Raw genomic sequence first — 101,481 nt, 5'->3', positions numbered from 1 at the left:
CGTTATGGAAAGTGCACACAACTGAACAGGAAGTAGTGTTTATTTCCCTGACCCAACAAGAGTCAAGGTAATGGAACGTAATTTTTAAATTAAAGCAATGAGTATTCCAGTGTGACAGTCGATAGAGCGTCATAGTAGTGGCTCTGAACCTATTACCGAGCCCTCCCAGGAAGGGAAACCATCATGTTTCCTTGTTTCCAGAAAAAAATCTCAGTCTTTGGTCCCCTAGACCCATAAAAGTATTTTGCCAGTTTCTGTGATTCCGGTTCCCTAAGATATCAGAAACACAGCTTTTGTTTCCGTGTTCCCAGCTTTATTTTCTTTGTTCCAGCTTGTTCCCAATTATTTTATGGCTATGTTCCCTTGTTCCTTGAATACCACGGAAGGGGGTCAAGGAAAGTAAACAGCTTCAGCGTACAGCTAGTGCGTGGTCGTTTCTCCGCGCTGTCGACACAAGTCGTAAGATTTCGCGGGAAACGTTGCGACGGTTGCACGCGCTTAATTCTGATTGGCAGAGACTGAAGGAAACTGCTGCACAAGTTCTGTCAAAAAATTTCTTGGAGACAAATGACTGTTTGTACATAGGTTTTAACGCTGATGAGTGTCGTCGAAATATTAATAAATCCCAAGATCTTCATCTAAATTCTTCTTAATGACTTTCATACATAAACTTTTATTCTCCTTGGAGAATATAGTTTTTAATCAGGACGTTTTTCAAACAATGATCAGATCCTCATGACTTGCTTTAATAGTAGCTTTTGTTATAATAATCTTGAGAGAAGTTGTAATTACATCATTTCCGACGTAAAGGAGAATCCTTATATGTACTGTACAGGCCCAGGTTTTTCAAAGGGTGCACAACGCTATCCACCAGATAAATTGCTATCCGGTGGATAAGTGATAACAACATACTACACGATCGACAGAAAGTGCCCTCGATAGTGATTTACCCGGTAGATAGCGTTATCCACCTTTGAACGACCGGGACCAGCGCTGTTGATTTTTTTTAATTGTAAATAATACAATTCCTTGTTTTCAATGCAGAAATTACTGTCTGTCAGTGTAAATGTGAACTGTAAAATATCAAAATATTGAAAACGGCTTAAGGCTTAGAGGGAATATGCATAAGCGTGATGTCCCCGAATAGAAGAACAGTGTGAGAATGAAATACTGATGTGAAATAAAAAGAGAGAAAATGAAAATTGCTTTGTTTGTAGACTAAATTATTACTGTATCCGCGACTCGTGGTAATAGATACTTATTGAAGGCAGTGAAATAATTGGCGAAGCATCTCGATCGAGACGGCCGGATTACTTGATTTTATTTCCTCGTTTGGTTTTTTGCCCTGGGCCGCCTAAGTGTACAGTGAATATGGGTGGTTGAAACACACGTCTGTTGAACCGCCACAGCTGTTTTGAATCTGTGGGTACAGAACTGTTCGGCGCGTATTTTATATACGCGAGTTTTATTTGCGCCGTACAAAACAAGTCTGCATACAACTTTGTATACAACTACCTTTTTGTATAGACAATTGCAAATTAGATTTTACATAGTTACAAGACACGAGATAAATAACACTAAAAGGCGGAACTAAACGTAAGGGTCATTTTCCGCCTTGTTCGCGTTTCAATGCAAAAATGCAAAAACCCTATGTTTGGGGGTGTTTTGTAAATTATTGGGTGATTTTGGGGGATGTTTGGGAGGAAATAGTTTTTCTCGAGAGATTTATTGAAGATTTGATGCAGTTCAAATTAGAATTTAAAGTTATTAGTAGATGGACACCTAGCAGTCCCCTGACAACATGAAGTGCTCTTGCTTTGTGTCAACTGGTATGGCGGGTGGATGATGAATGGATCACGTTCAAATTGAATGGCTCACAGCTGAAGTAAGTACTTCCGAAGTAAACCTCAGAATGAATGGATTGTATTAAATGGCGTATCACCGAATTGAATGAATCACCATATGGCATGGACCACCGGATTGAATGGATCGCCGTATTAAATGGGCCTTAATTGTGCACTTGGCCCCAGTTGGGTGGATAACGTTTTACACTGGATACATCACTATCCGGTAGATAGCAAAAAAGGTTTTATTCGATTTTGCGGCGTAACACCACCCTTAAAACAACCGGGCCCTGCTGGAATTAGGGGTTTTGACGATGTCAGGCTATAATCAATCTTTGATTGGTCTGAAAGAAAAATGTTCAGAATCCCCATATAAGGTGCTTTAGAGTGCGCTCAAACTTGTCTTTTGGGCTTAAGTGTGTCAATACATCCTAGCATCAGCTTTGCGCTTCGTTGTGCAGAAGAAACGGATCTTGAAGCAGACCCAGACCTTGAACTTAGATGGGGGCCATTTTTGTGTATGTTCACCCAAAGAAATTTTAGCTGAGGACCGAAGTCATTAAAAATGCCTTTTATCAAAAACAAGGAGGGGCCTAGGGCCCGTCCCGTAGATCCGCAATTGCCTTACCCACTCTGATACGTATTATCTGGTGTACGTTGTTTATCTGTATCCTCATTTTAAGTTGTGTTCTGAAGATGTTTTCCTCGATATGAAAAAGAGTCTCATTCGATTCCTCTCAGCGACTCATCTTTATCAGTGAACTTCTGTATTTTGTCACTGAACTGGTTTGAGTTTATTTCTAAGAATATGTCCAGGCATGTGAATTAAAGCAGATGACCTAATGAGGGATTTTATGCATTGATTGGGTACGGTCGTAAACATTGCAACACATTTGCATCTTTTCTTGCTTGCTCCTTTGAAGTTTGCTGGGCTTCATAGCCATTTTCCTCTATTTACTATGCTAAAGGGCAAGATTAAACAGTGACAACGGCTACCAGTCTGGCAAAAAGTGAGGTTTTGCGAATTATACTTATTAAAAGAATTCCAGTGATTCCGTGGTGATTTACCATTTTTTGGTTTTTGAATGTCAACTTCACAATTTTTTCGCGTAATATTCCACGCCGCCAATATATTTTCAGTACCTTTCCGAGAAAAACAAATTTTTTCGGCACAGCTATGCCGTCAAAGAAAAGTGTCGGCTCTCTATCTTCCCCCTCCCCCCCCTCCCCCCGCTCGTACAGTGAAAGGGTAAGAAGCGGAGTGGGAGTGGGGCCGGGTGGACATCCGCGCTTGGACGCTTGGTTGTTTTACGCAACCTTTGACTTTTGTTGCTTTCTTACCAGAACAGCTATATAAAACGTTTTGAGTAGTCTGCACATTGATAAGTGTATAGCCCTTCTTCAGTGTTTGAGAAAACCGTTGATATTTAGACGACAAATAGAGGCGTGTAAAGACGTGCCTACATGCAAGTCACAGTTCAAATGAAGCAGAAGTTGATATCAGTCCGTCCCATCCAATTATAAGTTGCCTTATATCAACTGCTGCCTGATTTGTAACCGATACTACACTAATGGAGAGAACCGGGCAGCAACAGCAACAATTCTGCTTCGTTACAACAGCAGTTTATTCCAACTTGGTAATAAGAAAAGCTTTACAAGTGTGGTTGCATGTGGAATTGTCCGTGAAATATCTTGAGCTATTTTTTACATACTGTTGATTTAAAAAGGCCTAAGAAACTTGTCAACGATGTTTTGCATATTTTTCTGTTCATTTTCAGCCCGAAGAAATACTGTACATTTCAACTACGTTCCCTCTGTGTTAGAGTTGGAACTATGCATGGGCTAGAAATACACTCGATGTTATGTTACAATAAATATTGGATTTAACTTCTTATATGTTCACTTTTAAAAAGCATTTTGCTAGAAAGAGTCAATAAAATCATGTTTACTGCCATTCCTATCCAATTTATATTGTACCTCTATTAAGCGGCCAACCTCTATTAAGCGGCCACTTTTCAAAGTCCCGAGGGTGGCCGCTTAATAGAGGTCGGACTGGATAGTAAATTAACGGAAGCCGCGGGTTTCGCCCATAACGAGTTTCAATCTTGTTTTACTGACCTTTAATCTCATTTCAAGATCTATGTTGCCATTACCTATGTCAGGAATACAATCTTTAAAAACTCTCGATTACTTTTTTTAGTATTCGCGAATCCGTATTCGTAATTTGGCGTGCGAAACTTATCTTTCGTGTACAAAAGATTTGCAACGATGATGTGTTTCACGCGCAAGTGTTTTTAACAGCGTTTAATTCGCTTCAACTCAAAACAAACGCGACCTTTTCGAGAAAATAAGTGCTGCAGATAAAAAAAACAAAATCATAGCCATGCTTTTTTGATAAACGTTAAACGTCTCTGCAGTATTTTGTGCCCCATTGTCCGTGGAAGTGATAACTTGTTCGTTTCAACAGTGAAAGTGATAACTTGTTCGTTTAAACATTTCATGGCCTCAGGTCAAGTCACTTTTTTTTTCAAAACCTTCATTCTGTTAAGCACGTTTAGGTTGACGTTTTCCGAGTTATTTTCTAGACGTTTTACTTCTGGTCGAAACCATTCTCGTTCTGGGCGAAACTCGTTATGGGCGAAACTCGCTATATCCTTTAAAACTACATAAACACGATTGGTGAATAACTCACTAATTCCTAAAGTGCTTACGAGCGGTACCCTGTTAAAAAAGAATGTAAATGGATTAGAGAGGTCATTGCAGAACCATTACGATTAACGAATACAAAAGCTTCGGAACTAAGACGAACCGACAACCGACTAATTTTATCTTTCTCCATCGCAAGCGACTCAGTACATCACACAAGGTTGTGCTCAAGGATGCTCAAATAAAAGGCATGCGCACTTTGATGATCTTTGATTCTCGTCTAAGTTACAAAACCTGTTTTTGACCAAAAAAAGTTCTCGAAAACCTACCGCAACCTATGATAAAACCATGCACACCGCCTATAACTCAGATTTTGAGCTATATTTGAAATAACATTTTTGCATGAATGTGAAAACACAGCCAACTACTAACGTATAAATTTTGATGTCATACGGTCAGATTTTGAAACGTTTTTTAAACTTCTTAGCACTCCGACGTCCAATTTTACTGTTTATTAGCGTTCATTGTTCAAATGTCGCAATCGATGGTTGTAGGCTGTTACTGCCAGTAATTAGATAAAGAATAAAAATAACAATCTAAACTTGACAAAAGATTCACAGTTTTGGATTATTTACCACCTTAACTCTGAAGTCAGTCTTAGTTCGCAAGGCCTACTTCCGGGTCTCGACTTTGAGTCGACTTCCTGGGACAGTGCTTCGAGAGCAATTTCTAATGGTGATGCTAAAGTATAATCATAGTATGAAGTTTTATGTACTGCAAAGATGATTCCAAACCCCGGAAAGTATGTTTCATAACCTTCTTTTGCTCCTTTCTCGTTCTTTTTTCTTCGCCTTTCAAAGATCACAGCACCAGAATCACCATGATCAGAGAATAGTTCGGGTGCATGGTTTTGAATACACAAGCAGCTCTTAAGCCATCTATCTGGCTTACACACTTCACATGGAGAACACAATTCTTGAACTTGAGATTGAGCTTCTTCCTTTTGTTCGCAGATTATACATTGTCTATCCATCCATGGACTGGCACCTTGTTGCCGGAAACCGTTGATAGTGATTGTCGATATGGGCGGGCAACCAACAAGGCGTCTTGATTGGGTGAAGCCTGTAGCACTGCCACTCTTACACAACTCTTCGACACTCATAGTGGCCACTGTTGTTGCTGGAATACACTCGCCGCTTGGAGAGTGTCCTGAGCCCATAATCGTTATTGACTTAGTCTGTTTTAATGTCTTTTCTTCGTCCTCCTTCAGCTCTGAAATGGCTGCATCAATGAAATGTTCTTTACCAGAATTCTTTGCTGAAGATACATTGTACCTAATACCAGCACTGTAGTTTGCTATGACTCTTGGTGGCTTGGAGAAAACTTCCTCAATCACTTTTTCTTTCTCCCCAATCAACTTCAATAGAAATTCAGATCTTCCCGGGGAGTTACGGTGCTCTTTTATTGTTTCTACTATTGTTTTTAGCTCATTAAACTTGCTTAACAACTCCTCAGGTTCTTGAAGGACATCATCAGAAAGCTGAGGTAATTCGCAATTTGGTTGGAGTCTGTCTAACAATGTTTTGTATTCGTTCAAGTGGTATTGTAAGCAATTGAGGTAGACGTCAAATCCAGGATGAATTATCTCTGATGCATTAACACGGTTCATTACATGATCACACGACAGTGCATACAAGGTACCACTGTTTGCATCTTCGACAATAGCACCTAAAGTCCCAGATGATTGTTCACCATCGACACCAATGCTTGTTCCCAAACGAAGAAACTCCTGCTGGTCGTGTGCCTCAATGGGCCTTTTTGGTTCCTTTGTTCTAACACAAAATCCATTAACAATATCCACAGGGTAAGAGCCAATAGTGGACGGAATGGCAGATTCGCCGATTGGGATGCTTCCTTTTCCAAGAACATAGACTGTAATACATGCCTTTTCCGTCTGTACTGATTTTGTGACTTTGAAAGAAGGCTGCACAGCAGTGATGTTTCGATGCTTCGAGAAAACGTGAAGGTTTTTGTTGATAATTTCGTCAATTTCATCAACCTGAGATGCTTGTAACCTGTTGGGCTCCCCAGAAGGATACTCGATGGATGTAACATTCAGTACATTATATGCGTCGTTGTACAGATCGGACCATTCTAGCTCCAACCCCATCTCTCCAAAGAACTCTTGGGCAGCTGTTTTTAAGGCTGGTGGTATTTTGGACTTGTCACTGTACACATACAGATTTACCACAACCTTACCATTTTTCTTGTATGGACACACCAAAAGGCATTCTTCATGTTCAGCCTCAAACGCTATGGTTGCTCTCACGATGGAGCTCCCGTCAACTGTCAGCGAAAAAAAGGAAAAAAGGAAAACATTAAAATGCACCTGGCTCCATTATATTAAAAATAGGTCCGTGATTTTTCCAATTTCGAGCAACTTTTTGCAATTTCTGGACCAAAGATTTCTGAATTTGTCCGAATGTTGTTCGAAGGCCATACGAACGTCTCCGAGCCTTTTTTAAACTTCTCCGAAGAATAACGAAATTTGCCGAAGATTTCCGAGGACGTTCAGAACATGCTTCAACTTTCGGATCATTGAGCATTTTTAAATGCTGACGAGTTTAAAAAAAAACTCATCAGCAAACATGACGTCATCGGTATCTTCACGATTGTTCTTCGTGAAAGAAATTTTCGTCATTCAACAAATTTTGACCTTAAAACAAGTTTTTGAGTGGGGGGCTAAATACGAATGCATGAGCGAAATGGGGGGGGGGGGGGGTCGCAGGCTTCAAAATTCCGATTTTTATTACATCTAAAACAAAGGAAAATGCATTGATATAAAGCAAACTAAATTTTAATTTTCAAAAGTTCAGTACTGTTGCTATCGGACCTTTAAATTCGCTATCACTAGATTGAAATTTCGTTGACTGTTGTTCTACTGATATCAATCTTCAATTACTACAGATATAAATCAACAAGAAATCCAATGATTTTTGCCTAAGCTGCCGTGGACTCCTTTTCCTTTTTTTTTTCTTTTTTGGCGCGGAGTAGGATGTACAAAAACTAAATCAAGACGGTGAAGTAATTAAACATGCACAGCGGCAAATATTTACAATGTAAAGAAGAGAAAGTCAGTCTGTTCTTTCTTTGTGACTGTATAAAATTAGCATATATTGGAGGCATTAGAGAAGCTCAGAGATGATTTGTTGGCAGAGATGATTTGTTGGTGATACTGCATGGCCAGTTGTAATGCAGTGGTTTGATGAAGATGAGAATAAATAAATTCTTACCTTTATCAAACCCCAGCATTACTATCAAACCACTAACTGCTTTCTAACTGGCTGTACAGTATGTGTAGACAACATTAAAGTATATTTGTGTGATGTTTAATAACACACTGTGTGTGTATCAACATTACTGGATTCTATGCATGACGCCTCAATAAACCAACTGTTTATTTAGCGGGTTAAGAAGGCTGCAGTGAATGTAACCTGTATCCATTTATTTATGGTTATCAGTTTGATAAATTTAAGTTTTCATTCTCATAATTATTAGTTCATGACACCCAAAACTATCCTGAGAATTGGGTGTTGGAATGTGCGAACACTTTATCAGATAAGAAAGACTGCTAATGTCACCAGTGAATTCAGAAACTACAACCTGGACATACTTGCAATTGGTCTGAGTGAAGTACGATAGACTGGCTTTGGAGAACTAAAAACAGCAACGGATCCCGGATGAGAGCATATTGTACTCGGGTGCAGAAGAGGAGCACCATAGAGGAGAAGGACTCATTCTGAAGATGGAGGTAAGAAGAACACTGTTGAAGTGGCACTGTTCACGAGAGAATCATGAGTGCACGCTTCAACTCACGCTTTGCAAAACTCATCGTCATCCAAGAGTACGCGCCCACCAATGACGCAGAGGACGAATCCAAGGAAGAATTTTATAAGCTGCTGCAGCGGGAGGTAGAAGCAATACCCAGACATGAAGTACTGATTGTCATGGGGGACTTTAATGCCAAAATCGGAGAGGACAATGAAGGATGGGAGATGGTGATGGGACAACATGGACTAGGAAGTATGAATAAGAACGGAGAGAGGCTGGCGACGTTCTTTGGCAACAATGATTTGGTGATTGGAGGGCTGGCTCTCTATGCAAGCATAGAGACATTCGTAAAATTACATGGAGCTCCCCGAATGCAAGAGATCAGAATCAAATCGACCATGTCATCCTCAATGGTAGGTACAGAGGTTCGCTGATGGGCACCCGAGCAATGAGAAGGGCTGATGTCAACTCAGACCATAACAGGGTGATGGAAAAGGTTAGGCTAAAATTGAACAGCACAAAGGGGAAGAGTTAGGAGAGGTTCATCTTTGACACCACGAAACTTCGAGATCCCTGTGTCAAAGAAGTATTTCAGATGGAAGTGAGCAATTGATTCCAGGTGTTGACGAGAGATGACATAGAAGAAATAGAAGACATTGAAGACAGATGGAGACAGTTCAAGGAGGTCTAAAATGAGAGTGTTAAAAAGGTGCTGGGAGGGAAGAGGATAGTGAAGAATGACTGGATCAGTGGAGAGACCTACAAGAAGATCGGAGAGCGACGAAGGTTAAAGGAGAACATAGAAAAGTACATGGTCTGCCCGCCTAAAGGATAGTGACACTGCTGCATATGTAGTGAAGGACAAGGAGGTGAAAGCAAGCGCCCGGGCAGACAAGCGGAGAAGGCTAAACAATCTAGCACAAAAAGCTGAAACTTTAGCCAGAAAGAACGTACCAAACTGTAGCTATGACCTGTACCGACTCACTAGAAAGATAGCTGGACAAGGAAGGAACATGACTACCATCAAAGATAAACAGGGCAAACGACTTGTAAATGAAGACAAAGTCTCAGAGAGGTGGAGGGAAAACGATGAGGGAGTTTTGAATAAACCACGACCTGACATACCCCTGCAAGAAAAAGCAGCTGAAGTCATCACAAACATTGATACAGGTGACATCTCAAATGCTGAGATCAAGAGAGCTATCCACCTTCTGAAGAATGGCAAGAGTCTGGGGATGGATGCCATCAGTGCTGGGATGCTCAAGTGCTCTGAGAACGATGCTGTGAAGCAACTACACTTACTTTTCAACTCCATCTGGAAAGTACAATGTGTACCAGAGGACTGGAAGAAGTCGCTCATAGTGAAAGTGCCGAAGAAAGGGGACCTCACCCAGTGTGATAACTATCGCGGTATATCCCTACTCCCGTACCAAGAAAAATCATGCAGGATCCTCATTGTTAGGGTAAAGACACACATATAAGGTGGCGGTTTTGGCACAAATCGAGACAACTCGCTCGGCTCGCCGGCTCGCCTCGCTCTTTGTCTCGATTAGTGACCAAAACCGCCACCTTATATGTGTGTGCAAAAATCGCGAGCGGCACCCAAAATCTCTGCGGCTTGAGCGCTCACAAATCTCAAGCTGCCTTGCTGTGCCAGAATTATTTTCCAATTGAACAAATGCCCCCACTAAGTAAATGGAGCCAATGAGTGCAATGAAAATGAGAGAAGGACCAAGAACAAGAAAGTTTTACGCCTCAACTGAAAAAATTTTTGACACAACCTTGCAACAATACATGTTGTTAGACGGTACAAAAATAATACATGGATCAATTGATGAAATTCATCAATACATTTTACAATTAAAAATCACAAACAACATTTTTTTGAGAAACGACTTATATTTTGGCTTTTTTGACTTTAAAAATAAAAAAAGAGATTCTTTGCCAAAAAAAGATTTTTTTAACTGGTTAACTTTTTTTGAAGAATTGTTTGAACATGATTTTAATAGCAAAAACGAAATGGATTTTAAAAAACCAAATTTTTTTGGAAAAAATGAAAAAAAAAACTGTGAATTTATACCAATAACTTCTTTTTTACAAAACAAATGGCTGCACGACATTTTTTTACAAACTACAAAGAATCTTTTTTCAGGCTAGCAGAAATATATGACCTGGTGTACGATCTGGAAAAAATACCAGAAAACTTAAGAAAAAGAAAGCTGCAATCATTATCCAAAGCATGGCTAAAACAAACAAAAAAATCGGGAAAGCAGGAGTGGAAATGGTAAAAAAAAGGGGTGAGGTGCTGACACCCTTTTAAAAGTCTCGTTTTAAACCCCCGTTTTTTTTTAGCTTCCGGAAGCGGATTCGCCCGAACCAACGGCCAAAACTCCTATTATACATGTGTGTATAAGCGCGAGCGGCACGCAAAAAATCGCGAGCTGCATTGGTGCGCCAGAATCATTTTTCAATTGAACAAATGCTCTTATTGAGTAAACGAAGATGGGAAGAGGGAGAACTGGAGAAATTAACTTGAATGTAAAGAAAAACTTGAAAAGATCTCGTGGAAAAGCGTTTACAACCTACAAAAAAACTAAAGAAAATGAAAAACAAATAACAATCTTTTTAACAGACGAGGTGATTGAAAAATTAAAAAAATTAGACAGCAGTGTTGTCGCAAACGTTTTAACAAGCTAAACAAGACTTGCACGCTCCGGTGAGTGCATAAATTATTGCAGCAACACAGAAAGTCACAACAATGACTTTGATTGCGTGGGTGTATTGCTGTCAAGAAACGGAAAACCCCCTTGACGTAATCTAATTGTTTTTTTTTAGGAGTTTTTAGAGGACAGAGCTCAGTTATAGAAATGCCGTCATGGGTGCATTTTTAGAATATAAACCGATAAATAGAAATGGCGTCAGGGATGTATTTTTTAAGCAAACACCATAACCAAATTTTGGAACCTAAAAGCCAAAAAATAATATTTTATAAGATAGATCAGATTCAATTGAACTGTTTCAACAACCAGAGAAGTGAAAAAAAAATCCTGCGTAAAATTATTTTTGCTTATACAGCACATTCCAAATCGCACAATAGAGAGGACATTCCAAATCGCACAATAGAAAGGACATTCCAAATCGCACCACACATTCCTGTTCGCTTGTGATTTTTTTTTCACGCAAAAAATTTTTTTTTAAAAACGCTGAAAATCAATGGCGAATCGGCATGTTTGGCATGTGTGTGTGACGTACCGGAAGTCCAGAATATTCTAAAGCGACATGATTGTAAACAAGCCGATGTGTTAATCAAGCTTTAAACGGCTAAAGCAAAAAAATTGAGAATCAACTGGCAAAAGATTAAAAATTGGTAGAAAAGACTCTTGATTGAAACAGTAGTACAGAGAGTATTTGACAAAAACCACAGCCGGTGTTTGTCATTGGCGATGAGTCATGATATTACACCGTCTAAAAATATCATTCGGGTAATCCCCCGACTTTGTACACCCACGCACACAAAAAAAATTTGCATGCCGCTGTGGGTCACGCAATTTCTCGCTGTTCGCTTCAACTTAATTGTATTTTTTGCACACTCAGATTTAATCCTTTCGACTCGGCTGAAAGTCACTTTAAGTGCGCTGTAACCTTTTATTTTGCCTCGTTCAGGCAATTAACAACATCGCGGGTTATGTATCGAATATTTTTTTGACACTCGGGCGTGAAATATTCAAACACAAAGTAAACGACAAGATGAGCGCAGACAATCATTCTTTTATAAAATGAAAAAATGTTTTATTGGACTGAAATTTTATTTCGAAATGTCGGTGGCGCTTTCGAGAAGTTTTTTTTTCCAATCTTTTGCGTTCTTCTCTCTTGATTTCTTCCCGAATTTTTCCGATGTCTGGCTGGAGTGAATTTGTTTGTTTTTTTGCAAAGTTTGAGCGTAAAGTATCTTTAAGTTGGCGATAATTTTGCATTTCTCGTGTGATCAGTTGAAACTCTTTGTCAGAAACAAGATTATCATTCAGAGCTTGTGAGACAGAGCTGTTTATCGAGTCATGTTTTGCAACAGCCAGATCGAGGATTCTTGAGTGCTTATTAACTTTACGTTCAAGCTTTTTGTTGATAACTGACAGGCCAGTGGAAGCTGCGCCAGATATACCTGCTACTGCTGCAACAGGAACGCCGATAACAATTCCAACACCAGTAAGTGAAGTCGCAACAGCTCCAGAAGACAGAGCTGCCGTCACGGCGCCAAGACAGACCACGGAATAGTGAATAACTTTCCGGACTTTTTTATATTTTTTTAACACAAGCCTGTAATGCTCAGCTTCAGCGGATATTTCTTTTTCAATTTTACTTATTTCAGTCAGCCGAAAATTCTCGGCATTTGTTGGGAGGCTTGGATAAAGTTGTGTTTCTTCGCGATCACCATAAGCAGGGGCACTCGGGAGAACATTAGCAGATGACATGGTCGTATACAATAAAGAAATATTAATTTAATTCTAATTCAAAATGCAGCGGAGCTCCAACAAAGTCAAACTTACTGCCAGTTTTGTCTTTGACGGTCAATGTGACACTGTTCACACTCTGAACAGCGTTGGTTCGACGTGAATTATTGATAAAATTTTGAGGGTAATGAACCAAATCATAAGGTTTCCCGGTTATTGGTACACAAGCGAGAATGTCACTTGGCTTTCCATTATACAAGTTATTTTCTTTGGAAAGTAAATCGCAGTGAATGTAATGAAAGTCTGGCTTAGTAAAATCTTCAATTCTTGCGTTAGCAGCATCAACAATTGTGTTCTTAAAAAGTTTAGAAAGATTTTTATCAAAAGAAAAGCTTTCAATATTTTTTGGTTTTGTTATTGAAAAGCCTCTTTTCAAATCATCCCTTTTTACTGTTAGCTTTTGTTGATCTTTGAACTTATTAGTCAGGTAAGTTGTAATTTCATCAAAATTGTAGTTGCCTGGAAAAAAATCAGCAACATTGTTGCTCACATTGTTTTGTTTAATGCTTATGGAGCCAATTCCTTCCAGATTATGCCAGCTGTTTTGTAACGAGCATGACAGCAGGCTGATAAACCTTGGTTTTTCAATTGGCTGGTCAAAGTAAACAGCTTCTCCGTTGGAACTCGCGTCGATTGTGAGCACAACCATCTTTATAATTATCTTTTGAAAAATAAATCTTTAATATAAAATGGCGCCGCCTATTCCGAGAGCTGATGACATTTCTCAATCAATTTTTCTTGATTCCAAAGAAAGAGATTTTATGAAGTGGATGAAAACCCCAGAAGCAACTAAAATTTCTGAAGCGGCAAAAGACAATGCATGGAAACCTTTTCTTGCAAAATATCCAAACGCTGACCGAACAAAATTTGTTGCACAAGTTGAGTTCGCGTACAACCACACAGCAACGGCAGACATTTATTACAAGGCAGGGCAAGGCCATTTGATAAATGTTTTTGGCTCTGACAGCAAATATTGGAGCCCAGAGATGAAAAAAGCACTGGGGGTGAATCAAATTTCAGGCGGTTTTCCACAACAGCTGTCACCAAGCGGCGCAAAAGGCTCATCTTTGCCAATTCCCGCGGTTGGATTTCACGAAGCCGCACCGAGTTTGAAAAAAATATTTAACAGCCAAATAAACATCTACGTCACACCAGACCAATATTTCACAACGAAATTAAGAGAGATTTTTCAAAAAACAAAACTGAAGCATACATCAGGAAAAGAGTCAAAAAGGTGGCTTGCTAGCCAAAATATGGGCTACTGGCCTCAGCAACTTAACTTTGCTGTTTGGTGTGCGACAACAGGCAGTGGGGTAAGCCGAGAGATTTTCGATGAAGAACACTCATCTCTTAGCTTGCCACCGATTGTGCGAAATTTTTACCTTATTCACGTTTATTTCACGATAAGGCGAATATTGTTTCAGATGGGGGGGATTCAGAGCGTAAGCGCCTTGCCTGGCGACCCAACGTTTAGCCAGTTTGACAACAAGTACGACGTGGCTTCTTACAAAAGAATATGCGCTGAGTTCGGTGTCGACCCGTCAAGCGATTTCCGTTTCACAACAGGCGCAAACCACGGACTTGGTAACGTTTATATCTGGATATCAGGGCATGGTATACAAAAAACTGGAGCAAAATACCCCGATTACGATAAATTTTCGGACGAAGGGGGAGCTGCAAGCAAGGGTAACTTAATTCAATACATCGAGCCAGATGACGCTGCATATGCACAGGCAGACTGGTTTTGTCCTAACGCCACGGAAGGGTTGACCCAAGCAGGTTTGTCGAGAGTAAACCAGTCGATAGAGGCTTTTGTCTACTGTATTTTGGGTTCGCAGGTCAACGTTCGAAGTAGCATACTTGGCACAGGCGGCCGTGCAAAGGAAGCGCAAAGTGAGTTCCTCGTGTTGGTTGAAGACGCTATAAGGCAACCTGATCTGGCAAAGTCGGTCCAAAGATACCAACTCGCCATCGACGAAGCTAAGGTTCGGCTTAACCTTGCAGTCTGCCCAGGTGCCTGGCTGATGCCCGCTCGTATGGTGATAAACACAGAAAGCGTTGTTGGTTACAATAACCAGCTTAAGCAGGCTGTTGTTGGGATGAAATTAGGAGTGAATGATGAGGTTAATAAAGCTACAAAAAAAGCAGCTCTTAAACTGATGGCCGGAGGAAAATCAAAAATCAACCCACCAAACAGCCACCCTTCAAATCCTATACACAAGAGCGCCACAGCAAAAAAAAATCAGGCACCCGCCGCAAGCGCTGCTGAAACACCAGCTAGCAACGCGCAAAGCGCTAAAGCTACTAAGGCCGTAGCCAATGATTCACACGAAATAAACAAAGCAACTGTCGCTGTTGGTGCGGTTGGAGCTGCAGCTTTGCTCTACACCCTTATGCGTTAACGTCTCTTTTTGATGTATTTTTCAACAAGAAAAGCAACCACAGCAAGGATAAGCAGCCAGGTGTGCTCTGCAAGATATCCAATTACTTGACCAGCGGTTTTGAAAAGAAATTTTGCAATCGAGCCAATGAGACCAGGCAGAGCTGATGCTACCTTTGAGCCAATATCACTTAGGCCTTTTCCCAACGCTTTGCCGGTTGCCTTCAACGCGTTTGTAATGGCTCCATAACAGAACCAATCGTGACACCAGCAGCAAGAAGTATTGCTGTTAATGTCACGCCATGTTTTTTGAAGATCTCTTTGATCCTCTCACGAAGTGGAAGCGCCCTTTCTCTTTCGGCAATCTGCGTTTGCAAACGCCCGAGCTCCTCGGTTCTTTCTGCAACTCTTTCTTCCGCAGCTTGTTTGTCAGTGGGGGAGGCATTCTCATCCTCAATAATTTTTTTGTCTTCCTCGTTTTGGCGCTTGAGCTCATCTTCTTGCTCTTTAAGATCATCCAACGCTCTTGTGTCGTTGAGCCTTTCTTGCAAAGTGTTTCTTTCGCTCTCTTTGGTAGCGAGGCTTGCCCTTAGTTGGTCGACTCGTGTTTGTTCTTTTGTCTTTTGCTTAGCTTGTTTTTCAAGAGCAGCAACTTCTTTTTTTGCGTTTTCAAAATCCTTTTCAAGATTTTTTTTCAGTTGCTTAAGTCTGCGCAATTCTAATTCATTTTCAACATTTGACCCAAGTTGATCAATCTTGGCTTGAGTTCGCTCGATTCTTATTCTGAGATCTTCTACTTCTTGGGTGGCTTTTTCTTTCTGCATGGCAATTGTTTCTGCCTGTTGTAGTTGACTTTCAGCTTCTCTTAATCTTTGTCTGCTTTCTCTTATTTCTTCATTGTCTTGAGCAATCAGAGATTCCGCTTCTGGCCCAAGGGGGGGCTTTAAACTTGTCTGTGAATTTTTTGAGAAGGCCAGTTCCGTCTTTTTTGAAAATTTCGGTCTCGCCACCTTTTGATCCAAAGGATACAATTGTAGTTTCATTGCCACTCTTTTTGCTAAAACCTATTGGGTCTAATTTTGCGAAGTTCACTTTGGGGAATTTTCTTTTGATAAAATCTTTAGCTCTGTCAATCATTGCCGGTTTGTCATCTTGATGAATAAAGCTTCCCAACAAAGGTGTTTCATCATATGATGTGTCTGGCAGCCCGCTCTGTTCGTGCTGCATCGTTTGCATATCATGTTGTTCACCCCCATGGTAGGGTGTGGATGCCTTCCCGGGCTGAAATGGTCGGGTTGTGTCGACCTCTTGTTCCTCTTCATCATCGTTATCACTGTTGTGGTCAAGATCTTGGTCCAAATCAGGGTCCTCATATCCAAACTCACCACCACCTGTTGCCATCGCTTAATTTATATATATATATTTTCAAATTAAACTTTTCAATTTAACAATAAAACCAATCGAGAGATGGCTGCTGTTCAAGAAAACCTTCGACCGGGACGCACAGAGAAAATACTCGGCGCACTGAAAGCCGAGCGCGCGGTAAAACGAATCACTTTTGACCGCACAGAAGCCAATCCAGAGGAAACGTTGTATGTTTCAGTGCCCAAGCTGAACGAAAACGAGGTCATTGTGCCTGGCTCGCTGGCGCTGCGCTTCAACATCGACTTGAGCGGAGGCCATGCCAACAACTTTCTGGTTGACAACGTCAGCCGAGCTCTGGTCGACAAGTTTGTTGTAAAGTACGAAGGCACCGTCGTGCAGGACACGGTTGGCTATGACATCTACAAAATATTTGAGGATTTTTTCCTTTCGCAGGAGGAGCGCGACGACAGGGTGCCAGAGGGCATTCAGAGCGAGGAACTTAACAAAATTCGCTCAAATGCTGGCGATAAGAAAACTTCAGGTGTGGACTCAGAAAAAAAGCTAAATGAGCTCTATGGTAATAAATACCGAATCCGACTGGATCACCAGATTTTAACTGACCATGGGGCATTTTATCCTCAGGCACTATACAACGATCTTGTGTTCGAACTGAAGCTCGCGGCAGCCGAACATGTGGTCAGAGGCTCAGATACAACAAAACTAAAATACAAGTTGACAAACATCCAGCTGGAGTACGAGATGATAAGAAGCAAGGAAATTGCAGATGAAGCGTTCAGCGCTTATTCGGGCGGCAAAGAGTTCGCTTACGACCACATCCAGCGTGATAAAGTGACGACTTTTGCAAAAGGCTCCGACACACGTCTGAATCTAAGGGTCAACCCGCAGAGGAGGTCCATGAAAGGTATCTTGCTCCTATTTATTGAGCAATATAACAAAGGTGCAAGGAGCTCGGAAAAGTACATTAACCCGGACCTTACAAAAGTAAGCATCACTGTCAACGGCTCGCCAAACATGCTGTACAACAACGGCATCGAAGGAATGGACATTTGGGGAGAAGTTAAAAGATTCTACATGAAAGAAAAAAATAAAACGCAGCACATGACTCTGCAAAAGTTTTACACAGAAGACAAGTTTGGCCTTCTTATTGATCTGCGTTCCATGGCTGACCACTCGATGCACGGAAGCGGCACGCGCCTTGTGAACACAAAGGACGGTGTCCAGCTTGAGCTAGAGAGGAAAGCAAGCGGCTCAGGTAATTTGAACTGCCACATTTACGTAATCAGCGACGCCCAAATGAATATAATTGGCAGGCAGTTAGAATCTGTGCTTTTATAATATACGAACGAAGATGGATCCTGCCAATATACCCTTCAACGCCCTCATTGTGGGACCAACGAACTCAGGAAAAACAAGATACGTGGTCAATCAGCTTTGTGGCCCTTTCCGAGGCAAGTTTGACTACATCGTGCTCATCTGCCCGACGTTCGCGCACAACAAGACTTATTATCGCTTTGCTGAGGAAGATATTCGATTTTTTGTTTTCATTTGCAAGCAGCACGAGGTGGAATCTTGGTTAAGGCTTTCAAGATTTCTTTTTGAGGGTACGAACACGCTTATCATCCTCGACGACTGTGCTGCATCGAAAGATGTAAAGGGAAGAACGGGTGAATTGGTGAATCTTGCTTTCTCTGCTCGCCACGCAGGCTTGAGCATATGGGTGTTAACTCAAAAAATGACTCAGCCTCATTCCGCGAAAATGTGGCGGCAATCGTTTTCTTTTACACCCCCTCTGCCAAGACCACGAAGGCAATCTTTGAGGATTACGCTGGCGAACTTGCCAATGAGGATTACAAAGAAATCATTTTAAAGCTAAAAAAAAATAAGTTTTCGCATCTTGTCATTTCTCATCGCCACCCTTACGGAACAATTTTTTTTTATTGAACATATTTTTTATAGTAATAAATGGCTGACCCTTTCGCAACTTCTCCTCCCGAGAGCGTGAAGGGCGCTGCAAGTGAACAAGAATTAGCTTCCGTAATGGAACTGCTAGGAGCTGAACCAGAAAGTACAGAAAGCGCTATGGCATCCATTCAAGGCCCTGACATTGCTGCTTTGCGTAAACAGCTTGCAATCCTTGTTTCAACAGGAAAAGCCAAAGAAGCAATCGGTGTGCAACTGACACACGAGCAGGTGAAGCGCTTGACATATAAAGAAGTCGAAAAGTACTTAAAGAGATATGAGGCATACGTTGGATCCAAAACAACCGACAGCTTGATTGACAGCTTTATTTTTCTTGCAACCAAAGTCGTTGGTATGGCCGTAAATATCAAGGACGTCAATGATTATCAAAAGGAACTCAAAAACGACTACATTATCAGTAAAGAGCTGTCCACTTTGGCAGGCGGTCTGGCTTTGAAATGCGGCGGCTTTCTTGCCGTTGCAAATGCTGCGCTCATCACAACAAAGCACGTTGATTTAAACGAAGCTACAAAGTCGCACACTTCGCTGTGCGAAACCAAAGGTGCTTCCAAAGATGCGGACACAAACACTACTGAAGATTTTTCTGAACAATGCTATGAAAATGCTAAGTAATTACTGAACAATGCTTAGCAATTGCTTAGCAAAAAATCTTGCTGAGCAATTTTCTATTTAAATATTATTATTTTTTTATTATAAATGGCCGAGCTCGAACAAACTCCGATCGCTCAAGAAGAACAGAAACAAGTTACTTCAACAACTCCAGCAACAAAGCCTGCCAAAAATCCAAAGCGAGTGGCTGCTGGCAAGCTTGCAGCTGAAAAAACAAAACAGGCTCGTGAAGCACAGAAAAAAGCTGCTGTCGAGGCTGCTGCAATAATTGCAAAAGAAAAGGAAAAGAAATCTGCTGCTGCAAAGCGAAATGTAACACCACCGGCCGTAACGGAACCAGCTCCGCCCGAGGCTCAGCCGCAATCAAGCGGTCTCACCACAAATCAATGGATATCTTTGCTTGGTATCGGCGTTGCAATCGTTACAACTTATGCGAAACGCGAAGACATAAAAGCCTTTATAAACGAAAAAAGAAGTCCAACATTTAAAGCTCCGCCAACTCTTATAACTGATGACACACCAGTTACAGCAGAAAGTATTGGAAGGGTTGCAACGCGTTCTTCAGACACGCGCCAAACGGGCTCTAGAATTCCGCAACCAACAAGCCAAAATGGCTCAAAAAGAGGAATCCGTCCGATGGATTAAAAAAATTATTAAATAAATTTCATTTAAATATTTATTTTTATTTTATATCAAAACGCCATGTCTGACAACAAGCTCGTAAAAACACTCATGGATGCTGCCACTCTTACTGGCCTTGCCGCCGGAATCGGCTGGGCTGCTAAAAAAGTTGTAAAAGAAAACTTCACATCTGACCCAAGCAGCAGTTTTATGAACTATGCAAAGTTCACGGCTGTCATGACAGGCAGTCTTGCCCTTAAACAATATCTAGAAGACCAGAAAATTCTTCCCACCAATTAAAAAAAAATTCTCATAATATAAGAACAAATACACACAATGGCCAGCGTCGCAATTATGGCAGGCGGGGCTATCTTAAATGCTGTTGCTTTTATTGGTGGCAACTATCTTGCCAAATATTTGGGTGGCGGAGATGACGCCGCTTTGAAAGAAAAAGAAAGGCACGACAAAGCTCTAGAGGCTTACCAGGCAGCTTACGCAAAATACTCTCGAGACCGCACCAAGCTCCTCGACTGGATACAAACCAACGCGGAAATAAAAGAGCAGGCCAAACAGAACTTCACAAACACTGACTACGCTTTCAAACTCTACAACCAGGCACATCCTGACAAACAAATGATTCCTCCGAAAGAGCCCAAGTTCTCTGATTTTTATCAGCCAAGCGAGCAGCAGAAACAAGGTGAACTGATGTTCGTTGGCGCTGGCGCGCTTGCACTTGGGTACGCTGCCTTTCGGTTTCTTTAAACGTTTCTTTTTTTTTCTTGTATACGCATGGATGCAAAGATCTCGAAAGTCTACTATAGCCCCCAGGGCTACTGGAAGGGAATTGCAGCGATAAAAAAATTAGCCGAGGCTGCCAAGGTTTCCGAAGATGCCGCAAAAAAGTGGCTAGTTAAGCAGGCCCTTTGGCAGATCTACCTTCCGGCACCACGATACGTTCCTCACCCAAAATTCGATGTTTCTACCCCTAACGCGGTCCACCAGGCGGACCTTCTTTTTCTGCCACACGACAAACTGCCGCGAGGGCGAAAAGTTTACAAATACGCTCTGACTGTTGTCGACGTTGCCAGCCGTTACAAAGAGGCCGAGCCTTTGACCTCCAAAGATTCAACTGAGGTTGCAAAAGGTTTTCAGACAATTTACAGGCGAAGTGCACTAAAATGGCCACAGATGCTTCAAGTTGACCCTGGTCGCGAATTCATGGGAGCTGTTACCAAAGAAATGGAAAATCACAAAACCTATATTAGACGCGGGCGTGTTAATATCCACAGAGATCAAGCTATTGTTGAACGTTTTAATCAAACACTGGCAGGGCGCCTGTTTGGTTATCAGTACGGTGTCGAGATGAACCTGCCATCTGGCCAGCGGTCGACAGCGTGGGTAAAAAGGCTTCCCGAAGTTGTTACCGCTCTGAACAACGAAGTAACCAGTCTTACTGGCAAGAAACCTGCTGCTGCAATCAAAGAAAAGGCTGTTTCGTCCAAGCCGTCCTCAAAATATACAAGACCTGTTGGCTTGAAAGAAAAAAAACTCCCCTCTCTCGTTAATGTGCGCTATCTCTTCCAACCTGGCGAGCTAGAAGGCGGCGTAAAAAGGGCAACAGATCCGATTTGGTCATTAAAAGTCTACAGCATCGAAAGGTCTGTTACTAAACCTGATCAGCCAGTGCTTTATTACTTGCACGATGGCCCCAAGCGCGGCTTTGTGCGTGAAGAATTGCTTATTATTCCTCCAAATACACAGTTACCACCAGAAAAGCTATAAACGTTCTGTTTATGTCGGCTTTGTTTCGCAAAACTTATACCCGTAAGCATTTGTATGTATCCCATCATCCGCTATCCATCGCTTTGAGTCAAAAGGCGACAGCGAGACTTTGTTGAGATGCATTCCGTAAATCTCATGACCCTCGCTTCTAAGTATGTTCATTCCATGCCATAACTGCTTTGTTCCAAAAAGCGTTTCTAAATAATTTTCGTGCAAGATTTTCTTTTTTACCACACACTTTTTTACTCCTTTAGCTTTTTTTATTTTTTTTTGGTCTTCTGTCAGTATTGAATACATTTTTGGCCTCAAACAGACACACTCTGAAATTGGTGTTCCTGCGCATTCGTCTTTCATTTTTCCCAAGACCTTTTTGTTTTTGTATGAATGAAGTGAGTGCTCTTTTGGGTAGTCGCTTGTGTCGTATAGAGTTTTGTTTTGATAAATATCTTCGTAAATATCCTCTGTTTCAATCTCCAGAAGAAGGCTGTCAGTGTCTGTATACAAAAGCTCGCAGCGCTGCCCGTACTCCATTTTCATTTCGTTGTAAAAAAAGTCATACATCAAAATCTTGCTTACGTCAAGGATAGTCATACCTGTGTTGACAGGTTTATTGAGAAAAAGTCTGCTTTTCCGCATGTCTATTCCGACCAGATCGTTTGAAAACAGAACGTGTCTTGAGTACAATGGACTGGCAACCAGTTTTCTTATTTTGTTCGTTTCGTCGCTTCGCGCTATTTTTATGTCAACACGGTTACGCAGGTTTTCCATTGTTTTTCCGAAAACTGAGTTATTCATTAGCTTGTAAAAGTTTTTTTCAAAGTCGTTTTTCGCTTTTTTCCTAAATTCTGTGTTCATCTTTATGTACGGCTCCATCCAACATTCCTGTTCGAACTCCAAAACCCTGTGCACTTTTTTGAGTTTCATTCCCTGTTTCAAATAAAACTGCAAGTTTCGATAATGCACAACATAATTAGTTTTGTCTTCAAGAGTTAAAACAAGCTTTTCGCTGTCTGGTGGGTCCAGATCAAGGTTTTTTATCAATTCCTTTTGGTAGGGTGAAAACAAGTCCTTATTTATTTTCTTTTTCTCAGGTGCTAATGGGTAGCTGTTGTGCTCTTCATGCAGTTCTGTAGGGTATTCGAGGTCTACCTCCAAAATCCAGCCGGTTTTTGCAAACTCCTTTTTTCTCATTATTTCTTTTTCAGTCGGCATAACTCTTTTCCATCTAAAACCACTTTTTGGCAGCGGCTTGCTCATTGCCCACCCGTAAAGGTTGTTTGCATCGAGGTACATAATGTATTTTTTTGGCTTGCTCGGATCGAAGCCTTCAACATATGGATTGTTAGGCTTTGCGTATCTCTTGCTAACCATCGAAATCCCTCCACGCAGTCCTCTTTCGATAAAAAGGTGCATGTCAACCTCTGTAAGCAGCTCCAGCTCAACTTCTGTCTTTTTCAATAGTGCATCCCAAGAAAGGCCGGGCGAAGTAAAATAATTCGCAGGATCCAACCCGTACTGCTCAAGGCAGATTTTTCTAAAGTTTTCGAAAACGTCTGCCAACAAAGCGACGTCTGTTTTAACGCACAGGTCGTGGTAGTCGCCCAGCGTTTTGCAACCAAAAGCTTCCCATACCCTCTTTGCGTGATCGTACTCTTCGTCTTTTATATGATCGTCGTTAAGTTTACTGTAAAACTTTTCTTTTTCAGGCAAACTTGTTTCTCTAAATCTTTCCCATGAGTCCATGTACTCGTACGGATAAATCCCCTTTTTGAAAAGAAGTTCAAAATTTTGTGAAGTAAGAGATTTTGTTATATTTAATGACTCCTTTGGTGCCGCACTTACAAGTGAATCAAGGCTTCCTTGTAAAAAGTTTAAGCTGTCAATAAAACGCAGACCACCAAATGAAAATGTAATGTATTTCTCCATGTTGTTTGCAACACATTTCACCTCTTTCTTTGTCGCTTTCGACAGCTTTGACATCGCTTGCATTAAATGGTGGGCATCATAGCCCCTCAGGTTGTGAAATACAACTGGTATTTGGTCTGTTTTTGGTTTTATTCGCATTTTCAGGTTGCACGCGTTGTGCGCGGCTCCGCGATACTTGCCTGTTATGTGACAATGATCTTTGACAGAGTCTTTAAAGTTTTGCTTCATCAAAGGTTCTGCGCAAAAAAAACATTTTTCCTGATTGTTTGCAATCCATTGGTCTATTTTGTCTTTTTCTTTTCTTTCTCTTTTTGGCCCAACAAAATTTATTTTTTTGAGTGCCGCGTAATAACAACATTTGTGGCTTTGGCCGCAATAACGGCCTGTGTCATGGTCCCAAACAGGTAATGAGTCAAAAAAGAGATCTTTTATCAAACTTTTGGTGCAAATGTGGCATTCAGTTGCATTTTTGTGTTTTTCCCAATCTTTTGCCGTCATAACAAGTGGCTTTGGTGTTGCCAAACTCTTTCGTATCAAATTTTCTTTATTTAAAAGTTGCTTCAAAAACACTTCAACAGCGTTTTTGCCTCTGTAAACCACTGGCCGTTTATTCCTACCGTCACTCCTTACAACTGTGTAAGCAAAACCACATGCCTCGTGCTGTTCTGTCTTCTCGGTGTAGCTTTTTTGCTTGCTCTCTGGCCCAAGCTCGCAGCCCGAAATCTTTCTGACCAAAGCCTCAAAGTCGGCATATATCACGTATGGTACCTTCATCTGTTTGTGATGATTTTGGAAAGAAATGGTGTTTTTCCCCTTTTCCGGCATCTCGATCCTTGTCGGCTTGCCGTTAATGCCATTGCAATATTTTTCGTGGTTCTCAAGCAAGTCAGCTCTTGTGAAACCGGTCAAGCACATCATGCAAAAGTGTTTTGCATGTTGATGTTTGCTCTGATCAAAGGGTAAAGCGCTTACTTTTTTTACAAAACAGTAATGCTGAATTAATCCTGACTCAATTAAAATAAGGCAAATACGAGGAATTTTTCTTTCTTTCTCGCTTATTCTGTGTACAATCACACAATTGTCTTCCCAGCCGAACACATTTATTGCGAGGTTTTTGTTTTGCGCCTCAAGCTTGTCAAGCTGTTTTACAGGTGTTGGAAAGAGAATTCCTTCATAGTTAATTCCATCGTTAACAGGGTATTTGCTTGTTCTTTGTGGATTTTTTCCATCTCTTGGTGGAAATAAAGCAGCTCTCAAAGCCCACTTCAAACATTCGTTATCCCTGTTTTGCACGTTAATAATTGCTTTCTTTTTTGCCAAATTAGCTGGAAGAGGTAAATATGTTCCTCCGCGCAATGGCTGATAGCGTGCAACATTAACGTACGCTTCGGTTATTCTTTCAATAACCCAGCCAGAGCCGCGCTCTGACCAAGCCTCAATTTGACCCTTTGCTCTTTCAATAAATCTATCGAACTCTTGTTTTATCTGTTGTTTATTATGTTCGTTAAAAACGTGCGGTTCTTTTTCTTTAAAATAATGCTCCATCTCTTGTGTTTCACCAGTCTCAAAGTTTTCTTTTGTGAACTTTATTTGCAACCCAAAGCTTACTTTTACGCTTTTCAAATCTCTTATTTCATTCATTACCAAATTAACAAACTTTCCTTTTTTTTTCTTTTGAAAGACAAAAAGGTCTTTGCTGGCACGGCCACCCTCTGGTATGGCAATTTTCCACACGCGTAGCCATTCATTAAAATCGGATTGGGCCAGTAAAAAAGTTTCGTTTCTTTGTGGATTTCTTTGAAATTCACGGAGGTTTTCCTCCATCATAGCTTGCAAAACTTCTGACGAATATCTTGCGGCAGCCATCTTGTTGTATATACCAAAGAAAAATATTTGTTCAATTGAAAAATGATTCTGGCACAGCAAGGCAGCTTGAGATTTGTGAGCGCTCAAGCCGCAGAGATTTTGGGTGCCGCTCGCGATTTTTGCACACACATATAAGGTGGCGGTTTTGGTCACTAATCGAGACAAAGAGCGAGGCGAGCCGGCGAGCCGAGCGAGTTGTCTCGATTTGTGCCAAAACCGCCACCTTATATGTGTGTTAAAGAGTGGTGTGGACGAGATGATAAGGCAGGAGCAGGCAGGATTTCGATCTGGAAGGGGAAAATCTGAGCAAATAATGGCAAGCACCAGTGTACATTAACTTCGTTCACTTTTCGAAGGCCTTTGACTGCATCATCAGATAGCGACTTTGGGACATTATGGGCAGTATGGCATCCATGATATCTCTATCAGGACGTTCAAGGCACTACACTATCAGCGTTCAAGCTGTGTAACAGAAAGCGGAAGGTATTCTAGCTGATTTGAAGTGAAGAGCGGCGTGCGACAAGGATGTGTGATGTCTGGCTTCATCTTTGTCTTGGTCATGGACTTGGTCATGCGGCACACAAACAACAGGAAACGCGGCTTGAGATGGAAGCTTACATCAGTTCTAGAAGACCTGGACTATGCCGATGATGTTGCTCTGATCTCAAACAGATTTGCCGATCTCCAGCAGAAGACTGATAGACTAGCAGCCACCGCCAGCGTTGTTGGGCTCAGATCAACCTGCGCAAAACAAAGACACTTGGGATGAACCACAGATGCACAGCCTTCATCAGGATAGAAGGAAAGGAGCTGGAAGATGCGGAATCCTTTGTGTACCTAGGCTCAGTACTTGACAAATTTGGCGGCACAGAAGTAGACATCAAGAGGCGACTAGAACTAGCCAGAATTGCATTCACCAGACATCAGAACATCTGGAGGTCAGGCAGATTCAGTCAGAAGACCAAGCTGCGCATCCGCAACTTAAACGTGCTGTTCATGCATGACAACAACTGATCTCAACAAACTGGATGTGTTTCACTGCACATGCCTGAGGAGAGAGCTAAGGAGATTTTGGCCCAACCATCTGAGAAACGAAGAGCTTTTCGAAACAACAAGGAAAACGCCAGTATCAGCCCTCATACGAGTGAGAAGATGGTGATGGATAGGGCACGTATTGCGAACAAGTCCAGGCAAAATCTCAACAACTGCGCTAACGTGGGCACCTGAAGGTAAAAGGAGGCGAGGCCGGCCGAGAGAAACGTGGAGAAAAACCGTGGAGACAGAAAGAAACCAGCTAGGATAGCGTTCGTTGGGGGCTGCTGTCGCATCGGTGGCGGACCGGGATGGATGGCGCAATTTTGTGGCCGGCCTCAAGAGTCCAAAAAGGGCTCGATGAGGATAAGTAAGTAGAAAGTAGTTTTGCTGATAAAACAATTGTCATAATGTGGTTAATTTTGAGACTAAAATGTCTTGTTTTAATCTTCAGGGTTTTTTGGGTGGTGGTGGTGGTGGTGGTGGGGGATGTCATGGTATATTGCCCACGGTTATGGGTTATGCAATGAGGGGGGGGGGGGGGGCAGGAAAAATACACCAAATGATAGGGGGGCTTCTACATAAATTATGAATCCTCCCTCAGAAGGTGCATTTGGAGAACCACCGCCGTTTGGCATCATACCGATTCTTAATTTTATCCGCATTTAAACAAATAAAATGGCTCACTGGATATGAATTCTTGTTTCCCTGTTACCGCGCGCGCCTTGTCATAAACAGCTTGAAAGGCGGCAATCTTCTGTACAGACGACTGTTGTGACTGTTCCTCATCCCTGGACGTCACTCGCTCTATCTGTTGTGACTGTTCTTCATGCTTGGACATCAATCGCTCTATCTGCTGCGATTGTCGCTCTATCTGTTGTGACTGATCCTTAACCAGGCTGACAAGCTCACTAACTTGAAGCTGAGTGGCTTCAAGACCGCGAAGAGTTAAGTTCAAATGGAGGTCAACTTGAGATTCCGAGTGGGACTTGGCGTTTGATCTTGGAAACTGTAATCAGACAAAATGATTCACAATCAACGGCTGTGCAAATTCAAAGCTTTTTTGCCATGCGCGTCGGGTTCCCTAGTTGCATGTTTTACGTTGCTCTAAGTTGTCAGCGCTAGACTTCAACTTTCAACTCCTTCTCATCCAAGGAATTTTTTTTTAAAAAAAAGTAAAAAAATCTTGTTCGATATAAATATTGATATTGTTTCTTCGAAAATAACAAAGGGGGAAATTCGACAGTGGTTTATTTAAATATATATCAAAAAAGGTTAGGACGACTTTCCAGTTGATTATTTACTGAAGCTGTATCAGAAGTCTATAATAATTGTTAAAGACTTCTGGCTGCGTTAGGAAAAATATAATCTCGGTTCTATTCTTTTCGTTCTTGACTTTTTCCGCCGATTTTTTTCTCTCGCCCGGATAGACTTTCTCCTGCTCCCACTAGCTGTCCCTGGGTTTCCGAGGATGCCTGAACTCGACCGAGATTCTATTTTTCCTTAAACATGTTCATGCTACTGCTTCACAGCCTAGCTGTATGCAAAGTGAATGACGTGTTAGGAAATTTAAATTTGAATAATATATATAAGCAAGAGAATATGAATGTTGATATACTTCATATTTTCTTGATATAACCAAGTTCATACCACTGCTTCACATCCTAAGTTCTTGTATTCACACTGAACTATGGTTGCAGGACATTCATCACGAACATGAACATCAAGCTACAAAAAAGAAACACAACTAAAAACAAAAGAATCTGGTTTAAACATAAATTTTAAATTCACCTTCTGGGCTTCATCTTTCGTCAAATGATGGTCCCCCAACAATAGATTGCATACTATCGATTTCCCTCTCTCTGTAGAGAGCATTTCCTATAGTACCTTTGTATTTCCCCATTCTCTCCCCCTCCCCCACCCCCCCCAAAAAAAATAGCTCCTTACACAATGAAAGTTAATCTAGTTTAATCTATCAGACAATCCCGAGACTTTCTTACAATTATTGATTGCTCAATAATAAATAAATAAACAAAACATGACAGTGGAATAAGTACATAACGTGCTTTAGCTAATATGGTGTGTTCAGCGATATGGGTCAAAAGCATAAAACAAACCTTTTCCCGTGGAATATCTCTCAAACCACACTTGTTAGTACACTGAACAGGAAACTTTCCACAAATATCAAAATGTTCCTAAAGTGAATCACACAAAAGTTTGAATTACCTCAGTTATAGGAAATTAACGATACGCTTTATTTTATTTATTTAAAATCCATCGCCCTAAACAGAACTTTTCGACAATTCGCATTAATTTTATTATGCGTAAATTTTGTTCACGTTGGTAAAATGCTTCGTTATATTCCTATAATAAGTTAGAGCACTTTCAAAGAGACGACAACGCACCTCATAACTTAATTAAACTGATAAGTTGGTTCAAAAATGTAAAAAAACAGAGTATCGCGCTTTGCTAAAAACTTACGCTTTGTTGTACATTGATACTCAACACACTCAGTACAGTCTGCGAGTAGGCTCGTGCGCTAGCGGCGTGTGGCTTCCCGCCACACAGTTAAGGGGGTCCTTCTTAACTACCAATTTCTTGCTAAGAAACACTTCTGACCTTCAACTTTTGTAAACTAAACCCTTTACGGATAAGATTTTTGCACAACTTTGTTCTATTGAAGAGTCCTTCAAGATTTTCAAATTACGGCCATATTGTTAAAAGCGGGATTTAAAGGGGACTAGCAGTTCCCACTTTTAAACAGGAATGACCGTCAACTCGTCTTGATTCAATCTTCTTTAATCAACTCTACCTCAGGCGTAGAACCTTCACTTACAATGTTGTTCTCAATTCTCTGGTGTGTAAAGCAGCTCGCGCCCTTTTATGATAGCCAGATTCTTTAACTGTCAATCTCTGTCAAACGCCAATTTTGATGTGTCTAAGCTTACGTAATGACTTGCGCAGTTAGTTTTCGTTGAAGTACGACTGCGCGTTTAAGGTATACCTTCGAGCTATTTGCGATGTCGAAAACGCTTTTCTTTCCAAAATTTCGTTACGAACCAAACGTGAACTGGCCAAAATAAAACAGCGCGAGCTATGTAAAAATTACAAACATTGTTTTTCTACAACAAAAACAGTTACAGGTAATACAGTTGTACAGTTAGAGCCGAAAATAGGTTTTCTTGTTAACAAGTTCAAACAACAACTTTTCCACTAAAATCGAAGAAGAAAGGGCGTGTTATTCGGTAACTACAGTCCGACCCCTTTCCATAAATGAATACTAAGTTGTTTACGAGTTCAGAGCAGTCGTTTGTGCAAGCCGAATTTAAAAGAATATTTGCGTACATGGCTGTTCAAACAAGGATGTACAAAAAGGTGGATAAACATTGTACAATAGTTAAAAAGGTTCTTTGTCCTTACAAAACGTGGAAATATAAGGTCAAGGTTTCCTGCTAGAAAAATATCACCGAATACAAGTGTATAAAACAACTTAAGGTCAGAAACAAGTTATTCCAGGAAGAATCCGTGGTTGACCAATTTAAGGTCAAAAAGGTTAAGATCTATTTAATCATAAATAAGCAAACAAGTATGTCTTTTGTTCTTAAACAATGGTTGATAGTGTAGGTTACCTAGGAATGAGTAAATATTATGAATTTAGTTTGTCGTTCAATAGTCGAACAAAACTGTTTTCCGGCAACTAACTCACAAGAAACCTTGACTCTCGTTACAAAAAAAACACACACTAGATAAGAAAGATAACTTCAACCAAAATTGCACTCAATTCAAACATTCCCAAAAATCAGTAAATAATTGATATCGTAATCAAAGATGAAATAAGTGTTTAGTATATAATTGATATCGTAATCAAAGATGAAATAAGTGTTTGATGATAAAAATAACTTCACAAAAGGTGTCAACGAAAAGAATGTATTACGCGAAAACTTAAAATTGTTATGCAAAATAACCGTTCAAAAACATCAACTTTTTATGGTTTAACATTCCTCCACGCTTAGATGAAGCAACTCCTGTTGCTTGGTTAACGTTTAATATGAAAGAAAATAAGAAATGAGAACGAATCGAAACCTAAAAACATCGCAAACGGTGACAACAGCATTATGGTGATATGCTTTTTGTCGTATTGTCTTTTGTTTTGTTTTGGTTTTGTGTTTTGTTCTGCTCTATTTTGTTTTGATTTTTTTCATTGTTTTTGTTTTGTTTTTTTGTTTTGTAATTGTGTTGTGGTGTTGATTGCCTTCTAACAGATCTTTTTAGTGTTTTTATGAATGAAACATTCTTGATCATCATAAGACGCAAAGCCGTTCAATTATGCATTCCACTCAAATAAGCAACTTATCTGGAGGTTTAGGATCTCGTGGCAACTTATAATAATAAGGAGGCGGAGAGGTAACGGAAGAACGAACTTGGCATTCACGCTTGGGGGCTTTACTTCTTGAACTTGGAAGAACTTTAACCACGGAATTAAATTTAATGGAGTTTTGAACATGGTTCGGACGAATTTGGGGTACCTTACCAGTGGATTTCGTAAGTCTATAATCGAACGGTGATAGAGCAGGGGTGTGACGTGGCAGAATCTTGGCGAACCCGTGACCAGTCTAGCTGCGATATTCTGTATTCGCTGGAGTTTCATGATGTGTGAGTTCGGAAGACCATATAAAAGGCTGTTGCAATAATCCACTCTGCTAGTTATAAAGGTATGAAGCAGCGATTCAGCAGCAGGACGATTAAATACTTCCTAATTCTACGGATGTTGTAAAAGGGATAGAAAGCCGATGAACAAGTTTTGTTGATATGACCTAATATGTTTATTTTCGAATCAAACCAAGTTCCCAGGTTTCGCACTTCCTAAGATGGAGAAATTCGAGAGTAACCAATAGACAAGTGAGTCATGTTACCGACTTTTTGGAGTTGTTGTCGAGTTCCAATCAGAAGAAATTCTGTCTTATCTGAATTCGGTTTCAGATGAATTCAGATGATAATTTGGAGAAGGTCCTGGCGTGAGAATGCGTATCAGCGAAGGTTGAAATGGATCGTTGAGTATTTTTTATGATCGCGTGTTGATACATTATTCTATGACGCAGTATAAAATGATTCATTTCCCTTTAATTGCCTTCGGTCAAACGTATTTACTTGGTGGTTGCGAGCGTTCGCCTGATTGGATTGTAGCCTCCACTGTGTTAATAGTTCACATCGAATCCAAAACAACACCGTATCGTTTCTGAGGAAACGAAACAAAAAGTGGTGAAGCTAAAGAGTTGCTGTCATTACAGACACAAAAAAGTTGATGGGACCCATAAGATCGGTGACACGTACATGAATGTCGCCGGCGTGTTTTTAAACAAAAAGAGGAAATAACATAGAATGTTAGAAACTGCTGCACGTTTCACAATACATGACAGTATTTTAAGTCTTAAAAAGCCATTTTATAACTATACGTTTGTCAGTTTTTGGTCATATGAACATTTACGTACCTGTTTCTGATTTACGATGAATGATTCTTGACAATATTCACAGTTAACTTTCCTCCAAGAACATTCATTTGCCATGTGAATCTTCAGGTCTTTCTTGGTGAGTTTCTCTGTACAGCCTGAGTTTGGACACTTTACCACTTTGAATGGGCATTCCGACTCGTGTTTCTTCAACAAGAATATACCAAGAAATTAAAAAAAAACGCAATAGTTATGCGAAACATGACTTCGTAAAATGGTTAGCTTTGGCCTTCTCGAAGCAAGGCTGAAGGGAAAGATGCGTTATGCGTTATTTTAACTTCAATCTTGTTTCAATTTTCTTTTTCTTTCTCTATCCATGTTCAATTTGTCTCTCGTGAAGTTTGTTTGTTTTGTTTGTCTGCTTGTGTTTACTGTTTCAAGCGCTCCTTTAATGTTCGATTTTATGAATACAGACAGAACAAACGCCAAAAGAAATTCCAACACTATTTCAATCACGTATTCTAATTAAAGGTCAAATGAACAGAAATTTCAAAATGCCATTTTAACCAATCAAACACTCAAACTATCCATTGTTGAGTGAAATTTAAAGAAATTTTTGCTTTCCAAGCCTTAAAGCGCGAATTACAGCAAAAATACGAAGATTTCCGAAGGATTCACGAAAACGTTTTTGAATGACTGCGCACTGAAATGGAAGGAATGGAACGAGTTTGTGTCGTCATAATTGGTGTTTTTGAAGACGACCGCAGACCGATTCCGCAGACCGCACTGGTTGTCAAAGTTCGAGGCAAAAGAGAGCTTAAGCAACGACGACGGCAACGTCGACGACAACGTCTGGAGAAAAATGAATTTATATTTTACTTGAGTTGGCTTGCAATTTTCCGGTCGTATTCTGCATATTAATCGCTTTAAGAACTGGCTCCCGCTGAATATTCAAAGAGAGCGTTCAACCCCAAATAGAAAAACCAAAAATTAGCCGTCGTGGCTAACGTTGTCCAAAATACGCAGAATTTGGTCATTTCACGTTGTTGTTCTGCAGAGAACGGCTTTTAAGAGGGTGCTAATGGGGTTAACAGTTAACTGACAATTGGCAAAAAAATAGTAGTTTACTGATAAACGAAACGTTAATAGTTAAGTGACATTCTATTAATTATACTGAATACGATTGTTGTTGTTAATAAAAGCAACAAAGTTTTTTCTTAACAGCAAAGCTATTTCGTGACATGTACCTGTCCCGTTGAGTGACCAGGTGACATATTAACTGATATTATATGCGAAAGGTACCAGGGTCGTACCAGGCACATGTTGAACTCCGTGATAGCGTGGAGTGGGGCGTGGTCAAAGTTATTCTTAGTTTTTTATCAGTTGATGACAAAGGATCGGCATTCGAACGACACAGAGGTCGCGTACCGTTTGACATGGCAAAGCCCAATTCAATGGACATGGCTTGTAAATATTTGGTCGATTTCATGGAAAACAAACGTATTTGACTTAAAGTTGTTACCTACAAACACACCGAACTGCCATGGGCACTAAAATGGCGGTCACATCATGCAAATCAGTGCTTGACATGCGCACCCATTACAAGCCCACTGAAACATTTCAGTACACTTATTACTCCTCGTGTCACCCAACAGGAGTTAAGAAAGATTTTATCAAAGGGAAGGCCTTAAGACTGCTTACAACAAATTCCTTTAAAAACAAAATTTAAGGAAAAAACAAGCACTTCCAATCACATCTTATCGAGAGAAGTTTCCCAGAAAGCCTAGTCCAAAGAACACTCGCGGAAGTTAATTTTGAAAACAGGAAGCAGGCCCTCCAACCAAAACTTAAAACAAACGAAAAAATCTTGCCTTTTGTAATACTAACCAGCAGTACTAAACACAGTCCAAACTTGAAGCAAATACTCATGAAAAACTTGCATTTAATAGAACAACAACCATTGCTCAAGAAAATATTCAAAGAACCTTCCCTAATATTATACAAAAGCGGTAGGTCTCTCAAAGATATACTCGTTGTTATGAACGTTCATAGAAAAGGAACTTTTAGATATCGTTTTGTTGACATTTCATAATTTAATAATTACAGCTTTATTTAGTTTTCTCATCATTTTTTGACATTTTATTGTTCGTTTATTTAATCATTAATCGGAGCGTGTTATACCATGTGATTTAGCTATCAATCTAGTTTAAAAGCCTGTCGCTTACATAATCAACGCAGTCATCGGAGTATTTGAGTGGAGTATCGAAGTCGTAGGAGTTAATTGGGAGTTTATTTGGAGTTTATATCGGAGTTACCTCTTTTGGAGTAGACTGTTCACAGCCCTCTATTTTTTCGTATTTTTTCGATCGAATGAGCGCGGGGAAAGAACGGCGAGAGAACTGGACGCGAGCGCAAAACGGAAGAAGCAAGGGGGAGGGGGGCGGGGAAGCTCGCTTCGCTCGCCGATTCTCTCGCTTTTTTGCGTTGAAAAATAGAGAGGCTGTGGACAGTCTACTTTTGGAGTTTATTCGTTTACCTTTTTTACGCAGGATCAGACGTGAGTTACCATTGTACATATTTATCGCCTTTTTTGCTTTTCCTGATTTCTATTTTCGCTTCTAATTCCTTTAGCCTTGTTTCTGATTACGCAATCGTAATTTGCTTTGTAGTTTTCACCGCATATGTGCATAGCCAGAATAAAGTTCATGATTTTGTATTGTACACTGTGGTTGACACTTACCGTTACCTAAAGTACATGGGTACCCGACAGTGAAAAGTCTGGTGAGATCGTCGAAAGGAGGTAAGCCGTATCTATCTACTTAAAACACGGAGCTATCAACAATGCTAAACGGCCGAGATGCAGAAGCACCAAATACCAGCGGAACTAAGGAGACCGGAGCTAGGAGCAAAAGAACTTTCAAATTAACACCGAAAGCCCTGCAGAACGCAATAGACGATAAACAACGGGAAATTCGTAAATCACGTAGAAATCTCCTTAGTGTTACGCAATCGGTAGAAGAGTTGAGTGATGACAGCGAATTTGAGACCGTAGCAAGTGACCTCGCAGTAGCACAGGCGGCCCAAGTTCACTGCGTGAATTGATTGTTTATAAAGTGTAAGCGAACGTGACTCTTGGCTTCGAGCGTTGTTGTGTTACAAAGATGCGATTTATAAGGGTTTGTATGGGAACTTGGCGATTTTGATTCAAAAGGTATAAAATTAAATATTTTACAAATAAAATCGACTTACCTTGTTTCCATGTTGTGTTCTTTGTTGTCTGCCTGCGTCTCAGGTCGTTTCAAAGCGTTTTATTTGTAAAATATTGAATTTTAAATATATCCAGGATCGCCACAGATTATCTACTGGACGTGTTTTAAGACACAACAAGGTCAACAAGGACAACAGGATGCGAGCTTTGTTTTCTTTCTGGTTTCTTTGGACCGAAGGTCGACGCGCGGCTGAAAAGCGCAAAAGCACATTGAAATGTATTAAAAGGAAGGGTATCTGGCAAAAGAAATCAAGCACCGACTCGCTTGAAGCGAAGGAAATTATTTTCTCGATTAGATTCAATTTCTTGATAACCTGGAGTTAGAAAAACATGGAAGGAACGAGAACCCTGGCGAGCTGGGATTTCCCATGGCCAGCTATTTTGCGAAGCAGAGTTTGACACCTTTTGACGCCTATTTGTTGATGAAATATATGTTAGAAAGGTTTGTAAAACTCAGTACAGCTCACTTTATGTTTTCACTACAAGACCGGCAGATTATGAGCTGCGCGAAGGATTTTTCTTTTCTAATATTTTTATTGTGTTGCCAAGCCAGGCTGTTTGATTTGCAGCAATGTAATGCCACTGTAATGTGTCGCTTCCTTCGACGCGTGTTCTATTTTCTTGACTCAGTTGCGCCAAATATTCATGTGGCTTCTAGGAAGCTATTTACTTTTTCGTTTAATTCGTAGAAAACAAGTAATAAGTTTAACGGCTTATGCAAACCTTCGACTATCAGTTTGTTAGACCGGTCAGTTCTGGCACGATACCAACTAAAGTTTGCGACATCGCATTTAATTTTTTAATTCGAGACGCCGCCAAGCTAATGCCCGGGATAATTGTGAGAGTATTTTATCTGAAAATCGGAGTTCATAGCTCCTGTTAATTTACCAAACCAAGTGCTTAGTGTGTCACTGATATGGTACATAGCGCGCGACGGAAAACGTTCGTTTCCGCTTTACTCACTCTCGGCCAAGAGAGATAAACGGCGTATTTTTTTTTCTTTCTGCAAGCCGTGAATAAAGTTAGGCCCAGGATGCTTAAATCCTTGAATGATGTGGCGTAAACTGCGAGAGTATCTTATTTTAAAAGCGGAGTTCATAGCTCAGTTCTTATAATTTACCAAAACCAAGTGCATAGTGTGGGCATAGCGCGCGATAGAAAAGCATTTAAAATGCAAGCGCTCGTCTCTGCTTTACTTATTCCTGTCCAAGAGAGGTCAATGGCATATTTTCTTCTTTCTGTAAGCTGTGAATTTCCGCTTAGTTAATAGAACGAAGCTTGTTTCATTCGAATTCGAGTTCTGTACTGTACACTTCGCTGTTCTAGATTTCGATCGACAGAGCAGGAATATTTTATGTCAACAGACCTCGCATCATGTGACTCCAAATTCGAGCAATGATTGGATAACTGTTTGTTTTGATCTGCGGATCAAAACATTTCCAAAATTGGACATTCGTCTGAACTGAACAAAGAGGTTCCCGCAAAAGACAAGAAAGAGGATCAAGGAAAGAAAGAGACAATTACTAAATACTGCCCCTTTCACGAAAGCGGCGCACACAACTTATCGGAGTGTAAAGCCTTCGCGGCAAAAACCCTAGAAGAACGAACACAGTGGATAATGGACGCGCGCCTCTGCTTTCGCTGTTTCAGCAACGCCCATATTGCGAGTGAATGCAACACGCCTATACAGTGCACGATCTGCGGGGACAAGCGCCATATTGCCCTCCTGCACAAGGAGAGAAGGCCACCCCCCAAACCGGAAAGCGGATCAATTAACGCTAAATGTACTGCACTCTGTGAACCAACAGGAGGCGTGTCCTGCAGCAAAATCCTACTGGTAGATGTCTATAGCAAGTGTAGTCCACATCTCACCAAGCGTGTCTACGCCATTGTCGACGAGCAGAGCAACAGTTCTCTCGTCACCAGCGAACTAGCTGACGACCTCGGAGCGGGTGGCCCCTCAGAAAAATACTTCCTATCCACGTGCAGTGGAGAGAGAGAGAGAGAGAGAGGAGAAATACGGCCGACGAGTAGCAGGCATCACAGTGCGGTCTACCAGTGGAGTGGAGTTTGTTTTGCCTACCCTCACCGAGTGCGACACCATCCCTCAGGACAAGCGCGAGATTCCAACCCCAAGCATGGCGAGGACGTTCCCGCACCTGTCGGCCATAGCACAAGAAATACCTCCCCTAGATGAGACTGGTTAGAGAATCGAGAAACGGCCCGAGAGGAGCCCCCTGGGGACAGCGACTAGCCCTTGGATGGACCATCAGTGGTCAGATGTGCCTCGACTTCCCTAGTGGTCCTGCGCACATTCTCGCCCGCCTCACAAATCTGTCCACTAATACATGGAAAGAGCAGGAGTCCGGAGACAAAAGCTACGAACTAGTACCCTGTCTAAACCAATTCAAGGTCACAGATCCCCCTTTGGAGCGCGCCGCTGACAGTATCTTCACGACAGTACGAAGTGACAACGAGCCCAGTCTCTCTCGCGAGGACCGCGCCTTTCTAGAGATAATGGAGAGAGGGATACACAAGAACGCAAGTGGTAACTGGGAAATGCCCCTGCCATTTCGGGACGAAAATCAGACCATGCCGAATAACCGCGCCCAAGCGATGCAGCGTCTACAAGGACTTCTGAAGACGTTCACCAGGAAACCTGAAATGAAGGCAGAATATTTGGAGTTCATGGGCAAGATAATTGAGATAGGCCACGCCTCTTCGGTCCCACGTGATGACGCCCCGCCTCCCCCTGGACGTTCCTGGTACTTACCGCACTTCGCAACGTACCATAACACCAAGCACACCATCCGCGTCGTGTTTGATTCGAGTTGCGAGTTTAAAGGAGTTTCGTTAAACAAAGTGCTCTTACCTGGCCCTGACCTGATGAACAACCTCATTGGTGTTCTAATACGCTTTCGCAAGGAGAATGTTGCAGTGATGTGTGACGTAGAACAAATGTTCCATTCATTCCATGTGGACCCAGCACACAGAGACTTCCTTCGTTTCCTGTGGTTCGAAGAAAATGACCCGTCGAAGCCCATCACAGAATTTCGCATGAACGTCCACCTGTTTGGTAACAGTCCGAGCCCAGCGGTCGCCACGTATGGACTTCGCAGAACAGCGGTAGATGACGAGGAGGAGTACGGCGAGGAGGCCAAGAATTTCATATGCCGCAATTTCTATGTCGATGACGGTTTGGCTTCGCTGCCAACCGCGCAAGGAGCAATAGACTTGGTGAAAGGTGCACAAGGCACCCTAGCCACTGCTAAGCTACGACTTCACAAAGTCGTCTCAAATTCAGTGGAAGTCATGGAAGCCTTTCCCGCTGAAGATCGAGCGAAAGATGTGCGTGACCTCGACCTGCGCAGCGATAGCCTACCCGCGCATCGGTCGCACGGAGTTTTCTGGGACTTGGAGTCAGATGCCTTCACCTTCAAGGTGTCTTTGCCAGAGAAACCATTCACCAGGAGAGGAGTCTTGTCTATCGTCAACTCTGTGTACGACCCGCTTGGTTTCGCGAGGGAGAAAGATACTGCAGCAGCTAGTGCTCATGGGAGAGCGGAGAGCGGAGAACAAACCCCCCTAGCCTGGGACGACCCCCTTCCTACTGCGATGATGAACCGGTGGACGCGTTGGAGAGATTCTCTTGTGGAGTTACAACACCTGTCCGTTCCCCGCTGTTATCACCCAGAGGAATTTGGCACCGTGATCAGAGCGGAACTACACGCCTTCTCTGACGCGAGTCAGGACGCTATTGGAGCTGCAGTCTACCTCTGCCAGTTCAACGAAGCAAACGAGATGTCCACGTCTCTTGTGTACGGCCAAGCCAAAGTAGCCCCTGTAAACCCTACAAGCATCCCACGACTGGAATTGTGCGGAGCAGTGCTTGCAGTTCAAGCAGTTCAGAGGGTTGTCAAAGAAATTGACATGAAGATCTCCGAAGTGACATACTACACTGATTCGAAAGTGGTGCTAGGCTACATCGCGAACGAAAGCCGTCGATTCTATGTCTATCTGGCCAACCGAGTTTAGCTTATCAGAAGTCTGTCCACCCCGGAGCAGTAGAGATATGTCGAGAGCGAGCAGAATCCGGCAGACTTGGCCACGCGCGGAGTACCACCTGACAAGTTAATGAATCGAGCTGGCTTAATGGCCCAGAATTTCTCAAGAAACCAAAGAGTATCCCCCAAGAAGATGAGATGTTCGCACTCAGCGCAACTGATCCTGAAGTTCGCAAAGGAGTCCTTAGCGCTAAAGTTACAACGGACAACGGTGAAGAGTCAGACCTTGGAGCAAAAAGATTCCAGAGGTTTTTCTCTCCGAAGTCCTTGCAGCGTGGAGTCGCCAATCTTATCGTTGTAGTCAAAGAATTCAAACGCCGTAGAGACTCCAAAGCAAGAGGAGCTAATCACAGGAGTGAGGCGCCTAAAGTACCAGGAAAACTCAGACCTCCAACAGTCGAAGAGTGGGATCAAGCTCTGCGCATCATTATCAGTACCACACAGAGAGCAGCATTTACCGACTTGTTGCGAGACACCAGAACGGAGCCCTAAAAAAGACAAGAACTTAGAGTTTTTGAAAAACTGGAGACCAATAACATTGCTAAACACTGATTATAAAATCGCCACTAAAGCCATTGCAATGCGTCTAGAGAAAGTATTACCAAAGATTATTCATCCTTGTCAAGCAGGGTATATAACAGGCGCGTAGCTGAGGTTTTAGGAAGGGTGTTCGTATTGACAGGAATATTTATTAGAGGGTTATTAAATACGAGCGCCGAAGGCGCGAGCCTCTAGGGGGGTCTGGGGGCATGTCCCCAGAATATTTTGAAATCTAGAGGCCCGGAAATGCTATTTTCAGCATTGTGCACGTCAATATTTCACTTATTTTTAGTCATAACAACAATATTTCCGGCGTTTTTTAACTTGATACATTCATACATACATACCGGCTTAGTACACTAAACGTTTTACAAAAGCTTGACTTGTGGTACAAAGGCATCTCAGGGTAAAAGCTTAAGCCCCCCAGACCCCGGCTCCACCGTCAATGTACTAAACGCAGCGTCAAAGCGTCAATATGCACTAAATACACGTATCACCTGGGTCCCCCGAAATTGTATTCCCCGCCTTTCGTCTATTGATACTCCATTTAACAAATCCCGAACGCCTGTTAATTAAGGAAATATTTTTCAACGATGGGATTATTTTGACTACATATAATACTAGGTCACTAGGATATATTGAGGCCACTTACTTACTAATTTACTACAGGACTATTTGTAAAGCAAACTTGACAATTGCATCATCCTCGGGTGGAGGCCATGAGAGCCAGTGAGGAGAGCCCATTCTCCTGACAATTTAATACTTTCCCGATACTTTTTGAGTTTTCTTGCAGGGTAATTTAAAAGCTGCAACACTCAGTTTGTTTTCCATTCCCCCACTATTTGCTAATTATACCTAATCGTACCTTTTTGGTACGCTGCGGCGGCATATCAGGCGAGTTTGGTCAAGCCATGGTTCGTATTTTGGCGAGACCAAATTAAACGAGCCTGATATGCAGCCGAAGCGTACCAAAAAGGTACGATTAGGTATTTACCGTACCCAAATTCAGCCTAAACTCCGGTTATATTTATCGCTCTGTTGATGCCATGCTTGCAAGGTACGTACTGCAAATTGTGTTGACTAGGTCTTCAACACTTTTACCAAGTTCTTCTTCTGCCTTTTTTTTTTTCACTCGTTTGTTTAGAGTTTCATTCTCTAAATTTTCAAGATCAAAATTAAGCGAAAAATTTAGAAATTCCGACTCCATTTTTCAGGCTGAATGTCTCAGTACTCATCGGCAAACATCGCGCAATTGGCGTGCGCGCTCAAGTTTAGTTTTGGCGGGAACGTTTTTCTCTTTTTACGACCGCTAAACATCGCTTAATATAAATTACGAAGTTCTGTTTTATTGGTAAACCTCTTTTCAATTCATCGTACAGTAACACTTCTTTACTTCAAAGTGACCGTGATATGGTGGCATATCCGGTCAGTGACTTGATATCGTAGGATATCAGGACAGTAGATCGCGCTTCTGATTGGCTACTTGTGAATTTGGGTAAGGTAAAAGCTGAAAATCAACAGTTTGTGTTTTCAGTCCTCCATTATTGACCTCCAAAGGGGGTTCGTTCGAACCCCTCGAACCCCCCTTCCTACGCGCCTGTATAAAGGGTAGATATATTGGAGAATGTATAAGAGCTATTTCCGATATAATGTCGTTCACAAAACAAAGAAATATGCCTGGTGCAGCAGTGTTCCTGGACTTCGAAAAGGCCTTTGACTCTATTGAATGGAATTACTTACAAAAATGTCTTGAAATATTTAAATTTGGTCCTCAACTCCAACAATGGGTTAAAATATTCTATAACGACATATCTAGTTGCGTACTCAATAACGGTTTTGCAAGTCAACACTTTACGCTATCCAGAGGCGTGAGGCAAGGATGCCCTTTGTCGGGATTACTTTTTATTATAGGTATAGAAGTCTTAGGTAATGCGATAAGACAATCAGCTACAATAAAAGGTATTGAAATCACACCCGGAAAAACTGCGAAGCTTGCTCAGTATGCTGATGACACCACCATATTTGTGAAGGACACTCAATCGATAATCAATCTGTTTAACCTTCTAGAATTATTTGAACGTGTTTCCGGCCTTCGGATAAACCAGACCAAGTCGGAACTCCTTTGGTTAGGATCATGGCGTCTGCGCAAAGATAAAATCTTGAGCTTAAAACTTAGTGAAGAGCCGATATATGCGCTCGGAATTTATTTTTCTTATAATGACGAACGCGCAATTGAAAAAAACTTTTATGATAAACTCGGGTCGCTTAAAAAAGTTCTCAACATTTGGTCATCAAGAGACATTTCTGTTTATGGCAAAATTAATATAGTCAAAACACTTGCGCTGTCGAAACTCACGTTTGTTTGTAGCGTGCTGGAAACCCCTTATGGCTTTACGGAAGAGGTCAACAAAATTATTTTTAATTTCATTTGGAAGTATAAGCAGCCTAAAATAAAAAGATCTACGATCATCAAATGCAAAGAAGAAGGAGGTCTAAATATGACTGACTTCACGGTATTCGATAAAGCTCTAAAACTATGTTGGGTAAAGCGCTTATGTTCTACAGATGACGCACCATGTAAAGCGATACCAATTTCACTGCTATCAAGCGTAGGTGGCAAACTAATTTTCGAGTGCAACTACGATGTCAAACGCATAAATCTAGATAAATCGCTTCCGAAATTTTACAACGATGTAATAACTTACTGGCAAGAGTTATCCAATAACCTACCTAAGACGAAGAGTGACGTATTAAACCAAATTATATGGAATAATCAGTTTATAAAAATAAATAAAAAGTCAGTGTTCTTCCAAAACTGGCACATCGGCGGCATAAAAAACGTATCCAGTCTAGTAGATGAACAAAAAAAAAGCGTTCTGTCTTTTCAGTCCTTCCAACAGAAATTCCATATAAACTGCAACTTTCTACAATACTACGGGCTTTTATCTGCGATACCAAGTGCTTGGAAAGAGCTTTTAAAATCACAAACCGGAAACCCCTCCTCCTCGACGCCAAATATAGAAAACCTAACGTGTAAAGTCATAAATCATCTGTTGATTAATGGAAAAAATCTTCCTCCACCTACGGCAGAAAAAAGACTCATCAAGTGTGGTTTTGATCCATCGCAACGTCGCAAAATATACTCACTTCCCTTTGCTGTAACAAAAGAAGTTAAATTATCTGTGTTTCAGTTTAAATTAATACATAATATTCTTAACACCAATAGTCTTCTCTACAAAATGCAAATTATCGATTCACCTACTTGTCCATTTTGCCCTGATACAGAGCAATCCATCTCTCATTTATTTGTGCACTGTTCATTAGCTGTATCTTTCTGGAACGAATTTACCGAGTGGTACCGCTCACAATGCAAAGAGCATAGCGTGCAGCCTTGACAGAAAACGAAATATTATATGGCGTCTTAAAAGGCTCATCTTCGCTTCAAACAATCAACCACCTTATACTCGTTGGCAAGTATTTCCTGTTTATCTGCGCTAAAAATGACAAAAAATATCAATTTGCGGATTTTGTCGTCTACGTGCGAGAGAAAATAGATCTCGAAAAGTACATCGCCTTACGTGCAAATAAACTCGCCCATTTTAATTTTAAGTGGAAAGATTTCTTTTAAATAATTACCACATCATCGGTAACATGTCATTCTTTTTGTTGTTGTTTTTTGTTGTTGTTTTTGTTTTGTGTAACTTTTTAATTAATTGTCGTTTGCAGTAAGTAAGTAAGTTAGTAACGTAGTGTGAATAGTGTTTTGTATTGTAAGCTATTAGGGACGAAGTGTCAGTAATCAAAGATGTAAAAAAATAAAGGAACCGTTGTATTTCAAGTTAGTAAGTAATTATTTAAAATGTGTCTCGTTGTATTAATGTAATTAGCGTAATAAATTGTATTGTAAGTAAGAATTATATTTTAGAAGTAGCCATAATTAGTTATCCTTATAATTAACAATTATTATTTTTTTTCCTTCTGAAAGTGTACATGTAAAAATTACGTCTCTTGTAAATAGCCCGTTGTAGATATGTATTAACTTTGATCTGTAGTACTTATGTAACTAGTGTTGTGTGTAAATAAAGTTGCATTAAAAAAAAAAAAAAAAAAAAAAAAAAAAAGAACGGAGCCCGAGCTACCGAGAAAAGACCAGCACAGCGCAAAGAAATCCCTCAAGGGCTCACACCTGTACCGCCTGGACCCATTCCTTGACAGCTACGGGATACTGCACGTCGGAGGCAGATTAAGAAGAGCGGAGATGGAGTACGGTGAGAAATACCCAATCGTGTTACCGAAGAATCACCATGTGTCACAGCTAGTAGCGAAACATTACCACGCCCAGGTGCACCACTAAGGAAGACAAATTACAGGAGGAGCCATTCGACAAGCAGGATTCTGGCTTATTGGAGGTCACGACACTGTATATAGCGAAAGTCGTCAGAGCTTGCGTTCCCTGCAAAAAAACTCAGAGGACCACCGTTAGAGCAGCGCATGGCAGACCTTCCGCCCGATAGAACTGAAGCCTGCCCTCTCTTTACTAACGTGGGCTTCGATGTTTTCGGCCCCTGGACGGTAAAGACGCGCAAGACTAGAGGAGGAGCCGCAAATGCTAAGCGCTGGGGTCTGGTGTTCACGTGCCTCAGCAGTAGAGCTATCCATATGTAGAAGTCCTAGAGTCCATGGATGCCAGCTCCTTTATCTGCGCACTAAGGAGATTCTTCGCACTACGAGGCCACGCTAAGCTTCTGAGGTGCGACCGAGGTACCAACTTCATTGGAGCCAAAACCGAGCTTGGGGAAGCAGAGTCCGAGCTCAACGAGGAGAAATTGGAGAAATTTGTTACGGAGTACGGATGTAAATGGGAGTTTAACCCTCCCCATGCATCACATTTTGGCGGTGTGTGGGAGAGGCAAATCAACACCATTCGACGTGTACTAGACGCCATGTTCGCCGAACTAGGCACAACCCAGCTGACACACGAGCTTCTAGTCACGCTTATGGCCGAAGTGGTAGCCATTGTTAACGCCAGGCCGATATATGCGTTGCCGTCCGACCCAGATGACCCACAGCCGCTGTCTCCAGCGATGTTACTCACCATGAAAACGCGCCCAGCTGGACCCCCTCCGGGTCAGTTCCTACGCCCTGACATCTACGCGCGTCGACGCTGGAGGCGAGTTCAGTTCCAAGCGGAGCAGTTCTGGACGAGATGGCGACGAGAGTACCTTCAGAGCCTGCAACCCCGACGGAAGTGGACGGAGACAAAGCGAGACCTGAGTGTTGGAGATGTCGTCTGTGTGCGAGACGAGTCGCTGCACCGCAATGACTGGCCTCTGGGACGAGTCGCTGAAGCAATGAGAAGTGAAGACGGCAGAGTGAGAAAAGCTAAGGTAGAAATTATCAAGGACGGAGAGAAGAAGGCCTACCCGCGCCCTATTAAGGAGCTTATCCTGTTACTGACCGCGGATGGAGCAGATGACCTTAACCGATAGTAGACTGAACTAAAGGACGAACTGTACCTATTTTGCAAGGATAAGTATCCTTGGGCGAGGAGTGTTATGAACGTTCAGAGAAAAGAAACTTTTAGATATCGTTTTTTTGACATTTCATAATTTAATAATTACAGCTTTATTAAGTTTTCCCATCATTTTTTGACATTTTATTGTTCGTTTATTTAATCATTAATCGGAGTGTATTACACCATGTGATTTAGCTATCAATCTAGTTTAAAAGCCTGTCGCTTACATAATCAACGCAGTCATCGGAGTATTTGAGTGGAGTATCGAAGTCGTAGGAGTTAATTGGGAGTTTATTTGGAGTTTATATCGGAGTTACCTCTTTTGGAGTTTATTCGTTTACCTTTTTTACGCAGGATCAGACGTGAGTTACCATTGTACATATTTATCGCCTTTTTTGCTTTTCCTGATTTCTATTTTCGCTTCTAATTCCTTTAGCCTTGTTTCTGATTACGCAATCGTAATTTGCTTTGTAGTTTTCACCGCATGTGTGCATAGCCAGAATAAAGTTCATGATTTTGTATTGTACACTGTGGTTGACACTTTTCGTTACCTGAAGTACATGGGTACGCGACACTCGTGAAATCGAAGTAAGGAAAATGGCTCAACCTCGTTCCCAGGGCTTTTCCCTTGAATTTGGAGCGGCAAGAAAATCCAAGTCCTGGGAACGAGGTTGAAAATCGCCAATTCGCTTTTTTCACGATCCCATAATACACCTTGTTTACCCCCCAAAAATTTTTGCATAAGCATTGTTTTCAATTTCTCTTGGGACGATTGTACCTCATTGTAAATCCCAAGAGAAATTGAAAGCAATGCTTATGCAAAAATTTTGGGGGATAAACAAGATATTATGGGAAGGGTGAAAACAGCGAATACACGTGCGTGAGAGTCATGCATGCCTGTCAATTCATTTTATATTACTGATGTGCTGAAGTAAAGAAAATTCGGGTTATGACGCAATAATTTTCGCTGAAAGACAATGAAAGTTAATAGATAACTAAAATTAGTAGTTAACAGACAATTGGCCAAACAATAGTAGTTAGGGACTGACCATTATATTTTGGAAGGGGGGGGAGGATGAGAAATATTGAAAAAAATTGTTTGCAGGGCCTAAAAAGACAAAATAAATTGTCTGCAAACACGATACGTATAACAAAAAATAGTTAGAATTTCGAAAAAAAATGTTTGTAGAGGTGCATAAACTAAAAAAAAAGTTTGCAGAGAAACATTTTTCATCCCCCCCTCCAAGAAAATAATGGTCCGTCCCTTAACTGACAATTGTCCCAAAAATTAGTAGTTAACTGACAATTGGGTACCCCCATTAGCACCCTCTTTAAATTGTACCAAGATTCAAAACGCACGGGCAGAGTTAACGCACGTGCAGATAATTGTGCTAAAAAACGTTAAATGCTATTGAGAAAGAACAATAGAGATTCCTGATTTGTTTTCATACCAGCGTGCATTCTAAGCTACCTATGTCTCACATGATATGCAAAACGACAGCAAACAAAACTTAAGCTATTTTTGAGCTTTAGCAATTTTATTTAAATAATGTGCGTCTCTGAACAACAACCAACAAACAATCAACTGTAAAACGTCCGAACAGAACGAAATTACTGCTCGAGATGTCACCAAACACATTTATTTAAATTCTAAGGTGCGATCTGGGGAATCGGTCTGCGGTCGTCTTCAAAACACCAATTATGACGTCACAAGTTTTTATTTCCGACAATTTTCCGACAAGTTTTCTGAGCGCTCTACGATTATGAAGGCCTAAAAAAACATTTTTCAACTTTTAATATCTCTGCAATGCAGTGCATGTCCAATTAATTTTAAAACTTCGGGATATGTTTATTTAGCTCTGAATTAACACATGGGCAATGTAATCTTGCGGCGGCACGTACAGAAAAAGTCAAGATATCATACCTCCACAGCACGCACTTCTCCCGTCCATGGACATCCAAAATGAAGACACTTCACGGTGAGATCCAGAATTCTGCGATGACAAGCGGCATCTGGAAATATCTGGAGAATAAAAGAACGTTAGAAAAATTGGGCACAGTGGCCTAATAGTAGCGCGCTGAACTTCGGATCGAGCGTTCCAGGTTGGAGTCCCGGCTCGGGTAACTGTGTTGTGCTCTTAGGCAAGGCACTTTACTCGATGACAGTACCTCACTCTACCCAGGCCCTAGCCTCCTACGCAGTCGTTCTTCTCCCCACGTGGGGAGGAGTAAAACACGATCGCCCCTAAGAACGACTGCGTGGGAGGCTACCCAGGCCCCGGTTGTTCGAAAGGTAACGCTATCCACCCAATAAATTACTTTATTAGTGATATTACTAGTTGTACCTATCGGTAAGTGCCAACGAGCGAAGAACAGATATTGAATGAACAGATATTGAATGGTTTTTGATAGAACTATATTTTGAAATGACCAAAATATGGTAAATTGTATTTTAGGTAATATGCGAAAAAAGTGCTATTTCTCTGGTGTTCATAAATGACACAGGCTTGATAGCCTGCGTAGCAGGCGCCGTAGTTTCCAGCGCGCGTATTCTCGCGATCGCGCATTCTTTTAAACACACTAAAACGTACACAGATGTCTGCTACGCGGGCTACGGGTTTGACAGATCTTTTAATTCTTTTCAACGTTAAAATGTCACAAAATGTAGGCAATAAATGAGGTTTAATTACTGTTTTTTAAATACAACACGCGATGGTTAAAATGTTCCCGTCCACATTGCATTTCAAGAACTTCTTATAAATCAAATCCCAAAATCAAAACTGCTAAGATGCTTTTTTAAAAGTAATTTTTCAGTAATCAGAGACAGTAATGCACGGGTCAGATTTCAGTCTCGTATGCGAGGTGTCATGTTCAGTTACGCAAAACTTGAAAAATTTGAACAGAAAACAAAACTTGAACGGTCAAGGATTATTTGGAGACACAATTTTTATTCAAGTTAACATTACATTTGCCGTAAGAAGCAAAAAACTTTTGACTTTCTTGTGTGTATGATCGACATGCAGTAATTTTAGTGAGCGTCGCTTTGTATTGATGTTATTTCTACGCGGAGCGAAAATGCGTGCCAAATAAAATATAAACGGTATTTGATTTGGAATAAATCATAGGTCAAACAATTACTAAAAACACAATCAACACTAAAAGGAAGCATTTACCCGACTTCAGCATTCTCATAAGTCAAGAAAACTCTATTTGAAGTCAACAGTCCGCTTTTGATTTTCATGTCTCTCTTCGATCGTAAATCAAAGGACTCCAAAGTCGAAAGATTATTTCATCGCTTTGAAGACCTTGATGTTCATTTTTTCGGCGGTCGAATATTCTGTAGGGTATTCTCTTTCGATTTATAATTCCCTAAAGGTGTATTTATCGGTAAAGGGATGAATGACCACATTTAAAATTTTAACAGCGAGCCGCGTGGACGCCATTTTGGTCATTTGCTCTCTAGCAAGGAGTGAGAGACTGGGAACCAGTTGGGAAGAACAATACAACCCAAATATGGGGTTTACTTACACCCAAATATGGTAAAAAAAAGTCCCTTACGCAGAACTTAAGATTTTCTCTGCCTATACACTCATACGCACACGGCTCTATGATTCTGCCGCCTCGACGGCCTCAGCCTCTTGGCTCGGCTGTCTCATTGGCAAATATTGTTAATATAGTTTAATGAAGCCAACACGTGTTAGCATCGCATTACATTGTACATTCACTTATCGCTGTTTAGTTCGATCGTTTGGCTGTTTAGCTGTTTTCGTTTATCACCGACTTCTAGCCGCTCGTTTCAACAAAATGTCCTCGAAGATAAAAGCAAAATGCAGGAATAAGTGCCCCGGTTGCGGAACACCAAAGGATATTCACGATTTCGCAGCAATGGGCAAACACTGCGAAGGTCCCGATCCCTTCGAATTCGCAGCACAAGCAAAGCTTCATATTTTGTGCGACAGCATTTGGCGACCCAAATGCACAAAACGAACACCTTGATTGCTCATTCAAGGGAATCAGATGTTTCACTAGAGGTTTCTGAATTGCACGCTCAAAATAATGCCAAGTATCCCAACGTTTTCATTATCAAGAAAAGTAGCGCTTTCTGTCGGGCTTGCAAAACCACTATGTCTTTACTTGGTCGAAACATCATGGGAAATTTAGCTCAGCACGTGAAAAGTTCGGGTCATGCACAGAATGCAGGAAAAAGTAATGCAACTTCTGCACGAGATAGCGCCTCCTTTTTTGCACCTCTCGTTACGAATTCATCACCATCAGCCGGCGCAAAAAAATGTCAGTTACGTCCAAGGCTCCTGGAAAGCAGCTTTGTCAAGGGTTCTACTTAAACAATTATTAAAAGTGTAAAATAGCGTTCTCTGGTTTAAAAAGTTAAGAAAAAATATGAGCTTTCGGCTATTTTACTATAGCCTTTGACGAATGTAAAAAAAGATAAAGCGCGTGGTTGGAAATATATGCAAAAAGGGGTGTGAAAAGATTAAAAACTAAAATACAATAGAAGTGTAAAAAGCTAAAAAAGGACAAAAACAGACAAATTAAGAATTACAATAAGATAGAATATCACGGTCTTGGTAACGGTTTGGAGTTATTGTCTGCGCCGACAGTTTTGGCAGTGTGCCAAGATTCTAGTGTTCTTCGAATACGGTAATTGCCTTTGTCTATCACGGTAGCGCCATCAAAGTCAATTGAGTGATTATTTTGCCAAGCATGGTTAGCAACGTTCGAGCCTCTCGTATAATTTTTAAGATTTCGTTGATGTTCCTTTCTTCGGGTTTTAAAACATCTGCCCGTTTCTCCTACGTAACTCCAACAGCAGTCAGCGCACGGAATTTTGTAGACAACATTACATTGGAGATCCAGGGGCTGCCTGAATTTAGGAGAAGGGAATTCTTGTTGCAGGGTTTTAGCTGGTTTGCTTACTACACGGATGTCATTTTTACGAAGTAACCTGGTGAGAGGTTTAGTCAATCCGCGGATATAGGGAAGACATGCGAAACCCAGGGATGTGTCAGATGGATCGGCCCATTTGAAGAACATGGACACCAATTCTTCTGGGGGAGGAGTTGTCGGGGCTGACTTCTTTTTTAATATGTTGGAAATAACTGTAGGTGGGTAGCCGTCGGCTTTCAATGCTTCCGTAACGTGACTAGTCTCGCGTGCTTTACCTTCAAAAATCGCTTTTACTATTGAAGAAGAAAACAATGGCCAAATCTCTTTCTTGGACACCTTGGTTTCCAGGAAAAATGGTGTTATTGTCATCGACGTTTACCGGAAGCCGACACATACAGATAGATATCTGGATTATTCTTCTCATCATGAAATAAAACATAAAGTCAGCACGGCGTCGACCCTCCTATTCCGTGCAGCCAACCTACCTAGCACTTGTGAAGGTAAAGCACGCGAGACTAGTCACGTTACGGAAGCATTGAAAGCCGACGGCTACCCACCTACAGTTATTTCCAACATATTAAAAAAGAAGTCAGCCCCGACAACTCCTCCCCATTGGTGTCCATGTTCTTCAAATGGGCCGATCCATCTGAAACATCCCTGGGTTTCGCATGTCTTCCCTATATCCGCGGATTGACTAAACCTCTCACCAGGTTACTTCGTTAAAATGACATCCGTGTAGTAAGCAAACCAGCTAAAACCCTGCAACAAGAATTCCCTTCTCCTAAATTCAGGCAGCCCCTGGATCTCCAATGTAATGTTGTCTACAAAATTCCGTGCGCTGACTGCTGTTGGAGTTACGTAGGAGAAACGGGCAGATGTTTTAAAACCCGAAGAAAGGAACATCAACGAAATCTTAAAAATTATACGAGAGGCTCGAACGTTGCTAACCATGCTTGGCAAAATAATCACTCAATTGACTTTGATGGCGCTACCGTGATAGACAAAGGCAATTACCGTATTCGAAGAACACTAGAATCTTGGCACACTGCCAAAACTGTCGGCGCAGACAATAACTCCAAACCGTTACCAAGACAATATTCTATCTTATTGTAATTCTTAATTTGTCTGTTTTTGTCCTTTTTTAGCTTTTTACACTTCTATTGTATTTTAGTTTTTAATCTTTTCACACCCCTTTTTGCATATATTTCCAACCACGCGCTTTATCTTTTTTTACATTCGTCAAAGGCTATAGTAAAATAGCCGAAAGCTCATATTTTTTCTTAACTTTTTAAACCAGAGAACGCTATTTTACACTTTTAATATGTCTCATCCTGGTTGCAGTTCAATTTTTAAACAATTATTGTTATACAGTTAATCCTGTTAATCCTAAAATGCTTATTAATGATGTGAATCCTGGCAGGGACGAAGGAGACATTTCCTTGTATCCGGAGCCTCATTTCAGTTTCGTGAAAACTGGCGAGGAATCGCAAGAAGTAATTAAAGGTACCTTCAGAAGTGTCTCATGTTCTAGGTCAGCTGATGTTGGAACTTTTACTAAAGAAATGTGTTCCTCGTGCTCCACCATCCCCACCCTACCATCGTTCAAGAAGCGACTATTACTTAGAGCCAAAACGTGTAAGATGGAAGATGGAAAAAGAAACTTGGCATCGATTCGCAATGACTATTTGACGTCATCAGAGATGATAGTTAAATTAGAAGAGCAAAAGGCAAAAAAAGCAACGTTCGTCAGAGCTGTTTTTTGAAAAATCGAAAAACCTGCGCTTGCGTGTGCGAATGCGAAACACACGAGAGAAGCTTGTGGAATACGCTAGGCGTGGGTCCATGAAGTCCATCTGCTACAAGCTTCAGAGGGCATCAGAGAAAGGTCTGTTGGACGACAAACAAACTTTGATGGGGATTTTGGAATCTGTGTCACAGAATTTTCACGTTCATAAAAACGGAAAGCGGTACAAAGCACCACTTAAGCTTTTTCTGGAGGTCATCATGCTCTGGGGAGGCCCGAGGCTAGCTACGTTTGTCGCCATGAATATCAGCGGACCGGAAGTTCATTCAATTTACAGATGGCGCAATCAACACAAAGTGGTATTAGAGGGGGGTATTCACGCGAACAATTTCAAAAAGCTTTGCGATATTTACACTGAGGCAATGGAAAAAAATTGTGTATCTTCCGTTCCCGTGTTGGCTGCAGAAGATGAACTGCGAACATCTCACAAGCCACCTACAACAAAGCCAATGACGAACTTCTCGGTTTTTGTGGAATAGACGTTGCCAACCATCAATGCCTAGACCACTTTACAGTTGACGTGGGTGATGGAGAAGAAGGGTATAATGCCATTGTATCAGCGTTCAAAGAGTGTAAGCTAGGCTCATTTGCAAGAGCAATAATGTTGAATCCTCTGCATCCCAATCTTCCACGGCTCGCTATTTTGTGTATGCCCACCTGCAACAAGTTTGATACCACGTTTGTCTACAGGCAATGGCAGGAGGTACAGCGTGTGTACGAACATGTCATCGGACCCCTGGTTGGCAACAGTTCAGATGGTGACTCCAGAAGACGGAAGATTATGCTTCAGCTTGCTGGGAGTAACGCTGCAGGGAACAGGTTCCAACCAATCCCCACAAACCTTGGCTTTGTGTTTTCGTGTCTGAAGGAAGAAAAGGAAGACGGGTTCTACAACATTCGCGACCTTTGTGACCAAGACTACATTCACAATCACAAAAAGTTGCTGAATCCGCTCGACCATGCCACCAGAGTCTTGATGTTAGGGGACTATATGGTTCACATGAATCATAGCGTGTGTACGAGATCTTTCCTCCAACAGAGCATGGCCTTGGGGCCAGTGACGTCAACCGTCGTGATCGCCAGAATTGGAGATCTGTACATAAGCTCTCTTTTCCAAAGGTTAGAGACCAGGGGGGGCTGGCAGCGAGGTCTGGGACGAGTTTCGATGATCGCCCCAGTTAAGAAATATGGCCGAGTGGAACTAAGTACCGGTTTAATTGAAAACAAAGATGGCGGAAGTTTATGGCGGACGATCGTTTGCGAAGGTTCATAAACGTTTCGAGAACTGTTTCCACGTTCGAACATCCAGGGGTTCGTTTAAGCAGTTTTTATCTAAATTTCGATTTTTTAAGAAGTATCACAGATGAAATTTACGCCGCAAACCGGCGAACGGGACCACCACTGCGTTTTAACATCCCAGTGAAGACAACGAAATCTCACAGCAGAATATTTTTAGTAATTGTTTCATACACTGGATAAGCTGAACGATCTTTATTTCTGGACTAGACGCCATGACGGTAAGGGTAGCCATTTTCGGACAGTTTTTTTCTGTAAGACTTAGATCAAACCGTAGTTGACGTAGTTGTTATTGAAAAAGTGCAGAAGGTTTGATATGACTCGTTTTGTTTTATTTCCCAATTAAGCCTCAGAGCCTAGTTAGAATTTGAATATAAGAATATAAAATCTAGAGTAACATGGAACTGAAATACAGTTTATCGAAATAAAATATATCAAAATTTAATTGGCCTACCAGTATTTTTTATTTTATGTTTTGCACCAGTTACAATAACATTTTTCATGTTCAATTAGTGTTGTAAGATTAGGTGGTAATGTTTGCAACAGTTTTCTTTATTTAAACTTTTGAACTGAGCATGTCTTCGTGATAATGGCGCTCACTGAGAAAGCTGGTGGGGTAACCTTGAAATTAGACTTTGCCTATCACACCTGTGGGGTGAGAATTGAAACTTGCAGGAGGCTGGTTGGTTGTAGAATGCTCCAGTCATGGTCAGTCACCTAAAACTTAGTGACCACGGTTTGCTGTATTTCCTTGAGGAAAAAAAAATGAAACTTGAGTTCTGAGGGGTTTTTAGCAATGCATTATCTTGAAATGCTTTTACAAATAAAATAATTATACCATGGTGGAGTATGCAAAGGATCTGCTCCTCAAATGTACATGTGTGTACCCTGGTAGAGAAATAATTGAGACACTGCATGGGATCTGACACTTTAAAAATCCTATTGAGACTTACTTAACCTGTTGATTCTTTTAACTGCCCTACCTGTCCAAAGAAAAAATCAATTTCTACTCGAATCTAGTTGAATAATCTTCCTGCTGACCAGGAAAAAGTTTCAGATGTAAATGTAAAAAAAATATGTAAAATTAAAGTTCTTTACAGTGGTCATGCCCTTAACTTTAAGGGAAACAAAAATTTTAAATAAACATAACAGTTACAAATTCCAACTAGCAGGAGGCAGACCAGTTCTCTATCTACAAAGCATGACCAAGGATTTGATCTCAGAACAACCAAGAACAAATTTAGCTTGTTGCTGGGTAGAGGATTTTGACCTGGGATCTTAGAATTACAACACCAGTACCCAAAATCACTTGGCTACACTGTCTCCTGAAAGTGATAGATGAGAATTTCTAGGGTGGGGGAAAACAGTATTGCAATAATAATATTGTAGAATTTTTTTATTACCGGCAAGGGGTGCATCCCCATGAGTAGCTCATTTGGAGATGCGAAATAAACCCTGGGAGACAAAATTACCCGGTAAGTATGGTAGGTCAATGTACTTGTTTCCAACAGACATTCCATTGTTGATGGGCAAATTTATCATTTTTCCAGTGCTGAAGATAAGACAAGACAAGCATTTACTTTACCATCGTACCTTTACATACATACATACATACATACTTTATTGCATAGCTCCCCCTTGGGGGCTCTTCCGCCATACAGAAATTAAAAAGATAAAAGATAAAAATATTTACAATAAAGAAGAAAAAAGAAAAAAAAAATCAGAAAAAAGGGGTATAATACCACCTTTAAATTGTGTAATTAAATTGTGATCCCTCTGACCCTGTTCAACCAAAGTATTTACCCAAAACATAATAAAGGTTTCTGTATGTGTCAGCAAGGCACTTCAGATTGCACAGTTTAGGTAATTGAAGCCATACCCTCTGCAATTATTATTATTTTTTACATTTAAATTTAAGTTAAGATATTTATTCTTTTTGGATTTCTTTGCCTTGTTGACTTCAGCTTGATCTTGTACCGGCAAAGGAAAAAAAAGGAAAATCGAAATTTAATATCTCTTCAAGATTACCTTAGAAAACGTTTATTCTCCTGTGGGCCTATTCGCATGGACATGATGGAAAATGCTTTGAAATTCGATTTTCAACCGAAAGCAACTCGGTACTTTATATGCAATACTCGGTTCTAGAAGTAAATGCTACTATAAACGTTTAATCAGAAGATCAATTTCTAAAAATAACTTCTATGTTTATACGCAAACTACATGTGTAAACTACATGTGCTTGTATATAATTATAAAAGACACAGAACTTGAGACAGGTACTGTATATAAAATGTAAACTTTAATAAAGCTTAGCAGGTCAACCCTACTTGACAGGGGAAGTCGTGAAACACTTCGACGCCAATAAAGGACACTGTTACTGAATTTTCTGTTAAGTGAAGGAGAATCGCGGTCGAAATAATTTCTTTTGCTGTGCAGGCGTGAAGATGAGATAACACTCGACTGGGAAAATCTCAGCCCATGCAGTATACACAGAAACTTGACGTCCCGAAACATGTCACTCGCTCCTTGCTCATTTTAATTTTTAACTGCTCTACTAACCTAAAACAGAGCTGATCCTTCATTACATTAGTCTTGATTGTCTCAGATTTCTTAACTGGGGCGATCATCGAAAGCGGAAAAGCGGTAAGATCAAAGATAGCTGCCAGCCCCCCTGTTAGAGACTGTTTGCCAGATTAATTGACGGTACAGCCCCCAACCAAAGACCGAATCCAATGTTGCTGGGGACACGAGTTTATCTCCTCGTTGTTTGGTACTACGTGGAGATATTTTGCAGCAGCATGGCTTCTCTACGAGAACGTATCAAGTACGCTGCCATTGTGACACATTTTCTAGCAATCTGGCACAATAATTACGTTCACCGACATCTTCGCCTTACTATTCGCACCAACTTTATCACAAGGGAGACGTACACTGACGTCTTGCTTTCCTGTCACTGTGCCGTACTTTTGATATGCTACATGAGAGACAATTTTCCCAACCAGGAATGTCGTCTTGACTTGACTGGCGCAGATATGCTAGAAGATGTTTGGAGCAAAAATGGCCAGTGGGTGGGTAACCACCATAACTACAACTTCGGAGATCTAAGCAGGAACACGTCTCACATGCTCCGTCTTGAGCAAATCAGAGTTGATCCTAATGCACCTAAGTTCGCCAAACCCCATCCCAAGCAAGAAAGCATATGGGGGCAGCAGTACCCGGACTGTGAGAAAGTTCGGTTAAATCAGTACCCACGTGTCGGTGAGGAGGTTCAAGCATGGAGGGAAGGTATTCGTGGAGCCCAGGAACTTGCGCGTGCAGTTGGAATGGTACCCACTAATGGTGATGATGATGATGATGATGATGATGACGATAGTGATGGTGGTGATGGTGATGGTGGTACCTATGCTGGCGGCGGTGGCAGTGATGTTAATGATAATGACAGCAGTACTGGTGGTGGCAATGAGAACATTGTTGGTGATGATGATGATGACGGAAGTAACAATGATGGCTGTGTCTCCGTTGAAACACATTGGTTCTATAGGCCCTTTTGCTACCCTGGAAACAAATTCAACGAGGGGCATGACAGCGCATCTCCCCTCAACAGTGACGAAGAGGAAGCTTGCAACGATGGACCGTTTCTTTCAGGCAAATAAAGGATTTACATAAACATAGATTTAGGACTCGCTTACTTGACTTTTGATAGTCAATGTTAAACGTTACATTTATTACCGTATATTCTGGGTTTAAAATGTATTTCAATTTCCCTAGAAAAAAAAAACTGCTTTTTGGTTTAGCTTTTATGGTCCTTGTACTAGATATTTTACATTTTGTTACAAGCCAATTGTAAAACAATTTCATTAAAGAAACTTCATATAATACATGCAATACTAATAGTAACACCTTTTAACGCAATCAATTGTCTATATACATATCATTAGTTTTAAGCATCTTGTCACCTGTATTACCTCAATCTCAGATGACCTCCAAGAAATTGATTGTGCAGACCTCGATGCCAATCGCTCCAGTCAACTTGTACTTGGTGATCTAAACTACATTGACGACGCTGAACGTACATCTCCAGCGAAAGAACGTCACAAACATAATGCGCGGGTAACAATACCAGAAAGAGGAGGGGAGCAGATTTACAAAACCATCCTGATGCTGAATCAGGATCCTAACTTGTCCCACGACAGGTAAATGTGTATTTGACCTAATATGCATTATTGTTTTGTTGCTATTTCTATCTCTACGTTCCTTTGCCTGCGCTTATATTTTTGATATCTTCCTTTCAGGCTGCAGAGAGTACGCCAACGACAGGAGTACAGCAGAGTAGAAGGTGAGACTGCACTTCAGAGTGCAAGCGTCGCATTGTTTGAGGACTACGCTGTTCTCGACAGAGAAAACAAGACTTTCAGGATTGGCAACCTTGTTCGCTTTTGTGCTGGCAACCGCAATAAATCTGTCGAATATCAAAGACCAGTGCCATACAATGATCCAAAGAAGCAGTCCATCACCACTTACATGCAGCTGTATAGTCCTCTTCAAGGACCAGATGGCTTAGAGCAGCGAGGGGTGTACGAGCTTCAAACATCTGAGCTTTGTGCGTTCCCCTTTGTCGATGTGCTAACACATGTTAATGTCTTAGTACGAGAAGATTACCGGTTGAAGTTCCATCGGAGGAACTTGCATCGATTGAGAGCGAGACAGCAAGATTACTTCATCCTGAGCCAAGACGAACTGGAAGTAGCAGAGCTGCCACTCAATTGCCCAGCGAGGATGGTATTGTTAGATTATTGTTAGATGGAAGCAGCCGAATCAGCTGAAAGTACTTGTCTAAGACGATCAAGTCGCACAAGAACAGTAGTGCTTTTTAATCCGTAAAGTCGTTTTTCTTTTTTTTCTTTAAGCCCAACCTAAACGATCAAACCTTCAGTTGTCCAATAGCGTCAAGTGGAGGATCAAACATCGAACACAGTGAGCCCACATAACGTTTTGTCTGATTACCACTGAAATTATGGCGCGACGTCGCATAGATGCGGTTTCTGATTATTTGGTTGCTTTTTCCCGCTTGGGCTTGCTTTGTTTGCAGACGTTAGCTCAACATTAGCTCGTGAAGCAAAATTTTTAAAAATGCGATGTTGAGAGAGGCGGCTAAATAGTCAAACATGCTCTTTAAAAATGATGTTGGACGAAAATGTTACATCCTTTAGCCGGGGCTTTACACATAGAGAATTGCTTATTAGACTTACCTTATTCGCACTAAAAATGAAGGCATAAATATTTCTTGAGACTCGTGTAGAAGAAACTTCATTGTTTTCGCGAAACGTTTACCAAAGTAAGTTCGTGTTAGTTAGGTACACAGAGACAATGATTTCTACCGGGTATATGAACTGATACCAGAAGTACATGATCTAGAAGTCCACATCTCTGGTAATGGGTCTTGTGCTATCGGATTTGCGTGTGTGCTATTTTTAGAACAGGCCTCGCGCGCGAGACGCGCGAGAAAATTACGTAGACGGCTTTTGGCGCGAACAAGTAACCAATCGCGTAAAAGTATTTTTTACAGCGCGCCTTTGATTGGTTGAACAAATTTTTGAAGTTGACTGAGCAAGAAGAACATAACTGCTGAAAACAAGCGAACGGCACCACGAAATTTCTTACTGTTCAAGTTGTTGTTAATCAAAATGTGCATTTAGTGAGGATTTAAACCTACCGGATAGGAATCACTGGTCTCCTCTTCTGTCGATGATTACAGCATTGAAATCGCTAAAAACATTGGAGCATCCAGTAGAATGTGTTGTGTTTTGGAGTCAGAGTAGAGTAGACAGCGAGCGTAAAAGAAACTGACTGCTTCGACCGGCTCAAATTCAAAATGTAAAGACACTTCAGATGAATGGAACTCAAGTGAAAAAGACGGCTATTACATATGGGAGATGCGTTTTTACATCTTGGTACAGGTTTATTGCTATTGTAGAAAGGTCCGGCTGTCCCTGAAGTGGTTAAAATCGAGCGCGACAACTGCAAGATACACTGGAAGTGCGAACACCAGTTTGATCCATGCATGTAACAACAACTTTCTGCTTCACGATCAAGCCCGTTTTCAAAGCCTAAAAGGACAGGACGGCTACACAAGAGAAAGAAAATTTTGGTGACTATTTCTGTGGTTCTAAACGTGTCTTTAATTTGGAGTCCTTATGCGTGCAGAGCGGTGAAAGCGCAATATTTCTAGACCTGAACTCAAACAATTGTAAGGGAAGCCAGAGTACCGCATTTTAAAAATACATGCCTCCCGCCTTTCGGATTCGGAAAATGGAGGTTCTTTTCGAGAAGTAAATCTGTAAACTTTAATTTAAGGTAATGTACATGTTTATATATAAATGAAAATAAGAGTTAAATTCACTGAAAAATCATGTTTTCATTCATGCTTTTCCAATATACCTCAAAGTATACAGTCAGTTATGCTTGTCAAACAGGATCAAAATGTCGAGGAGTGATATTTATTTATCGAGTTGCCATATTTATGTCCACATTGCATTATATATATCCAAAGTGCAATATGTATGTCCAAAACTAATATATATATCCAAAAATCCGGCGACCTGTTCTCGTTGTGTATATTACAATCAAATGATTTCACATATTTGGATACAGTTTCGATATACATATTTCGCAGGCTTTTCTCGATATATATATTTCATGCGTTCTATTTCGGTCAGTATTGCATGTAAGTCTACATGACCTGTCCCGCATCCCGCAGCAAAACAATATGGCGGCTCGGTGGATACCAAACATCGATTCCTTTTTCGATTCTCTGGTGGGAGTCATACGAGGAGCAAGAAATCACTTGTCAACCAACCAAGCCGACAGTGCAGAATTCTGGTGTCGCAGACTTGACGATTATGAACGAACTGTGAGGTTGTTGTTAGCTAGAGTGATGGAATCGCGGCCCGATCAATGTGACGGCCTGCCTGAGGTGTTCTATGAAGTAATTCACTTACTAGATTATCCAGCACGTCATTAGGAATGTCATCAAAGTTGTTGCCAAGAGGCATTTCAAATTCTACTCTTCTTCTTCGTAAAGTTATTGGAGAAACTCCCAATAAACGTGCCACATCAGCCCATCGAAATCCTTCCTCTCTGAGCATTCTAATTTGAGTGTCAGTTATGAGATACCTTGGTCTTCCCGTTCTTCCTGTATGGTCTACAGCGGAAAGATTTTGAACAGCGTCTTGTCCTTCGACATCAAATTGTCCACGAAAACTTCGAGCATCAAGCGCTTCTCTAAGATTTCCCATTGTATCCATTAACAACGCCAAATCTCGCACAAAATTAACTTGATCGGGCCGCGATTCCATCACTCTAGCTAACAACAACCTCACAGTTCGTTCATAATCGTCAAGTCTGCGACACCAGAATTCTGCACTGTCGGCTTGGTTGGTTGACAAGTGATTTCTTGCTCCTCGTATGACTCCCACCAGAGAATCGAAAAAGGAATCGATGTTTGGTATCCACTGAGCCGCCATATTGTTTTGCTGCGGGATGCGGGACAGGTCATGTAGACTTACATGCAATACTGACCGAAATAGAACGCATGAAATATATATATCGAGAAAAGCCCGCGAAATATGTATATCGAAACTGTATCCAAATATGTGAAATCATTTGATTGTAATATACACAACGAGAACAGGTCGCCGGATTTTTGGATATATATATTAGTTTTGGACATACATATTGCACTTTGGATATATATAATGCAATGTGGACATAAATATGGCAACTCGATAAATAAATATCACTCCTCGACATTTTGATCCTGTTTGACAAGCATAGTCAGTTGGCGCCGCAAATAAATAAATAATAAATTTTCTATTTGTTGTTCAGTAATTAAGCTTAAATACGACGAGACTTTATACTTTCCATATGAAAGTTCAAGGTACTTATTTTCATAACTCCTTCGTTAAAATACAAATATTCCGCATGTTTGTTTTGGGAGCTTGCTAATGGAAACCGGCGACCGGTTGCCTTTTCACTTGCCTACAAACTTTAAATTTCAACACTGTCAGACGGTTGTAAATTAAAATCAAAATTTAAGAGTAATACGACTGTCAAAACGCTAGAGTTAAAAATAATGGCCAATGAAAATAATGTGTTTTCAATTGTTGTATCGCTCGCTTTTCGAAAATATTCCCAAACAATTTTCAGTTAGCAGTTTTAATATCGAAATTCAGAAAACGAGTATTCCAAACGATCTTCAAGTCGTGGTTATTTTTGTAGCTCAGGAGCAAGACAATATTACTTTGTTGATTTAAAGACGTTCAGCAAAGCGAAACATATTTTCTTTAACCAAAAACTAAATAATTTATTCTACCAATGGTTTCGTTTTCTTTGGTTTTTGTTCCCCCTTCGAGCGCGCATAATTTGCCTGTGTAATATTAAATTCAAGGAGTTTATCACTGTATTGAAAAGGAAAGCAACTTTTTCCATCTCTGGTTATCATCGGATGTTTTTCCATCACAGATCTCATAAAATTAGATCGATGCTTTCCCTTTATTTCGGAGTATTTTTTGAATTTGTTTTTAGTTTTAAGTTGTTTTCTGAGTGAAATGTTTTATGGCAAGGTCGCACGGCATTTTCTCGCGCGTCTCGCGCGTCTCCCGCGCAAGGATGTTCTAAAAATAGCACACACGCAAATCCGATAGCACGCGCCCCAATGCTAGATGTGGACTTCTAGATTATGTACTTCTGCTGATACGAACTATATTGTTGTGAGGTTGCAGTTTTAAATCTTTTATAATTATCGATATTTTAAAAGACAATTCACAAGTTTACTCCTGTTTTTCTGGACATGTTAAACAGGGATTTCATTTTCAGCATTGTTCTTAGACTTGCTAGTACACAAATATTATGACGGTATTTTACTAGACCACCCGTTGGAGTTTTAATGCTTGATACAATTTTGTGTTAACTTAGTATACAGTCGGGCAATGGCTACGTGATTGAAACGTGATTTGCTTAAATACCAATGCAATCGTCACTTTTTATGGTAACGAGTTTTATGTTCTAGTTTTCTCATGTGATATTGTTTAATTTTTAGATTGTTGTCGCTTTCACTTCAACGTTATTTTAAAAAGCGTTATTTTATGTGATCGGTGTTTGCGTCAGCTGTCGCGTTTCAATGCGTCGAATAACACGCACTTTGACTGAAGTGACAGTGAGCCATAAACTATTACCGTAATAGCAATAAAGCATGTTAAATGATTGTCAATGCTGTTTTTTGTCCTAAAAAGGGTCTTAAAATAGGGGGTGTTGTCCTACACAGAGTAGGTATTTTAAGTATTTATTGTCCTAAACAGGGTCAGGGTTTCAAACCCCCAGCGGCACCCCTATACCTAAACGTAGGTCAAGTGCCCCCTCCCCCCGGGGTCCCGATGAACCAGATCCTGCCAGCGACCACAACATTGAAAAGTCGCCCGTCGAAGAAGAACAATCACTCGCTCCTGTTCCTGGCGATAAGCAAGACGCTTTGCTGCAAGCCATACGAGCCTTGTCGAGCCAAGTTGAAGCCCTTCAGCTCGAACAGAAAACACTACGCGACACGGTGACCGACATCAAAACAACCTCTTACTAGTATTTTGTTAAAAAAAATCAATCAATCAATCAATCAATCAATCAATCAATCAATCAATCAATCAATCAATCAATCAATCAATCAATCACCCAGTCAGTCAATCAATCAAGGAATGAATGAATAAATGAATTAATCAATGAATGAATAATAATAAAAACATTGACAACATGGGCGCAGAGACAATGTTGGAAGATAATTTCTTTTTACGTCTTAAATTTCGTTTGTCTTCCTCTTCGCGCATTTTTTTCATATTCGAGATGTTTTGCATTTGTTACCCTGTTCTCAGGCTGAAATTAACCATATTCCGTTGTTCCCAAAACCACTGGAAGATTCTCCAAATAAAATTCCCACCAAATCCACCAAGTTTATTTCAACCTTTATATCCTGCGTCAACAAATTTTCAATGTGTTATATTAAATATCTACCCATCCAAACCGGGTTACGTCTGCGTTCGCAGGCTATGTAATGGTTAAGAATTAAACAAGGGTTACCCTTGGATTACACTATGATCGCCTGTTTGCGTGACCGCGTGCGTCACTCGCATTAGCTTGTTTAAAAATACCTTCTCACGTGACAAAGGCTGCCTGTCTACTGGACATGTCGGCGAGGGGCAACTAAGACAAAGAAAAAAAAATCGTAAATATGAAAAGAACTAACCATTCGTCGAATTCTTTCAGGTGTGTGTGGAAATATTTTTGGAATATTGCGAGGAAATATCAGTACGCGTATGAAAGGAATCCTTATAAAGCAAAGGTTTAGCGATACATGTCATAACGACTTCAAAAAGTCGTTCGATTTTATCGCTGACTTTTACATGCTTTAATAGAGCAGGAATATGTTAAATTATGAGCTATAAACACAAACAAGTCCTGTTGATAACCTAACGGCAATGTGTCACTTTAATTTGTGGTTACGTTAACATGCTCATTGCAAAATAAATTAAATGTCACTGTTGCATGTACGTGTATTTGTTGAGTTTTCAATCACATAAATCAGCCCCGATCTACCCTGTTTCAAATGGCATGCACTAAAACCCGAAACAACGAAACGAAACCACAGAAACGAAAGGAGCTAAACGAAACGAAATCCCCGAAACAAGCAAAACCCATTACAATTATTTAGAGCTAACCGCAAACAGGCTAACCGGAGTGACTAGTAGGCTAACAGAAGTGCACAGTGGGCTAAACGCGGGCTAAACGAAGTGTATAGTATGGTAAGTGGAAAATCTTGCAGTTTTGCTTGTTTCGGTGATTTCGTTTCGTTTCGCTCGTTTCGGCCGTTTCGGTGGTTTCGGCAGTTTCGTTTCAGTGTTTTCGTTTCGTTGCTTCGGGTTTTAGTACTTGCCGTTTCAAATGTTGTCTTTACCTTAGCAGGAATTTCATGCAAGTACTACAAAGTCTGTGTCCGCATCCTACAATCTGAATAGGATTCTTCATTATTAAACAACACACCATACATTTCAAATCCTCAGGAACTCCACTTGTAAACTCGTAAGAGCACAAGAGCACTGGTACATTTCCGCCCGCCGCCATTGTATTCACTTTCGCTTTTAAGCGTCAACTCTTGCATAGGTAATTTCCATTTGATACCGTGCTGTCATTTCTTGTCCGATCACGTCAGGAGAACCAAGCTCTGGCCGATAGCGTGACTAAAAGTCACGAGCGCGGAAAACAGACTTGACACGCGTTCATCTGTCCGCTCCATGTTCTGTGCGCAACAAAAAGAAAACCACGTCCCTTTTAGACTGGGAAAAGATAATTTCAAAGGAATCAAAGAATTAGTTCACGGAACATTGTTTATTACCGTAATGATTAGTGTCCAAAATAACAGGAACATGATTTTAATTAATGACGGTTACATATTCACGAGTGTATCTAATTTATGAGTTCGAGTTAGAAAGTTCGAGTTATGGGGTAACATTTTCCCAGTTGTTCGCGCATAGTGTCGCCCTTATCACCAAATGAAAGCTAACCGCAAGCAAACGGAGTGGAACTAACCGCAAGCAACTCGAACTCGATATTTTAACTCGAACTCGAAATTCTAACTCGAACTCGAACTCAACTCGAAATTCTAACTCGAACTCGAACTCATGAAATGGACAGACTCCATAATCACAACAAAACATTTATTTTTCACTCACGGATAATTCTTTTAGAAAGTCACAGTTCACGGCTAATTACCGAATCACGAGATTTAAAAATAAACGGCATGAAGTGCATGCAGAAGCGATGACGTTTCACAAAGGGTCTAACATAATTTTGAGGAAATCTGTCAAAAACTCAACGTAATTAAAAGTAGCTGACACCTTGTGCGTGATAACGACTGTTATCCAATTGCAGTGTACATTTTTTAAACCTAAGAAGCAATGTTGGTGATTGTCTAAATCGGCACAGTTAGGATCTGATGAAATTCAAAAAAATATAGTAGTTATTAATTCACAGGCCAAGGATGCAAAGTTAATCATTAATTTTCTTTGTAGACACAGTAGATTGCGTTATATTGTAGTGTGTGACATCCGATAAACGACATACGATACGCGGGATTTAGCTTTCAATTCAAGCTGCGAGAAAGGTCAAACGGTCTCTTGTTTACAGTGGCCCTGTATATTATAAGAATTAGAAATTTCTGTCTACTAAATCTAACAGATCCCACCTTATAAAATAAGTCTCTTTCGTTTATACATTGTAGTGTTCCATTCTGACTGCGAGGGAGTATTTTGCTTTTGTATTCTACCCGGCGATTTCTTGTTAAGTTTAACTTGATTTCTGTTCAGTTGCGCCAAACAGACAAACAGAACAGAGCCCACCAGACAAACAGACAAACCGACAAACAGAATAAATGTGTTGGAACAGACAACAGAGAACGGACGTAGATTTGCTCAATTCATTATTGAACAACAGTAATATTTTATTTTTTATTTTATTTATTTTTATTCTTACATTTCCCTTTGTTGCCTCGACAAAGGTTACGTTGTATTGTCGCGTTACATCCGATAAACAACATACGATACACGTGAGCAAGCTTCAGGTCAAACGGTATTTCGCTCTCAGCGGCCCTTTGTGGTCCTGTTTATCAAAAGTATTTAGAAAGTTCTGTCTTCTAAATCTACTTGAACTAATCAAATATAATTAGTCTCTTTCGGTTATACACTGTAGTGTTCGTTTCTAACTGCACGGGAATATTTTTCTTTTGCGTTCTACGTGCGCGGCGATTTCTTGTTTAAGTTAACTTGATTTCTGTCTGGGGGGGGGGGGGGGGGGTACTCCCATCTATGGGCTATACAGGTATTGGCCGCACAACAGTGTATGCTTTTTTGCCTCCCTGACTCTGGAACAGGGTATAGAATTCAGCCTTTCTCTCTGGAACAGGGTCGATGTTTCCCCAGAATCCTGATTAAGCATGATCAAGCCTAGCTACGAAACTCTGCTCCCCTCGACGCTTTATCCCCAGGCGTAGTCAATCGATAGAAATCGATATCGGAAATCAATCGATACAATCGATATCTATCGATATCAATCACCAATTGATATCGATTGAAATCGGTAATCGATAACAATCGAGCTCACAGAAAAAATTATTATCGATTGTTATCGATTGAGAAATTCGATAATAATCGATAGCAATCGACAGTAATCCATAACCGACAATCACTACTAACCCAAATATTCTAAAGATAGCGTTACTATTTAGTAAAACAACACGAGACCGGCGTTCAAATGGTGAAACATTTTATTAATTCACATCTAGTCCTGCCGAAGTCCAGTCTGGGGTTGAGGCAGAATGTTCATCAAGATTCTCGTCGTTTGGGGTTTTAAATATTTTGACTAGTCCACTCAACCCAGGCAGCGCCTAGAGCGCTGTCGATTGCCTCTCCATTGTCTCCATTATGGCGTTCTTGCATAGGTGAAAAATCAACTCGATCCTATATATGCACGGACATTGTAAACCTCCCGAACGATTCCATCTTTTTGCTTCATACAATGTATTTATGACGTTGTTATAGCGAGACTAGAGGGTTGCGCATCGCTACTTTGGCCGCAACTTCTTCTTCTTATTTTGAATCGCGCTGGAGTATCAATATTGTTCTTGTTCTTTTTATAGTACAAGCTTGGTAATTGCATTACATATCCACGATTGATGGACTCAATAGACCCATAAAACAACATCGTGTCCATGTTTAACATCGTGTAAGAATTGACATAAATAACTTCCGATAAAAATCTTCGATTGATATCGATTGCTACTGATTGTTATCGATTATCGGTTTATCGATTGACTACGCCTGGTTTATCTTCATGCCACAGACAAAGTCAAGTGAACACTTTGTGATATTCTCCAGTGTTTTTTATATCTATATATTTTTTTCCATCGTGCATATTGTCTGGAACAGGGTACCTATTCTTCCAATGTTCGTCTGGGACAGGGTCGCAAATTCACTTCTATTTCTCTGGAACAGGTCCAGCGTCTCAGAGACTCAGCGGCACACCCTCGTACAAATTTTTGGGAGTACCCCACGGGATTTTTGTTCGTTTGTCCGACAGACAAAAAGAACCGGCCGTTCGATGACATTAAGCGATGACATTATCACTTGCAAGTCATCGCTTAAAAATGAAAAAAAAAAATGAAAACCACTAGCGCCATTTCACATTTCACGAGGAAAGGCCATTTATCCGTAATCACGAAAATACTCTTTACCGACGACTCTCATTATATATACGCGAGCTTTATTTGCACCAAATAAACAAGTCTGCAAACAACTTTGTATACAAATATCTTTTTAACGACAATTACAGATTAGATTTTTTTATTTTTTAAGATAAAACAATTAACATCTAGAAAAATAACAGTAAATTACAAATTTCAGTGAAATCTTTCCCCAAGAAGTCACATATTCATTTCATGTTCATTAATTATCACATTGTAAACTAAAGGTTAACCAAGAAAACAGTACAAAGATTAGCATAATTCTAAGAAAACCAAAAGAGGATATTACATCGAACAAACTATGTTATCAAACCAGAGGCAACACGTAAGCAGCTCATTCACTGACAAAAAACCCCTGGAGTTCATAAGTCAACAGATCATGGCGATGGTTTCAACAGTACAGCTACCAAAACTGGGTTAACCTTTTTAAATTATACATATATAATTGCCCACATTTCAGCAAAAGAGTTGCTTCGTGACACGTATAGCCTGTGTGGTGAACACTTGACGGTCATGACACGAATGGCAGAAGAAAGTTCTCTTATCGCCAATAAAGTGCTCGAAAAACTTCCAATTTTGAATGACTAGATATATTTGCGTAATGTTTGACTTTTGACTGTCTGTTAATGTCTTAAAACATTTATAGCTTCATATATACATTTCGCCGATAAAAGGTTACAAATAAAACTTAAGGTAAAAGCTGTTAAAATTAATGCCAAACGTTTTCGATCTGTTCGATCACTGATGATGATCGAACAGATCGAAAACGTTTAGCATCAATTTTGACAGCTTTTACCTTAAGTTTTATTAATAGCTTTTTGAATGAAGTCATGACTAACAAGCAACAGAAAATACGTCGACAGAAGTTTATTATGGGCCAGGAACAAACCCGAGATGAAAGTTTTGTTGACTATTACAAATAGAGAAAGATACACTAAAAATAAAGCTGTTTAGTTGTTGTCTCTGATTTGATTTGTGAAGTAAGAATATCCATGTGCCAATTAGCCTGCGAGATCAGACGCATTTCCGGCCGTCGCTTCTCTCCGCCGAAAAATAGCGTCTGCGAAACCGAGCCAGGAAACGATTTCTGTGACGTCAGTTCAAGGTAACCAATGAAAATTTACCTTGCATATCCGAAGAGGTGCCACGCGTGTAGCCTGTGAGCCGTCACACAATCGTGTGGAAAAAACAATGGCAAACGAAGTGGACACTACGCGATGAGGAACGTCTTGCAAAGTGTTTCAGTTTAATGCTTTAATTGGAAGTGGGAGACGTACTCACGAATCTTTAGAATGGATTTGGGACATCAACAATTTTCTAAGCATTGAGAGGAATATTTAGTATACTATTGTGATCGTCTTTCCGCCGCTTGTAAGTTGAATGAAGACAATGAAGGACCAGGTCAGCCCATTATCGTCGCTTGACCTAAATGCAATAGTGCTGAATAACACACGGTACATTGGAAGCCGAGAAAAGAAATATTGAAAATAGCCGCTATTTGATCGTGTACGGATCACCAGAGAGATATATAGGTCAGCCTGCGAGAGCAGACGCATTTCCGGTCGTCGCTAATGCGTCTGCTCTCGCAGGCTACAGATAGGTTAGATAAATATTCGGTAGCAGCAGTCGTTGTTGACGAACCATATGAACATGTTACTAGTTTTGTTGGTAAGTTTATTTTATTGTATATACTGTCACCAGGGATTTCAAAACAAGTCATAAAATCGATTAGAAATTTTAGGAAAATGTATGATCAACCGTGTAGCCGGCAGTTCCCAAGAGAGCGACAGAAATCAAGCCAAGTTCCGGTGTTTTGGTCAATTGCTGAAAATCATTACTTGCTGTAACTAGTGCTAGTAACTTTACTCCTAGACAAAACTGCCCTGAACTGAAACTAAGATGAAGATACCAAATAAAAGCAATACTATTATTGGTCAGAGTTGTAATTTCAGTGTACTGTCTCTTCCGAAAGAGACGAATCTTTCGAGCGACTCTCTGAGATTCGCCTTTACGCAGCGGATCAAGATGTAAACATAACTTTAGCTACCGCTGAAATCTGCGAAAGTTTTCTTGGTTTTTATTCTTTGGGACAAATTTTTGAGTCTTCGTGGTGCAAAGAAGGACGCTAAGAACGCTTCAGGGTTAAGAACTCGCAGGCCTTGAAATGACGCTTGTCGTACCTTTTTTGTGTAATTTCTCGAAAGGTGAAGATGAAACTCACCTGGTCGATTGTCGCGTCCGGTGTGTTGCTAGAATTTATTACCTATCTACTAACAAAAAGGACACACATTAACCTCTTTTGCAACTGAAAATGTTCTTCTGCAAAGAACTACTTTCACCGGGGTAAGAAACCTTCGATGTTTCAGAAAAATTGCCATAGCATCTCGCAGACAGCTCGTAACAGCTTTGTCGCGAGGGAGCCGCGTGGTGTGCAGTCGTGTTTTATTCTATCGCTTAATCTAATTGGCCAAAGAGAAAACAAAAGATGCGACGTCACAGAAATCGTTTCCTGGCTCGGTTTCGCAGACGCTATTTTTCGGCGGAGAGAAGCGACGGCCGGAAATGCGTCTGCTCTCGCAGGCTATGTGCCAATTGGCTTAAATAAGTGCATGCATCGAGATGCATGCTGGGAAGATGGAAATATCCTCCTTTAGTATAACCCAGCTGCCGTCTTTTGGCAAACACGCAATCTGATTGGCTACACAGGTTCCGTCTATTTAACAATTAGACGGCGAGCTTGAGGTTTCTACCGGCTGATAGTTGGCGAGGGGCGAAGCCGAGAGCGAGCCGTCTTATTGTTTTAAAATAACCCACTGACCAATCTATAAAACTCAGATTATCGCTTGAATTGATTTATTGAAGGTTTTGATTGATAAATTAAATTAAGCGAACACTAAGCGCACGCTCCGAAAGCCGTCTATCATCAATAGACGGCAACTGTGTAGCCAATCAGATTATGCTAATGATTGAAAGACGGCTCTCAGAGCCCGCACTGAGTTTTTCGCTGAATTTTACCAATCAAAACCTTTAATTAATCAATTCTAGTTCTAGCCATGTTCTGTGTAAAAAAGATCAGCCGCTGGGTTATGCTAAAACAATTAGACGGCTCGCTCTCGGTTTGTATCGACCAGTATGCCCCTCGCCAACTATCAACCGGTAAAAACCTTGAGCTTGCCGTCTAATTGACAATTAGTAGAAGATACTTATACTTTTATGTAAAAGCTGCAATTTGATAGGATGAAGCCCTTATAAAAATATTCCTTCCGAAACGTTTGGTTTACCTTATAAGGAATTTGGCACCTTAATAGTCCAGTCATTTTGTGGTTGGACCTGCAACTAATTGCAACAGTAGCTTTCTGACCGCAAATCATTTCGAATAAGCCTCTAGATCAACATACTAAAAGTCCCAAAGGATCTATGCATGGGAACATCTCGAAAATTGAACGGATTCTAAGTCGTGCTTTTGCGTATCATGAAAACGAGGCTCAAAAACAGAAGTTCTGTTATTATGCTTGTTTATGGCCAGAATTTCATTTATTTCATCCAAAAACCAAGAAATATACTTCAAATATGCTTGAAAACTTTCATCGGGAGGAAAAATTAATCAAAAAGTATTCAATAAGCAAAATAAATCTCATTATATTTAAGTTTTCAATTGTGAAGCGAATCGGTCTACACCAAAAATGGTAGTTGCGTTACTTTATTATCCTTTTATGGATCGCACAAAAATTTGCAAGCGAGCCAACAAATAAAATATTTCACAATGGTGAAATATTCTAAAAGAACACCGTTTGTGAAATGAAAACGAATTTCACAGTTTCTTTCAGCTCTTGTGTCAATCACCGTCATCATCGCTATCGAAATCTTGTTGGGGCTAGCGATGTTGTGGCGCCTCGCATGTTTTCAGAGTGAGGGAAATACATGTGACTTCACTTGGGTTCAGGTCGATCATCGGTAGAAGTGTTATTGATGACTTTCCCTGATGGCTACCCCGGTGAACAGCTTGCATCATTCCAGCCCATGCTGGGCGTGTGGTGCGAAACAGCCGAAACGTCTTCCAAAGTATGTCCAAATTCGCTGTGGGATCTATTACTCTTGCAACAACTACGTCATTGTACTTTATTTCCACTTGTCATTGCCTTGGCTCAGATGGCGGGCGTAGGCCGACTTTTCCTGCTGCTGAGATGTCTTGAGGACTTAACTTCGTCTCGGAACGCTTCTTTTTCGGTTAGTGCCAGGAGTGATGATACAAATGATGCCCATGGCATGCAAGGTGTCGTTACCGTCAAGGGTTCGCAGATTATGGTCCACATCATTCAGCTATGTACTGAGCAAACTCTCCGTCATAATATGGCATATCTTTTCCCTGGTCCAATGCAGCATTTTGATTAAACAGCTGTACCTCTAGATCTTGGTACGAAGAACAGAAGCCGTTGCGAAGAAGGGTGTCTATTAGAAATCTCGATGCGAAGTTGTAATGAAGCTGCACTGCTATACCAACTTGTAAAGGCGCAAGAATCACTCTAGGTCACGCCGTCTGAACAATAGCCTGTCCAATTGATGCTAACTTCACGTTATCTTTACCAACCAGAATACCCTCAAAAAACATCTTTAACGTGGCTGGAAGGAAGTCAACGTTTTCCTCAGCTTCTGTTCGATCGAAGGGAAGACTTCGTTAGATGTTTTAAGTTATTTGATATCATTCTTAATCAACCTTGAGGCAGCCGAGTTCTGACAAAACTTAATTTTTCCAAAACCTGGACTGAAACATGTAATTAATTATTTTTATAGTAGATACGATCCAATTTAGTATATAAGCATTTAGTTGTAATTTAGAAATCTATTAGTTTATTAGTATTTTGTAATATTAAGTATAATACACGACCCCACAAGCATTGTGCTTTAAACCCTATCGTGTGTAAATAAAGGTTTTGATGATGATGATGATGATGAACCTGATCAACTTCCTTTTGCTGTGAGTGAAATTCGTGCAGAATAGCTGATGCAGTACTTCTAAATTTTACAACATTTGGCTTTCGTTGATCTCGGTTATAATAAGCTGATCGCCAAAGTGTTACCCATATGGGTGTGGCTATATACGGCAGTAGCTGAGTCACCAAGATATTCCTCCATTAGATCCATGACAGTAATTATGAAAGTTCACCACTTTGATTTCTTTTCTTACTATCCAGCTGATCTGAGGCACTGAATACTTTTGGCACTTGTTTTTCGGTCCAGAAGTTGACGCTGCATGACTGATGGTAAACAGCACCGGCGGCCGGCAAATCATAGACATTTAAAATTCTCGCCTGTACCACTTCAGCCCAAGAATCCCCCTTTCAGAACATGTGTCTAGCACAGTCTCTCTTGTCTCGAGGGTTGTCACACGGAACACCTCTCCTGGCTTTCTCTTTTGCTTCTCAACATCAATTTTGTTACCACAGTAGAAACAGTCAGTTTTAAAGCTAAAGAATTTTTCAGTCATGCGATCCAATGAACGACGTTTACTTAAGCTTGCAATTTCTTGTTTCTTGGGTGTACCAATGTTACTAGGGGGGCAATACGTGCGGCGACATGTCTTGTATACCTTTTGACCGGGAATAGTTTGGATGTCATTGCGCTCTGCGCTTGCGCGGTTAATACCTTCACTTCCCTTCAGACGGAGAGATACTATTTTTGACAAATTGCACAACACATTTCATTCATTTTAGGATCTTTCTGGTCTAAAAATAACCAGGATATATATTAGACTGTGTCAAACGTGCAATAGCCGGGATATATAGACGCTCTATGTTTCGCCCAATAAATTTCTGCAATCGGGTTTAAAACCTTTCGGAAACATATCATTCTTTATAAGCAGAAGAAAGGATAATGTTGTTCTTATTTTAACTCACTGCAGCATTGTATGCAGTAATCTCGCTTTTTAGTAAATATTTTGAAATCAGAATGTAATAAGCTTACGTCGCATTTCAACTGCGTTAAAAGACTCAAATAAATACTGTAGCCGCAGAAAACTCGTTAGAATCGCTTTAGAAAACAGTGCATTGGATGCGATACATGCACTATGAGTCAGCAAAGGGAAACTTCTCCATTTTGAAAGAAATAAAACTACTTTTGAAGAGAACTCACTGAGAATACACTTACCTGGTCGTAGCACAGAACATTAAAGTTCTTAAACCATTTTGTTCGATGGAGATTAAAATTTCTGCAGGCGTAAAACTCAGCACACTATACCTGCGAACTCACCCGCCTTGCGTGTGAGTCTCATACACGCCTCCGAGTTAAAAACTTCGATCTCACGCCAACTCACGCTTTTATTTCTCAATTTCACACGAAAATTAAGCTCCTTTAATTGTATCACTATTTTTGAAGAAAGGTTTAAACAGTTCAACAAGTTTCATTAAAAAATAAAAAAAATAAAAAATCGCTACAGATAAAAAAGCCAACTTTACTTAATGTCATTCAGTTTCATACACAGGCTAGGGTTGCGACTTTTTACGCAGCAAGCAACTAAAATAGACATAAAATTAAAGCTGCGTACTGAAGAAATATCACAAATTAACTTGATTTCTAAAATAAGAAAACCTTCCAATTGAGATATCGTTTCAAATTTTGTTGTATTTTTGACTTTTAAGACATAAACACGCGCATTTTTGGAAAAGCTTTATTCAGCCTCGTTTTCGTGCATCTTTAAAAACGTGTCTCGGAGCTTCTAAAAACACCCATTTTTCAATGACTTTCCCTGCCAGGATTTTCTGGGACTTTTGATATGATATTAACGATAAGTTTCTCGGTCAAAAACCGTTGGAATTTCTTCTGTTGCAATTAGTTGCAGGTTGACCCATTATTTTTAGTAAAATGACTGGACTACAAGGCTTGATTGCGAATAGGGAGAAAATGACGTCAAAGGCTTAAAAATACCTCACGGGTTGAAATTAGAATAACAATCAGCATAGAAAATTGCACGAAAAACAAGCCCAAAGGTTTTGTTGCTTTTCGCGTGAGTCTCAATACATATTGTTATTATAATTTCAACCCGTGAGGTATTTTGCAGCTTTTGACGTCATTTTCTCCCTATTCGCAACCAAGCCTTGGAACAAGGTTGTTTAATGGCGGCCGTAAATTATCGGAAATAAACGTTAAAATGAAACGACTTCTGATGTTCGTAATGGATTGGAAATTGGCAAGGTGAGTAAGAAAGTCTTATTGTACACGAAAATGTAAAAAAATAGAAATCGAAAATTTGATCATAGTGGCACTTTAAGGAATAACGAACGAAAAGACCACGTTTTCGAGTTGACTTTATAATCAGGCTTTCTTACTTAGCAGCCCGGCCTTTTCTGGAACCCAGAACCCTTCAAGTGTTCATTCCTTTTTTTTCCCGACCGACCGACCCACCATCACAAGAGACGGGGCGATGGGAAACGAAACATTTTCTTAGGATGGCCGTAAGTTTATTGTTTACGCTGGATTGACTGACTGCAAGCTATATAATTAATATTTAACTGAATTACATGCTTGTCCAATTTGGAAATAATTAGATTAAAAAATTCCTCTGACAGCCAAATTGGACTCGACCTACGGCCTTGTCCAATTTTGGTTGCCCTCGGAATTTTTTTCATTAAATTACTTCCAAATTGGACAGCATGTAGTCCAATTACGTATACAAATCGTTGCTTAAACAGGCCTGTACAACTGTAATTGGTCAAGGTCCCCTTTTTAGGGTTTTCCAATGATAACGTCAAAAGTTTTTTGGCCAGAAGAAAGGATATGAAGAGTAGAAAGTAACGAGAATAAGAAAGCGGAAAAAAAAAAACGGAAGCAAAAGGGGCAAAAAAATTTGGAACGGTTCAGCATGCGCATGCACCAAAGTGAAATATTATACATTTTTACACAGAATCTTTATCAAAATGTTGCTGAAGTGTAAAAAAGTGCTTCTTTGGCAAAGTTGAGGAAAATTCAAGACCATAGCACCAAATTTCAGTTTAGCGGCTAAAAAACAAGTTTTGGGGGACAATTTGGGAGTCAAAGGGTCAAGTAACAGTTTTCTCCAATCATTATATTAAACAAACAAGCGCAACGCAGCGTACGAAGTTTTATAACCTTAAAAACTAGTATGAGCTAGTTGCAAACCATCTAACTATAACAGTTATTACGAAAACTCAACATACATGCATCTATTTTCTGTATAGTTATTGTTCATTATTTTTGTTGACCATTATGAACACAGTATCGTTATACAAATATGACCGAGTTGGCAAAACGTTTTGTTCAACAAAGGTGCCGATCCCAACTCCTGAGACGTCATCGTCTTTTAGAGGGCGTAAAACTGGCCCTGATCCAAAGTTAATAACTTTCGATATATTTTCTCTGAGATGCTGAAGTGGGTTTTGATCAATCAAGGTTGCGCAAATCTCCTCTGAAATAGGCCAGGGTAACATCCAGTCATAATCACCCGGAACGACAATGATATAGAGGGACATATATTTTCCCTTAAATTTTTTATTTAGTTGGGGGTTTGAAGCGCCACCATTCGGCCTCATTTTGATTTTCAATCTATATCCACATCTAAACAAATGGAATGGCTCACTAAATGTTACTTCTTGTTCTCCTGTCACCGCTTTTTCATAAACAGTTTTAAAGTTTGGAATCTTCCATACAAACGGAGGATTGTCCAGTCGCTCTGCCTTCTCTTTTAACTGCTCTATCTGCCGTTGTTGTTCCTTAACAAGACTGACAAGCTCATTTACTTGAAGTTGAGTGGTTTGAAGGTCATGATCATGGAGAGCTAAGTTCAAATGGTGTTCAACTTGAGTTTCCGAGTGAGATTTGGCGTTTAATCTTGGAAACTGTAAACAGACAAAATAATTCTCTCAAAATCTCAACAACGGCTGAACAAATTCCAGTTATTTCAATGGTCAGCACTGAACATCTACTTTCGGTTCCTTAGCTTGTCTTTTGCAGAATTTCAAAAGATGTTCTGCACGAAAAGCTTGTTTGATGTTTTTTGTTTCTCAGATTGTAAATTCCGTCAAAAATTGGTCAGTTGTTTCATTTAAGGAGACTCACAACTGTAGGAGTAGTTTCAGAGGCACCAAAAATTTTCAAAAAATTAAGGTGGCTCTGAATCTGCTCTGGATTTCTTTTAACTTTGAAAAAAGTTGTATGGGGGTCACCAGACTCGTTTTTGAAGCTAAAATAAAGGGTGTTTTAACAGGTTATAACGTTGCTATGGTTACCAGTAACGTCAAGAAAATAACCACTATTTGTTTATCAATGATTCGGCATTTGTTTGACACCAATTATGTAATGCTAACTGATAAATGTTTGTAGCACTGACCCATCAAAGTATAAGAGCTGGAAAGAACTGATAAGCCCATCTATCACCCTTCAAATCCCCCCCCCCCCCAAAAAAAAAAAAGAATCTAAAATGTCCTGTACAGAATTCGTGCAAGTACTGCTTCCAATCTTGGGTGTTTTGTTCTCTTTCTTAATTAAACCAAACGTTCCTGTCATATAATTATGGGTTAGAGACTGTTGTGAGTGTTTTGTTGACAAATACACGGACGCGCTGGCCGCACAATGAACGAGAAATTTTCAATACTGCACGAGGCGTAGCCGAGTGCAGTATTGAAAATTTCGAGTTCATTGTGAGGCCAGCAAGTGCGTGTATTGTCAACAAAACACGAACGGACAGACTCTAACCCTTTTAATATACAATCTGAGTACATTGCAAGCGATCATCGACTTAACGAACCTCAAACAATAAGCTTAATGTTTAAGAGTGTGCCCGTGAGAGAACAGGGCAGAACCAGGTAACAGGTGATACAGCTCATATCACCGATTTCGCCCAAACTTAGCATAAATGTTGGGTATGGTGAGCTATTTACTGTGACAAAACATCAGCTCCAAATATTTTATTCCCTTCAAGTTATGGCACCTTTTGCAAAAATGGCCATTTTTCACTAATTTATGCATATTTAATTAGATGACTTTGATTGACCAGTTCCACAAGAAAAAAAGACTTCTGAAAATAAAATTCACTGCACTATATTCTGTGGTTATTAGGCTTTAAGTACAATAATTCACTTCAACCGTCTGATTTGATTTCTTCTCCTCAAACGGTCTTTTGGAAGGTACACATTTCGTACTGTTGGAAATAGCCTATAACTAGTGCCCAATATCTCCCATGAGCAACAACTTATATACATTATTCTTACATGGGTAATGAAATCCATCTCTAAACTTCACAAAAATGCCACAAAATGTCTGGGGACTTCAATATTTTATTAGTATTGGGGAACTAAACACACGTAACTTAACGATTTCTTGCTATTTCATCAAAATTCACCGAAACACAGAAGCCATTTATTTGCCTCAATTTGGCATAAAATCGGTACGAAATAGCTAATCAAGCATAAATCTATAGATAACAATCAAAATATTGGCGAAGAAAAGGTAGTTAGGACATTTTTCGGAGCGTTTTCAGAGCCGATATAATTCAGCAATGTTGTGATAGCAAATGTAAAAATAGCAGCGAAAGATTTTCTTCAAAAGCTCGCTCAATTCAACATTTAGGCACATCAAAGTTAAGAAACAAGAAAGTAATACTACATACATGCCACTTATCGACACACAGATGCTTTCATTTGAAGGATTTGTTCTTCCTCGCTGCACTTCGATCCTTCGAACGATCTCAATTGACATGTACTGTTGCTTTGAGGCGCGATGAACTTAGCCAATACATCGTGGTTCATTCTTCGTGAAAGGTGTAAACAGGTTGTCAATAAAGTCATTCAAAGAGCTGTTCAAAGGTCACGGAAGGACCCTTTCCTCAGCCAGTTTGTATGAAATAAATTAAAACTAGAAAATAAACAGCCGCCATGTTGAATTTCTACCTTTGAGCCTGCGGTTTCAGCCAGCGGTACGGTCGTTCACTGGGCATCACGCGTCCATCACGCGTGACCACACGCGCGATCATTTGCTTTTCCTCTGCGAGTGTTCGTTGGATGCGTTTGTGATGAAAATGAGAATATTTTCAAATTGTCGTAGGGAAAACTATTTCCTCCGCTACAGCTTGACGTGTTTACCGCAATGTGATGCTGAACAAACTCTAGAGTGCTTACCATTTGTTGGAGAGAACCGGTTGGAATTGAAAGCTTTCCAAAATTAGCAAACTAACCGAAATAGATGTCGCTTACCATTTGTAGCTCAGTTTCCTGTTATTTCTTTCCGAAGGATGGGAGACTAGAACTGGGAAACCTTACAAATGGTAAGAAAATTTCTGACGTTCCGTCAATTTTCGAAGAGATTTTCCAGAAAAAATGCTGTTCCATTTGACTTTCACCGAAACAGAGTACTTGATTTTTATGTTCAACGGTCGGCATGCACGGCAACCAAATCAAAATAATTGTTATTGTTCCAAAATGACGCTAAATGGCGGTATAAAACTGCTCCGACGTCTCGGCAATACTGCCTTTTTTGGGGTGGCACCCTGAAGAAGGCAGTATTGCCGAAACGTCGGAGCAGTTTTATACCGCCATTTAGCGTCATTTTGGAACATAAACAATTATTTTTAGCATAAAAGACGATACACAGTTAAACAAATCAAAATGTCAACGTCTCCCAGTTACTTTCCAGACATTTGTATTTTTTATTGCTTGCTCAAATTCCCCTCCCCTGGCGGAAATAGTGATTAATACCGCGCATAAAGATTACATTTTTTGACCAAATTCCCCTACCCCCGGGGCATAAATGGGAAAAAATGAATAACTCAGCAAAATTGGAGAATAACGTTTACCACGGGATAAATCACTATCCGGTGGATAGCGCGGTAGGTTTTGTAATCGTAGCAGGTGGTCTTTCTTGCGCAAGTGCTTTAGTTGGGGGAGCGTCTGTGCTGAACTGAACAAAGTATTCACGTACGAAATGCCTTTAGCGACGCAGTCTATATGGCGCAGCAAATATATACATATATCTATAAAGGTGTGAATGTAGAGAGAGAAAACAGCAAAAAATAAAACGGGTTTCCCTCGCGTTGACCTCGAAGAAGACAGAAGACTACCTGTGCTGGTTGAAACATTAGCTAATAAGTTTTGCCGTCTTGCGTAGTCCTAGTCTTGCAATAAATTTGTTTAGTGTTAATGCGGGGTTTAAGGAGGCTCGATGTAGTTTTTTTAGCCGAAGGGTGGTTGTTTTGAAAATTAAAATTATCTAAGAAGCCAATGTTCGATTTTTGCCAAAATACACCATAATGATCAAATATGACCAAATTTCAATTTTTTACTCGTCACTTTGTCACAAAGGTTACCATAGCAACCATTGACGTTTTCTTTTGTTCTCAAACAAGCTTGGTTTTCTCGAAATCTAGACTGACACTTGGTATTCATTTTTTGATATGTTCAAGTACAGTAGATTTACTACCTGTGCTCAAAATTTTAGGAAAATCTGTAAGAGCGTTTTAGAGTAAATCAAGAATGAAGTTTTTGGTATTTTCTTATAATTTCTTACAATCGGCAGTCGATATATTTTAACAAATTAAAGCAAAAAGTCTTTCGCTTTTAGTTAATGGTCTTTGATGATGTAAGTATTTATATTTCAGTGAGAGAAACTGTGCTCAAATAATATGAAACAATTTTAAGGCGCCTATTTTATATTAAAACGGTGTTTTTCTGAAAATTTCATTCTTGATTTACTTGAAAACGCTCTTACAGATTTTTCTAAAATTTCGTCAACAGTTAGTCAATCTACTAAACTTTAACATATCAAAAAATAAACACCAAGTGTCAGTCTAGATTTCGAGAAAATCAAGCTTGTTTGAGAACAAAAGAAAACGTCAATCGTTGCTATGGTAACCGTTGTGACTAAGTGACGGGTAAAAAATTAAAATTTGGTCACATTTGATCATTATGGTGTATTTTGGCAAAAATCGAACATTGGCTTCTAATGGTTTCCGACATTTCAGAGCTCAATTTCAGAGCATCAAAACCGATTGCATCGCATACATTACACTGCATCCAGTGTATTTCTCATCAACTATTTATCAAAAAAATTCAATGGAGAAGTGGAAAAAAATTCTCACTTTTACAAGAAACGCACACCACTTATAAGGCTAAGATCAAGCCCCGGTTGTTCAGAGGGTAGATAACGCCATCCGCTACTTATTCCAACGAAAACAAACAGTTGCGGAGGAAAAGCAAATGAACACGCGTGTGTATAGCTGTGTTAAGCTATGTATAGGTGTGTATAGCTGTGTAGGGCTAGGCTATGTATCCCCTCTATGAATATCCCTATATAGGATTTAGTCAAACAACTATATGATGACTACACTACGTACTTGCCCCAGTGAACGGCCGTACCGCTGACTGAAACGGCAGGCTCAAAGGTAGAAATACAACATGGCGGCTGTTTATTTTCCAGTTAAATTTATTTCATTCAAACTGGCTGAGAGAAGTGTCCTTCCGTGAACTTTGAACAGCTCTTTCAATGACTTTATTGAAAACCTGTTTACACCTTTCACGAAGAATGAACCACGATGTATTGGCTAAGTTCATCGCGCCTCAAAGCAACAGTACATGTCAATTGAGATCGATCGAAGGATCGAAGTGCAGCGAGGAAGAACAAATCCTTCAAATGAAAGCATCTGTGTGTCGATAAGTGGCATGTATGTAGTATTAATTTCATGTTTCTTAACTTTGATGTGCCTAAATGTTGAATTGAGCGAGCTTTTGAAGAAAATCTTTCGCTGCTATTTTTACATTTGCTATCACAACATTGCTGAATTATATCGGTTCTGAAAACGCTCCGAAAAATGTCCTAACTACCTTTTCTTCGCCAATATTTTGATTGTTATCTATAGATTTATGCTTGATTAGCTATTTCGTACCGATTTTATGCCAAATTGAGGCAAATAAATGGCTTCTGTGTTTCGGTGAATTTTGATGAAATAGCAAGAAATCGTTAAGTCACGTGTGTTTAGTTTCTCAATACTAATAAAATATTGAAGTCCCCAGACATTTTGTGGCATTTTTGTGAAGTTTAGAGATGGATTTCATTACCCATGTAAGAATAATGTATATAAGTTGTTGCTCATGGGAGATATTGGGCAATAGTTAAAGGCTATTTCCAACAGTACGAAATTTGTACCTTCCAAAAGACCGTTTGAGGAGAAGAAATCAAATCAGACGGTTGAAGTGAATTATTGTACTTAAAGCCTAATAACCACAGAATATAATGCAGTGAATTTTATTTTCAGAAGTCTTTTTTTCTTGTGGAACTGGTCAATCAAAGTCAGCTAATTAAATATGCATAAATTAGTGAAAAATGGCCATTTTTGCAAAAGGTGCCATAACTTGAAGGGAATAAAATATTTTAAGCTGATGTTTTGTCACAGTAAATAGCTCACCATACCCAACATTTATGCTAAGTTTGGGCGAAATCGGTGATATGAGCTGTATCACCTGTTGCCTGGTTCTCTTATGGACACACTCTTAAAAATAAGAAGTGTAGTAGTACATAAGTTTAATTACACGGGATTACATCAATAATATAAAAATCACAAATAAGCCGTACAGGAATAAAGCTTAAAATGGTTCATAAAATCGTTCATCAGCTGTGGTCGTTCATAAATACAGTCAGCGAGAAGCTTGTTCAAAGCAAGTCGATGGCTTTCACAATCAAGCAACTACGAGCAAGTCAATCGCACACAAAAATGTATTTATTGAGCTGCAGTTTACCTTTGAACATGAAAGCTCTTCAAGTTGTTATCCTCTTCGATTTTGTTTGGTATTGGATCGTTGATAATTTGAGGAATAAATTTTTTTTCCACTTCTACAAGCCTTGAAGCTGAAGACAGTTTCAATAATGCACGATTTTTGTGCATTATTGTCATTACTGCACTGTCGGAGTTTGCTGACGACAGGTAAAGCAAAATCACGTGATCTATTTTAACCAATTGCGCGCGTGAAATTTGGACAGTGAACGAAGATTGTATATTAATTTGTCAAATAATGCACGCTGCTTACGTCACGAGTTGTAGCGCGAGAAACGTACGCTGCTTCCATGACACCAAGAGAGGATAATGGGACAGAGAGGGACTTAGAGGGCGTTGGCCGGGATATGTCAAAGACAGAAAAGTTATTTTTAGATATGCGGACGTCCACAAAAGCGTAGTTCCGGTTCTAGTAAAGTCAATAAATCGGGCCAGCGTGACATTTGTTTTATCGGCTAATTAACATTCAGCATGTCATTTTTAGTGGGCATTTTACAGGCGTTTAGAGTTCGGCAACGATATTAATGTCAATGATAGATTGTATCGGAAGCTTTCCAAAGTAAGCGTCTTCTGTAGATGCTAAATAAAAATCGTGACAGGCCTACACCAAGAGAAAATATTATTTTCTCTTGCCTACACGGACTCCTACTGTTTATTATTACTATTTGCGACCTGATTTTTTAACCGCTGTGTCTTATAAGTATCGCTTTGAGAAGCGTGTCTATAAGCGATTTGCTTTTTTAATGCGACAACATAGGATAGGAGGCTTTCGAAAAAGGCCTTCTCCTTCTGCATACTATAATTATTATTGGGAAGCGTTTTAGGTCAAATAGACGTTTATGGCACTCCAAAAGTGTAGACTGGAGGTCACACAAGTCTGCATGCTTTCCTGCAGTTTGTAGACATTAACACCTCTCTCGTTTGCTAAATGATTTTGCCCGTGCGGTTTGATTTGGCTGATATCATTTTGCAAGATATGTTTTAATCTCTCAAAATGTTCGCCCTGGAAGGACTTTGTCGGAAACTTTCTTTGAAAGTGTAATTTTATTTTATTTTGTGACGCCGAACCCGGCTGTTTAATTTACTTTGCTTGAAGGTGTGATGTATCTTATCACAGATGACATACCGGTATCTGTGTTTTTTCCGGTTTCGTCTGATTCGTCAGAGAATGTCGAAAAAGATATATATTTGTTTCAAAGAGACGCTGTGCCGTATTCGATCGGGCGTTTTGTCGCTTGAGCTCGAAATAACGGAGGTTTTTTATTCCCCTGTTCGCACGTATGGTCTGGCACCGCATGAATGAAATGTAAGAGTATCTCTAGGCGTACTGGGGTCTGTTATCTGTTATCTTTTTGCCTGTTTATGCAGGTTTAATATATATGGTTTTGACTTTATTCTTCGCGAGCCATTGGATTTGAAAAAAATTGTAGAATCTATCTCTTATTCCTAATATTTCCTGCGAAAATTTTATTTCACAACTCGCTCTCATCATTGAAACGTTTCCGCTATTGTTAATGACATTTCTCACGCCTTGATCATGAATGGCGTGTGCGGAAGCCAAGAAAAACAGACACTTCCGTTTTGCACGCGGCTAAATATAACTTTTCTGTCTTTGACATATCCCAAGGCCTAGACAAGGAGACTACCTCTCTGTCCCCTTATCCTCTCTTGATGACACGTATTGTCTGTGTGGGAAAGACTTGCTGATCATAACACGAATGGCACAAGAAAGATCCCTTATTGCCAATAAAGTTCAAGAAAAACGTCTAATTTTAAATGGCATGAATAAGCGGAACACTTTTAGGAGGAGGCAAGCGTGGCCGAGTAGTTTGGGGCGCTGATGTTGTAATCCGGAGGTCCCCGGTTCAAGAACTGCCCTGGCCACTAGCTGGATTTGTTTCTCGGTTGTCCCGAGTTCAAATCCTCGACCACGCTTTGTATATAGCAAACTGGTCTGCCTCCTGCCAGTTTGAATTTCTAACCTTGTTATGTTCATTTAAAAATATTTGTTTCCTCTGTTTCAGTGGCATGCCTGTAAACTAGCTATCTCGTAGAGATATGAAGCTAAGTGCATGACCACTATAAACACAATTTATTTATTTATTATTTTATTTGGCTTATGACCGTTCGTTTTGACATTTACTGCTTCTTGGATGAAGTCATGGAGGACAAGTAACAGACAATACGTCGAGAAAAGATTTAAAGCCAAGAGCAAGACCAAGACCCGAGTAAAAAGTTTTGTTGACTATAACAAATAGATAAATATACAGAGCTGTTAATCGTTGTCTCTGATTTGATTTGTAAAGTAAAAATATCAACGTGCAAATTTGGATGAAATACGTGCGTTGCACACCATTTAAGTGCACTGAGCATGCTTGAAAAATGGAAATACAGTAGAACCCCGGTAACTCGAACTCCGAAGGGAAACGAAAAACAGTTCGAGTTAGCGGGGTTGTTCGAGTTATCCGAGTTCGAGTTACCGTGGTTCTACTGTATCCTCTTTTTAGGGACAGACCATTAGAAATTGCCGGGAGGGGGGGGGGGGGGGGGTAAATAATTTTTGGTGCAGAATTTTTTTTAAATCGTACTCGTCTGCAGGAGTTTTTTTTATCTCCTTTGCACGAATTTTTTTTAACCCACAACCGCTTGCAGGAATTTTTTTGGGGAAAAGTCACCCCTCCGGTTATTTCTAATTCAATGGTCCGTCTCTTAGTAATATTAATACACTAACATTTTCATGCAAATGCTGCATTTCGATTGGCTAATTATAACTTACTTACTTAGGCCCATCGCTCCAGGTGGAGCATAGGCCATTGACAACAGCTCGACCTTGGGCTTTCCGCACAACATCTTGTCAGCCGATAGAAATCGGGGGTAGGGGGGGGGGGGGGGCAATTATCTAATTATTAGTTATGAAAACTTGTTACACACGTTATTTTCTTTGTAGTTATTGTTCATTACTTTTGCCGACCATTGTGAACATAGCCTGCCTAGCAAGCATTCACGAGCGAAGTTTCTGTGTGTAGATTCTGGCGAAGAGCGAAAGATTCTGGCCGCGCGAGAATGCGCGACACACAGAACTTCGCTCGCACTGTACTGCTTGCTACGCAGGCTATTGTAATAGTATCGAGTTTGCAAAACGCTTTGTTCGACAAAGCTACTGAACCGAAGTTGAGGGCGTGGTTATTGGCTTGTCTTTAAGTCAACGACTTTCGATATATTTTCTCTGATATACTGGCGTGTTTCCTCATCAATCAAGGTTATGCGTACCTCTTCTTCAATGGGCCAGGGTAACTACCCATCATAATCCCCAGAAATGTTAAGTGACAGATAATTCCCCTTATATACTTTGCTTAGAGAACCATCACCGTTCGGCGTCATATCGATACTCGATTTATATCTGCATTTAGACAAATGAAATAGCTCACTTAATATAACCTCTTGTTCTCCTCTCACAGCTAAGTCATAAATAGCTTGAAAGTTTGGAATCCTACATACAAACGGAGCACAGTTCAGCCTCTGTATAAGCCGTGTGATTTTTCCTTCGATCCTTCAGTGGACTTCAATCGCTCTAGCTGTCGTGACTGTTATTTTACCTTGGACATCAACAGCTCTATCTGTTGTGATTGTTTATTTACCAGGCTGACAAGCTCCTTGACTTGAATCTGAGTGGCTTCAAGACCTCGAAGGGCTAAGTTCAAATGGTGTTCAACTTGAATTTTTGAGTGAGATTTGGCGTTTGATCTTGGAAACTGTAAACAGACAAATTATAATTTCTTTCAAAATTTCAACAACGGCTGAGGGCCTCTTCATATGAGCCCGGTGATCGGGCTGGCCCAGTTACCGAGATCTCGCCTCACTTCTATTTCCTTTGTAAAAATTTCGATGTGTTCATATGGGAAGGGGGACCAGCCCAGTTGGTTGTAGAAACCGAGATGAAAATTTTCCCATATAAACACTCCAGCCCGGTTATCGCGATGAACCTTTTTTCTTCGCTTTCGCAACTAGGCGGTCAAAATGGCATAATTTTGCCTTGTATGTACACGTAATTGAAATAACGTTGTTATAGAAAAAGGCAAAATAAAAAAAAGCAAATAGGAATTAATTAGGCATTACAACAATATGTTAGAAATTCGCCCGAAAAAACGGCTTTAAAACACCTCGAAATACACGTAAATCAATTTATCTTGTAACAGGATTAAAATGTGTACAGATGTAAACTCGTGAGTTTCCTATAAATGCATTCAGCTATGATTTTTAAGCTAATTAATTCCTATATGGCTTTTTTCATTTTGCTTTTTTATTTGTATTTCCACTGTAGAAGTATGCGAATATACTTTATTAGTAAAGTTGCAAGTGTCGATAAAGCTACGATAGTCGCAAACGATGCAATTTTATGTGTCGCTATTTTGGTTTCGTCTCTTGAATTTCATCCCGATCAATTGGGCTGAAATTCCCCACAAGAATAGACGACAAAATTCGTTGCGGTAACCGAAACAAGGAATTCAACGACAGGAACATGTTCACTGTGGCCAATGCTTCTCAGCGGAACCGAAATCCAGATACGTTGTTAGGAAACTTTTAGGAATGCCATGTTTTTAAGAATGTGACGCGCGTTGTTGTTTTCAAACAAGATCATCAAGCAGAAGGAATTTTTAACTGAGGCAATATGCAGCGACAAATTCAACTGAGCTTAGCAAATCGCTTATGTCGATTCTGTTTTTTTCTTGAATTTTGTATTTCCAAAATGAATTTAGAAACAGAAGAAGGCTTTTTAATTTCGAAAGACTTAAAAGTTTAGTAAAATTAAACCTAAGAAATGTTTGGGCTGCCTATATGGCATAAATTGTTTTCTATTAGGTTGTTTAAAAACTTTATTGTTGGAAATGTGGAGTTTAATTTGTCCAGACAAGGGGTTTGGTTTGGTCAGGAAAAAATAGCCGTAGCCAAGAATATTAATGAGAGGTTTATACTAGTTATGCAACGCTTTCGAGTGGTATGAAGGAAGGACAAGTAACAGACAATACGTCGAGAAACGATGTAGCCAAGACCAAGACCAAGACCCGCGTAAAAAGTTTTGTTGACTATTACAAATAGAATAATATACAGAGCTGTTAATCGTTGTCTCTGATTTGATTTGAAAGTTAAGAATATCAACGTGCAAATTTGGTTGAAATACGTGCGTTGCACACCATTTAAGTGCACTGAGCATGCTTGGATGATGGAAATATCCTCCTTTAGGGACAGACCATTAGAAATTGCCGGGAGGGGGGGGGGTAAATAATTTTTGGTGCAGAAGTTTTTTTAAATTCTACTCGTCTGCAGGAGTTTTTTTTCTCCTTTGCACGAATTTTTTTTAAGTCACTCTCTCCGGATATTTCTAATATAATGGTCCGTCTCTTTTGCTTCACGTTATTACGTGAAGCTACAGTCAACGCAAAACCCTTCAAATCGCCCAAATTCGGCATTCTGAGGCTCAATATTAAACGACAACAGACAACAGCTGAGGTAAGTTAACGTTTATTTTGACCTTAAACATAGACATTACTATATATAATTTATTTTTCGATCATAAGACCCTTTCAAAATCCCCATACATTTCTTTATATTTCGAACATACAAACAGTCACGCCGCTTGTATGGGCCCCCTGTGTGTGAACATAGCTTGCGTAGCAAGCATTCACGAACGAAGTTTCTGTGTGTAGATTCTGGCGAAGAGCGAAAGATTCTGGCTGCGCGAGAATGCGCGACACACAGAACTTCGCTCGCACGGGAACGCTTGCTATTGTGAACATAGTATCGAGTTTGCAAAACGTTTTGTTCGACAAAGCTACTGAACCGGAGTTGAGGGCGTGGCTATTGGCAACGTCTTTCGATATATTTTCTCTGATATACTGGCGTGTTTCCTCATCAATCAAGGTTATGCGTACCTCTTCTTAAATAGGCCAGGGTAACTACCCATCATAATCCCCCGGTACGATAGAAATGTAAAGTGACAGATAATTCCCCTTATATACTTTGCTTAGAGAACCATCACCGTTCGGCGTCATATCGATTCTCGATTTATATCTGCATTTAGACAAATGAAATAGCTCACTTAATGTAACCTCTTGTTCTCCTCTCACAGCTAAGTCATAAATAGCTTGAACGTTTGGAATCCTACATACAAACGGAGCACAGTTCAGCCTCTGTATAAGCCGTGTGATTTTTCCTTCGATCCTTCAGTAGACTTCAATCGCTCTAGCTGTCGTGACTGTTATTTTACCTTGGACATCAACAGCTCTATCTGTTGTGATTGTTTATTAACCAGGCTGACAAGCTCCTTGACTTGAATCTGAGTGGCTTCAAGACCTCGAAGGGCTAAGTTCAAATGGTGTTCAACTTGAATTTTTGAGTGAGATTTGGCGTTTGATCTTGGAAACTGTAAACAGACAAATTATAATTTCTTTCAAAATTTCAACAACGGCTGAGGGCCTCTTCATATGAGCCCTATTGATCGGGCTGGCCCAGTTACCGAGATCTCGCCTCACTTCTATTTCCTTTGTAAAAATTTCGATGTGTTCATATGGGAAGGGGGACCAGCCCAGTTGGTTGTAGAAACCGACATGAAAATTTTCCCAAATAAACACTCCAGCCCGGTTATCGCGATGAACCTTTTTTCTTCGCTTTCGCAACTAGGCGGTCAAAATGGCATAATTTTGCCTTGTATGTACACGTAATTGAAATAACGTTGTTATAGAAAAAGGCAAAATAAAAAAAAGCAAATAGGAATTAATTAGGCATTACAACAATATGTTAGAAATTCGCCCGAAAAAACGGCTTTAAAACACCTCGAAATACACGTAAATCAATTTATCTTGTAACAGGATTAAAATGTGTACAGATGTAAACTCGTGAGTTTCCTATAAATGCATTCAGCTATGATTTTTAAGCTAATTAATTCCTATATGGCTTTTTTCATTTTGCTTTTTTATTTGTATTTCCACTGTAGAAGTATGCGAATATACTTTATTAGTAAAGTTGCAAGTGTCGATAAAGCTACGATAGTCGCAAACGATGCAATTTTATGTGTCGCTATTTTGGTTTCGTCTCTTGAATTTCATCCCGATCAATTGGGCTGAAATTCCCCACAAGAATAGACGACAAAATTCGTTGCGGTAACCGAAACAAGGAATTCAACGACAGGAACATGTTCACTGTGGCCAATGCTTCTCAGCGGAACCGAAATCCAGATACGTTGTTAGGAAACTTTTAGGAATGCCATGTTTTTAAGAATGTGACGCGCGTTGTTGTTTTCAAACAAGATCATCAAGCAGAAGGAATTTTTAACTGAGGCAATATGCAGCGACAAATTCAACTGAGCTTAGCAAATCGCTTATGTCGATTTTGTTTTTTTCTTGAATTTTGTATTTCCAAAATAAATTTAGAAACAGAAGAAGGCTTTTTAATTTCGAAAGACTTAAAAGTTTAGTAAAATTAAACCTAAGAAATGTTTGGGCTGCCTATATGGCATAAATTGTTTTCTATTAGGTTGTTTAAAAACTTTATTGTTGGAAATGTGGAGTTTAATTTGTCCAGACAAGGGGTTTGGTTTGGTCAGGAAAAAAATAGCCGTAGCCAAGAATATTAATGAGAGGTTTATACTAGTTATGCAACGCTTTCGAGTGGTATACTATGGAATATCCCACGAGTCACTTGTATTTTTTCGGTATACACACGAGCCTTTAGGCGAGTGTGTATACGAAGAAAATACAAGTGACAAGTGGGATATTCCATAGTATACCACGAGAAAGTGTTGTGTAACTATTTTATACCATGCCATAGAAAATACGCTTACTAAATTTCATCGAGAATAAGATCGCAGCGCACGATGGGAAGGTTGGGTTGAATACCGTCGAATATACAACAGCTTTCCTGTATTCTGATTGGCTGTATTTTCTATGGCGTGGTATAAAACAAGTTATACAGAAACATCCGTCGTTGGAGGTATTACTGAACTTGTCTAACAGATAAATACAGATAAATCCCTGAAAGGAGGGATTTATACAGATAAATCCCTCATTAATAATCACAAATTATCAGCCCCGCTCTTCCCTGCTACATTATCAAGCCCTCCCCGGACTTTTAGTTTGTTAATATTCAACAGGGCTGTAAGTTAAGTAAAGGTTGTTGAATAACAAAAGAAAATGAGTCAATCATGAAATAAATAAACATAAGCTCATACCACTGCTTCACATCCTAAGTTCTTGTATTCACATTGAACTTCGGTTGCGGGACATTCATCACGAACATGAACATCAAACTGAATAAAAAAAAAACAATTACGAAAGGATTTGACATAAACATAAAATGTAATCTTTTTTACCTCAAAAGTCACCTTTTTTGATAGTTTCCGTACAATAAATTGCACCATATGGATACCTCTTCCTGTATAAAGCATTTTCTGTAGCACCCATGTATATTTTCCCACCCGGAAAGATAGCTCCTTTCACAATGAACGTTTACCCTTTTAAATCTATAAAATGAAGACAATCCCGATACGTGTTCACGGTAATGTTAGCTCAGGGTGATGCGGGGGGGGGGGGGGGGGAGGGGGTAGGTGGGATGCAAAACGATGCAAGTCTGTGTCAATCAAGCCGTTGCTAAGAAAGCCGTCACCAAAAGTTTTGTTTTTCTCAGGAAGATTAAAATATCAATAACTGCATGCGTGTGAGATGTGAAAAGTAGCAGTTTTTGCGTTTGAGTTTTACCGCCGGTGGGATGTTTTTTGCATTTTCAGCCAGATTTTTCACCTAATGTTTCACGTCACAGAGAATGTTTTGTCGGCGTGGAATAACAAGCGAAAAATTGATAACGGTTGAAAAAAAAAAACGTGACAGTGTCCTTTTAACAACCAAAAAATGGTAAATCATTTCAGAATCATTGGAGTTATTTTAATTAGTATAATTCGCAAGCCTTACTTTTGCCAGACTGGTCACCGTTATTGTCCGTTATCACTGTTCATACCATCTCAATAGAAATTCCAAGATATTTCAAAATTCATCATGTGGATTTGGATAACTCCACAGAGCTAAAGGCAAACACCAAAGGTATACGTAGCGTGGAGGTTCTCGAGATAAAATGTGGTTATGGGGTAAAATTCGATTCAGAGCTAAAACTTGTGTGACGTCATTGTTTCGTGATATTCATTCTGATCTCCAAAAAATTAATATCAAATTGCAGTTAAGTCTATGTGAAATCTATGTGATATAATGGATATGTCAATTCATAAAGTTGTGTAGGTATGAGGGGTTTAAAGTTGGTAGATATCGCAAGAAAAATACTAGGTCGAGCCACCTTACACCCGCTTTCAGTGTTACGTGCATAGCGGCCTTCTGTCGACATCCATCTTTCGACGTGCTAAACAAACAACACAGATCGAAATCCGCCAATCACAGCCCACTAGCATGACCTGCTGACCTTTTCGCACATTTGCATGAAACCAACAACGGTATGTATAGGTTTTGATTGGCTCATTTCAAACAGCACGTCGAAAGACGATGTCGAAAGATGATGTCGAAAGATGGATGTAGAAAGATAGCTATGCACGTAACACTGAAAGCGGGTCAGTGTAACATGGCTGCGAGTAACGGCATGTTACCTGGTCGCCAGGACCTCTGGGAAACAACTACTTACATAAGAGATTACAATAATTGATTGAGCGATACAAAACAAATAAACAAAACAACAGTGGACTAAGTATATAACTTGCTATAGCTAATAAGGTGTGTTCAGCAGTATACTTAAAAAAAACAACAAAGTAACCTTTTCTCGAGGAATGTCTCTAAAACAACAGTGAGCACATTGAACAGGGTACTTTGGACAAACATCATAATGTTCCTGAAGAAAATCACACAAAAGTTTAATTTGAATAAGACTGAGCACTTTTGAAAGACACGACAACGCACTTCAGAACTATGTTGGTTCACATACAAAAGGAAATCGAAATATCGCACCTTGCTTAAAACTTAGCTAGCGGCTGTTAGCATACGGTCGGCTGGTAGGCGCCTGCCCTACCAGCGAAGCCGCGAGAACGAGTCAGCTAAGGCGAGACTACTCACGCAAGCCGCCGACTCGCATCGCTTGCCGATTCATTCTTTTTCGGCTTCGTTGCTAGCGCATTACCCAAATATGTCATAGGACACATGAGATGGGTGACACGTTTACCCCTTCCAACAATGTTTGAAAATGTCGCTGGCGTGTTCTTGAACAAAAACGAAAAAAAAATTGCTGCATGTTTCCCACTGCTTTTATAATTATAAGTTTGTCAGTTTTTGGTCACATGAACATTTACGAACCAGATCCTGATTCCTGATGAAAATTGTTTGACAAAGTTTACAGGATACTTTTCTCCAAGAACATTTAACCAAGTGATCGCGCAGGTCTTGCTTGGTGAGCTCTTCTGTACAGCCTGAGTTTCGACACTTAACCACTTTGAGGAGGCATTCTGATTGGTGTTTCTGAAATACAAAACATGTTATTTATTATCATTATCATCCTCATGCTCCTCCTCATCATCATCATCTTCATCATCACATCCTTTATTTAAACACGATCAGGTTTTAAGCACAATGCGTGTGGGGTAGTGCGCTAAACTAATAATACTAATAATATAATACTAAATAATATTAATAATATTACTGCTATAAACAGCTCTCCTGATTGGGCAGTTCTTTGTATCTCCTTTTTTATTATTCTGCCTAATCGGCAGCCTGCACGTCTGCAGTCCATTTCGTGTGTTCTAATTAACAATTAGACTACGAGCCCGAGTTTTCTATGAGCGAATAGTCAACGAGGCGCAGCCGAGTTGACTATCGCTCATAGATAACGAGGGCGAGTAGTCTAATTGTTTTAGTAGAAACTTTAAATAATTGCAGTCCAAAACCTACAATTTTATGTACTTTTTAAGCCAAAAATCAAGAAAAATTCGCCCTTTAAAGAGCAACGCGCGCGCGATTGTTTTCTATCGGCGAATAGAAATCAATGAGAGAACCAATCAGATTCGCGGATTTCAAATAGAACACGACTGAGTTTCTACTAATACGAATTATATACAAGATTTTGCTCGGGATAAAAAACTTTCGGCTAGTGCCTTCCTAACATTTGCGTGCTGTTTAAAAGGGTGTGTGTGCGTGTGCGTGTGCGTGTGTGTGTGTGTGTGTGTGTGTGTGTGTGTGTGTGGGGGGGGGGATGGCTTTAGCCCCTCTAGTCCCTCCCTCTCCGCTGTAAAAAAGGCGCTTTTCACTGATTTTTTTCCATTTAACTAAGTGAGGCTTTCAAATCTTGCTAACGACACGGTCTGTTTTAGCTGCAGTTACAACTGGCAAAACCAAGCAAGCTCTCAGTGTTGCCGTGTTGAGGCGAGTCGCATCCCCTAGTAATATTCAGAAGATAGGTCAAATTGACAAACCTCCACAGCACGCAGTTCTCCCGTCCATGAACATCCAGAATAAGAACACTTCACGGTGAGATCCAGAATTTGGCGATGACAAGCGACATCTGGAAATATCTGCCACCATTAACATATGGTGCGTATAATAAAAGAACGTTAGAAAAATTGGGCACAGTGACCTAGTGGTTAGTGTGCTGAACTTCGGATCAAGCGTTCCGGGTTGGAGTCGTGGCTCGGGTAACTGTGTTGTGTTCTTAGGCAAGACACTCTTCTCGATCACAGTTTCTCGAGGGATAACGCTATTTAGAGCTTTCCACTGAGCCCTAACTAAGCTCATTATAGGTATTACAGCATCATCATGCCCCTTACTAAACTTTCTAATTTTAATCGGTTAAGTTTATGTAACGTGAACGAAAAGGAAAGCTGTTTGTCTTCACAACACAACACCGAAGCTCACACGCTTCGCTTTATTCACAAACACACGGCGCAAGCGCGGCGAGTCATTAGGGCTCAGGCCCCACGCTACACTATCCCCCGCCACTTAAGAGCAGGATTAGTTCCTTTGAATTCAGTAACTTTAACATGCAAAAGTTCTAACAAAGTCCACGGGCTAGACTAGCTAGCACACAACTGTTCTAACATAGTCTCTGTTCTAACAAAGTCCATGGGCTAGACAAGCTAGCACACAACTGTTCTAACATAGTCTCTGAGCCACGGTGGCTCTCTCCTTTCACGCCTCGGTCTCTGACTTGGTTCCGCAACTGGTGAGCTACTCTCCACAGGAGTCTCGGGCTGATGTGGACTTTCAGCGACTGGAGAATCTGTGACATCAGCATCTTGAGAAGCAGGAATCAACCCACCAGCATCCTCGCGAGCATCCGGCTGGCGTTCGGCGACTGGAGAAACAGGACTCAACACACTAGTATCCTCGTAAGCATCCGGCTGGCCTTCGGTGACTGGAGAAGCAGGAATTTCCAACCATTCCAACTCAACCTCGCCTCGCACCTGGTCACTGAGCTCTCGCGATGAAGGAGAAAGAGTCTCTTGAGGGGGAGAATGGCACGGTTTCAAGTAGTTGAAGTGGACCACTCTCCTTTGCCGACGCCTTCCAGGCTTTCTTTTCTCCTCCTCAATACGATAGGTAACATCAGACAGGGCCTTTATGACCTTCCAGGGGCCACACCAAGGCTTAAGGAACTTCTTCCTCCTGACCCTGGTTCGGTTTCTGTACCACACCCGGTCTCCAGCATGGAACCGCTGACCATAGCACTTGGTGTCATAATAGGCTTTCTGAGATTTCTGTGCTCGCTTAAGGTTTTCTCTCACTAGCTGCTCTGTAACCTCCACCTGAAGCTTTTGCTGAACAACATAATCTGGATATGTTTTCGCTGACCCGGGGAACGTCGAGGTCTCTAACTTAAGGGCAGCATCCAAAGGCAAGATGGCTTCTCTCCCAAACATTAAGCGGTAGGGGGTGAATCCCGTCGACTCATGGACGCTGGTATTGTAGGCCAACAAGGCCTTTGGAACAAAGTCTGCCCAATCGCGGCGATGATCGGATATTAGCTTGGACAAGATCTTTACGAGGGACTTGTTCAGCCTCTCCACCTGGCCATCCCCTTGAGGGTGATACGGTGTTGTCCTTGTCTTTGCTGCCTCGATCAAGTCACACAGTCCTCGGAAGACCGCTCCGTCGACATTAGCACCCTGATCAGAGTGCAAGTTCTCAAAACATCCAAATCGGCAAATGTACTCATCCATCACCTTCTTTGCAAGCATGACTGCTGTCGTATTTCTTACCGGGAACGCTTGGGCGAATTTTGTAAAGTGGTCTGAGACCACAAGCAACCACTCATGGCCCGAGCTAGACCTTGGTGTAGGACCAACAATGTCAATAGCTACTCTCTGCAGAGAATGGCCTGACTTGACACTGATCAAGGGAGCTTTGGGCACTTTAGGAGGGTCGTTGACTTCAGCACACGGTCCACACCTCTTGACATGGTTTTCAACATCCTCCCTCAAGCCATGCCAAAAGAATCTTTTCCGTACTCTCTCTATGGTTTTCGTCACACCAAGGTGGCCTGCAGAGGGAGCATCATGAAGGGCGTACAACACTTTCGAGACAAGACTTTCTGGCAAGCAAAGCTGCTGGTGAGTTTCTTGGCCCGTCTCTTCGTCCTCCCAGCGCCTGAACACAAGACCACCCCTGAGAAGTAGCCGGTTCCACTGTGACCAGTATGACAGCAGCTTGCGTCCACCTCCCTCAACGTCACGCCTGGGAGGCCTGACACCGACCTCAAGCCACTTCACAACTTGACTCTGAGCCACTTGAATGCTCTCGTTCGAAAGGGGATCTACGTTCACAGACTGGACCCACGCAACATTGCTTCCCACTTCAAGGTCCACCATTTCTTCCTCGGCCCAGGGTAGACGGGACAGACCATCAGCATTGTTATGCGAACTACCAGGACGATGCTTCACTTCAAAGTCAAAGTCACTTAACCGTTCAAGCCACGTAGCCACCTGGCCCTTAGGATTCTTAAAGTTCCTTAGCCACTGTAAGGCATTATGATCAGTTCTGGCGAGAAAACTTCTCCCATAGAGATATGTTTCAAAGTGTTCTGAGCCCCACACAAGGGCCAAAAGTTCCTTCCGGGTAGTACTGTAATTCCTTTCTGCCTTGGTTAGCGCACGGGCAGCAAAGGCTATCACACGCTCTTTTTCACCTTGAACTTGTGATAACACCGCGCCCAACCCACTGTCACAGGCATCGGTGTCCAGGATAAACGGCACATCCAATTGTGGGAAAGCAAGTATTGGGGCATTTGTCAAGTAGCGTTTAATGGACAAAAAGGCTTCCTGGCATTCGGCTGACCACGTGAAATTATCTCCCTTCTGTTCTGCTCTGTACAGCGGGCATGCAATCTGGGCATAGTTAGGCACAAACTGTCGATAGTATCCAGCTGTGCCCAAGAATGCTTTCAACTGGCGGGAATCTGAAGGTACAGGCCACTCCTTTACCACACGTATCTTCTCTGGGTCAGTAGATATACCATCCCGAGTCACAACGTGACCTAGCACAACCACCCGTTCAGACAACAGCTTGCATTTCTTAGGATTAATCTTCAAGCCAGCCTCTGCCAAGCGGGACAGAACAAGTGCGAGCCTCTCCCTGTGTTCCTCCAGTGTTCGACCAAAGACTATGATGTCATCTAGATAAACTAGACAGTCTGACCAGCATAAACCCTTGAGGACAATGTGCATAGCACGCATGAAACAAGCCGGTGCATTTGTAAGACCAAAACTCAATCGACGGAACTGGTAAAGGCCATCCGGGGTTGCAAAGGCTGTTTTCTCACGGTCTTCCACGTCAACACCTATTTGCCAGTACCCTCTTAGCAGATCAAGGTGAGAGAACCACTGCGCTCCTGCCAAGCTCTCCAATATATCGTCACACCGAGGAAGCGGATACAGGTCACGTTTGGTTACAGAATTCAGAGCACGGTAGTCCACACAAAAACGCTGGCTGCCGTCAGGCTTGGCTACCAACACAACTGGAGAGGACCATGGTGATTCAGAAGGCTCGATTATCCCGGCCTCCAGCATCTCGTCGACTTGTCGACGTATTTCTTCTCTTTTGTAAAAAGGGACTCTACGGGGTGGCACCTGGATTGGTTGTGCGGAACCTGTGTCAATGGTGTGCTGCACTCCCTTTGCCGTACCTAAATCCATCGGTCCTCTCGAGACACAGTTAGCATGGGTGGCCAGTACTTCGTAATGCCGGCGTTTTTCCTCCTCAGGTACTGACTCACAGTTGATGGGGAATAGTTCTTCCATTGACTTACAGCAGCTTTCAAAGTCTTCCATGCGTACTGTACTGCACCATTTAACTCCAGGTAGAACACTCGCATCTTTCTCAGAGGAAACCGAAGAGACAATTTTGTAGTCCATACTTGCACGGCCCTCTTTAGACGACTTCCACTCGCTCTCCAATGGGTGGAGACTTCCTATGTTACTGCACCTGTAGACCCTTATTGGCTGGTTGGAAGGATTGAAAACTCGAACCGGGACTCGGCCACCCTTGATGGTTACTGCAGTTCGAAGTGCTCCAGCTGCATATCGTTCTGTGAACTTGTCTGAGGGTTCCAGCACACCCACTAACTCATCTAAGCCATTTGCTTCCTGTACCTGACAAGGTATGTCTGCAACCATGTTTGGTAACAACGTTACGGTTTCGGCCACTGTGATTCTGCAAACCTTGTCAAGATGCCCAAAGACCATCTTGCTGGGTCCTTCCTTAGTATTGACAGTCTCAGTGTCAAAGTTAAGCACACATTTGTGGGTCCTAAGAAAGTCTATGCCAACTAATACGTCTGGTGCCAGGCCCCCACACACAAACACCATGTGTTGCGCTTCAATACCACCGAGCTTAAGTGTTACCTTTACTGACCCAAGGATATCCAGTGGCATATTGTTAGCTCCAAGGACAGGCTTTTGCTGAGGCAAGAGTTTCTCCGTACAGCTCCTAACACGATGATACAGTATGTCACTGATAATTGTAGCCTGAGCACCAGTGTCCAATAAAGCTCGACATCTAAATCCATTTACTTCGCAGTCCAGAAATGCACCTTGAGAGGGTCCGGGCGGGGTCACTTCTGGTTGCGCCCCGCCCTTCTCAAGTTTCCCTGAAATGGAATGCTCTGCGATGGGCAATCACGGATGAAGTGAGTGAAGCTGCCACACTTAAAACATGCTCTGGGGCCTTGTCTAGATTCCACACCTTCACGCCTCCCTGCACTTGATTCTTGTCCCGCATGAGGAATATTTTTCAGTTTCTGTAGGATTTCAGCTTGTTGTTGAAAGAGCTCTCTTGCCCATGGTGGGGGCTCTTCAGTCCCCTGTTGAGAACCAGGACCAAAACTTGTCTGAAAGGCGCTGTAACTGGCTGAAGAGGCACCCTCTTCTTCTCCTGAGCTTGTGGTGAGCACTCGTGCACTTCCTTTCTCCAAGACTTTTTGATTAGATTCATAGCGTTGTGCAGCAGCCAAGGCCTCATCCAAGGAATTGGGGCCCAGGTCCAGAACTTTTTCACGCAAGCTTATTGGCGTAAGTGCACCCACAAAAAAGTCTCTGGCGGTACGATTTAAAATTTCCGGGGGGTCATCAGGGTAAGCCAGCTCCACGAGACGAGAAATATCACATCTCAACTTGTGCAAATCCTCGTTGGCTTGTCTCGATTTGGCCCGTAAGGTAGAAATATGCACTTGACGAGACTCCTTGGGGTGGAAACGATCTGTCAGTGCTCGCTCGACTGTCGCCCACGTGTTGGTTTGACTCGTCGGTAAACTGTAATACGTTTGTTCGGCAAGACCCTTCAAATACGCCGGCAATATCTGACATTGCAGTTCCTGATTCCATTTGTTAAGTGCAGCAATACTTTTAAATTTCCTCAGCCAAGCCAACCAATTTTCCCCCGAACTAGCCGAGAAACTTTCAGGCTTGATTCGAAGTGCATTGTGTACATCAGGCGAGCTGGCTGAGCTGGCCGAAGCAGATGCTGAACTCTCGGTTTTCGTGGCAAGTTTCGCTTCCAATTTGGCTAATTTCGTCTCCAACGCTTTAACAGTTTCTTCCATGGTCTTTCCTTTCGCAAAAAAAATCCCACCGCTGCCACCAAATGTAACGTGAACGAAAAGGAAAGCTGTTTGTCTTCACAACACAACACCGAAGCTCACACGCTTCGCTTTATTCACAAACACACGGCGCAAGCGCGGCGAGTCATTAGGGCTCAGGCCCCACGCTACATTTATATTTGGGATTGCAGGAGAAAGTGTGTACGGCCGTATATATAAAAAAAAAGTTTTATACTGAAAATAAAAATAAAATATCAGACAGAAAAATACATCGCGACCAAAAATAACGAATTAGAAGCATTGTATAAGAAATGGACGAGAAATTTTCCAAAATTAGTTTAACTTATCCCCTTTTTCATTTGGTTTCTCATTTTCATTACTTTTTTTTATACATGTAACTTGATGTAAAATAGTAAAAGAGAGTACCTGTAATTATTATTGTAAGTAATATATTGTTAAGTAATTAAGAACATATTAATTGCCAAAACAGCAATTGCGCGGCTGTTTTAGGCTAGCAACAATTTGTAACCATTTGTAATTGTATGTTTTGTACTTTGTGTTGTGGATGAATATAAAAAAAATAAAAAAAAAGAGTTGCGCGAAATTCAAAAAATTGCTCGGAATTTCTGAGAAAGGTGCTCGAAAGTTCTCCAAAAATCCAAAAAAGTTGCTTTTGCTTAAAAAAGTTCCTCTAAAGTTGCCCCCAAAAATCCAAAACGCTGCTGTTTATCAAGAAAATTTCTCCCTTTCTTCATCAATGCAGTATCATGCAATTTCACTGCAACAGAAGTATCTATTAAAATAACATTTTAAGGCAAACTTTCACTTGTAATGTTTTAATGGGGAATAAGTCGAAGTCGAAACTTCTTCGAATGTTCCACGAAAATCATCGGCAAACTTTGTTAATCTTCGGAAACTTTCGTATGGCCATCGAACAACACGCGGACAACACAACCTTAGGAGATCTTCGGTCTAGAAATTGCAACAAGTTTCTCGAAATATGAAAAGTTGCCAAAAAGTTGCCGAGCAACTTGTGGAAAGTCCTAAAGCTCTTCGCTAAATGTGCGAGTTGGAGCTCCCCTGTGCTGGTGACCGGTGAGGGTGGGACTCTTCAGAGAATTTAAGGAGGTTTAAAGAAATGAAAGGAGAATGAAAATTGTTTTTTAAACACCACCAGACAGTTGACCCCCACACAAGAGCACTGCAGGTTGTCAGGGGACTGTTTTGGTGTCCATCTACTAATTTTTAACTCGAAATTCTAATTTTAAAATCACACTAAATCTTCAACATTTCTCCAAATTTCACTACTCCTTTGAAAAAAAGTATCTCCTCCCCAAAACCCCCCAATTCACCAAAAATTTACAAAACGCCGCAAAACATAGATTTGTGAAATGAGCAGAGAGTTTTTGGATTGTTTGAAATGCCAACGAGATACTCGCATTAAACTCACATTAAACGGTAGAAAAACGGCCTTCTCGTGAACTCCGCCTTAATTTAAGGTGGCTTGTAATGGTTTAGTCATGCCTATCTTCTACCGCAGCTATATCAATGATGTCGAGGAAAAACGTTTAGAGCAAATTTGTGTAGATTTTTTCCAATGAATGAATTGAGGTCTTTGTGTCGTCAAAATCTATTGCCATTGCAACATTATATGAGGATGAAGATACCCTATCCTAGTTTTGAACTTTTGAGGCTAATAACTTACCAACTACTCGAAAAAATTTACGTTAAAAAATACTGCAGGCAGGGGTCCGAGCTAATATCAACCTCGTTTCCAAGGTTTCTCTCTGGGAACGAGGTTGCTACGTTATTACTTCATATTTAAGGCCGATTTAAGGTTCACCCTGAATTCATTCAATTCAAGGACTTCAAGGACAGCCAGAAATATCGCCAATACCACCCTATTTCACCCAATTTACTGAGTTAATGTCTTTCATGTCATATCTACCCACCCATACGGCTTCACAAAGCGGAATACGCCTGCGTTAGCAGGCTCTGTCATGGTTAGGGATTATACTTTGTGTGACCGCGTGCGTGACTTACATAAGGGTGTTACATAAAA

The 101,481-nt window shown here is 40.7% G+C and overlaps 2 protein-coding genes and 1 pseudogene across 2 annotated transcripts; 2 read left to right on the top strand and 1 right to left on the bottom strand.

The window, feature by feature from the left end:
- Positions 1 to 4,745: 4,745 nt before the first annotated feature.
- Positions 4,746 to 64,426, bottom strand: LOC144635173 (uncharacterized). The gene is made up of 8 exons (XM_078494249.1): positions 64,247 to 64,426; positions 63,444 to 63,495; positions 47,170 to 47,268; positions 31,901 to 32,065; positions 28,529 to 28,606; positions 28,062 to 28,139; positions 27,099 to 27,420; positions 4,746 to 6,836 (listed from the first exon to the last, which is right to left on the bottom strand). Exons 1-8 carry the CDS (start codon positions 64,411 to 64,413, stop codon positions 5,122 to 5,124), a joined length of 2,676 nt encoding a protein of 891 aa, XP_078350375.1. The 5' UTR covers positions 64,414 to 64,426; the 3' UTR covers positions 4,746 to 5,121.
- On the top strand, positions 8,209 to 9,802 carry LOC144635608 (uncharacterized; annotated as a pseudogene).
- LOC144635607 (uncharacterized) lies at positions 37,815 to 39,161 on the top strand. The gene has a single exon (XM_078494696.1). It carries the CDS (start codon positions 37,815 to 37,817, stop codon positions 39,159 to 39,161), a length of 1,347 nt encoding a protein of 448 aa, XP_078350822.1.
- Positions 64,427 to 101,481: the final 37,055 nt, after the last annotated feature.

The sequence above is a fragment of the Oculina patagonica genome, chromosome 13, assembly GCF_052425735.1.
Source record: "Oculina patagonica isolate OP01 chromosome 13, crgOcupat, whole genome shotgun sequence".
In the NCBI taxonomy this organism is placed as follows: Eukaryota; Metazoa; Cnidaria; class Anthozoa; order Scleractinia; family Oculinidae; genus Oculina; species Oculina patagonica.
The sequence above is the reverse complement of the archived record's forward strand: the minus strand, read 5'-3'. Positions and strand labels throughout refer to the sequence as shown.

Coding starts and splice junctions, on each gene's coding strand:
- LOC144635607 (XM_078494696.1), top strand. CDS start 37,815: ATGGGCAAGATAATTGAGATAGGCCACGCCTCTTCGGTCCCACGTGAT.
- LOC144635173 (XM_078494249.1), bottom strand. CDS start 64,413: ATGGCGGCGGGCGGAAATGTACCAGTGCTCTTGTGCTCTTACGAGTTT. Junction 28,607..31,900: donor TCATCGTAAATCAGAAACAG/GTACGTAAATGT, acceptor GATTCACTTTAG/GAACATTTTGATATTTGTGG. Junction 27,421..28,061: donor ACTTAGGATGTGAAGCAGTG/GTATGAACTTGG, acceptor GTCTGATTACAG/TTTCCAAGATCAAACGCCAA.